The sequence below is a fragment of the Petromyzon marinus genome, unplaced genomic scaffold, assembly GCF_048934315.1.
Source record: "Petromyzon marinus isolate PM22_M1 ecotype Great Lakes invasive population unplaced genomic scaffold, UKy_Petmar_22M1.pri1.0 PM_G_Scaffold_13, whole genome shotgun sequence".
In the NCBI taxonomy this organism is placed as follows: domain Eukaryota; kingdom Metazoa; phylum Chordata; class Hyperoartia; order Petromyzontiformes; family Petromyzontidae; genus Petromyzon; species Petromyzon marinus.
Window position 1 is genome coordinate 1,332,567 of NW_027422684.1, and position 144,179 is coordinate 1,476,745.

A 144,179-nucleotide genomic window follows, 5' to 3' on the forward strand; every position below is an offset into this window, starting at 1 on the left:
ATTGCATGGGGGACATTGTGCTGGTTGTATTGTATAGGTGACTTCCAAGTGAGCCATATTGCTTGGGGGACATTGTGCTGGTGGCCATGTTCTATAGGTGACTTCCAAGTCAGCCATATTGCATGGGGGACATTGTGCTGGTTGCCATGTCCTATAGGTGACTTCCAAGTCAGCCATATTGCATGGGGGACATTGTGCTGGTTGTCTTGTATAGGTGACTTCCAAGTCAGCCATATTGCTTGGGGGACATTGTGCTGGTTGCCATGTTCTATAGGTGACTTCCAAGTCAGCCATATTGCTTGGGGGACATTGTGCTGGTGGCCATGTTCTATAGGTGACTTCCAAGTCAGCCATATTGCTTGGGGGACATTGTGCTGGTTGCCATGTTTTATAGGTGACTTCCAAGTCAGCCATATTGCATGGGGGACATTGTGCTGGTGGACATGTTCTATAGGTGACTTCCAAGTCAGCCATATTGCATGGGGGACATTGTGCTGGTTGCCATGTTGTATAGGTGACTTCCAAGTCAGCCATATTGCATGGGGGACATTGTGCTGGTTGTATTGTATAGGTGACTTCCAAGTCAGCCATATTGCATGGGGGACATTGTGCTGGTTGCCATGTCCTATAGGTGACTTCCAAGTCAGCCATATTGCATGGGGGAAATTGTGCTGGTTGTCTTGTATAGGTGACTTCCAAGTCAGCCAGATTGCTTTGGGACATTGTGCTGGTTGCCATGTTCTATAGGTGACTTCCAAGTCAGCCATATTGCATGGGGGACATTGTGCTGGTGGCCATGTTCTATAGGTGACTTCCAAGTCAGCCATATTGCATGGGGGACATTGTGCTGGTTGTCTTGTATAGGTGACTTCCAAGTCAGCCATATTGCATGGGGGACATTGTGCTGGTGGCCATGTTCTATAGGTGACTTCCAAGTCAGCCATATTGCTTGGGGGACATTGTGCTGGTTGTATTGTATAGGTGACTTCCAAGTCAGCCATATTGCATGGGGGACATTGTGCTGGTTGCCTTGTTGTATAGGTGACTTCCAAGTGAGCCATATTGCATGGGGGACATTGTGCTGGTGGCCATGTTCTATAGGTGACTTCCAAGTCAGCCATATTGCTTGGGGGACATTGTGCTGGTTGCCATGTTTTATAGGTGACTTCCAAGTCAGCCATATTGCATGGGGGACATTGTGCTGGTGGACATGTTCTATAGGTGACTTCCAAGTCAGCCATATTGCATGGGGGACATTGTGCTGGTTGCCATGTTGTATAGGTGACTTCCAAGTCAGCCATATTGCATGGGGGACATTGTGCTGGTTGTATTGTATAGGTGACTTCCAAGTCAGCCATATTGCATGGGGGACATTGTGCTGGTTGCCATGTCCTATAGGTGACTTCCAAGTCAGCCATATTGCATGGGGGAAATTGTGCTGGTTGTCTTGTATAGGTGACTTCCAAGTCAGCCAGATTGCTTTGGGACATTGTGCTGGTTGCCATGTTCTATAGGTGACTTCCAAGTCAGCCATATTGCATGGGGGACATTGTGCTGGTGGCCATGTTCTATAGGTGACTTCCAAGTCAGCCATATTGCATGGGGGACATTGTGCTGGTTGTCTTGTATAGGTGACTTCCAAGTCAGCCATATTGCTTGGGGGACATTGTGCTGGTTGTATTGTATAGGTGACTTCCAAGTCAGCCATATTGCATGGGGGACATTGTGCTGGTTGCCATGTTGTATAGGTGACTTCCAAGTGAGCCATATTGCTTGGGGGACATTGTGCTGGTTGTGTTGTATAGGTGACTTCCAAGTCAGGCATATTGCATGGGGGACATTGTGCTGGTTGTCTTGTATAGGTGACTTCCAAGTCAGCCGTGTTGCATGGGGGACATTGTGCTGGTTGTCTTGTATAGGTGACTTCCAAGTCAGCCATATTGCTTGGGGGACATTGTGCTGGTTGCCATGTTCTGTAGGTGACTTCCAAGTCAGCCATATTGCTTGGGGGACATTGTGCTGGTGGCCATGTTCTATAGTTGACTTCCAAGTCAGCCATATTGCTTGGGTGACATTGTGCTGGTTGCCATGTTGTATAGGTGACTTCCAAGTCAGCCATATTGCATGGGGGACATTGTGCTGGTGGCCATGTTCTATAGGTGACTTCCAAGTCAGCCATATTGCATGGGGGACATTGTGCTGGTTGACTTGTATAGGTGACTTCCAAGTCAGCCATATTGCATGGGGGACATTGTGCTGGTGGCCATGTTCTATAGGTGACTTCCAAGTCAGCCATATTGCTTGGGGGACATTGTGCTGGTTGTATTGTATAGGTGACTTCCAAGTCAGCCATATTGCATGGGGGACATTGTGCTGGTTGCCATGTTGTATAGGTGACTTCCAAGTGAGCCATATTGCATGGGGGACATTGTGCTGGTGGCCATGTTCTATAGGTGACTTCCAAGTCAGCCATATTGCTTGGGGGACATTGTGCTGGTTGCCATGTTTTATAGGTGACTTCCAAGTCAGCCATATTGCATGGGGGACATTGTGCTGGTGGACATGTTCTATAGGTGACTTCCAAGTCAGCCATATTGCATGGGGGACATTGTGCTGGTTGCCATGTTGTATAGGTGACTTCCAAGTCAGCCATATTGCATGGGGGACATTGTGCTGGTTGTATTGTATAGGTGACTTCCAAGTCAGCCATATTGCATGGGGGACATTGTGCTGGTTGCCATGTCCTATAGGTGACTTCCAAGTCAGCCATATTGCATGGGGGAAATTGTGCTGGTTGTCTTGTATAGGTGACTTCCAAGTCAGCCAGATTGCTTTGGGACATTGTGCTGGTTGCCATGTTCTATAGGTGACTTCCAAGTCAGCCATATTGCATGGGGGACATTGTGCTGGTGGCCATGTTCTATAGGTGACTTCCAAGTCAGCCATATTGCATGGGGGACATTGTGCTGGTTGTCTTGTATAGGTGACTTCCAAGTCAGCCATATTGCATGGGGGACATTGTGCTGGTGGCCATGTTCTATAGGTGACTTCCAAGTCAGCCATATTGCTTGGGGGACATTGTGCTGGTTGTATTGTATAGGTGACTTCCAAGTCAGCCATATTGCATGGGGGACATTGTGCTGGTTGCCATGTTGTATAGGTGACTTCCAAGTGAGCCATATTGCTTGGGGGACATTGTGCTGGTTGTGTTGTATAGGTGACTTCCAAGTCAGCCATATTGCATGGGGGACATTGTGCTGGTTGTCTTGTATAGGTGACTTATAAGTCAGCCGTGTTGCATGGGGGACATTGTGCTGGTTGTCTTGTATAGGTGACTTCCAAGTCAGCCATATTGCTTGGGGGACATTGTGCTGGTTGCCATGTTCTGTAGGTGACTTCCAAGTCAGCCATATTGCTTGGGGGACATTGTGCTGGTGGCCATGTTCTATAGTTGACTTCCAAGTCAGCCATATTGCTTGGGTGACATTGTGCTGGTTGCCATGTTGTATAGGTGACTTCCAAGTCAGCCATATTGCATGGGGGACATTGTGCTGGTGGCCATGTTCTATAGGTGACTTCCAAGTCAGCCATATTGCATTTGGCACATTGTGCTGGTTGTCTTGTATAGGTGACTTCCAAGTCAGCCATATTGCTTGGGGGACATTGTGCTGGTTGCCATGTCCTATAGGTGGCTTTCAAGTCAGCCATATTGCATGGGGGACATTGTGCTGGTTGTCTTGTATAGGTGACTTCCAAGTCAGCCATATTGCATGGGGGACATTGTGCTGGTGGCCATGTTGTATAGGTAACTTCCAAGTCAGCCATATTGCATGGGGGACATTGTGCTGGTTGCCATGTTGTATAGGTGACTTCCAAGTCAGCCATATTGCATGGGGGACATTGTGCTGGTTGCCATGTTGTATAGGTGACTTCCAAGTCAGCCATATTGCATGGGGGACATTGTGCTGGTTGCCATGTTGTATAGGTGACTTCCAAGTCAGCCATATTGCTTGGGGGACATTGTGCTGGTTGCCATGTTGTATAGGTGACTTCCAAGTCAGCCATATTGCCTGGGGGACATTGTGCTGGTTGTGTTGTATAGGTGACTTCCAAATCAGCCATATTGCATGTGGGACATTGTGCTGGTTGTATTGTATAGGTGACTTCCAAATCAGCCATATTGCATGGGAGACATTGTGCTGGTTGTATTGTATAGGTGACTTCCAAGTCAGCCATATTGCTTGGGGGACATTGTGCTGGTTGTATTGTATAGGTGACTTCCAAGTCAGCCATATTGCATGGGGGATATTGTGCTGGTTGCCATGTTGTATAGGTGACTTCCAAGTCAGCCATATTGCATGGGGGACATTGTGCTGGTGGCCATGTTCTATAGGTGACTTCCAAGTCAGCCATATTGCATTTGGGACATTGTGCTGGTTGTATTGTATAGGTGACTTCCAAGTCAGCCATATTGCATGGGGGACATTGTGCTGGTTGTATTGTATAGGTGACTTCCAAGTGAGCCATATTGCTTGGGGGACATTGTGCTGGTGGCCATGTTCTATAGGTGACTTCCAAGTCAGCCATATTGCATGGGGGACATTGTGCTGGTTGTCTTGTATAGGTGACTTCCAAGTCAGCCATATTGCTTGGGGGACATTGTGCTGGTTGCCATGTTCTATAGGTGACTTCCAAGTCAGCCATATTGCTTGGGGGACATTGTGCTGGTGGCCATGTTCTATAGGTGACTTCCAAGTCAGCCATATTGCTTGGGGGACATTGTGCTGGTTGCCATGTTTTATAGGTGACTTCCAAGTCAGCCATATTGCATTTGGCACATTGTGCTGGTTGTCTTGTATAGGTGACTTCCAAGTCAGCCATATTGCTTGGGGGACATTGTGCTGGTTGCCATGTCCTATAGGTGGCTTTCAAGTCAGCCATATTGCATGGGGGACATTGTGCTGGTTGTCTTGTATAGGTGACTTCCAAGTCAGCCATATTGCATGGGGGACATTGTGCTGGTGGCCATGTTGTATAGGTCACTTCCAAGTCAGCCATATTGCATGGGGGACATTGTGCTGGTTGCCATGTTGTATAGGTGACTTCCAAGTCAGCCATATTGCATGGGGGACATTGTGCTGGTTGCCATGTTGTATAGGTGACTTCCAAGTCAGCCATATTGCATGGGGGACATTGTGCTGGTTGCCATGTTGTATAGGTGACTTCCAAGTCAGCCATATTGCTTGGGGGACATTGTGCTGGTTGCCATGTTGTATAGGTGACTTCCAAGTCAGCCATATTGCCTGGGGGACATTGTGCTGGTTGTGTTGTATAGGTGACTTCCAAATCAGCCATATTGCATGTGGGACATTGTGCTGGTTGTATTGTATAGGTGACTTCCAAATCAGCCATATTGCATGGGAGACATTGTGCTGGTTGTATTGTATAGGTGACTTCCAAGTCAGCCATATTGCTTGGGGGACATTGTGCTGGTTGTATTGTATAGGTGACTTCCAAGTCAGCCATATTGCATGGGGGATATTGTGCTGGTTGCCATGTTGTATAGGTGACTTCCAAGTCAGCCATATTGCATGGGGGACATTGTGCTGGTGGCCATGTTCTATAGGTGACTTCCAAGTCAGCCATATTGCATTTGGGACATTGTGCTGGTTGTATTGTATAGGTGACTTCCAAGTCAGCCATATTGCATGGGGGACATTGTGCTGGTTGTATTGTATAGGTGACTTCCAAGTGAGCCATATTGCTTGGGGGACATTGTGCTGGTGGCCATGTTCTATAGGTGACTTCCAAGTCAGCCATATTGCATGGGGGACATTGTGCTGGTTGTCTTGTATAGGTGACTTCCAAGTCAGCCATATTGCTTGGGGGACATTGTGCTGGTTGCCATGTTCTATAGGTGACTTCCAAGTCAGCCATATTGCTTGGGGGACATTGTGCTGGTGGCCATGTTCTATAGGTGACTTCCAAGTCAGCCATATTGCTTGGGGGACATTGTGCTGGTTGCCATGTTTTATAGGTGACTTCCAAGTCAGCCATATTGCATGGGGGACATTGTGCTGGTGGACATGTTCAATAGGTGACTTCCAAGTCAGCCATATTGCATGGGGGACATTGTGCTGGTGGCCATGTTCTATAGGTGACTTCCAAGTCAGCCATATTGCATGGGGGACATTGTGCTGGTTGTCTTGTATAGGTGACTTCCAAGTCAGCCATATTGCATGGGGGACATTGTGCTGGTGGCCATGTTCTATAGGTGACTTCCAAGTCAGCCATATTGCTTGGGGGACATTGTGCTGGTTGTATTGTATAGGTGACTTCCAAGTCAGCCATATTGCATGGGGGACATTGTGCTGGTTGCCATGTTGTATAGGTGACTTCCAAGTGAGCCATATTGCTTGGGGGACATTGTGCTGGTTGTGTTGTATAGGTGACTTCCAAGTCAGCCATATTGCATGGGGGACATTGTGCTGGTTGTCTTGTATAGGTGACTTCCAAGTCAGCCGTGTTGCATGGGGGACATTGTGCTGGTTGTCTTGTATAGGTGACTTCCAAGTCAGCCATATTGCTTGGGGGACATTGTGCTGGTTGCCATGTTCTGTAGGTGACTTCCAAGTCAGCCATATTGCTTGGGGGACATTGTGCTGGTGGCCATGTTCTATAGTTGACTGCCAAGTCAGCCATATTGCTTGGGTGACATTGTGCTGGTTGCCATGTTGTATAGGTGACTTCCAAGTCAGCCATATTGCATGGGGGACATTGTGCTGGTGGCCATGTTCTATAGGTGACTTCCAAGTCAGCCATATTGCATTTGGCACATTGTGCTGGTTGTCTTGTATAGGTGACTTCCAAGTCAGCCATATTGCATGGGGGACATTGTGCTGGTTGCCATGTTGTATAGGTGACTTCCAAGTCAGCCATATTGCATGGGGGACATTGTGCTGGTTGTATTGTATAGGTGACTTCCAAGTGAGCCATATTGCTTGGGGGACATTCTGCTGGTGGCCATGTTCTATAGGTGACTTCCAAGTCAGCCATATTGCTTGGGGGACATTGTGCTGGTGGCCATGTTCTATAGGTGACTTCCAAGTCAGCCATATTGCATGGGGGACATTGTGCTGGTTGCCATGTCCTATAGGTGACTTCCAAGTCAGCCATATTGCATGGGGGACATTGTGCTGGTTGTCTTGTATAGGTGACTTCCAAGTCAGCCATATTGCTTGGGGGACATTGTGCTGGTTGCCATGTTCTATAGGTGACTTCCAAGTCAGCCATATTGCTTGGGGGACATTGTGCTGGTGGCCATGTTCTATAGGTGACTTCCAAGTCAGCCATATTGCTTGGGGGACATTGTGCTGGTTGCCATGTTTTATAGGTGACTTCCAAGTCAGCCATATTGCATGGGGGACATTGTGCTGGTGGACATGTTCTATAGGTGACTTCCAAGTCAGCCATATTGCATGGGGGACATTGTGCTGGTTGCCATGTTGTATAGGTGACTTCCAAGTCAGCCATATTGCATGGGGGACATTGTGCTGGTTGTATTGTATAGGTGACTTCCAAGTCAGCCATATTGCATGGGGGACATTGTGCTGGTTGCCATGTCCTATAGGTGACTTCCAAGTCAGCCATATTGCATGGGGGAAATTGTGCTGGTTGTCTTGTATAGGTGACTTCCAAGTCAGCCATATTGCTTTGGGACATTGTGCTGGTTGCCATGTTCTATAGGTGACTTCCAAGTCAGCCATATTGCATGGGGGACATTGTGCTGGTGGCCATGTTCTATAGGTGACTTCCAAGTCAGCCATATTGCATGGGGGACATTGTGCTGGTTGTCTTGTATAGGTGACTTCCAAGTCAGCCATATTGCATGGGGGACATTGTGCTGGTGGCCATGTTCTATAGGTGACTTCCAAGTCAGCCATATTGCTTGGGGGACATTGTGCTGGTTGTATTGTATAGGTGACTTCCAAGTCAGCCATATTGCATGGGGGACATTGTGCTGGTTGCCATGTTGTATAGGTGACTTCCAAGTGAGCCATATTGCTTGGGGGACATTGTGCTGGTTGTGTTGTATAGGTGACTTCCAAGTCAGCCATATTGCATGGGGGACATTGTGCTGGTTGTCTTGTATAGGTGACTTCCAAGTCAGCCGTGTTGCATGGGGGACATTGTGCTGGTTGTCTTGTATAGGTGACTTCCAAGTCAGCCATATTGCTTGGGGGACATTGTGCTGGTTGCCATGTTCTGTAGGTGACTTCCAAGTCAGCCATATTGCTTGGGGGACATTGTGCTGGTGGCCATATTCTATAGTTGACTTCCAAGTCAGCCATATTGCTTGGGTGACATTGTGCTGGTTGCCATGTTGTATAGGTGACTTCCAAGTCAGCCATATTGCATGGGGGACATTGTGCTGGTGGCCATGTTCTATAGGTGACTTCCAAGTCAGCCATATTGCATTTGGCACATTGTGCTGGTTGTCTTGTATAGGTGACTTCCAAGTCAGCCATATTGCTTGGGGGACATTGTGCTGGTTGCCATGTCCTATAGGTGGCTTTCAAGTCAGCCATATTGCATGGGGGACATTGTGCTGGTTGTCTTGTATAGGTGACTTCCAAGTCAGCCATATTGCATGGGGGACATTGTGCTGGTGGCCATGTTGTATAGGTCACTTCCAAGTCAGCCATATTGCATGGGGGACATTGTGCTGGTTGCCATGTTGTATAGGTGACTTCCAAGTCAGCCATATTGCATGGGGGACATTGTGCTGGTTGCCATGTTGTATAGGTGACTTCCAAGTCAGCCATATTGCATGGGGGACATTGTGCTGGTTGCCATGTTGTATAGGTGACTTCCAAGTCAGCCATATTGCTTGGGGGACATTGTGCTGGTTGCCATGTTGTATAGGTGACTTCCAAGTCAGCCATATTGCCTGGGGGACATTGTGCTGGTTGTGTTGTATAGGTGACTTCCAAATCAGCCATATTGCATGGGGGACATTGTGCTGGTTGTATTGTATAGGTGACTTCCAAATCAGCCATATTGCATGGGGGACATTGTGCTGGTTGTATTGTATAGGTGACTTCCAAGTCAGCCATATTGCTTGGGGGACATTGTGCTGGTTGTATTGTATAGGTGACTTCCAAGTCAGCCATATTGCATGGGGGACATTGTGCTGGTTGCCATGTTGTATAGGTGACTTCCAAGTCAGCCATATTGCATGGGGGACATTGTGCTGGTGGCCATGTTCTATAGGTGACTTCCAAGTCAGCCATATTGCATTTGGGACATTGTGCTGGTTGTATTGTATAGGTGACTTCCAAGTCAGCCATATTGCATGGGGGACATTGTGCTGGTTGTATTGTATAGGTGACTTCCAAGTGAGCCATATTGCTTGGGGGACATTGTGCTGGTGGCCATGTTCTATAGGTGACTTCCAAGTCAGCCATATTGCATGGGGGACATTGTGCTGGTTGCCATGTCCTATAGGTGACTTCCAAGTCAGCCATATTGCATGGGGGACATTGTGCTGGTTGTCTTGTATAGGTGACTTCCAAGTCAGCCATATTGCTTGGGGGACATTGTGCTGGTTGCCATGTTCTATAGGTGACTTCCAAGTCAGCCATATTGCTTGGGGGACATTGTGCTGGTGGCCATGTTCTATAGGTGACTTCCAAGTCAGCCATATTGCTTGGGGGACATTGTGCTGGTTGCCATGTTCTATAGGTGACTTCCAAGTCAGCCATATTGCTTGGGGGACATTCTGCTCGTTGCCATGTTCTATAGGTGACTTCCAAGTCAGCCATATTGATTGGGGGACATTGTGCTGGTGGCCATGTTCTATAGGTGACTTCCAAGTCAGCCATATTGCATGGGGGACATTGTGCTGGTTGTATTGTATAGATGACTTCCAAGTGAGCCATATTGCTTGGGGGACATTGTGCTGGTGGCCATGTTGTATAGGTGACTTCCAAGTCAGCCATATTGCTTGGGGGACATTGTGCTGGTTGTCTTGTATAGGTGACTTCCAAGTCAGCCGTGTTGCATGGGGGACATTGTGCTGGTTGTGTTGTATAGGTGACTTCCAAGTCAGCCATATTGCATGGGGGACATTGTGCTGGTTGTCTTGTATAGGTGACTTCCAAGTCAGCCGTGTTGCATGGGGGACATTGTGCTGGTTGTCTTGTATAGGTGACTTCCAAGTCAGCCATATTGCTTGGGGGACATTGTGCTGGTTGCCATGTTCTGTAGGTGACTTCCAAGTCAGCCATATTGCTTGGGGGACATTGTGCTGGTGGCCATGTTCTATAGTTGACTTCCAAGTCAGCCATATTGCTTGGGTGACATTGTGCTGGTTGCCATGTTGTATAGGTGACTTCCAAGTCAGCCATATTGCATGGGGGACATTGTGCTGGTGGCCATGTTCTATAGGTGACTTCCAAGTCAGCCATATTGCATTTGGCACATTGTGCTGGTTGTCTTGTATAGGTGACTTCCAAGTCAGCCATATTGCTTGGGGGACATTGTGCTGGTTGCCATGTCCTATAGGTGGCTTTCAAGTCAGCAATATTGCATGGGGGACATTGTGCTGGTTGTCTTGTATAGGTGACTTCCAAGTCAGCCATATTGCATGGGGGACATTGTGCTGGTGGCCATGTTGTATAGGTCACTTCCAAGTCAGCCATATTGCATGGGGGACATTGTGCTGGTGGCCATGTTCTATAGGTGACTTCCAAGTCAGCCATATTGCATTTGGCACATTGTGCTGGTTGTCTTGTATAGGTGACTTCCAAGTCAGCCATATTGCTTGGGGGACATTGTGCTGGTTGCCATGTCCTATAGGTGGCTTTCAAGTCAGCCATATTGCATGGGGGACATTGTGCTGGTTGTCTTGTATAGGTGACTTCCAAGTCAGCCATATTGCATGGGGGACATTGTGCTGGTGGCCATGTTGTATAGGTCACTTCCAAGTCAGCCATATTGCATGGGGGACATTGTGCTGGTTGCCATGTTGTATAGGTGACTTCTAAGTCAGCCATATTGCATGGGGGACATTGTGCTGGTTGCCATGTTGTATAGGTGACTTCCAAGTCAGCCATATTGCTTGGGGGACATTGTGCTGGTTGCCATGTTGTATAGGTGACTTCCAAGTCAGCCATATTGCCTGGGGGACATTGTGCTGGTTGTGTTGTATAGGTGACTTCAAATCAGCCATATTGCATGGGGGACATTGTGCTGGTTGTATTGTATAGGTGACTTCCAAATCAGCCATATTGCATGGGGGACATTGTGCTGGTTGTATTGTATAGGTAACTTCCAAGTCAGCCATATTGCTTGGGGGACATTGTGCTGGTTGTATTGTATAGGTGACTTCCAAGTCAGCCATATTGCATGGGGGACATTGTGCTGGTTGCCATGTTGTATAGGTGACTTCCAAGTCAGCCATATTGCATGGGGGACATTGTGCTGGTGTCCATGTTCTATAGGTGACTTCCAAGTCAGCCATATTGCATTTGGGACATTGTGCTGGTTGTATTGTATAGGTGACTTCCAAGTCAGCCATATTGCATGGGGGACATTGTGCTGGTTGTATTGTATAGGTGACTTCCAAGTGAGCCATATTGCTTGGGGGACATTGTGCTGGTGGCCATGTTCTATAGGTGACTTCCAAGTCAGCCATATTGCATGGGGGACATTGTGCTGGTTGCCATGTCCTATAGGTGACTTCCAAGTCAGCCATATTGCATGGGGGACATTGTGCTGGTTGTCTTGTAAAGGTGACTTCCAAGTCAGCCATATTGCTTGGGGGACATTGTGCTGGTTGCCATGTTCTATAGGTGACTTCCAAGTCAGCCATATTGCTTGGGGGACATTGTGCTGGTGGCCATGTTCTATAGGTGACTTCCAAGTCAGCCATATTGCTTGGGGGACATTGTGCTGGTTGCCATGTTTTATAGGTGACTTCCAAGTCAGCCATATTGCATGGGGGACATTGTGCTGGTGGACATGTTCTATAGGTGACTTCCAAGTCAGCCATATTGCATGGGGGACATTGTGCTGGTTGCCATGTTGTATAGGTGACTTCCAAGTCAGCCATATTGCATGGGGGACATTGTGCTGGTTGTATTGTATAGGTGACTTCCAAGTCAGCCATATTGCATGGGGGACATTGTGCTGGTTGCCATGTCCTATAGGTGACTTCCAAGTCAGCCATATTGCATGGGGGAAATTGTGCTGGTTGTCTTGTATAGGTGACTTCCAAGTCAGCCATATTGCTTTGGGACATTGTGCTGGTTGCCATGTTCTATAGGTGACTTCCAAGTCAGCCATATTGCATGGGGGACATTGTGCTGGTGGCCATGTTCTATAGGTGACTTCCAAGTCAGCCATATTGCATGGGGGACATTGTGCTGGTTGTCTTGTATAGGTGACTTCCAAGTCAGCCATATTGCATGGGGGACATTGTGCTGGTGGCCATGTTCTATAGGTGACTTCCAAGTCAGCCATATTGCTTGGGGGACATTGTGCTGGTTGTGTTGTATAGGTGACTTCCAAGTCAGCCATATTGCATGGGGGACATTGTGCTGGTTGTCTTGTATAGGTGACTTCCAAGTCAGCCGTGTTGCATGGGGGACATTGTGCTGGTTGTCTTGTATAGGTGACTTCCAAGTCAGCCATATTGCTTGGGGGACATTGTGCTGGTTGCCATGTTCTGTAGGTGACTTCCAAGTCAGCCATATTGCTTGGGGGACATTGTGCTGGTGGCCATGTTCTATAGTTGACTTCCAAGTCAGCCATATTGCTTGGGTGACATTGTGCTGGTTGCCATGTTGTATAGGTGACTTCCAAGTCAGCCATATTGCATGGGGGACATTGTGCTGGTGGCCATGTTCTATAGGTGACTTCCAAGTCAGCCATATTGCATTTGGCACATTGTGCTGGTTGTCTTGTATAGGTGACTTCCAAGTCAGCCATATTGCTTGGGGGACATTGTGCTGGTTGCCATGTCCTATAGGTGGCTTTCAAGTCAGCCATATTGCATGGGGGACATTGTGCTGGTTGTCTTGTATAGGTGACTTCCAAGTCAGCCATATTGCATGGGGGACATTGTGCTGGTGGCCATGTTGTATAGGTCACTTCCAAGTCAGCCATATTGCATGGGGGACATTGTGCTGGTTGCCATGTTGTATAGGTGACTTCCAAGTCAGCCATATTGCATGGGGGACATTGTGCTGGTTGCCATGTTGTATAGGTGACTTCCAAGTCAGCCATATTGCATGGGGGACATTGTGCTGGTTGCCATGTTGTATAGGTGACTTCCAAGTCAGCCATATTGCTTGGGGGACATTGTGCTGGTTGCCATGTTGTATAGGTGACTTCCAAGTCAGCCATATTGCCTGGGGGACATTGTGCTGGTTGACATGTTGTAAAGGTGACTTCCAAGTCAGCCATATTGCATGGGGGACATTGTGCTGGTTGCCATGTTGTATAGGTGACTTCCAAGTGAGCCATATTGCTTGGGGGACATTGTGCTGGTTGTGTTGTATAGGTGACTTCCAAGTCAGCCATATTGCATGGGGGACATTGTGCTGGTTGTCTTGTATAGGTGACTTCCAAGTCAGCCGTGTTGCATGGGGGACATTGTGCTGGTGGCCATGTTCTATAGGTGACTTCCAAGTCAGCCACATTGCATGGGGGACATTGTGCTGGTTGCCATGTTGTATAGGTGACTTCCAAGTGAGCCATATTGCTTGGGGGACATTGTGCTGGTTGCCATGTTGTATAGGTGACTTCCAAGTCAGCCATATTGCATGGGGGACATTGTGCTGGTGGCCATGTTCTATAGGTGACTTCCAAGTCAGCCATATTACATGGGGACATTGTGCTGGTTGTCTTGTATAGGTGACTTCCAAGTCAGCCATATTGCATGGGGGACATTGTGCTGGTTGCCATGTTGTATAGGTGACTTCCAAGTCAGCCATATTGCATGGGGGACGTTGTGCTGGTTGCCATGTTGTATAGGTGACTTCCAAGTCAGCCATATTGCATGGGGGACATTGTGCTGGTTGTGTTGTATAGGTGACTTCCAAGTCAGCCATATTGCATGGGGGACATTGTGCTGGTTGTATTGTATAGGTGACTTCCAAGTCAGCCATATTGCATGGGGGACATTGTGCTGGTTGTATTGGATAGGTGACTTCCAAGTGAACCATATTGCTTGGGGGACATTGTGCTGGTGGCCATGTTGCATAGGTGACTTCCAAGTCAGCAATATTGCTTGGGGGACATTGTGCTGGTTGCCATGTTCTATAGGTGACTTCCAAGTCAGGCATATTGCATGGGGGGCATTGTGCTGGTTGTGTTGTATAGGTGACTTCCAAGTCAGCCATATTGCATGGGGGACATTGTGCTGGTTGTGTTGTATAGGTGACTTCCAAGTCAGCCATATTGCATGGGGGACATTGTGCTGGTTGTAATGCATAGGTGACTTCCAAGTCAGCCATATTACATGGGGGACATTGTGCTGGTTGCCATGTTGTATAGGTGACTTCCAAGTCAGCCATATTGCATGGGGGACATTGTGCTGGTTGCCATGTCCTATAGGTGACTTCCAAGTCAGCCATATTGCATGGGGGAAATTGTGCTGGTTGTCTTGTATAGGTGACTTCCAAGTCAGCCATATTGCTTTGGGACATTGTGCTGGTTGCCATGTTCTATAGGTGACTTCCAAGTCAGCCATATTGCATGGGGGACATTGTTCTGGTGGCCATGTTCTATAGGTGACTTCCAAGTCAGCCATATTGCATGGGGGACATTGTGCTGGTTGTCTTGTATAGGTGACTTCCAAGTCAGCCATATTGCATGGGGGACATTGTGCTGGTGGCCATGTTCTATAGGTGACTTCCAAGTCAGCCATATTGCTTGGGGGACATTGTGCTGGTTGTATTGTATAGGTGACTTCCAAGTCAGCCATATTGCATGGGGGACATTGTGCTGGTTGCCATGTTGTATAGGTGACTTCCAAGTGAGCCATATTGCTTGGGGGACATTGTGCTGGTTGTGTTGTATAGGTGACTTCCAAGTCAGCCATATTGCATGGGGGACATTGTGCTGGTTGTCTTGTATAGGTGACTTCCAAGTCAGCCGTGTTGCATGGGGGACATTGTGCTGGTTGTCTTGTATAGGTGATTTCCAAGTCAGCCATATTGCTTGGGGGACATTGTGCTGGTTGCCATGTTCTGTAGGTGACTTCCAAGTCAGCCATATTGCTTGGGGGACATTGTGCTGGTGGCCATGTTCTATAGTTGACTTCCAAGTCAGCCATATTGCTTGGGTGACATTGTGCTGGTTGCCATGTTGTATAGGTGACTTCCAAGTCAGCCATATTGCATGGGGGACATTGTGCTGGTGGCCATGTTCTATAGGTGACTTCCAAGTCAGCCATATTGCATTTGGCACATTGTGCTGGTTGTCTTGTATAGGTGACTTCCAAGTCAGCCATATTGCTTGGGGGACATTGTGCTGGTTGCCATGTCCTATAGGTGGCTTCCAAGTCAGCCATATTGCATGGGGGACATTGTGCTGGTTGTATTGTATAGGTGACTTCCAAGTGAGCCATATTGCTTGGGGGACATTGTGCTGGTGGCCATGTTGCATAGGTGACTTCCAAGTCAGCAATATTGCTTGGGGGACATTGTGCTGGTTGCCATGTTCTATAGGTGACTTCCAAGTCAGGCATATTGCATGGGGGACATTGTGCTGGTTGTGTTGTATAGGTGACTTCCAAGTCAGCCATATTGCATGGGGGACATTGTGCTGGTTGTAATGCATAGGTGACTTCCAAGTCAGCCATATTACATGGGGGACATTGTGCTGGTTGCCATGTTGTATAGGTGACTTCCAAGTCAGCCATATTGCATGGGGGACATTGTGCTGGTTGCCATGTCCTATAGGTGACTTCCAAGTCAGCCATATTGCATGGGGGAAATTGTGCTGGTTGTCTTGTATAGGTGACTTCCAAGTCAGCCATATTGCTTTGGGACATTGTGCTGGTTGCCATGTTCTATAGGTGACTTCCAAGTCAGCCATATTGCATGGGGGACATTGTGCTGGTGGCCATGTTCTATAGGTGACTTCCAAGTCAGCCATATTGCTTGGGGGACATTGTGCTGGTTGTATTGTATAGGTGACTTCCAAGTCAGCCATATTGCATGGGGGACATTGTGCTGGTTGCCATGTTGTATAGGTGACTTCCAAGTGAGCCATATTGCTTGGGGGACATTGTGCTGGTTGTGTTGTATAGGTGACTTCCAAGTCAGCCATATTGCATGGGGGACATTGTGCTGGTTGTCTTGTATAGGTGACTTCCAAGTCAGCCGTGTTGCATGGGGGACATTGTGCTGGTTGTCTTGTATAGGTGATTTCCAAGTCAGCCATATTGCTTGGGGGACATTGTGCTGGTTGCCATGTTCTGTAGGTGACTTCCAAGTCAGCCATATTGCTTGGGGGACATTGTGCTGGTGGCCATGTTCTATAGTTGACTTCCAAGTCAGCCATATTGCTTGGGTGACATTGTGCTGGTTGCCATGTTGTATAGGTGACTTCCAAGTCAGCCATATTGCATGGGGGACATTGTGCTGGTGGCCATGTTCTATAGGTGACTTCCAAGTCAGCCATATTGCATTTGGCACATTGTGCTGGTTGTCTTGTATAGGTGACTTCCAAGTCAGCCATATTGCTTGGGGGACATTGTGCTGGTTGCCATGTCCTATAGGTGGCTTCCAAGTCAGCCATATTGCATGGGGGACATTGTGCTGGTTGTATTGTATAGGTGACTTCCAAGTGAGCCATATTGCTTGGGGGACATTGTGCTGGTGGCCATGTTGCATAGGTGACTTCCAAGTCAGCAATATTGCTTGGGGGACATTGTGCTGGTTGCCATGTTCTATAGGTGACTTCCTAGTCAGGCATATTGCATGGGGGACATTGTGCTGGTTGTGTTGTATAGGTGACTTCCAAGTCAGCCATATTGCATGGGGGACATTGTGCTGGTTGTAATGCATAGGTGACTTCCAAGTCAGCCATATTACATGGGGGACATTGTGCTGGTTGCCATGTTGTATAGGTGACTTCCAAGTCAGCCATATTGCATGGGGGACATTGTGCTGGTTGCCATGTCCTATAGGTGACTTCCAAGTCAGCCATATTGCATGGGGGAAATTGTGCTGGTTGTCTTGTATAGGTGACTTCCAAGTCAGCCATATTGCTTTGGGACATTGTGCTGGTTGCCATGTTCTATAGGTGACTTCCAAGTCAGCCATATTGCATGGGGGACATTGTGCTGGTGGCCATGTTCTATAGGTGACTTCCAAGTCAGCCATATTGCATGGGGGACATTGTGCTGGTTGTCTTGTATAGGTGACTTCCAAGTCAGCCATATTGCATGGGGGACATTGTGCTGGTGGCCATGTTCTATAGGTGACTTCCAAGTCAGCCATATTGCTTGGGGGACATTGTGCTGGTTGTATTGTATAGGTGACTTCCAAGTCAGCCATATTGAATGGGGGACATTGTGCTGGTTGCCGTGTTGTATAGGTGACTTCCAAGTGAGCCATATTGCTTGGGGGACATTGTGCTGGTTGTGTTGTATAGGTGACTTCCAATTCAGCCATATTGCATGGGGGACATTGTGCTGGTTGTCTTGTATAGGTGACTTCCAAGTCAGCCGTGTTGCATGGGGGACATTGTGCTGGTTGTCTTGTATAGGTGATTTCCAAGTCAGCCATATTGCTTGGGGGACATTGTGCTGGTTGCCATGTTCTGTAGGTGACTTCCAAGTCAGCCATATTGCTTGGGGGACATTGTGCTGGTGGCCATGTTCTATAGTTGACTTCCAAGTCAGCCATATTGCTTGGGTGACATTGTGCTGGTTGCCATGTTGTATAGGTGACTTCCAAGTCAGCCATATTGCATGGGGGACATTGCGCTGGTGGCCATGTTCTATAGGTGACTTCCAAGTCAGCCATATTGCATTTGGCACATTGTGCTGGTTGTCTTGTATAGGTGACTTCCAAGTCAGCCATATTGCTTGGGGGACATTGTGCTGGTTGCCATGTCCTATAGGTGGCTTCCAAGTCAGCCATATTGCATGGGGGACATTGTGCTGGTTGTCTTGTATAGGTGACTTCCAAGTCAGCCATATTGCATGGGGGACATTGTGCTGGTGGCCATGTTGTATAGGTCACTTCCAAGTCAGCCATATTGCATGGGGGACATTGTGCTGGTTGCCATGTTGTATAGGTGACTTCCAAGTCAGCCATATTGCATGGGGGACATTGTGCTGGTTGCCATGTTGTATAAGTGACTTCCAAGTCAGCCATATTGCATGGGGGACATTGTGCTGGTTGCCATGTTGTATAGGTGACTTCCAAGTCAGCCATATTGCTTGGGGGACATTGTGCTGGTTGCCATGTTGTATAGGTGACTTCCAAGTCAGCCATATTGCCTGGGGGACATTGTGCTGGTTGCCATGTTGTATAGGTGACTTCCAAGACAGCCATATTGCATGGGGGACATTGTGCTGGTTGCCATGTTGTATAGGTGACTTCCAAGTGAGCCATATTGCTTGGGGGACATTGTGCTGGTTGTGTTGTATAGGTGACTTCCAAGTCAGCCATATTGCATGGGGGACATTGTGCTGGTTGTCTTGTATAGGTGACTTCCAAGTCAGCCGTGTTGCATGGGGGACATTGTGCTGGTGGCCATGTTCTAAAGGTGACTTCCAAGTCAGCCACATTGCATGGGGGACATTGTGCTGGTTGCCATGTTGTATTGGTGACTTCCAAGTGAGCCATATTGCTTGGGGGACATTGTGCTGGTTGCCATGTTGTATAGGTGACTTCCAAGTCAGCCATATTGCATGGGGGACATTGTGCTGGTGGCCATGTTCTATAGGTGACTTCCAAGTCAGCCATATTACATGGGGACATTGTGCTGGTTGTCTTGTATAGGTGACTTCCAAGTCAGCCATATTGCATGGGGGACATTGTGCTGGTTGCCATGTTGTATAGGTGACTTCCAAGTCAGCCATATTGCATCGGGGACATTGTGCTAGTTGCCATGTTGTATAGGTGACTTCCAAGTCAGCCATATTGCATGGGGGACATTGTGCTGGTTGTGTTGTATAGGTGACTTCCAAGTCAGCCATATTGCATGGGGGACATTGTGCTGGTTGTATTGTATAGGTGACTTCCAAGTCAGCCATATTGCATGGGGGACATTGTGCTGGTTGTATGTTGTATTGTATAGGTGACTTCCAAGTGAGCCATATTGCTTGGGGGACATTGTGCTGGTGGCCATGTTGCATAGGTGACTTCCAAGTCAGCAATATTGCTTGGGGGACATTGTGCTGGTTGCCATGTTCTATAGGTGACTTCCAAGTCAGCCATATTGCATGGGGGACATTGTGCTAGTTGTGTTGTATAGGTGACTTCCAAGTCAGCCATATTGCATGGGGGACATTGTGCTGGTTGTGTTGTGTAGGTGACTTCCAAGTCAGCCATATTGCATGGGGGACATTGTGCTGGTTGTAATGCATAGGTGACTTCCAAGTCAGCCATATTACATGGGGGACATTGTGCTGGTTGCCATGTTGTATAGGTGACTTCCAAGTCAGCCATATTGCATTGGGGACATTGTGCTGGTGGCCATGTTCTATAGGTGACTTCCAAGTCAGCCATATTGCATTTGGGACATTGTGCTGGTTGTCTTGTATAGGTGACTTCCAAGTCAGCCATATTGCATGGGGGACATTGTGCTGGTTGTGTTGTATAGGTGACTTCCAAATCAGCCATATTGCATGGGGGACATTGTGCTGGTTGTATTGTATAGGTGACTTCCAAGTCAGCCATATTGCATGGGGGACATTGTGCTGGTTGTATTGTATAGGTGACTTCCAAGTCAGCCATATTGCATGGGGGACATTGTGCTGGTGGCCATGTCCTATAGGTGACTTCCAAGTCAGCCATATTGCATGGGGGACATTGTGCTGGTTGTCTTGTATAGGTGACTTCCAAGTCAGCCATATTGCTTGGGGGACATTGTGCTGGTTGTATTGTATAGGTGACTTCCAAGTCAGCCATATTGCATGGGGGACATTGTGCTGGTTGCCATGTTGTATAGGTGACTTCCAAGTCAGCCATATTGCATGGGGGACATTGTGCTGGTTGCCATGTTGTATAGGTGACTTCCAAGTCAGCCATATTGCATGGGGGACATTGTGCTGGTTGCCATGTTGTATAGGTGACTTCCAAGTCAGCCATATTGCTTGGGGGACATTGTGCTGGTTGCCATGTTGTATAGGTGACTTCCAAGTCAGCCATATTGCCTGGGGGACATTGTGCTGGTTGTGTTGTATAGGTGACTTCCAAATCAGCCATATTGCATGGGGGACATTGTGCTGGTTGTATTGTATAGGTGACTTCCAAATCAGCCATATTGCATGGGGGACATTGTGCTGGTTGTATTGTATAGGTGACTTCCAAGTCAGCCATATTGCTTGGGGGACATTGTGCTGGTTGTATTGTATAGGTGACTTCCAAGTCAGCCATATTGCATGGGGGACATTGTGCTGGTTGCCATGTTGTATAGGTGACTTCCAAGTCAGCCATATTGCATGGGGGACATTGTGCTGGTGGCCATGTTCTATAGGTGACTTCCAAGTCAGCCATATTGCATTTGGGACATTGTGCTGGTTGTATTGTATAGGTGACTTCCAAGTCAGCCATATTGCATGGGGGACATTGTGCTGGTTGTATTGTATAGGTGACTTCCAAGTGAGCCATATTGCTTGGGGGACATTGTGCTGGTGGCCATGTTCTATAGGTGACTTCCAAGTCAGCCATATTGCATGGGGGACATTGTGCTGGTTGCCATGTCCTATAGGTGACTTCCAAGTCAGCCATATTGCATGGGGGACATTGTGCTGGTTGTCTTGTATAGGTGACTTCCAAGTCAGCCATATTGCTTGGGGGACATTGTGCTGGTTGCCATGTTCTATAGGTGACTTCCAAGTCAGCCATATTGCTTGGGGGACATTGTGCTGGTGGCCATGTTCTATAGGTGACTTCCAAGTCAGCCATATTGCTTGGGGGACATTGTGCTGGTTGCCATGTTCTATAGGTGACTTCCAAGTCAGCCATATTGCTTGGGGGACATTCTGCTCGTTGCCATGTTCTATAGGTGACTTCCAAGTCAGCCATATTGCTTGGGGGACATTGTGCTGGTGGCCATGTTCTATAGGTGACTTCCAAGTCAGCCATATTGCATGGGGGACATTGTGCTGGTTGTATTGTATAGATGACTTCCAAGTGAGCCATATTGCTTGGGGGACATTGTGCTGGTGGCCATGTTGTATAGGTGACTTCCAAGTCAGCCATATTGCTTGGGGGACATTGTGCTGGTTGTCTTGTATAGGTGACTTCCAAGTCAGCCGTGTTGCATGGGGGACATTGTGCTGGTTGTGTTGTATAGGTGACTTCCAAGTCAGCCATATTGCATGGGGGACATTGTGCTGGTTGTCTTGTATAGGTGACTTCCAAGTCAGCCGTGTTGCATGGGGGACATTGTGCTGGTTGTCTTGTATAGGTGACTTCCAAGTCAGCCATATTGCTTGGGGGACATTGTGCTGGTTGCCATGTTCTGTAGGTGACTTCCAAGTCAGCCATATTGCTTGGGGGACATTGTGCTGGTGGCCATGTTCTATAGTTGACTTCCAAGTCAGCCATATTGCTTGGGTGACATTGTGCTGGTTGCCATGTTGTATAGGTGACTTCCAAGTCAGCCATATTGCATGGGGGACATTGTGCTGGTGGCCATGTTCTATAGGTGACTTCCAAGTCAGCCATATTGCATTTGGCACATTGTGCTGGTTGTCTTGTATAGGTGACTTCCAAGTCAGCCATATTGCTTGGGGGACATTGTGCTGGTTGCCATGTCCTATAGGTGGCTTTCAAGTCAGCCATATTGCATGGGGGACATTGTGCTGGTTGTCTTGTATAGGTGACTTCCAAGTCAGCCATATTGCATGGGGGACATTGTGCTGGTGGCCATGTTGTATAGGTCACTTCCAAGTCAGCCATATTGCATGGGGGACATTGTGCTGGTGGCCATGTTCTATAGGTGACTTCCAAGTCAGCCATATTGCATTTGGCACATTGTGCTGGTTGTCTTGTATAGGTGACTTCCAAGTCAGCCATATTGCTTGGGGGACATTGTGCTGGTTGCCATGTCCTATAGGTGGCTTTCAAGTCAGCCATATTGCATGGGGGACATTGTGCTGGTTGTCTTGTATAGGTGACTTCCAAGTCAGCCATATTGCATGGGGGACATTGTGCTGGTGGCCATGTTGTATAGGTCACTTCCAAGTCAGCCATATTGCATGGGGGACATTGTGCTGGTTGCCATGTTGTATAGGTGACTTCTAAGTCAGCCATATTGCATGGGGGACATTGTGCTGGTTGCCATGTTGTATAGGTGACTTCCAAGTCAGCCATATTGCTTGGGGGACATTGTGCTGGTTGCCATGTTGTATAGGTGACTTCCAAGTCAGCCATATTGCCTGGGGGACATTGTGCTGGTTGTGTTGTATAGGTGACTTCAAATCAGCCATATTGCATGGGGGACATTGTGCTGGTTGTATTGTATAGGTGACTTCCAAATCAGCCATATTGCATGGGGGACATTGTGCTGGTTGTATTGTATAGGTAACTTCCAAGTCAGCCATATTGCTTGGGGGACATTGTGCTGGTTGTATTGTATAGGTGACTTCCAAGTCAGCCATATTGCATGGGGGACATTGTGCTGGTTGCCATGTTGTATAGGTGACTTCCAAGTCAGCCATATTGCATGGGGGACATTGTGCTGGTGTCCATGTTCTATAGGTGACTTCCAAGTCAGCCATATTGCATTTGGGACATTGTGCTGGTTGTATTGTATAGGTGACTTCCAAGTCAGCCATATTGCATGGGGGACATTGTGCTGGTTGTATTGTATAGGTGACTTCCAAGTGAGCCATATTGCTTGGGGGACATTGTGCTGGTGGCCATGTTCTATAGGTGACTTCCAAGTCAGCCATATTGCATTTGGCACATTGTGCTGGTTGTCTTGTATAGGTGACTTCCAAGTCAGCCATATTGCTTGGGGGACATTGTGCTGGTTGCCATGTCCTATAGGTGGCTTTCAAGTCAGCCATATTGCATGGGGGACATTGTGCTGGTTGTCTTGTATAGGTGACTTCCAAGTCAGCCATATTGCATGGGGGACATTGTGCTGGTGGCCATGTTGTATAGGTCACTTCCAAGTCAGCCATATTGCATGGGGGACATTGTGCTGGTGGCCATGTTCTATAGGTGACTTCCAAGTCAGCCATATTGCATTTGGCACATTGTGCTGGTTGTCTTGTATAGGTGACTTCCAAGTCAGCCATATTGCTTGGGGGACATTGTGCTGGTTGCCATGTCCTATAGGTGGCTTTCAAGTCAGCCATATTGCATGGGGGACATTGTGCTGGTTGTCTTGTATAGGTGACTTCCAAGTCAGCCATATTGCATGGGGGACATTGTGCTGGTGGCCATGTTGTATAGGTCACTTCCAAGTCAGCCATATTGCATGGGGGACATTGTGCTGGTTGCCATGTTGTATAGGTGACTTCTAAGTCAGCCATATTGCATGGGGGACATTGTGCTGGTTGCCATGTTGTATAGGTGACTTCCAAGTCAGCCATATTGCTTGGGGGACATTGTGCTGGTTGCCATGTTGTATAGGTGACTTCCAAGTCAGCCATATTGCCTGGGGGACATTGTGCTGGTTGTGTTGTATAGGTGACTTCAAATCAGCCATATTGCATGGGGGACATTGTGCTGGTTGTATTGTATAGGTGACTTCCAAATCAGCCATATTGCATGGGGGACATTGTGCTGGTTGTATTGTATAGGTAACTTCCAAGTCAGCCATATTGCTTGGGGGACATTGTGCTGGTTGTATTGTATAGGTGACTTCCAAGTCAGCCATATTGCATGGGGGACATTGTGCTGGTTGCCATGTTGTATAGGTGACTTCCAAGTCAGCCATATTGCATGGGGGACATTGTGCTGGTGTCCATGTTCTATAGGTGACTTCCAAGTCAGCCATATTGCATTTGGGACATTGTGCTGGTTGTATTGTATAGGTGACTTCCAAGTCAGCCATATTGCATGGGGGACATTGTGCTGGTTGTATTGTATAGGTGACTTCCAAGTGAGCCATATTGCTTGGGGGACATTGTGCTGGTGGCCATGTTCTATAGGTGACTTCCAAGTCAGCCATATTGCATGGGGGACATTGTGCTGGTTGCCATGTCCTATAGGTGACTTCCAAGTCAGCCATATTGCATGGGGGACATTGTGCTGGTTGTCTTGTATAGGTGACTTCCAAGTCAGCCATATTGCTTGGGGGACATTGTGCTGGTTGCCATGTTCTATAGGTGACTTCCAAGTCAGCCATATTGCTTGGGGGACATTGTGCTGGTGGCCATGTTCTATAGGTGACTTCCAAGTCAGCCATATTGCTTGGGGGACATTGTGCTGGTTGCCATGTTTTATAGGTGACTTCCAAGTCAGCCATATTGCATGGGGGACATTGTGCTGGTTGTGTTGTATAGGTGACTTCCAAGTCAGCCATATTGCATGGGGGACATTGTGCTGGTTGTATTGTATAGGTGACTTCCAAGTCAGCCATATTGCATGGGGGACATTGTGCTGGTTGTATGTTGTATTGTATAGGTGACTTCCAAGTGAGCCATATTGCTTGGGGGACATTGTGCTGGTGGCCATGTTGCATAGGTGACTTCCAAGTCAGCAATATTGCTTGGGGGACATTGTGCTGGTTGCCATGTTCTATAGGTGACTTCCAAGTCAGCCATATTGCATGGGGGACATTGTGCTAGTTGTGTTGTATAGGTGACTTCCAAGTCAGCCATATTGCATGGGGGACATTGTGCTGGTTGTGTTGTGTAGGTGACTTCCAAGTCAGCCATATTGCATGGGGGACATTGTGCTGGTTGTAATGCATAGGTGACTTCCAAGTCAGCCATATTACATGGGGGACATTGTGCTGGTTGCCATGTTGTATAGGTGACTTCCAAGTCAGCCATATTGCATTGGGGACATTGTGCTGGTGGCCATGTTCTATAGGTGACTTCCAAGTCAGCCATATTGCATTTGGGACATTGTGCTGGTTGTCTTGTATAGGTGACTTCCAAGTCAGCCATATTGCATGGGGGACATTGTGCTGGTTGTGTTGTATAGGTGACTTCCAAATCAGCCATATTGCATGGGGGACATTGTGCTGGTTGTATTGTATAGGTGACTTCCAAGTCAGCCATATTGCATGGGGGACATTGTGCTGGTTGTATTGTATAGGTGACTTCCAAGTCAGCCATATTGCATGGGGGACATTGTGCTGGTTGTGTTGTATAGGTGACTTCCAAATCAGCCATATTGCATGGGGGACATTGTGCTGGTTGTATTGTATAGGTAACTTCCAAGTCAGCCATATTGCTTGGGGGACATTGTGCTGGTTGTATTGTATAGGTGACTTCCAAGTCAGCCATATTGCATGGGGGACATTGTGCTGGTTGCCATGTTGTATAGGTGACTTCCAAGTCAGCCATATTGCATGGGGGACATTGTGCTGGTGTCCATGTTCTATAGGTGACTTCCAAGTCAGCCATATTGCATTTGGGACATTGTGCTGGTTGTATTGTATAGGTGACTTCCAAGTCAGCCATATTGCATGGGGGACATTGTGCTGGTTGTATTGTATAGGTGACTTCCAAGTGAGCCATATTGCTTGGGGGACATTGTGCTGGTGGCCATGTTCTATAGGTGACTTCCAAGTCAGCCATATTGCATGGGGGACATTGTGCTGGTTGCCATGTCCTATAGGTGACTTCCAAGTCAGCCATATTGCATGGGGGACATTGTGCTGGTTGTCTTGTATAGGTGACTTCCAAGTCAGCCATATTGCTTGGGGGACATTGTGCTGGTTGCCATGTTCTATAGGTGACTTCCAAGTCAGCCATATTGCTTGGGGGACATTGTGCTGGTGGCCATGTTCTATAGGTGACTTCCAAGTCAGCCATATTGCTTGGGGGACATTGTGCTGGTTGCCATGTTTTATAGGTGACTTCCAAGTCAGCCATATTGCATGGGGGACATTGTGCTGGTTGTGTTGTATAGGTGACTTCCAAGTCAGCCATATTGCATGGGGGACATTGTGCTGGTTGTATTGTATAGGTGACTTCCAAGTCAGCCATATTGCATGGGGGACATTGTGCTGGTTGTATGTTGTATTGTATAGGTGACTTCCAAGTGAGCCATATTGCTTGGGGGACATTGTGCTGGTGGCCATGTTGCATAGGTGACTTCCAAGTCAGCAATATTGCTTGGGGGACATTGTGCTGGTTGCCATGTTCTATAGGTGACTTCCAAGTCAGCCATATTGCATGGGGGACATTGTGCTAGTTGTGTTGTATAGGTGACTTCCAAGTCAGCCATATTGCATGGGGGACATTGTGCTGGTTGTGTTGTGTAGGTGACTTCCAAGTCAGCCATATTGCATGGGGGACATTGTGCTGGTTGTAATGCATAGGTGACTTCCAAGTCAGCCATATTACATGGGGGACATTGTGCTGGTTGCCATGTTGTATAGGTGACTTCCAAGTCAGCCATATTGCATTGGGGACATTGTGCTGGTGGCCATGTTCTATAGGTGACTTCCAAGTCAGCCATATTGCATTTGGGACATTGTGCTGGTTGTCTTGTATAGGTGACTTCCAAGTCAGCCATATTGCATGGGGGACATTGTGCTGGTTGTGTTGTATAGGTGACTTCCAAATCAGCCATATTGCATGGGGGACATTGTGCTGGTTGTATTGTATAGGTGACTTCCAAGTCAGCCATATTGCATGGGGGACATTGTGCTGGTTGTATTGTATAGGTGACTTCCAAGTCAGCCATATTGCATGGGGGACATTGTGCTGGTGGCCATGTCCTATAGGTGACTTCCAAGTCAGCCATATTGCATGGGGGACATTGTGCTGGTTGTCTTGTATAGGTGACTTCCAAGTCAGCCATATTGCTTGGGGGACATTGTGCTGGTTGTATTGTATAGGTGACTTCCAAGTCAGCCATATTGCATGGGGGACATTGTGCTGGTTGCCATGTTGTATAGGTGACTTCCAAGTCAGCCATATTGCATGGGGGACATTGTGCTGGTTGCCATGTTGTATAGGTGACTTCCAAGTCAGCCATATTGCATGGGGGACATTGTGCTGGTTGCCATGTTGTATAGGTGACTTCCAAGTCAGCCATATTGCTTGGGGGACATTGTGCTGGTTGCCATGTTGTATAGGTGACTTCCAAGTCAGCCATATTGCCTGGGGGACATTGTGCTGGTTGTGTTGTATAGGTGACTTCCAAATCAGCCAAATTGCATGGGGGACATTGTGCTGGTTGTATTGTATAGGTGACTTCCAAATCAGCCATATTGCATGGGGGACATTGTGCTGGTTGTATTGTATAGGTGACTTCCAAGTCAGCCATATTGCTTGGGGGACATTGTGCTGGTTGTATTGTATAGGTGACTTCCAAGTCAGCCATATTGCATGGGGGACATTGTGCTGGTTGCCATGTTGTATAGGTGACTTCCAAGTCAGCCATATTGCATGGGGGACATTGTGCTGGTGGCCATGTTCTATAGGTGACTTCCAAGTCAGCCATATTGCATTTGGGACATTGTGCTGGTTGTATTGTATAGGTGACTTCCAAGTCAGCCATATTGCATGGGGGACATTGTGCTGGTTGTATTGTATAGGTGACTTCCAAGTGAGCCATATTGCTTGGGGGACATTGTGCTGGTGGCCATGTTCTATAGGTGACTTCCAAGTCAGCCATATTGCATGGGGGACATTGTGCTGGTTGCCATGTCCTATAGGTGACTTCCAAGTCAGCCATATTGCATGGGGGACATTGTGCTGGTTGTCTTGTATAGGTGACTTCCAAGTCAGCCATATTGCTTGGGGGACATTGTGCTGGTTGCCATGTTCTATAGGTGACTTCCAAGTCAGCCATATTGCTTGGGGGACATTGTGCTGGTGGCCATGTTCTATAGGTGACTTCCAAGTCAGCCATATTGCTTGGGGGACATTGTGCTGGTTGCCATGTTCTATAGGTGACTTCCAAGTCAGCCATATTGCTTGGGGGACATTCTGCTCGTTGCCATGTTCTATAGGTGACTTCCAAGTCAGCCATATTGCTTGGGGGACATTGTGCTGGTGGCCATGTTCTATAGGTGACTTCCAAGTCAGCCATATTGCATGGGGGACATTGTGCTGGTTGTATTGTATAGATGACTTCCAAGTGAGCCATATTGCTTGGGGGACATTGTGCTGGTGGCCATGTTGTATAGGTGACTTCCAAGTCAGCCATATTGCTTGGGGGACATTGTGCTGGTTGTCTTGTATAGGTGACTTCCAAGTCAGCCGTGTTGCATGGGGGACATTGTGCTGGTTGTGTTGTATAGGTGACTTCCAAGTCAGCCATATTGCATGGGGGACATTGTGCTGGTTGTCTTGTATAGGTGACTTCCAAGTCAGCCGTGTTGCATGGGGGACATTGTGCTGGTTGTCTTGTATAGGTGACTTCCAAGTCAGCCATATTGCTTGGGGGACATTGTGCTGGTTGCCATGTTCTGTAGGTGACTTCCAAGTCAGCCATATTGCTTGGGGGACATTGTGCTGGTGGCCATGTTCTATAGTTGACTTCCAAGTCAGCCATATTGCTTGGGTGACATTGTGCTGGTTGCCATGTTGTATAGGTGACTTCCAAGTCAGCCATATTGCATGGGGGACATTGTGCTGGTGGCCATGTTCTATAGGTGACTTCCAAGTCAGCCATATTGCATTTGGCACATTGTGCTGGTTGTCTTGTATAGGTGACTTCCAAGTCAGCCATATTGCTTGGGGGACATTGTGCTGGTTGCCATGTCCTATAGGTGGCTTTCAAGTCAGCCATATTGCATGGGGGACATTGTGCTGGTTGTCTTGTATAGGTGACTTCCAAGTCAGCCATATTGCATGGGGGACATTGTGCTGGTGGCCATGTTGTATAGGTCACTTCCAAGTCAGCCATATTGCATGGGGGACATTGTGCTGGTGGCCATGTTCTATAGGTGACTTCCAAGTCAGCCATATTGCATTTGGCACATTGTGCTGGTTGTCTTGTATAGGTGACTTCCAAGTCAGCCATATTGCTTGGGGGACATTGTGCTGGTTGCCATGTCCTATAGGTGGCTTTCAAGTCAGCCATATTGCATGGGGGACATTGTGCTGGTTGTCTTGTATAGGTGACTTCCAAGTCAGCCATATTGCATGGGGGACATTGTGCTGGTGGCCATGTTGTATAGGTCACTTCCAAGTCAGCCATATTGCATGGGGGACATTGTGCTGGTTGCCATGTTGTATAGGTGACTTCTAAGTCAGCCATATTGCATGGGGGACATTGTGCTGGTTGCCATGTTGTATAGGTGACTTCCAAGTCAGCCATATTGCTTGGGGGACATTGTGCTGGTTGCCATGTTGTATAGGTGACTTCCAAGTCAGCCATATTGCCTGGGGGACATTGTGCTGGTTGTGTTGTATAGGTGACTTCAAATCAGCCATATTGCATGGGGGACATTGTGCTGGTTGTATTGTATAGGTGACTTCCAAATCAGCCATATTGCATGGGGGACATTGTGCTGGTTGTATTGTATAGGTAACTTCCAAGTCAGCCATATTGCTTGGGGGACATTGTGCTGGTTGTATTGTATAGGTGACTTCCAAGTCAGCCATATTGCATGGGGGACATTGTGCTGGTTGCCATGTTGTATAGGTGACTTCCAAGTCAGCCATATTGCATGGGGGACATTGTGCTGGTGTCCATGTTCTATAGGTGACTTCCAAGTCAGCCATATTGCATTTGGGACATTGTGCTGGTTGTATTGTATAGGTGACTTCCAAGTCAGCCATATTGCATGGGGGACATTGTGCTGGTTGTATTGTATAGGTGACTTCCAAGTGAGCCATATTGCTTGGGGGACATTGTGCTGGTGGCCATGTTCTATAGGTGACTTCCAAGTCAGCCATATTGCATGGGGGACATTGTGCTGGTTGCCATGTCCTATAGGTGACTTCCAAGTCAGCCATATTGCATGGGGGACATTGTGCTGGTTGTCTTGTATAGGTGACTTCCAAGTCAGCCATATTGCTTGGGGGACATTGTGCTGGTTGCCATGTTCTATAGGTGACTTCCAAGTCAGCCATATTGCTTGGGGGACATTGTGCTGGTGGCCATGTTCTATAGGTGACTTCCAAGTCAGCCATATTGCTTGGGGGACATTGTGCTGGTTGCCATGTTTTATAGGTGACTTCCAAGTCAGCCATATTGCATGGGGGACATTGTGCTGGTGGACATGTTCTATAGGTGACTTCCAAGTCAGCCATATTGCATGGGGGACATTGTGCTGGTTGCCATGTTGTATAGGTGACTTCCAAGTCAGCCATATTGCATGGGGGACATTGTGCTGGTTGTATTGTATAGGTGACTTCCAAGTCAGCCATATTGCATGGGGGACTTTGTGCTGGTTGCCATGTCCTATAGGTGACTTCCAAGTCAGCCATATTGCATGGGGGAAATTGTGCTGGTTGTCTTGTATAGGTGACTTCCAAGTCAGCCATATTGCTTTGGGACATTGTGCTGGTTGCCATGTTCTATAGGTGACTTCCAAGTCAGCCATATTGCATGGGGGACATTGTGCTGGTGGCCATGTTCTATAGGTGACTTCCAAGTCAGCCATATTGCATGGGGGACATTGTGCTGGTTGTCTTGTATAGGTGACTTCCAAGTCAGCCATATTGCATGGGGGACATTGTGCTGGTGGCCATGTTCTATAGGTGACTTCCAAGTCAGCCATATTGCTTGGGGGACATTGTGCTGGTTGTGTTGTATAGGTGACTTCCAAGTCAGCCATATTGCATGGGGGACATTGTGCTGGTTGTCTTGTATAGGTGACTTCCAAGTCAGCCGTGTTGCATGGGGGACATTGTGCTGGTTGTCTTGTATAGGTGACTTCCAAGTCAGCCATATTGCTTGGGGGACATTGTGCTGGTTGCCATGTTCTGTAGGTGACTTCCAAGTCAGCCATATTGCTTGGGGGACATTGTGCTGGTGGCCATGTTCTATAGTTGACTTCCAAGTCAGCCATATTGCTTGGGTGACATTGTGCTGGTTGCCATGTTGTATAGGTGACTTCCAAGTCAGCCATATTGCATGGGGGACATTGTGCTGGTGGCCATGTTCTATAGGTGACTTCCAAGTCAGCCATATTGCATTTGGCACATTGTGCTGGTTGTCTTGTATAGGTGTCTTCCAAGTCAGCCATATTGCTTGGGGGACATTGTGCTGGTTGCCATGTCCTATAGGTGGCTTTCAAGTCAGCCATATTGCATGGGGGACATTGTGCTGGTTGTCTTGTATAGGTGACTTCCAAGTCAGCCATATTGCATGGGGGACATTGTGCTGGTGGCCATGTTGTATAGGTCACTTCCAAGTCAGCCATATTGCATGGGGGACATTGTGCTGGTTGCCATGTTGTATAGGTGACTTCCAAGTCAGCCATATTGCATGGGGGACATTGTGCTGGTTGCCATGTTGTATAGGTGACTTCCAAGTCAGCCATATTGCATGGGGGACATTGTGCTGGTTGCCATGTTGTATAGGTGACTTCCAAGTCAGCCATATTGCTTGGGGGACATTGTGCTGGTTGCCATGTTGTATAGGTGACTTCCAAGTCAGCCATATTGCCTGGGGGACATTGTGCTGGTTGACATGTTGTAAAGGTGACTTCCAAGTCAGCCATATTGCATGGGGGACATTGTGCTGGTTGCCATGTTGTATAGGTGACTTCCAAGTGAGCCATATTGCTTGGGGGACATTGTGCTGGTTGTGTTGTATAGGTGACTTCCAAGTCAGCCATATTGCATGGGGGATATTGTGCTGGTTGTCTTGTATAGGTGACTTCCAAGTCAGCCGTGTTGCATGGGGGACATTGTGCTGGTGGCCATGTTCTATAGGTGACTTCCAAGTCAGCCACATTGCATGGGGGACATTGTGCTGGTTGCCATGTTGTATAGGTGACTTCCAAGTGAGCCATATTGCTTGGGGGACATTGTGCTGGTTGCCATGTTGTATAGGTGACTTCCAAGTCAGCCATATTGCATGGGGGACATTGTGCTGGTGGCCATGTTCTATAGGTGACTTCCAAGTCAGCCATATTACATGGGGACATTGTGCTGGTTGTCTTGTATAGGTGACTTCCAAGTCAGCCATATTGCATGGGGGACATTGTGCTGGTTGCCATGTTGTATAGGTGACTTCCAAGTCAGCCATATTGCATGGGGGACGTTGTGCTGGTTGCCATGTTGTATAGGTGACTTCCAAGTCAGCCATATTGCATGGGGGACATTGTGCTGGTTGTGTTGTATAGGTGACTTCCAAGTCAGCCATATTGCATGGGGGACATTGTGCTGGTTGTATTGTATAGGTGACTTCCAAGTCAGCCATATTGCATGGGGGACATTGTGCTGGTTGTATTGGATAGGTGACTTCCAAGTGAACCATATTGCTTGGGGGACATTGTGCTGGTGGCCATGTTGCATAGGTGACTTCCAAGTCAGCAATATTGCTTGGGGGACATTGTGCTGGTTGCCATGTTCTATAGGTGACTTCCAAGTCAGGCATATTGCATGGGGGGCATTGTGCTGGTTGTGTTGTATAGGTGACTTCCAAGTCAGCCATATTGCATGGGGGACATTGTGCTGGTTGTGTTGTATAGGTGACTTCCAAGTCAGCCATATTGCATGGGGGACATTGTGCTGGTTGTAATGCATAGGTGACTTCCAAGTCAGCCATATTACATGGGGGACATTGTGCTGGTTGCCATGTTGTATAGGTGACTTCCAAGTCAGCCATATTGCATGGGGGACATTGTGCTGGTTGCCATGTCCTATAGGTGACTTCCAAGTCAGCCATATTGCATGGGGGAAATTGTGCTGGTTGTCTTGTATAGGTGACTTCCAAGTCAGCCATATTGCTTTGGGACATTGTGCTGGTTGCCATGTTCTATAGGTGACTTCCAAGTCAGCCATATTGCATGGGGGACATTGTGCTGGTGGCCATGTTCTATAGGTGACTTCCAAGTCAGCCATATTGCATGGGGGACATTGTGCTGGTTGTCTTGTATAGGTGACTTCCAAGTCAGCCATATTGCATGGGGGACATTGTGCTGGTGGCCATGTTCTATAGGTGACTTCCAAGTCAGCCATATTGCTTGGGGGACATTGTGCTGGTTGTATTGTATAGGTGACTTCCAAGTCAGCCATATTGCATGGGGGACATTGTGCTGGTTGCCATGTTGTATAGGTGACTTCCAAGTGAGCCATATTGCTTGGGGGACATTGTGCTGGTTGTGTTGTATAGGTGACTTCCAAGTCAGCCATATTGCATGGGGGACATTGTGCTGGTTGTCTTGTATAGGTGACTTCCAAGTCAGCCGTGTTGCATGGGGGACATTGTGCTGGTTGTCTTGTATAGGTGATTTCCAAGTCAGCCATATTGCTTGGGGGACATTGTGCTGGTTGCCATGTTCTGTAGGTGACTTCCAAGTCAGCCATATTGCTTGGGGGACATTGTGCTGGTGGCCATGTTCTATAGTTGACTTCCAAGTCAGCCATATTGCTTGGGTGACATTGTGCTGGTTGCCATGTTGTATAGGTGACTTCCAAGTCAGCCATATTGCATGGGGGACATTGTGCTGGTGGCCATGTTCTATAGGTGACTTCCAAGTCAGCCATATTGCATTTGGCACATTGTGCTGGTTGTCTTGTATAGGTGACTTCCAAGTCAGCCATATTGCTTGGGGGACATTGTGCTGGTTGCCATGTCCTATAGGTGGCTTCCAAGTCAGCCATATTGCATGGGGGACATTGTGCTGGTTGTATTGTATAGGTGACTTCCAAGTGAGCCATATTGCTTGGGGGACATTGTGCTGGTGGCCATGTTGCATAGGTGACTTCCAAGTCAGCAATATTGCTTGGGGGACATTGTGCTGGTTGCCATGTTCTATAGGTGACTTCCAAGTCAGGCATATTGCATGGGGGACATTGTGCTGGTTGTGTTGTATAGGTGACTTCCAAGTCAGCCATATTGCATGGGGGACATTGTGCTGGTTGTAATGCATAGGTGACTTCCAAGTCAGCCATATTACATGGGGGACATTGTGCTGGTTGCCATGTTGTATAGGTGACTTCCAAGTCAGCCATATTGCATGGGGGACATTGTGCTGGTTGCCATGTCCTATAGGTGACTTCCAAGTCAGCCATATTGCATGGGGGAAATTGTGCTGGTTGTCTTGTATAGGTGACTTCCAAGTCAGCCATATTGCTTTGGGACATTGTGCTGGTTGCCATGTTCTATAGGTGACTTCCAAGTCAGCCATATTGCATGGGGGACATTGTGCTGGTGGCCATGTTCTATAGTTGACTTCCAAGTCAGCCATATTGCATGGGGGACATTGTGCTGGTTGTCTTGTATAGGTGACTTCCAAGTCAGCCATATTGCATGGGGGACATTGTGCTGGTGGCCATGTTCTATAGGTGACTTCCAAGTCAGCCATATTGCTTGGGGGACATTGTGCTGGTTGTATTGTATAGGTGACTTCCAAGTCAGCCATATTGAATGGGGGACATTGTGCTGGTTGCCGTGTTGTATAGGTGACTTCCAAGTGAGCCATATTGCTTGGGGGACATTGTGCTGGTTGTGTTGTATAGGTGACTTCCAATTCAGCCATATTGCATGGGGGACATTGTGCTGGTTGTCTTGTATAGGTGACTTCCAAGTCAGCCGTGTTGCATGGGGGACATTGTGCTGGTTGTCTTGTATAGGTGATTTCCAAGTCAGCCATATTGCTTGGGGGACATTGTGCTGGTTGCCATGTTCTGTAGGTGACTTCCAAGTCAGCCATATTGCTTGGGGGACATTGTGCTGGTGGCCATGTTCTATAGTTGACTTCCAAGTCAGCCATATTGCTTGGGTGACATTGTGCTGGTTGCCATGTTGTATAGGTGACTTCCAAGTCAGCCATATTGCATGGGGGACATTGCGCTGGTGGCCATGTTCTATAGGTGACTTCCAAGTCAGCCATATTGCATTTGGCACATTGTGCTGGTTGTCTTGTATAGGTGACTTCCAAGTCAGCCATATTGCTTGGGGGACATTGTGCTGGTTGCCATGTTGTATAGGTGACTTCCAAGTCAGCCATATTGCATGGGGGACATTGTGCTGGTTGCCATGTCCTATAGGTGACTTCCAAGTCAGCCATATTGCATGGGGGAAATTGTGCTGGTTGTCTTGTATAGGTGACTTCCAAGTCAGCCATATTGCTTTGGGACATTGTGCTGGTTGCCATGTTCTATAGGTGACTTCCAAGTCAGCCATATTGCATGGGGGACATTGTGCTGGTGGCCATGTTCTATAGGTGACTTCCAAGTCAGCCATATTGCATGGGGGACATTGTGCTGGTTGTGTTGTATAGGTGACTTCCAAGTCAGCCATATTGCATGGGGGACATTGTGCTGGTGGCCATGTTCTATAGGTGACTTCCAAGTCAGCCATATTGCTTGGGGGACATTGTGCTGGTTGTATTGTATAGGTGACTTCCAAGTCAGCCATATTGAATGGGGGACATTGTGCTGGTTGCCGTGTTGTATAGGTGACTTCCAAGTGAGCCATATTGCTTGGGGGACATTGTGCTGGTTGTGTTGTATAGGTGACTTCCAATTCAGCCATATTGCATGGGGGACATTGTGCTGGTTGTCTTGTATAGGTGACTTCCAAGTCAGCCGTGTTGCATGGGGGACATTGTGCTGGTTGTCTTGTATAGGTGATTTCCAAGTCAGCCATATTGCTTGGGGGACATTGTGCTGGTTGCCATGTTCTGTAGGTGACTTCCAAGTCAGCCATATTGCTTGGGGGACATTGTGCTGGTGGCCATGTTCTATAGTTGACTTCCAAGTCAGCCATATTGCTTGGGTGACATTGTGCTGGTTGCCATGTTGTATAGGTGACTTCCAAGTCAGCCATATTGCATGGGGGACATTGCGCTGGTGGCCATGTTCTATAGGTGACTTCCAAGTCAGCCATATTGCATTTGGCACATTGTGCTGGTTGTCTTGTATAGGTGACTTCCAAGTCAGCCATATTGCTTGGGGGACATTGTGCTGGTTGCCATGTCCTATAGGTGGCTTCCAAGTCAGCCATATTGCATGGGGGACATTGTGCTGGTTGTCTTGTATAGGTGACTTCCAAGTCAGCCATATTGCATGGGGGACATTGTGCTGGTGGCCATGTTGTATAGGTCACTTCCAAGTCAGCCATATTGCATGGGGGACATTGTGCTGGTTGCCATGTTGTATAGGTGACTTCCAAGTCAGCCATATTGCATGGGGGACATTGTGCTGGTTGCCATGTTGTATAAGTGACTTCCAAGTCAGCCATATTGCATGGGGGACATTGTGCTGGTTGCCATGTTGTATAGGTGACTTCCAAGTCAGCCATATTGCTTGGGGGACATTGTGCTGGTTGCCATGTTGTATAGGTGACTTCCAAGTCAGCCATATTGCCTGGGGGACATTGTGCTGGTTGCCATGTTGTATAGGTGACTTCCAAGACAGCCATATTGCATGGGGGACATTGTGCTGGTTGCCATGTTGTATAGGTGACTTCCAAGTGAGCCATATTGCTTGGGGGACATTGTGCTGGTTGTGTTGTATAGGTGACTTCCAAGTCAGCCATATTGCATGGGGGACATTGTGCTGGTTGTCTTGTATAGGTGACTTCCAAGTCAGCCGTGTTGCATGGGGGACATTGTGCTGGTGGCCATGTTCTAAAGGTGACTTCCAAGTCAGCCACATTGCATGGGGGACATTGTGCTGGTTGCCATGTTGTATAGGTGACTTCCAAGTGAGCCATATTGCTTGGGGGACATTGTGCTGGTTGCCATGTTGTATAGGTGACTTCCAAGTCAGCCATATTGCATGGGGGACATTGTGCTGGTGGCCATGTTCTATAGGTGACTTCCAAGTCAGCCATATTACATGGGGACATTGTGCTGGTTGTCTTGTATAGGTGACTTCCAAGTCAGCCATATTGCATGGGGGACATTGTGCTGGTTGCCATGTTGTATAGGTGACTTCCAAGTCAGCCATATTGCATCGGGGACATTGTGCTAGTTGCCATGTTGTATAGGTGACTTCCAAGTCAGCCATATTGCATGGGGGACATTGTGCTGGTTGTGTTGTATAGGTGACTTCCAAGTCAGCCATATTGCATGGGGGACATTGTGCTGGTTGTATTGTATAGGTGACTTCCAAGTCAGCCATATTGCATGGGGGACATTGTGCTGGTTGTATGTTGTATTGTATAGGTGACTTCCAAGTGAGCCATATTGCTTGGGGGACATTGTGCTGGTGGCCATGTTGCATAGGTGACTTCCAAGTCAGCAATATTGCTTGGGGGACCTTGTGCTGGTTGCCATGTTCTATAGGTGACTTCCAAATCAGCCATATTGCATGGGGGACATTGTGCTAGTTGTGTTGTATAGGTGACTTCCAAGTCAGCCATATTGCATGGGGGACATTGTGCTGGTTGTGTTGTGTAGGTGACTTCCAAGTCAGCCATATTGCATGGGGGACATTGTGCTGGTTGTAATGCATAGGTGACTTCCAAGTCAGCCATATTACATGGGGGACATTGTGCTGGTTGCCATGTTGTATAGGTGACTTCCAAGTCAGCCATATTGCATTGGGGACATTGTGCTGGTGGCCATGTTCTATAGGTGACTTCCAAGTCAGCCATATTGCATTTGGGACATTGTGCTGGTTGTCTTGTATAGGTGACTTCCAAGTCAGCCATATTGCATGGGGGACATTGTGCTGGTTGTGTTGTATAGGTGACTTCCAAATCAGCCATATTGCATGGGGGACATTGTGCTGGTTGTATTGTATAGGTGACTTCCAAGTCAGCCATATTGCATGGGGGACATTGTGCTGGTTGTATTGTATAGGTGACTTCCAAGTCAGCCATATTGCATGGGGGACATTGTGCTGGTGGCCATGTCCTATAGGTGACTTCCAAGTCAGCCATATTGCATGGGGGACATTGTGCTGGTTGTCTTGTATAGGTGACTTCCAAGTCAGCCATATTGCTTGGGGGACATTGTGCTGGTTGTATTGTATAGGTGACTTCCAAGTCAGCCATATTGCATGGGGGACATTGTGCTGGTTGCCATGTTGTATAGGTGACTTCCAAGTCAGCCATATTGCATGGGGGACATTGTGCTGGTGGCCATGTTCTATAGGTGACTTCCAAGTCAGCCATATTGCATTTGGGACATTGTGCTGGTTGTCTTGTATAGGTGACTTCCGAGTCAGCCATATTGCTTGGGGGACATTGTGCTGGTTGCCATGTCCTATAGGTGACTTCCAAGTCAGCCATATTGCATGGGGGACATTGTGCTGGTTGTCTTGTATAGGTGACTTCCAAGTCAGCCATATTGCATGGGGGACATTGTGCTGGTTGCCATGTTGTATAGGTGACTTCCAAGTGAGCCATATTGCTTGGGGGACATTGTGCTGGTTGTGTTGTATAGGTGACTTCCAAGTGAGCCATATTGCTTGGGGGACATTGTGCTGGTTGCCATGTTGTATAGGTGACTTCCAAGTCAGCCATATTGCATGGGGGACATTGTGCTGGTGGCCATGTTCTATAGGTGACTTCCAAGTCAGCCATATTACATGGGGACATTGTGCTGGTTGTCTTGTATAGGTGACTTCCAAGTCAGCCATATTGCATGGGGGACATTGTGCTGGTTGCCATGTTGTATAGGTGACTTCCAAGTCAGCCATATTGCATCGGGGACATTGTGCTAGTTGCCATGTTGTATAGGTGACTTCCAAGTCAGCCATATTGCATGGGGGACATTGTGCTGGTTGTGTTGTATAGGTGAATTCCAAGTCAGCCATATTGCATGGGGGACATTGTGCTGGTTGTATTGTATAGGTGACTTCCAAGTCAGCCATATTGCATGGGGGACATTGTGCTGGTTGTATGTTGTATTGTATAGGTGACTTCCAAGTGAGCCATATTGCTTGGGGGACATTGTGCTGGTGGCCATGTTGCATAGGTGACTTCCAAGTCAGCAATATTGCTTGGGGGACATTGTGCTGGTTGCCATGTTCTATAGGTGACTTCCAAGTCAGCCATATTGCATGGGGGACATTGTGCTAGTTGTGTTGTATAGGTGACTTCCAAGTCAGCCATATTGCATGGGGGACATTGTGCTGGTTGTGTTGTGTAGGTGACTTCCAAGTCAGCCATATTGCATGGGGGACATTGTGCTGGTTGTAATGCATAGGTGACTTCCAAGTCAGCCATATTACATGGGGGACATTGTGCTGGTTGCCATGTTGTATAGGTGACTTCCAAGTCAGCCATATTGCATTGGGGACATTGTGCTGGTGGCCATGTTCTATAGGTGACTTCCAAGTCAGCCATATTGCATTTGGGACATTGTGCTGGTTGTCTTGTATAGGTGACTTCCAAGTCAGCCATATTGCATGGGGGACATTGTGCTGGTTGTGTTGTATAGGTGACTTCCAAATCAGCCATATTGCATGGGGGACATTGTGCTGGTTGTATTGTATAGGTGACTTCCAAGTCAGCCATATTGCATGGGGACATTGTGCTGGTTGTATTGTATAGGTGACTTCCAAGTCAGCCATATTGCATGGGGGACATTGTGCTGGTGGCCATGTCCTATAGGTGACTTCCAAGTCAGCCATATTGCATGGGGGACATTGTGCTGGTTGTCTTGTATAGGTGACTTCCAAGTCAGCCATATTGCTTGGGGGACATTGTGCTGGTTGTATTGTATAGGTGACTTCCAAGTCAGCCATATTGCATGGGGGACATTGTGCTGGTTGCCATGTTGTATAGGTGACTTCCAAGTCAGCCATATTGCATGGGGGACATTGTGCTGGTGGCCATGTTCTATAGGTGACTTCCAAGTCAGCAATATTGCATTTGGGACATTGTGCTGGTTGTCTTGTATAGGTGACTTCCAAGTCAGCCATATTGCTTGGGGGACATTGTGCTGGTTGCCATGTCCTATAGGTGACTTCCAAGTCAGCCATATTGCATGGGGGACATTGTGCTGGTTGTCTTGTATAGGTGACTTCCAAGTCAGCCATATTGCATGGGGGACATTGTGCTGGTTGCCATGTTGTATAGGTGACTTCCAAGTGAGCCATATTGCTTGGGGGACATTGTGCTGGTTGTGTTGTATAGGTGACTTCCAAGTCAGCCATATTGCATGGGGGACATTGTGCTGGTTGTCTTGTATAGGTGACTTCCAAGTCAGCCGTGTTGCATGGGGGACATTGTGCTGGTGGCCATGTTCTATAGGTGACTTCCAAGTCAGCCATATTGCATGGGGGACATTGTGCTGGTTGCCATGTTGTAGAGGTGACTTCCAAGTCAGCCATATTGCATGGGGGACATTGTGCTGGTGGCCATGTTCTATAGGTGACTTCCAAGTCAGCCATATTGCATGGGGACATTGTGCTGGTTGTCTTGTATAGGTGACTTCCAAGTCAGCCATATTGCATGGGGGACATTGTGCTGGTTGTCTTGTATAGGTGACTTCCAAGTCAGCCATATTGCATGGGGGACATTGTGCTGGTTGTGTTGTATAGGTGACTTCCAAATCAGCCATATTGCATGGGGGACATTGTGCTGGTTGTATTGTATAGGTGACTTCCAAGTCAGCCATATTGCATGGGGGACATTGTGCTGGTTGTATTCTATAGGTGACTTCCAAGTCAGCCATATTGCATGGGGGACATTGTGCTGGTGGCCATGTCCTATAGGTGACTTCCAAGTCAGCCATATTGCATGGGGGACATTGTGCTGGTTGTCTTGTATAGGTGACTTCCAAGTCAGCCATATTGCTTGGGGGACATTGTGCTGGTTGTATTGTATAGGTGACTTCCAAGTCAGCCATATTGCATGGGGGACATTGTGCTGGTTGCCATGTTGTATTGGTGACTTCCAAGTCAGCCATATTGCATGGGGGACATTGTGCTGGTGGCCATGTTCTATAGGTGACTTCCAAGTCAGCCATATTGCATTTGGGACATTGTGCTGGTTGTCTTGTATAGGTGACTTCCAAGTCAGCCATATTGCTTGGGGGACATTGTACTGGTTGCCATGTCCTATAGGTGACTTCCAAGTCAGCCATATTGCATGGGGGACATTGTGCTGGTTGTCTTGTATAGGTGACTTCCAAGTCAGCCATATTGCATGGGGAACATTGTGCTGGTTGCCATGTTGTATAGGTGACTTCCAAGTGAGCCATATTGCTTGGGGGACATTGTGCTGGTTGTGTTGTATAGGTGACTTCCAAGTCAGCCATATTGCATGGGGGACATTGTGCTGGTTGTGTTGTATAGGTGACTTCCAAGTCAGCCGTGTTGCATGGAGGACATTGTGCTGGTGGCCATGTTCTATAGGTGACTTCCAAGTCAGCCATATTGCATGGGGGACATTGTGCTGGTTGCCATGTTGTAGAGGTGACTTCCAAGTCAGCCATATTGCATGGGGGACATTGTGCTGGTGGCCATGTTCTATAGGTGACTTCCAAGTCAGCCATATTGCATGGGGACATTGTGCTGGTTGTCTTGTATAGGTGACTTCCAAGTCAGCCATATTGCATGGGGGACATTGTGCTGGTTGTATTGTATAGGTGACTTCCAAGTCAGCCATATTGCATGGGGGACATTGTGCTGGTGGCCATGTCCTATAGGTGACTTCCAAGTCAGCCATATTGCATTTGGGACATTGTGCTGGTTGTCTTGTATAGGTGACGTCCAAGTCAGCCATATTGCTTGGGGGACATTGTGCTGGTTGCCATGTCCTATAGGTGACTTCCAAGTCAGCCATATTGCATGGGGGACATTGTGCTGGTTGTCTTGTATAGGTGACTTCCAAGTCAGCCATATTGCATGGGGGACATTGTGCTGGTTGCCATGTTGTATAGGTGACTTCAAAAGTGAGCCATATTGCTTGGGGGACATTGTGCTGGTTGTGTTGTATAGGTGACTTCCAAGTCAGCCATATTGCATGGGGGACATTGTGCTGGTTGTCTTGTATAGGTGACTTCCAAGTCAGCCGTGTTGCATGGGGGACATTGTGCTGGTGGCCATGTTCTAAAGGTGACTTCCAAGTCAGCCATATTGCATGGGGGACATTGTGCTGGTTGCCATGTTGTATAGGTGACTTCCAAGTCAGCCATATTGCATGGGGGACATTGTGCTGGTGGCCATGTTCTATAGGTGACTTCCAAGTCAGCCATATTGCATGGGGACATTGTGCTGGTTGTCTTGTATAGGTGACTTCCAAGTCAGCCATATTGCATGGGGGACATTGTGCTGGTTGCCATGTTGTATAGGTGACTTCCAAGTCAGCCATATTGCATGGGGGACATTGTGCTGGTTTCCATGTTGTATAGGTGACTTCCAAGTCAGCCATATTGCATGGGGGACATTGTGCTGGTGGCCATGTTCTATAGGTGACTTCCAAGTCAGCCATATTGCATTTGGGACATTGTGCTGGTTGTCTTGTATAGGTGACGTCCTAGTCAGCCATATTGCTTGGGGGACATTGTGCTGGTTGCCATGTCCTATAGGTGACTTCCAAGTCAGCCATATTGCATGGGGGACATTGTGCTGGTTGTCTTGTATAGGTGACTTCCAAGTCAGCCATATTGCATGGGGGACATTGTGCTGGTTGCCATGTTGTATAGGTGACTTCCAAGTGAGCCATATTGCTTGGGGGACATTGTGCTGGTTGTGTTGTATAGGTGACTTCCAAGTCAGCCATATTGCATGGGGGACATTGTGCTGGTTGTCTTGTATAGGTGACTTCCAAGTCAGCCGTGTTGCATGGGGGACATTGTGCTGGTGGCCATGTTCTATAGGTGACTTCCAAGTCAGCCATATTGCATGGGGGACATTGTGCTGGTTGCCATGTTGTATAGGTGACTTCCAAGTCAGCCATATTGCATGGGGGACATTGTGCTGGTGGCCATGTTCTATAGGTGACTTCCAAGTCAGCCATATTGCATGGGGGACATTGTGCTGGTTGCCATGTTGTATAGGTGACTTCCAAGTCAGCCATATTGCATGGGGGACATTGTGCTGGTTGCCATGTTGTATAGGTGACTTCCAAGTCAGCCATATTGCATGGGGGACATTGTGCTGGTTGCCATGTTGTATAGGTGACTTCCAAGTCAGCCATATTGCATGGGGGACATTGTGCTGGTTGTATTGTATAGGTGACTTCCAAGTCAGCCATATTGCATCGGGGACATTGTGCTGGTTGTATTGTATAGGTGACTTCCAAGTGAGCCATATTGCTTGGGGGACATTGTGCTGGTGGCCATGTTGTATAGGTGACTTCCAAGTCAGCCATATTGCTTGGGGGACATTGTGCTGGTTGCCATGTTCTATAGGTGACTTCCAAGTCAGCCATATTGCATGGGGGACATTGTGCTGGTTGTCTTGTATAGGTGACTTCCAAGTCAGCCATATTGCATGGGGGACATTGTGCTGGTTGTGTTGTATAGGTGACTTCCAAATCACCCATATTGCATGGGGGACATTGTGCTGGTGGCCATGTTCTATAGGTGACTTCCAAGTCAGCCATATTGCATGGGGGACATTGTGCTGGTTGCCATGTTGTAGAGGTGACTTCCAAGTCAGCCATATTGCATGGGGACATTGTGCTGGTTGTCTTGTATAGGTGACATCCAAGTCAGCCATACTGCATGGGGGACATTGTGCTGGTTGTCTTGTATAGGTGACTTCCAAGTCAGCCATATTGCATGGGGGACATTGTGCTGGTTGTGTTGTATAGGTGACTTCCAAATCAGCCATATTGCATGGGGGACATTGTGCTGGTTGTATTGTATAGGTGACTTCCAAGTCAGCCATATTGCATGGGGGACATTGTGCTGGTTGTATTGTATAGGTGACTTCCAAGTCAGCCATATTGCATGGGGGACATTGTGCTGGTGGCCATGTCCTATAGGTGACTTCCAAGTCAGCCATATTGCATGGGGGACATTGTGCTGGTTGTCTTGTATAGGTGACTTCCAAGTCAGCCATATTGCTTGGGGGACATTGTGCTGGTTGTATTGTATAGGTGACTTCCAAGTCAGCCATATTGCATGAGGGACATTGTGCTGGTTGCCATGTTGTATTGGTGACTTCCAAGTCAGCCATATTGCATGGGGGACATTGTGCTGGTGGCCATGTTCTATAGGTGACTTCCAAGTCAGCCATATTGCATTTGGGACATTGTGCTGGTTGTCTTGTATAGGTGACTTCCAAGTCAGCCATATTGCTTGGGGGACATTGTACTGGTTGCCATGTCCTATAAGTGACTTCCAAGTCAGCCATATTGCATGGGGGACATTGTGCTGGTTGTCTTGTATAGGTGACTTCCAAGTCAGCCATATTGCATGGGGGACATTGTGCTGGTTGCCATGTTGTATAGGTGACTTCCAAGTGAGCCATATTGCTTGGGGGACATTGTGCTGGTTGTGTTGTATAGGTGACTTCCAAGTCAGCCATATTGCATGGGGGACATTGTGCTGGTTGTGTTGTATAGGTGACTTCCAAGTCAGCCGTGTTGCATGGAGGACATTGTGCTGGTGGCCATGTTCTATAGGTGACTTCCAAGTCAGCCATATTGCATGGGGGACATTGTGCTGGTTGCCATGTTGTAGAGGTGACTTCCAAGTCAGCCATATTGCATGGGGGACATTGTGCTGGTGGCCATGTTCTATAGGTGACTTCCAAGTCAGCCATATTGCATGGGGACATTGTGCTGGTTGTCTTGTATAGGTGACTTCCAAGTCAGCCATATTGCATGGGGGACATTGTGCTGGTTGTATTGTATAGGTGACTTCCAAGTCAGCCATATTGCATGGGGGACATTGTGCTGGTGGCCATGTCCTATAGGTGACTTCCAAGTCAGCCATATTGCATTTGGGACATTGTGCTGGTTGTCTTGTATAGGTGACGTCCAAGTCAGCCATATTGCTTGGGGGACATTGTGCTGGTTGCCATGTCCTATAGGTGACTTCCAAGTCAGCCATATTGCATGGGGGACATTGTGCTGGTTGTCTTGTATAGGTGACTTCCAAGTCAGCCATATTGCATGGGGGACATTGTGCTGGTTGCCATGTTGTATAGGTGACTTCCAAGTGAGCCATATTGCTTGGGGGACATTGTGCTGGTTGTGTTGTATAGGTGACTTCCAAGTCAGCCATATTGCATGGGGGACATTGTGCTGGTTGTCTTGTATAGGTGACTTCCAAGTCAGCCGTGTTGCATGGGGGACATTGTGCTGGTGGCCATGTTCTAAAGGTGACTTCCAAGTCAGCCATATTGCATGGGGGACATTGTGCTGGTTGCCATGTTGTATAGGTGACTTCCAAGTCAGCCATATTGCATGGGGGACATTGTGCTGGTGGCCATGTTCTATAGGTGACTTCCAAGTCAGCCATATTGCATGGGGACATTGTGCTGGTTGTCTTGTATAGGTGACTTCCAAGTCAGCCATATTGCATGGGGGACATTGTGCTGGTTGCCATGTTGTATAGGTGACTTCCAAGTCAGCCATATTGCATGGGGGACATTGTGCTGGTTGCCATGTTGTATAGGTGACTTCCAAGTCAGCCATATTGCATGGGGGACATTGTGCTGGTGGCCATGTTCTATAGGTGACTTCCAAGTCAGCCATATTGCATTTGGGACATTGTGCTGGTTGTCTTGTATAGGTGACGTCCTAGTCAGCCATATTGCTTGGGGGACATTGTGCTGGTTGCCATGTCCTATAGGTGACTTCCAAGTCAGCCATATTGCATGGGGGACATTGTGCTGGTTGTCTTGTATAGGTGACTTCCAAGTCAGCCATATTGCATGGGGGACATTGTGCTGGTTGCCATGTTGTATAGGTGACTTCCAAGTGAGCCATATTGCTTGGGGGACATTGTGCTGGTTGTGTTGTATAGGTGACTTCCAAGTCAGCCATATTGCATGGGGGACATTGTGCTGGTTGTCTTGTATAGGTGACTTCCAAGTCAGCCGTGTTGCATGGGGGACATTGTGCTGGTGGCCATGTTCTATAGGTGACTTCCAAGTCAGCCATATTGCATGGGGGACATTGTGCTGGTTGCCATGTTGTATAGGTGACTTCCAAGTCAGCCATATTGCATGGGGGACATTGTGCTGGTGGCCATGTTCTATAGGTGACTTCCAAGTCAGCCATATTGCATGGGGACATTGTGCTGGTTGTCTTGTATAGGTGACTTCCAAGTCAGCCATATTGCATGGGGGACATTGTGCTGGTTGCATTGTTGTATAGGTGACTTCCAAGTCAGCCATATTGCATGGGGGACATTGTGCTGGTTGCCATGTTGTATAGGTGACTTCCAAGTCAGCCATATTGCATGGGGGACATTGTGCTGGTTGTGTTGTATAGGTGACTTCCAAGTCAGCCATATTGCATGGGGGACATTGTGCTGGTTGTATTGTATAGGTGACTTCCAAGTCAGCCATATTGCATGGGGGACATTGTGCTGGTTGTATTGTATAGGTGACTTCCAAGTGAGCCATATTGCTTGGGGGACATTGTGCTGGTGGCCATGTTGTATAGGTGACTTCCAAGTCAGCCATATTGCTTGGGGGACATTGTGCTGGTTGCCATGTTCTATAGGTGACTTCCAAGTCAGCCATATTGCATGGGGGACATTGTGCTGGTTGTGTTGTATAGGTGACTTCCAAGTCAGCCATATTGCATGGGGGATATTGTGCTGGTTGTGTTGTATAGGTGACTTCCAAGTCAGCCATATTGCATGGGGGACATTGTGCTGGTTGTATTGCATAGGTGACTTCCAAGTCAGCCATATTGCATGGGGGACATTGTGCTGGTTGCCATGTTGTATAGGTGACTTCCAAGTCAGCCATATTGCATGGGGGACATTGTGCTGGTGGCCATGTTCTATAGGTGACTTCCAAGTCAGCCATATAGCATTTGGGACATTGTGCTGGTTGTCTTGTATAGGTGACTTCCAAGTCAGCCATATTGCATGGGGGACATTGTGCTGGTTGTGTTGTATAGGTGACTTCCAAATCACCCATATTGCATGGGGGACATTGTGCTGGTTGTATTGTATAGGTGACTTCCAAGTCAGCCATATTGCATGGGGGACATTGTGCTGGTTGTATTGTATAGGTGACTTCCAAGTCAGCCATATTGCATGGGGGACATTGTGCTGGTGGCCATGTCCTATAGGTGACTTCCAAGTCAGCCATATTGCATGGGGGACATTGTGCTGGTTGTCTTGTATAGGTGACTTCCAAGTCAGCCATATTGCTTGGGGGACATTGTGCTGGTTGCATTGTATAGGTGACTTCCAAGTCAGCCATATTGCATGGGGGACATTGTGCTGGTTGCCATGTTGTATAGGTGACTTCCAAGTCAGCCATATTGCATGGGGGACATTGTGCTGGTGGCCATGTTCTATAGGTGACTTCCAAGTCAGCCATATTGCATTTGGGACATTGTGCTGGTTGTCTTGTATAGGTGACTTCCAAGTCAGCCATATTGCTTGGGGGACATTGTGCTGGTTGCATGTCCTATAGGTGACTTCCAAGTCAGCCATATTGCATGGGGGACATTGTGCTGGTTGTCTTGTATAGGTGACTTCCAAGTCAGCCATATTGCATGGGGGACATTGTGCTGGTTGCCATGTTGTATAGGTGACTTCCAAGTCAGCCATATTGCAAGGGGGACATTGTGCTGGTTGCCATGTTGTATAGGTGACTTCCAAGTGAGCCATATTGCTTGGGGGACATTGTGCTGGTTGTGTTGTATAGGTGACTTCCAAGTCAGCCATATTGCATGGGGGACATTGTGCTGGTTGTCTTGTATAGGTGACTTCCAAGTCAGCCGTGTTGCATGGGGGACATTGTGCTGGTGGCCACCAGCACAATGTCCCCCATGCAATATGGCTGAATTGTTGCATGGGGGACATTGTGCTGGTGGCCACCAGCACAATGTCCCCCATGCAATATGGCTGACTTGGAAGTCACCTATACAATACAACCAGCACAATGTCCCCCATGCAATATGGCTGACTTGGAAGTCACCTATAGAACATGGCCACCAGCACAATGTCCCCCATGCAATATGGCTGACTTGGAAGTCACCTATACAACATGGCAACCAGCACAATGTCCCCCAAGCAATATGGCTGACTTGGAAGTCACCTATAGAACATGGCCACCAGGACAATGTCCCCCAAGCAATATGGCTGACTTGGAAGTCACCTATACAATACAACCAGCACAATGTCCCCCATGCAATATGGCTGACTTGGAAGTCACCTATACAATACAACCAGCACAATGTCCCCCATGCAATATGACTGACTTGGAAGTCACCTATACAACACAACCAGCACAATGTCCCCTATGCAATATGGCTGACTTGGAAGTCACCTAAACAACACAACCAGCACAATGTCCCCCATGCAATATGGCTGACTTGGAAGTCACCTATAGAACATGGCCACCAGCACAATGTCCCCCATGCAATATGGCTGACTTGGAAGTCACCTATACAACATGGCAACCAGCACAATGTCCCCCATGCAATATGGCTGACTTGGAAGTCACCTATACAACACAACCAGCACAATGTCCCCCATGCAATATGCCTCACTTGGAAGTCACCTATACAACATGGCAACCAGCACAATGTCCCCCATGCAATATGGCTGACTTGAAAGTCACCTATACAACATGGCAACCAGCACAATGTCCCCCATGCAATATGGCTGACTTGGAAGTCACCTATACAACATGGCAACCAGCACAATGTCCCCCATGCAATATGGCTGACTTGGAAGTCACCTATAGAACATGGCAACCAGTACAATGTCCCCCATGCAATATGGCTGATTTGGAAGTCACCTATACAAGACAACCAGCACAATGTCCCCCATGCAATATGGCTGACTTGGAAGTCACCTATACAAGACAACCAGCACAATGTCCCCCATGCAATATGGCTCACTTGGAAGTCACCTATACAACATGGCCACCAGCACAATGTCCCCCATGCAATATGGCTGACTTGAAAGTCACCTATACAACATGGCAACCAGCACAATGTCCCCCAAGCAATATGGCTGACTTGGAAGTCACCTATAGAACATGGCCACCAGCACAATGTCCCCCATGCAATATGGCTGACTTGGAAGTCACCTATAGACATGGCAACCAGTACAATGTCCCCCATGCAATATGGCTGATTTGGAAGTCACCTATACAAGACAACCAGCACAATGTCCCCCATGCAATATGGCTGACTTGGAAGTCACCTATACAAGACAACCAGCACAATGTCCCCCATGCAAGATGGCTGACTTGGAAGTCACCTATAGAACATGGCCACCAGCACAATGTCCCCCATGCAATATGGCTGACTTGGAAGTCACCTATAGAACATGGCAACCAGCACAATGACCCCATGCAATATGGCTGACTTGGAAGTCACCTATACAATACAACCAGCACAATGTCCCCCATGCAATATGGCTGACTTGGAAGTCACCTATACAATACAACCAGCACAATGTCCCCCAAGCAATATGGCTGACTTGGAAGTCACCAATAGAACATGGCCACCAGCACAATGTCCCCCATGCAATATGGCTGAATTGGAAGTCACCTATACAAGACAACCAGCACAATGTCCCCCATGCAATATGGCTGACTTGGAAGTCACCTATACAACACAACCAGCACAATGTCCCCCAAGCAATATGGCTGACTTGGAAGTCACCTATAGAACATGGCAACCAGCACAATGTCCCCCAAGCAATATGGCTGACTTGGACGTCACCTATACAAGACAACCAGCACAATGTCCCCCATGCAATATGGCTGACTTGGAGGTCACCAATAGGACATGGCAACCAGCACAATGTCCCCCATGCAATATGGCTGACTTGGAAGTCACCTATACAATACAACCAGCACAACGTCCCCCATGCAATATGGCTGACTTGGAAGTCACCTATACAATACAACCAGCACAATGTCCCCCATGCAATATGGCTGACTTGGAAGTCACCTATACAACACAACCAGCACAATGTCCCCCATGCAATATGGCTGACTTGGAAGTCACCTATACAACATGGCAACCAGCACAATGTCCCCCATGCAATATGGCTGACTTGGAAGTCACCTATACAACATGGCAACCAGCACAATGTCCCCCATGCAATATGGATGACTTGGAAGTCACCTATAGAACATGGCCACCAGCACAATGTCCCCAATGCAACACGGATGACTTGGAAGTCACCTATACAAGACAACCAGTACAATGTCCCCCATTCAATATGGCTGACTTGGAAGTCACCTATACAACATGGCAACCAGCACAATGTCCCCCATGCAATATGGCTGACTTGGATGTCACCTATAGAACATGGCCACCAGCACAATGTCCACCATGCAACACGGCTGACTTCGAAGTCACCTATACAATACAACCAGCACAATGTCCCCCATGCAATATGGCTGACTTGGAAGTCACCTATACAATACAACCAGCAAAATGTCCCCCAAGCAATATGGCTCACTTGGAAGTCACCCATACAACATGGCAACCAGCACAATGTCCCCCATGCAATATGGCTCACTTGGAAGTCACCTATAGAACATGGCCACCAGCACAATGTCCCCAATGCAACACGGATGACTTGGAAGTCACCTATACAAGACAACCAGTACAATGTCCCCCATGCAATATGGCTGACTTGGAAGTCACCTATACAACATGGCAACCAGCACAATGTCCCCCATGCAATATGGCTGACTTGGATGTCACCTATAGAACATGGCCACCAGCACAATGTCCACCATGCAACACGGCTGACTTCGAAGTCACCTATACAATACAACCAGCACAATGTCCCCCATGCAATATGGCTGACTTGGAAGTCACCTATACAACACAACCAGCACAATGTCCCCCAAGCAATATGGCTGACTTGGAAGTCACCTATAGAACATGGCAACCAGCACAATGTCCCCCAAGCAATATGGCTGACTTGGACGTCACCTATACAAGACAACCAGCACAATGTCCCCCATGCAATATGGCTGACTTGGAGGTCACCAATAGGACATGGCAACCAGCACAATGTCCCCCATGCAATATGGCTGACTTGGAAGTCACCTATACAATACAACCAGCACAACGTCCCCCATGCAATATGGCTGACTTGGAAGTCACCTATACAATACAACCAGCACAATGTCCCCCATGCAATATGGCTGACTTGGAAGTCACCTATACAACACAACCAGCACAATGTCCCCCATGCAATATGGCTGACTTGGAAGTCACCTATACAACATGGCAACCAGCACAATGTCCCCCATGCAATATGGCTGACTTGGAAGTCACCTATACAACATGGCAACCAGCACAATGTCCCCCATGCAATATGGATGACTTGGAAGTCACCTATAGAACATGGCCACCAGCACAATGTCCCCAATGCAACACGGATGACTTGGAAGTCACCTATACAAGACAACCAGTACAATGTCCCCCATTCAATATGGCTGACTTGGAAGTCACCTATACAACATGGCAACCAGCACAATGTCCCCCATGCAATATGGCTGACTTGGATGTCACCTATAGAACATGGCCACCAGCACAATGTCCACCATGCAACACGGCTGACTTCGAAGTCACCTATACAATACAACCAGCACAATGTCCCCCATGCAATATGGCTGACTTGGAAGTCACCTATACAATACAACCAGCAAAATGTCCCCCAAGCAATATGGCTCACTTGGAAGTCACCCATACAACATGGCAACCAGCACAATGTCCCCCATGCAATATGGCTCACTTGGAAGTCACCTATAGAACATGGCCACCAGCACAATGTCCCCAATGCAACACGGATGACTTGGAAGTCACCTATACAAGACAACCAGTACAATGTCCCCCATGCAATATGGCTGACTTGGAAGTCACCTATACAACATGGCAACCAGCACAATGTCCCCCATGCAATATGGCTGACTTGGATGTCACCTATAGAACATGGCCACCAGCACAATGTCCACCATGCAACACGGCTGACTTCGAAGTCACCTATACAATACAACCAGCACAATGTCCCCCATGCAATATGGCTGACTTGGAAGTCACCTATACAATACAACCAGCAAAATGTCCCCCAAGCAATATGGCTCACTTGGAAGTCACCCATACAACATGGCAACCAGCACAATGTCCCCCATGCAATATGGCTGACTTGGAAGTCACCTATACAAGACAACCAGCACAATGTCCCCCATGCAATATGGCTGACTTGGAAGTCACCTATAGAACATGGCCACCAGCACAATGTCCCCCATGCAATATGGCTGACTTGGAAGTCACCTATAGAACATGGCAACCAGAACAATGACCCCATGCAATATGGCTGACTTGGAAGTCACCTATACAATACAACCAGCACAATGTCCCCCATGCAATATGGCTGACTTGGACGTCACCTATACAATACAACCAGCACAATGTCCCCCATGCAATATGGCTGACTTGGAAGTCACCTATACAATACAACCAGCACAATGTCCCCCAAGCAATATGGCTGACTTGGAAGTCACCAATAGAACATGGCCACCAGCACAATGTCCCCCATGCAATATGGCTGAATTGGAAGTCACCTATACAAGACAACCAGCACAATGTCCCCCATGCAATATGGCTGACTTGGAAGTCACCTATACAACACAACCAGCACAATGTCCCCCAAGCAATATGGCTGACTTGGAAGTCACCTATAGAACATGGCAACCAGCACAATGTCCCCCAAGCAATATGGCTGACTTGGACGTCACCTATACAAGACAACCAGCACAATGTCCCCCATGCAATATGGCTGACTTGGAGGTCACCTATAGGACATGGCAACCAGCACAATGTCCCCCATGCAATATGGCTGAATTGGAAGTCACCTATACAATACAACCAGCACAACGTCCCCCATGCAATATGGCTGACTTGGAAGTCACCTATACAATACAACCAGCACAATGTCCCCCATGCAAAATGGCTGACTTGGAAGTCACCTATACAACACAACCAGCACAATGTCCCCCATGCAATATGGCTGACTTGGAAGTCACCTATACAACATGGCAACCAGCACAATGTCCCCCATGCAATATGGCTGACTTGGAAGTCACCTATACAACATGGCAACCAGCACAATGTCCCCCATGCAATATGGATGACTTGGAAGTCACCTATAGAACATGGCCACCAGCACAATGTCCCCAATGCAACACGGCTGACTTGGAAGTCACCTATACAAGACAACCAGTACAATGTCCCCCATGCAATATGGCTGACTTGGAAGTCACCTATACAACATGGCAACCAGCACAATGTCCCCCATGCAATATGGCTGACTTGGATGTCACCTATAGAACATGGCCACCAGCACAATGTCCACCATGCAACACGGCTGACTTGGAAGTCACCTATACAATACATCCAGCACAATGTCCCCCATGCAATATGGCTGACTTGGAAGTCACTTATACAATACAACCAGCAAAATGTCCCCCAAGCAATATGGCTCACTTGGAAGTCACCCATACAACATGGCAACCAGCACAATGTCCCCCATGCAATATGGCTCACTTGGAAGTCACCTATACAACATGGCAACCAGCACAATGTCCCCCATGCAATATGGCTGACTTGGAAGTCACCTATACAATACAACCAGCACAATGTCCCCCAAGCAATATGGCTGACTTGGAAGTCACCTATAGAACATGGCCACCAGCACAATGTCCCCCATGCAATATGGCTGACGTGGAAGTCACCTATACAAGACAACCAGCACAATGTCCCCCATGCAATATGGCTGACTTGGAAGTCACCTATAGAACATGGCCACCAGCACAATGTCCCCCATGCAACACGGCTGACTTGGAAGTCACCTATACAAGACAACCAGCACAATGTCCCCCATGCAATATGGCTGACTTGGAAGTCACCTATAGACCACAACCAGCACAATGTCCCCCAAGCAATATGGCTCACTTGGAAGTCACCTATACAACATGGCAACCAGCACAATGTCCTCCATGCAATATGGCTGACTTGGAAGTCACCTATACAATACAACCAGCACAATGTCCCCCAGGCAATATGGCTGACTTGGAAGTCACCTATACAACATGGCAACCACCACAATGTCCCCCAAGCAATATGGCTGACTTGGAAGTCACCTATACAACATGGCAACCAGCACAATGTCCCCCATGCAATATGGCTCACTTGGAAGTCACCTATACAACATGGCAACCAGCACAATGTCCCCCATGCAATATGGCTGACTTGGAAGTCACCTATACAACATGGCCACCAGCACAATGTCCCCCATGCAATATAGCTGACTTGGAAGTCACCTATACAAGACAACCAGCACAATGTCCCCCATGCAATATGGCTGACTTGGAAGTCACCTATAGGACATGGCCACCAGCACAATGTCCCCCATGCCATATGGCTGACTTGGAAGTCACCTATACAACATGGCAACCAGCACAATGTCCCCCAAGCAATATGGCTGACTTGGAAGTCACCTATAGAACATGGCCACCAGCACAATGTCCCCCAAGCAATATGGCTGACTTGGAAGTCACCTACAGAACATGGCAACCAGCACAATGTCCCCCAAGCAATATGGCTGACTTGGAAGTCACCTATACAAGACAACCAGCACAATGTCCCCCATGCAACACGGCTGACTTGGAAGTCACCTATAGGACATGGCAACCAGCACAATGTCCCCCATGCAATATGGCTGACTTGGAAGTCACCTATGCAATATAACCAGCACAATGTCCCCCATGCAATATGGCTGACTTGGAAGTCACCTATACAACACAACCAGCACAATGTCCCCCATGCAATATGGCTGACTTGGAAGTCACCTATACAACACAACCAGCACAATGTCCCCCATGCAATATGGCTGACTTGGAAGTCACCTATAGAACATGGCAACCAGCACAATGTCCCCCAAGCAATATGGCTGACTTGGAAGTCACCTATACAACATGGCCACCAGCACAATGTCCCCCAAGCAATATGGCTCACTTGGAAGTCACCTATACAATACAACCAGCACAATGTCCCCCATGAAATATGGCTGACTTGGAAGTCACCTATACAATATAACCAGCACAATGTCCCCCATGCAATATGGCTGACTTGGAAGTCAAATATACAACATGGCAACCAGCACAATGTCCCCCATGCAATATGGCTGACTTGGAAGTCACCTATACAACATGGCAACCAGCACAATGTCCCCCATGCAATATGGCTGACTTGGAAGTCAAATATACAACATGGCAACCAGCACAATGTCCCCCATGCAATATGGCTGACTTGGAAGTCACCTATACAAGACAACCAGCTCAATGTCCCCATGCAATATGGCTGACTTGGAAGTCACCTATAGAACATGGCCACCAGCACAATGTCCACCATGCAATATGGCTGACTTGGAAGTCACCTATACAACATGGCAACCAGCACTATGTCCCCCAAGCAATATGGCTCACTTGGAAGTCACCTATACAACATGGCAACCAGCACAATGTCCCCCATGCAATATGGCTGACTTGGAAGTCACCTATAGAACATGGCCACCAGCACAATGTCCCCCATGCAACACGGCTGACTTGGAAGTCACCTATACAAGACAACCAGCACAATGTCCCAAATGCAATATGGCTGACTTGGAAGTCACCTATACAACACAACCAGCACAATGTCCCCCCAGCAATATGGCTCACTTGGAAGTCACCTATACAACATGGCAACCAGCACAATGTCCCCCATGCAATATGGCTGACTTGGAAGTCACCTATACAACATGGCAACCAGCACAATGTCCCCCATGCAATATGGCTGACTTGGAAGTCACCTATACAATACAACCAGCACAATGTCCCCCAGGCAATATGGCTGACTTGGAAGTCACCTATACAACATGGCAACCAGCACAATGTCCCCCAAGCAATATGGCTAACTTGGAAATCACCTATACAACATGGCAACCAGCACAATGTCCCCCATGCAATATGGCTCACTTGGAAGTCACCTATACAACATGGCAACCAGCACAATGTCCCCCATGCAACATGGCTGACTTGGAAGTCACCTATGCAATACAACCAGCACAATGTCCCCCATGCAATATGGCTGACTTGGAAGTCACCTATACAACACAACCAGCACAATGTCCCCCATGCAATATGGCTGACTTGGATGTCACCTATACAAGACAACCAGCACAATGTCCCCCATGCAATATGGCTGACTTGGAAGTCACCTATAGGACATGGCCACCAGCACAATGTCCCCCATGCCATATGGCTGACTTGGAAGTCACCTATACAACATGGCAACCAGCACAATGTCCCCCAAGCAATATGGCTGACTTGGAAGTCACCTATAGAAAATGGCCACCAGCACAATGTCCCCCAAGCAATATGGCTGACTTGGAAGTCACCTACAGAACATGGCAACCAGCACAATGTCCCCCAAGCAATATGGCTGACTTGGAAGTCACCTATACAAGACAACCAGCACAATGTCCCCCATGCAACACGGCTGACTTGGAAGTCACCTATAGGACATGGCAACCAGCACAATGTCCCCCATGCAATATGGCTGACTTGGAAGTCACCTATGCAATACAACCAGCACAATGTCCCCCCTGCAATATGGCTGATTTGGAAGTCACCTATACAACACAACCAGCACAATGTCCCCCATGCAATATGGCTCACTTGGAAGTCACCTATACAACACAACCAGCATAATGTCCCCCATGCAATATGGCTGAATTGGAAGTCACCTATAGAACATGGCAACCAGCACAATGTCCCCCAAGCAATATGGCTGACTTGGAAGTCACCTATACAACATGGCCACCAGCACAATGTCCCCCAAGCAATATGGCTCACTTGGAAGTCACCTATACAATACAACCAGCACAATGTCCCCCATGAAATATGGCTGACTTGGAAGTCACCTATACAATATAACCAGCACAATGTCCCCCATGCAATATGGCTGACTTGGAAGTCAAATATACAACATGGAAACCAGCACAATGTCCCCCATGCAATATGGCTGACTTGGAAGTCACCTATACAACATGGCAACCAGCACAATGTCCCCCATGCAATATGGCTGACTTGGAAGTCAAATATACAACATGGCAACCAGCACAATGTCCCCCATGCAATATGGCTGACTTGGAAGTCACCTATACAAGACAACCAGCTCAATGTCCCCATGCAATATGGCTGACTTGGAAGTCACCTATAGAACATGGCCACCAGCACAATGTCCCCCAATGCAATATGGCTGACTTGGAAGTCACCTATACAACATGGCAACCAGCACAATGTCCCCCAAGCAATATGGCTCACTTGGAAGTCACCTATACAACATGGCAACCAGCACAATGTCCCCCATGCAATATGGCTGACTTGGAAGTCACTTATAGAACATGGCCACCAGCACAATGTCCCCCATGCAACACGGCTGACTTGGAAGTCACCTATACAAGACAACCAGCACAATGTCCCCCATGCAATATGGCTGACTTGGAAGTCACCTATACAACACAACCAGCACAATGTCCCCCAAGCAATATGGCTCACTTGGAAGTCACCTATACAACATGGCAACCAGCACAATGTCCCCCATGCAATATGGCTGACTTGGAAGTCACCTATACAACATGGCAACCAGCACAATGTCCCCCATGCAATATGGCTGACTTGGAAGTCACCTATACAATACAACCAGCACAATGTCCCCCGGCAATATGGCTGACTTGGAAGTCACCTATACAACATGGCAACCAGCACAATGTCCCCCAAGCAATATGGCTGACTTGGAAGTCACCTATACAACATGGCAACCAGCACAATGTCCCCCATGCAATATGGCTCACTTGGAAGTCACCTATACAACATGGCAACCAGCACAATGTCCCCCATGCAATAAGGCTGACTTGGAAGTCACCTATACAACATGACCACCAGCACAATGTCCCCCATGCAATATGGCTGACTTGGAAGTCACCTATACAAGACAACCAGCACAATGTCCCAAATGCAATATGGCTGACTTGGAAGTCACCTATACAACACAACCAGCACAATGTCCCCCCAGCAATATGGCTCACTTGGAAGTCACCTATACAACATGGCAACCAGCACAATGTCCCCCATGCAATATGGCTGACTTGGAAGTCACCTATACAACATGGCAACCAGCACAATGTCCCCCATGCAATATGGCTGACTTGGAAGTCACCTATACAATACAACCAGCACAATGTCCCCCAGGCAATATGGCTGACTTGGAAGTCACCTATACAACATGGCAACCAGCACAATGTCCCCCAAGCAATATGGCTAACTTGGAAATCACCTATACAACATGGCAACCAGCACAATGTCCCCCATGCAATATGGCTCACTTGGAAGTCACCTATACAACATGGCAACCAGCACAATGTCCCCCATGCAACATGGCTGACTTGGAAGTCACCTATGCAATACAACCAGCACAATGTCCCCCATGCAATATGGCTGACTTGGAAGTCACCTATACAACACAACCAGCACAATGTCCCCCATGCAATATGGCTGACTTGGATGTCACCTATACAAGACAACCAGCACAACGTCCCCCATGCAATATGGCTGACTTGGAAGTCACCTATAGGACATGGCCACCAGCACAATGTCCCCCATGCCATATGGCTGACTTGGAAGTCACCTGTACAACATGGCAACCAGCACAATGTCCCCCAAGCAATATGGCTGACTTGGAAGTCACCTATAGAAAATGGCCACCAGCACAATGTCCCCCAAGCAATATGGCTGACTTGGAAGTCACCTACAGAACATGGCAACCAGCACAATGTCCCCCAAGCAATATGGCTGACTTGGAAGTCACCTATACAAGACAACCAGCACAATGTCCCCCATGCAACACGGCTGACTTGGAAGTCACCTATAGGACATGGCAACCAGCACAATGTCCCCCATGCAATATGGCTGACTTGGAAGTCACCTATGCAATACAACCAGCACAATGTCCCCCATGCAATATGGCTGATTTGGAAGTCACCTATACAACACAACCAGCACAATGTCCCCCATGCAATATGGCTCACTTGGAAGTCACCTATACAACACAACCAGCATAATGTCCCCCATGCAATATGGCTGAATTGGAAGTCACCTATAGAACATGGCAACCAGCACAATGTCCCCCAAGCAATATGGCTGACTTGGAAGTCACCTATACAACATGGCCACCAGCACAATGTCCCCCAAGCAATATGGCTCACTTGGAAGTCACCTATACAATACAACCAGCACAATGTCCCCCATGAAATATGGCTGACTTGGAAGTCACCTATACAATATAACCAGCACAATGTCCCCCATGCAATATGGCTGACTTGGAAGTCAAATATACAACATGGAAACCAGCACAATGTCCCCCATGCAATATGGCTGACTTGGAAGTCACCTATACAACATGGCAACCAGCACAATGTCCCCCATGCAATATGGCTGACTTGGAAGTCAAATATACAACATGGCAACCAGCACAATGTCCCCCATGCAATATGGCTGACTTGGAAGTCACCTATACAAGACAACCAGCTCAATGTCCCCATGCAATATGGCTGACTTGGAAGTCACCTATAGAACATGGCCACCAGCACAATGTCCCCCATGCAATATGGCTGACTTGGAAGTCACCTATACAACATGGCAACCAGCACAATGTCCCCCAAGCAATATGGCTCACTTGGAAGTCACCTATACAACATGGCAACCAGCACAATGTCCCCCATGCAATATGGCTGACTTGGAAGTCACTTATAGAACATGGCCACCAGCACAATGTCCCCCATGCAACACGGCTGACTTGGAAGTCACCTATACAAGACAACCAGCACAATGTCCCCCATGCAATATGGCTGACTTGGAAGTCACCTATACAACACAACCAGCACAATGTCCCCCAAGCAATATGGCTCACTTGGAAGTCACCTATACAACATGGCAACCAGCACAATGTCCCCCATGCAATATGGCTGACTTGGAAGTCACCTATACAACATGGCAACCAGCACAATGTCCCCCATGCAATATGGCTGACTTGGAAGTCACCTATACAATACAACCAGCACAATGTCCCCCGGCAATATGGCTGACTTGGAAGTCACCTATACAACATGGCAACCAGCACAATGTCCCCCAAGCAATATGGCTGACTTGGAAGTCACCTATACAACATGGCAACCAGCACAATGTCCCCCATGCAATATGGCTCACTTGGAAGTCACCTATACAACATGGCAACCAGCACAATGTCCCCCATGCAATAAGGCTGACTTGGAAGTCACCTATACAACATGACCACCAGCACAATGTCCCCCATGCAATATGGCTGACTTGGAAGTCACCTATACAAGACAACCAGCACAATGTCCCCCATGCAATATGGCTGACTTGGAAGTCACCTATAGCACATGGCAACCAGTACAATGTCCCCCAAGCAATATGGCTGACTTGGAAGTCACCTATACAAGACAACCAGCACAATGTCCCAAATGCAATATGGCTGACTTGGAAGTCACCTATAGAACATGGCCACCAGCACAATGTCCCACATGCAATATGGCTGACTTGGAAGTCACCTATACAACATGGCAACCAGCACAATGTCCCCCAAGCAATATGGCTGACTTGGAAGTCACCTATAGAACATGGCCACCAGCACAATGTCCCCCAAGCAATATGGCTGACTTGGAAGTCACCTACAGAACATGGCAACCAGCACAATGTCCCCCAAGCAATATGGCTGACTTGGAAGTCACCTATACAAGACAACCAGCACAATGTCCCCCATGCAACACGGCTGACTTGGAAGTCACCTATACAAGACAACCAGCACAATGTCCCCCATGCAATATGGCTGACTTGGAAGTCACCTATACAATACAACCAGCACAATGTCCCCCAGGCAATATGGCTGACTTGGAAGTCACCTATACAACATGGCAACCAGTACAATGTCCCCCAAGCAATATGGCTGACTTGGAAGTCACCTATACAACATGGCAACCAGTACAATGTCCCCCATGCAATATGGCTCACTTGGAAGTCACCTATACAACATGGCAACCAGCACAATGTCCCCCATGCAATATGGCTGACTTGGAAGTCACCTATACAACATGGCCACCAGCACAATGTCCCCCATGCAATATGGCTGACTTGGAAGTCACCTATACAAGACAACCAGCACAATGTCCCCCATGCAATATGGCTGACTTGGAAGTCACCTATAGGACATGGCAACCAGCACAATGTCCCCCAAGCAATATGGCTGACTTGGAAGTCACCTATACAAGACAACCAGCACAATGTCCCCCATGCAACACGGCTGACTTGGAAGTCACCTATACAAGACAACCAGCACAATGTCCCCCATGCAATATGGCTGACTTGGAAGTCACCTATACAATACAACCAGCACAATGTCCCCCAGGCAATATGGCTGACTTGGAAGTCACCTATACAACATGGCAACCAGCACAATGTCCCCCAAGCAATATGGCTGACTTGGAAGTCACCTATACAACATGGCAACCAGTACAATGTCCCCAATGCAATATGGCTCACTTGGAAGTCACCTATACAACATGGCAACCAGCACAATGTCCCCCATGCAATATGGCTGACTTGGAAGTCACCTATACAACATGGCCACCAGCACAATGTCCCCCATGCAATATGGCTGACTTGGAAGTCACCTATACAAGACAACCAGCACAATGTCCCCCATGCAATATGGCTGACTTGGAAGTCACCTATAGGACATGGCAACCAGCACAATGTCCCCCAAGCAATATGGCTGACTTGGAAGTCACCTATACAAGACAACCAGCACAATGTCTCAAATGCAATATGGCTGACTTGGAAGTCACCTATAGAACATGGCCACCAGCACAATGTCCCCCATGCAATATGGCTGACTTGGAAGTCAAATATACAACATGGCAACCAGCACAATGTCCCCCATGCAATATGGCTGACTTGGAAGTCACCTATACAAGACAACCAGCTCAATGTCCCCAAGCAATATGGCTCACTTGGAAGTCACCTATACAACATGGCAACCAGCACAATGTCCCCCATGCAATATGGCTGTCTTGGAAGTCACCTATAGAACATGGCCACCAGCACAATGTCCCCCATGCAACACGGCTGACTTGGAAGTCACCTATACAAGACAACCAGCACAATGTCCCCCATGCAATATGGCTGACTTGGAAGTCACCTATACAACACAACCAGCACAATGTCCCCCAAGCAATATGGCTCACTTGGAAGTCACCTATACAACATGGCAACCAGCACAATGTCCCCCATGCAATATGGCTGACTTGGAAGTCACCTATACAACATGGCAACCAGCACAATGTCCCCCATGCAATATGGCTGACTTGGAAGTCACCTATACAATACAACCAGCACAATGTCCCCCGGCAATATGGCTGACTTGGAAGTCACCTATACAACATGGCAACCAGCACAATGTCCCCCAAGCAATATGGCTGACTTGGAAGTCACCTATACAACATGGCAACCAGCACAATGTCCCCCATGCAATATGGCTCACTTGGAAGTCACCTATACAACATGGCAACCAGCACAATGTCCCCCATGCAATATGGCTGACTTGGAAGTCACCTATACAACATGACCACCAGCACAATGTCCCCCATGCAATATGGCTGACTTGGAAGTCACCTATACAAGACAACCAGCACAATGTCCCCTATGCAATATGGCTGACTTGGAAGTCACCTATACAACATGGCAACCAGCACAATGTCCCCCATGCAATATGGCTGACTTGGAAGTCACCTATACAATACAACCAGCACAATGTCCCCCGGCAATATGGCTGACTTGGAAGTCACCTATACAACATGGCAACCAGCACAATGTCCCCCAAGCAATATGGCTGACTTGGAAGTCACCTATACAACATGGCAACCAGCACAATGTCCCCCATGCAATATGGCTCACTTGGAAGTCACCTATACAACATGGCAACCAGCACAATGTCCCCCATGCAATATGGCTGACTTGGAAGTCACCTATACAACATGACCACCAGCACAATGTCCCCCATGCAATATGGCTGACTTGGAAGTCACCTATACAAGACAACCAGCACAATGTCCCCCATGCAATATGGCTGACTTGGAAGTCACCTATAGGACATAGCAACCAGTACAATGTCCCCCAAGCAATATGGCTGACTTGGAAGTCACCTATACAAGACAACCAGCACAATGTCCCAAATGCAATATGGCTGACTTGGAAGTCACCTATAGAACATGGCCACCAGCACAATGTCCCACATGCAATATGGCTGACTTGGAAGTCACCTATACAACATGGCAACCAGCACAATGTCCCCCAAGCAATATGGCTGACTTGGAAGTCACCTATAGAACATGGCCACCAGCACAATGTCCCCCAAGCAATATGGCTGACTTGGAAGTCACCTACAGAACATGGCAACCAGCACAATGTCCCCCAAGCAATATGGCTGACTTGGAAGTCACCTATACAAGACAACCAGCACAATGTCCCCCATGCAACACGGCTGACTTGGAAGTCACCTATACAAGACAACCAGCACAATGTCCCCCATGCAATATGGCTGACTTGGAAGTCACCTATACAATACAACCAGCACAATGTCCCCCAGGCAATATGGCTGACTTGGAAGTCACCTATACAACATGGCAACCAGCACAATGTCCCCCAAGCAATATGGCTGACTTGGAAGTCACCTATACAACATGGCAACCAGTACAATGTCCCCCATGCAATATGGCTCACTTGGAAGTCACCTATACAACATGGCAACCAGCACAATGTCCCCCATGCAATATGGCTGACTTGGAAGTCACCTATACAACATGGCCACCAGCACAATGTCCCCCATGCAATATGGCTGACTTGGAAGTCACCTATACAAGACAACCAGAACAATGTCCCCCATGCAATATGGCTGACTTGGAAGTCACCTATAGGACATGGCAACCAGCACAATGTCCCCCAAGCAATATGGCTGACTTGGAAGTCACCTATACAAGACAACCAGCACAATGTCCCCCATGCAACACGGCTGACTTGGAAGTCACCTATACAAGACAACCAGCACAATGTCCCCCATGCAATATGGCTGACTTGGAAGTCACCTATACAATACAACCAGCACAATGTCCCCCAGGCAATATGGCTGACTTGGAAGTCACCTATACAACATGGCAACCAGCACAATGTCCCCCAAGCAATATGGCTGACTTGGAAGTCACCTATACAACATGGCAACCAGTACAATGTCCCCAATGCAATATGGCTCACTTGGAAGTCACCTATACAACATGGCGACCAGCACAATGTCCCCCATGCAATATGGCTGACTTGGAAGTCACCTATACAACATGGCCACCAGCACAATGTCCCCAATGCAATATGGCTGACTTGGAAGTCACCTATACAAGACAACCAGCACAATGTCCCCCATGCAATATGGCTGACTTGGAAGTCACCTATAGGACATGGCAACCAGCACAATGTCCCCCAAGCAATATGGCTGACTTGGAAGTCACCTATACAAGACAACCAGCACAATGTCTCAAATGCAATATGGCTGACTTGGAAGTCACCTATAGAACATGGCCACCAGCACAATGTCCCCCATGCAATATGGCTGATTTGGAAGTCAAATATACAACATGGCAACCAGCACAATGTCCCCCATGCAATATGGCTGACTTGGAAGTCACCTATACAAGACAACCAGCTCAATGTCCCCATGCAATATGGCTGACTTGGAAGTCACCTATAGAACATGGCCACCAGCACAATGTCCCCCATGCAATATGGCTGACTTGGAAGTCACCTATACAACATGGCAACCAGCACAATGTCCCCCAAGCAATATGGCTCACTTGGAAGTCACCTATACAACATGGCAACCAGCACAATGTCCCCCATGCAATATGGCTGACTTGGAAGTCACCTATAGAACATGGCCACCAGCACAATGTCCCCCATGCAACACGGCTGACTTGGAAGTCACCTATACAAGACAACCAGCACAATGTCCCCCATGCAATATGGCTGACTTGGAAGTCACCTATACAACACAACCAGCACAATGTCCCCCAAGCAATATGGCTCACTTGGAAGTCACCTATACAACATGGCAACCAGCACAATGTCCCCCATGCAATATGGCTGACTTGGAAGTCACCTATACAACATGGCAACCAGCACAATGTCCCCCATGCAATATGGCTGACTTGGAAGTCACCTATACAATACAACCAGCACAATGTCCCCCGGCAATATGGCTGACTTGGAAGTCACCTATACAACATGGCAACCAGCACAATGTCCCCCAAGCAATATGGCTGACTTGAAAGTCACCTATACAACATGGCAATCAGCACAATGTCCCCCATGCAATATGGCTCACTTGGAAGTCACCTATACAACATGGCAACCAGCACAATGTCCCCCATGCAATATGGCTGACTTGGAAGTCACCTATACAACATGACCACCAGCACAATGTCCCCCATGCAATATGGCTGACTTGGAAGTCACCTATACAAGACAACCAGCACAATGTCCCCTATGCAATATGGCTGACTTGGAAGTCACCTATAGGACATGGCAACCAGTACAATGTCCCCCAAGCAATATGGCTGACTTGGAAGTCACCTATACAAGACAACCAGCACAATGTCCCAAATGCAATATGGCTGACTTGGAAGTCACCTATAGAACATGGCCACCAGCACAATGTCCCACATGCAATATGGCTGACTTGGAAGTCACCTATACAACATGGCAACCAGCACAATGTCCCCCAAGCAATATGGCTGACTTGGAAGTCACCTATAGAACATGGCCACCAGCACAATGTCCCCCAAGCAATATGGCTGACTTGGAAGTCACCTACAGAACATGGCAACCAGCACAATGTCCCCCAAGCAATATGGCTGACTTGGAAGTCACCTATACAAGACAACCAGCACAATGTCCCCCATGCAACACGGCTGACTTGGTAGTCACCTATACAAGACAACCAGCACAATGTCCCCCATGCAATATGGCTGACTTGGAAGTCACCTATAGGACATGGCAACCAGCACAATGTCCCCCAAGCAATATGGCTGACTTGGAAGTCACCTATACAAGACAACCAGCACAATGTCTCAAATGCAATATGGCTGACTTGGAAGTCACCTATAGAACATGGCCACCAGCACAATGTCCCCCAAGCAATATGGCTCACTTGGAAGTCACCTATACAACATGGCAACCAGCACAATGTCCCCCATGCAATATGGCTGACTTGGAAGTCACCTATAGAACATGGCCACCAGCACAATGTCCCCCATGCAATATGGCTGACTTGGAAGTCACCTATACAACACAACCAGCACAATGTCCCCCAAGCAATATGGCTCACTTGGAAGTCACCTATACAACATGGCAACCAGCACAATGTCCCCCATGCAATATGGCTGACTTGGAAGTCACCTATACAACATGGCAACCAGAACAATGTCCCCCATGCAATATGGCTGACTTGGAAGTCACCTATACAATACAACCAGCACAATGTCCCCCGGCAATATGGCTGACTTGGAAGTCACCTATACAACATGGCAACCAGCACAATGTCCCCCAAGCAATATGGCTGACTTGAAAGTCACCTATACAACATGGCAACCAGCACAATGTCCCCCATGCAATATGGCTCACTTGGAAGTCACCTATACAACATGGCAACCAGCACAATGTCCCCCATGCAATATGGCTGACTTGGAAGTCACCTATACAACATGACCACCAGCACAATGTCCCCCATGCAATATGGCTGACTTGGAAGTCACCTAATTACAAGACAACCAGCACAATGTCCCCTATGCAATATGGCTGACTTGGAAGTCACCTATAGGACATGGCAACCAGTACAATGTCCCCCAAGCAATATGGCTGACTTGGAAGTCACCTATACAAGACAACCAGCACAATGTCCCAAATGCAATATGGCTGACTTGGAAGTCACCTATAGAACATGGCCACCAGCACAATGTCCCACATGCAATATGGCTGACTTGGAAGTCACCTATACAACATGGCAACCAGCACAATGTCCCCCAAGCAATATGGCTGACTTGGAAGTCACCTATAGAACATGGCCACCAGCACAATGTCCCCCAAGCAATATGGCTGACTTGGAAGTCACCTACAGAACATGGCAACCAGCACAATGTCCCCCAAGCAATATGGCTGACTTGGAAGTCACCTATATAAGACAACCAGCACAATGTCCCCCATGCAACACGGCTGACTTGGTAGTCACCTATACAAGACAACCAGCACAATGTCCCCCATGCAATATGGCTGACTTGGAAGTCACCTATATAATACAACCAGCACAATGTCCCCCAGGCAATATGGCTGACTTGGAAGTCACCTATACAACATGGCAACCAGCACAATGTCCCCCAAGCAATATGGCTGACTTGGAAGTCACCTATACAACATGGCAACCAGTACAATGTCCCCCATGCAATATGGCTCACTTGGAAGTCACCTATACAACATGGCAACCAGCACAATGTCCCCCATGCAATATGGCTGACTTGGAAGTCACCTATACAACATGGCCACCAGCACAATGTCCCCCATGCAATATGGCTGACTTGGAAGTCACCTATACAAGACAACCAGCACAATGTCCCCCATGCAATATGGCTGACTTGGAAGTCACCTATAGGACATGGCAACCAGCACAATGTCCCCCAAGCAATATGGCTGACTTGGAAGTCACCTATACAAGACAACCAGCACAATGTCCCCCATGCAACACGGCTGACTTGGAAGTCACCTATACAAGACAACCAGCACAATGTCCCCCATGCAATATGGCTGACTTGGAAGTCACCTATACAATACAACCAGCACAATGTCCCTCAGGCAATATGGCTGACTTGGAAGTCACCTATACAACATGGCAACCAGCACAATGTCCCCCAAGCAATATGGCTGACTTGGAAGTCACCTATACAACATGGCAACCAGTACAATGTCCCCAATGCAATATGGCTCACTTGGAAGTCACCTATACAACATGGCAACCAGCACAATGTCCCCCATGCAATATGGCTGACTTGGAAGTCACCTATACAACATTGCCACCAGCACAATGTCCCCCATGCAATATGGCTGACTTGGAAGTCACCTATACAAGACAACCAGCACAATGTCCCCCATGCAATATGGCTGACTTGGAAGTCACCTATAGGACATGGCAACCAGCACAATGTCCCCCAAGCAATATGGCTGACTTGGAAGTCACCTATACAAGACAACCAGCACAATGTCTCAAATGCAATATGGCTGACTTGGAAGTCACCTATAGAACATGGCCACCAGCACAATGTCCCCCATGCAATGTGGCTGACTTGGAAGTCACCTATACAACATGGCAACCAGCACAATGTCCCCCAAGCAATATGGCTGACTTGGAAGTCACCTATAGAACATGGCCACCAGCACAATGTCCCCCAAGCAATATGGCTGACTTGGAAGTCACCTACAGAACATGGCAACCAGCAAAATGTACCCCAAGCAATATGGCTGACTTGGAAGTCACCTATACAAGACAACCAGCACAATGTCCCCCATGCAACACGGCTGACTTGGAAGTCACCTATACAAGACAACCAGCACAATGTCCCCCATGCAATATGGCTGACTTGGAAGTCACCTATAGAACATGGCAACCAGCACAATGTCCCCCATGCAACACGGCTGACTTGGAAGTCACCTATAGAACATGGCCACCAGCACAATGTCCCCATGCAATATGGCTGACTTGGAAGTCACCTATACAAGACAACCAGCACAATGTCCCCCATGCAATATGGCTGACTTGGAAGTCACCTATAGAACATGGCCACCAGCACAATGTCCCCCATGCAATATGGCTGACTTGGAAGTCACCTATACAACATGGCAACCAGCACAATGTCCCCCATGCAATATGGCTGACTTGTAAGTCACCTATACAACATGGCAACCAGCACAATGTCCCCCATGCAATATGGCTGACTTGGAAGTCACCTATACAATACAACCAGCACAATGTCCCCAATGCAATATGGCTGACTTGGAAGTCACCTATACAAGACAACCAGCACAATGTCCCCCATGCAATATGGCTGACTTTGAAGTCACCTATAGAACATGGCCACCAGCACAATGTCCTCCATGCAATATGGCTTACTTGGAAGTCACCTATACAACATGGCAACCAGCACAATGTCCCCCATGCAATATGGCTGACTTGTAAGTCACCTATAGGACATGGCAACCAGCACAATGTCCCCCATGCAATATGGCTGACTTGGAAGTCACCTATACAATACAACCAGCACAATGTCCCCAATGCAATATGGCTGACTTGGAAGTCACCTATACAAGACAACCAGCACAATGTCCCCCATGCAATATGGCTGACTTTGAAGTCACCTATAGAACATGGCCACCAGCACAATGTCCTCCATGCAATATGGCTTACTTGGAAGTCACCTATACAACATGGCAACCAGCACAATGTCACCCAAGCAATATGGCTGACTTGGAAATCACCTATACAACATGGCAACCAGCACAATGTCCCCCATGCAATATGGCTGACTTGGAAGTCACCTATACAATATGGCAACCAGCACAATGTCCCCCATGCAATATGGCTGACTTGGAAGTCACCTATACAATACAACCAGCACAATGTCCCCCAAGCAATATGGCTGACTTGGAAGTCACCTATAGAACATGGCCACCAGCACAATGTCCCCCATGCAATATGGCTGACTTGGAAGTCACCTATACAAGACAACCAGCACAATGTCCCCCATGCAATATGGCTGACTTGGAAGTCACCTATAGGACATGGCAACCAGCACAATGTCCCCCATGCAATATGGCTGACTTGGAAGTCACCTATACAATACAACCAGCACAATGTCCCCCATGCAATATGGCTGACTTGGAAGTCACCTATACAACATGGCAACCAGCACAATGTCCCCCAAGCAATATGGCTCACTTGGAAGTCACCTATACAACATGGCAACCAGCACAATGTCCCCCATGCAATATGGCTGAAGTCACCTATAGAACATGGCCACCAGCACAATGTCTCCCATGCAACACCCCTGACTTGGAAGTCACCTATACAAGACAACCAGCACAATGTCCCCCATGCAATATGGCTGACTTGGAAGTCACCTATATAACACAACCAGCACAATGTCCCCCAAGCAATATGGCTCACTTGGAAGTCACCTATAGAACATGGCAACCAGCACAATGTCCCCCATGCAATATGGCCGACTTGGATGTCACCTATACAACATGGCAACCAGCACAATGTCCCCCAAGCAATATGGCTCACTTGGAACTCACCTATACAACATGGCAACCAGCACAATGTCCCCCATGCAATATGGCTGACTTGGATGTCACCTATACAACATGGCAACCAGCACAATGTCCCCCATGCAATATGGCTGACTTGGAAGTCACCTATACAAGACAACCAGCACAATGTCCCCCATGCAACACGGCTGACTTGGAAGTCACCTATACAAGACAACCAGCACAATGTCCCCCATGCAATATGGCTGACTTGGAAGTCACCTATAGAACATGGCAACCAGCACAATGTCCCCCATGCAACACGGCTGACTTGGAAGTCACCTATAGAACATGGCCACCAGCACAATGTCCCCATGCAATATGGCTGACTTGGAAGTCACCTATACAAGACAACCAGCACAATGTCCCCCATGCAATATGGCTGACTTGGAAGTCACCTATAGAACATGGCCACCAGCACAATGTCCCCCATGCAATATGGCTGACTTGGAAGTCACCTATACAACATGGCAACCAGCACAATGTCCCCCATGCAATATGGCTGACTTGTAAGTCACCTATACAACATGGCAACCAGCACAATGTCCCCCATGCAATATGGCTGACTTGGAAGTCACCTATACAATACAACCAGCACAATGTCCCCAATGCAATATGGCTGACTTGGAAGTCACCTATACAAGACAACCAGCACAATGTCCCCCATGCAATATGGCTGACTTTGAAGTCACCTATAGAACATGGCCACCAGCACAATGTCCTCCATGCAATATGGCTTACTTGGAAGTCACCTATACAACATGGCAACCAGCACAATGTCCCCCATGCAATATGGCTGACTTGTAAGTCACCTATAGGACATGGCAACCAGCACAATGTCCCCCATGCAATATGGCTGACTTGGAAGTCACCTATACAATACAACCAGCACAATGTCCCCAATGCAATATGGCTGACTTGGAAGTCACCTATACAAGACAACCAGCACAATGTCCCCCATGCAATATGGCTGACTTTGAAGTCACCTATAGAACATGGCCACCAGCACAATGTCCTCCATGCAATATGGCTTACTTGGAAGTCACCTATACAACATGGCAACCAGCACAATGTCACCCAAGCAATATGGCTGACTTGGAAATCACCTATACAACATGGCAACCAGCACAATGTCCCCCATGCAATATGGCTGACTTGGAAGTCACCTATACAATATGGCAACCAGCACAATGTCCCCCATGCAATATGGCTGACTTGGAAGTCACCTATACAATACAACCAGCACAATGTCCCCCAAGCAATATGGCTGACTTGGAAGTCACCTATAGAACATGGCCACCAGCACAATGTCCCCCATGCAATATGGCTGACTTGGAAGTCACCTATACAAGACAACCAGCACAATGTCCCCCATGCAATATGGCTGACTTGGAAGTCACCTATAGGACATGGCAACCAGCACAATGTCCCCCATGCAATATGGCTGACTTGGAAGTCACCTATACAATACAACCAGCACAATGTCCCCCATGCAATATGGCTGACTTGGAAGTCACCTATACAACATGGCAACCAGCACAATGTCCCCCAAGCAATATGGCTCACTTGGAAGTCACCTATACAACATGGCAACCAGCACAATGTCCCCCATGCAATATGGCTGAAGTCACCTATAGAACATGGCCACCAGCACAATGTCTCCCATGCAACACCCCTGACTTGGAAGTCACCTATACAAGACAACCAGCACAATGTCCCCCATGCAATATGGCTGACTTGGAAGTCACCTATATAACACAACCAGCACAATGTCCCCCAAGCAATATGGCTCACTTGGAAGTCACCTATAGAACATGGCAACCAGCACAATGTCCCCCATGCAATATGGCCGACTTGGATGTCACCTATACAACATGGCAACCAGCACAATGTCCCCCAAGCAATATGGCTCACTTGGAACTCACCTATACAACATGGCAACCAGCACAATGTCCCCCATGCAATATGGCTGACTTGGATGTCACCTATACAACATGGCAACCAGCACAATGTCCCCCATGCAATATGGCTGACTTGGAAGTCACCTATACAAGACAACCAGCACAAGGTCCCCCATGCAATATGGCTGACTTGGAAGTCACCTATAGGACAGGGCAACCAGCACAATGTAAACCAAGCAATATGGCTGACTTGGAAGTCACCTATACAAGACAACCAGCACAATGTCCAAAATGCAATATGGCTGACTTGGAAGTCACCTTTACAACATGGCAACCAGCACAATGTCCCCCATGCAATATGGCTGACTTGGAAGTCACCTATACAACATGGCAACCAGCACAATGTCCCCCATGCAATATGGCTGACTTGGAAGTCACCTATAGAACATGGCCACCAGCACAATGTCCCCCAAGCAATATGGCTGACTTGGAAGTCACCTATACAAGACAACCAGCACAATTTCCCCCATGCAATATGGCTGACTTGGAAGTCACCTATAGGACATGGCAACCAGCACAATGTCACCCATGCAATATGGCTGACTTGGAAGTCACCTATACAATACAACCAGCACAATGTCCCCCATGCAATATGGCTGACTTGGAAGTCACCTATACAACATGGCAACCAGCACAATGTCCCCCATGCAGTATGGCTGACTTGGAAGTCACCTATACAATATGGCAACCAGCACAATGTCCCCCATGCACTATGGCTGACTTGGAAGTCACCTATACAACACAACCAGCACAATGTCCCATATGCAATATGGCTGACTTGGAAGTCACCTATACAACATGGCAACCAGCACAATGTCCCCCATGCAATATGGCTGACTTGGAAGTCACCTATACAATATGGCAACCAGCACAATGTCCCCCATACACTATGGCTGACTTGGAAGTCACCTATACAACACAACCAGCACAATGTCCCCCATGCAATATGGCTGACTTGGAAGTCACCTATACAAAACAACCAGCACAATGTCCCCCAAGCAATATGGCTGACTTGGAAGTCACCTATACAACATGGCAACCAGCACAATGTCCCCCATGCAATATGGCTCACTTGGAAGTCACCTATACAATACAACCAGCACAATGTCCCCCAAGCAATATGGCTGACTTGGAAGTCACCTATAGAACATGGCCACCAGCACAATGTCCCCCATGCAATATGGCTGACTTGGAAGTCACCTATACAAGACAACCAGCACAATGTCCCACATGCAATATGGCTGACTTGGAAGTCACCTATAGAACATGGCCACCAGCACAATGTCCCCCATGCAATATGGCTGACTTGGAAGTCACCTATACAACATGGCAACCAGCACAATGTCCCCAAGCAATATGGCTGACTTGGAAGTCACCTATAGAACATGGCAACCAGCACAATGTCCCCCAAGCAATATGGCTGACTTGGACGTCACCTATACAAGACAACCAGCACAATGTCTCCCATGCAATATGGCTGACATGGAAGTCACCTATAGGACATGGCAACCAGCACAATGTCCCCCATGCAATATGGCTGACTTGGAAGTCACCTATACAATACAACCAGCACAATGTCCCCCATGCAATATGGCTGACTTGGAAGTCACCTATACAACATGGCAACCAGCATAATGTCCCCCATGCAATATGGCTGACTTGGAAGTCACCTATACAACACAACCAGCACAATGTCCCCCATGCAATATGGCTCACTTGGAAGTCACCTGTACAACATGGCAACCAGCACAATGTCCCCCATGCAATATGGCTGACTTGGAATTCACCTATACAACACAACAAGCACAATGTCCACCAAGCAATATGGCTCACTTGGAAGTCACCTATACAACATGGCAACCAGCACAATGTCCCCCATGCAATATGGCTGACTTGGAAGTCACCTATACAACATGGCAACCAGCACAATGTCCCCCATGCAATATGGCTGACTTGGAAGTCACCTCTACAACATGGCAAACAGCACAATGTCCCCCATGCAATATGGCTGACTTGGAAGTCACCTATACAACATGGCAACCAGCACAATGTCCCCCAAGCAATATGGCTCACTTGGAAGTCACCTATACAACATGGCAACCAGCACAATGTCCCCCATGCAATATGGCTGACTTGGAAGTCACCTATACAAGACAACCAGCACAATGTCCCCCATGCAATATGGCTGACTTGGAAGTCACCTATACAACATGGCAACCAGCACAATGTCCCCCATGCAATATGGCTGACTTGGAAGTCACCTATACAACATGGCAACCAGCACAATGTCCCCCATGCAATATGGCTGACTTGGAAGTCACCTATACAAGACAACCAGCACAATGTCCCTCATGCAATATGGCTGACTTGGAAGTCACCTATAGGACATGGCAACCAGCACAATGTCCCCCAAGCAATATGGCTGACTTGGAAGTCACCTATAGAACATGGCCACCAGCACAATGTCCCCCATGCAATATGGCTGACTTGGAAGTCACCTATACAAGACAACCAGCACAATGTCCCCCATGCAATATGGCTGACTTGGAAGTCACCTATAGAACATGGCCACCAGCACAATGTCCCCCATGCAATATGGCTGACTTGGAAGTCACCTATACAACATGGCAACCAGCACAATGTCTCCCATGCAATATGGCTGACTTGGAAGTCACCTATAGGACATGGCAACCAGCACAATGTCCCCCATGCAATATGGCTCACTTGGAAGTCACCTATACAACATGGCAACCAGCACAATGTCCCCCATGCAATATGGCTGACTTGGAAGTCACCTATACAACATGGCAACCAGCACAATGTCCCCCATGCAATATGGCTCACTTGGAAGTCACCTATACAACATGGCAACCAGCACAATGTCCCCCATGCAATATGGCTGACTTGGAAGTCATCTATACAACATGGCAACCAGCACAATGTCCCCCAAGCAATATGGCTCACTTGGAAGTCACCTATACAACATGGCAACCAGCACAATGTCCCCCATGCAATATGGCTGACTTGGAAGTCACCTATAGGACATGGCCACCAGCACAATGTCCCCCATGCAATATGGCTGACTTGGAAGTCACCTATACAACATGGCAACCAGCACAATGTCCCCCAAGCAATATGGCTCACTTGGAAGTCACCTATACAACATGGCAACCAGCACAATGTCCCCCAAGCAATATGGCTGACTTGGAAGTCACCTATACAAGACAACCAGCACAATGTCCCCCATGCAATATGGCTGACTTGGAAGTCACCTATAGAACATGGCCACCAGCACAATGTCCCCCATGCAATATGGCTGACTTGGAAGTCACCTATACAACATGGCAACCAGCACAATGTCCCCCAAGCAATATGGCTGACTTGGAAGTCACCTATACAAGACAACCAGCACAATGTCTCCCATGCAATATGGCTGACTTGGAAGTCTCCTATAGGACATGGCAACCAGCACAATGTCCCCCATGCAATATGGCTGACTTGGAAGTCACCTATACAATACAACCAGCACAATGTCCCCCATGCAATATGGCTGACTTGGAAGTCACCAATACAACACAACCAGCACAATGTCCCCCATGCAATATGGCTGACTTGGAAGTCACCTAAACAACACACCAGCACAATGTCCCCCATGCAATATGGCTGACTTGGAAGTCACCTATACAACACAACCAGCACAATGTCCCCCATGCAATATGGCTCACTTGGAAGTCACCTATACAACATGGCAACCAGCACAATGTCCCCCATGCAATATGGCTGACTTGGAAGTCACCTATAGGACATGGCAACCAGCACAATGTCCCCCAAGCAATATGGCTGACTTGGAAGTCACCTATAGAACATGGCCACCAGCACAATGTCCCCCATGCAATATGGCTGACTTGGAAGTCACCTATACAAGACAACCAGCACAATGTCCCCCATGCAATATGGCTGACTTGGAAGTCACCTATAGAACATGGCCACCAGCACAATGTCCCCCATGCAATATGGCTGACTTGGAAGTCACCTATACAACATGGCAACCAGCACAATGTCTCCCATGCAATATGGCTGACTTGGAAGTCACCTATAGGACATGGCAACCAGCACAATGTCCCCCATGCAATATGGCTCACTTGGAAGTCACCTATACAACATAGCAACCAGCACAATGTCCCCCATGCAATATGGCTGACTTGGAAGTCACCTATACAACATGGCAACCAGCACAATGTCCCCCATGCAATATGGCTCACTTGGAAGTCACCTATACAACATGGCAACCAGCACAATGTCCCCCATGCAATATGGCTGACTTGGAAGTCATCTATACAACATGGCAACCAGCACAATGTCCCCCAAGCAATATGGCTCACTTGGAAGTCACCTATACAACATGGCAACCAGCACAATGTCCCCCATGCAATATGGCTGACTTGGAAGTCACCTATAGGACATGGCCACCAGCACAATGTCCCCCATGCAATATGGCTGACTTGGAAGTCACCTATACAACATGGCAACCAGCACAATGTCCCCCAAGCAATATGGCTCACTTGGAAGTCACCTATACAACATGGCAACCAGCACAATGTCCCCCAAGCAATATGGCTGACTTGGAAGTCACCTATACAAGACAACCAGCACAATGTCCCCCATGCAATATGGCTGACTTGGAAGTCACCTATAGAACATGGCCACCAGCACAATGTCCCCCATGCAATATGGCTGACTTGGAAGTCACCTATACAACATGGCAACCAGCACAATGTCCCCCAAGCAATATGGCTGACTTGGAAGTCACCTATACAAGACAACCAGCACAATGTCTCCCATGCAATATGGCTGACTTGGAAGTCTCCTATAGGACATGGCAACCAGCACAATGTCCCCCATGCAATATGGCTGACTTGGAAGTCACCTATACAATACAACCAGCACAATGTCCCCCATGCAATATGGCTGACTTGGAAGTCACCAATACAACACAACCAGCACAATGTCCCCCATGCAATATGGCTGACTTGGAAGTCACCTAAACAACACACCAGCACAATGTCCCCCATGCAATATGGCTGACTTGGAAGTCACCTATACAACACAACCAGCACAATGTCCCCCATGCAATATGGCTCACTTGGAAGTCACCTATACAACATGGCAACCAGCACAATGTCCCCCATGCAATATGGCTGACTTGGAAGTCACCTATACAACATGGCAACCAGCACAATGTCCCCCATGCAATATGGCTGACTTGGAAGTCACCTATACAACATGGCAACCAGCACAATGTCCCCCATGCAATATGGCTGACTTGGAAGTCACCTATACAAGCCAACCAGCACAATGTCCCCATGCAATATGGCTGACTTGGAAGTCACCTATAGAACATGACCACCAGCACAATGTCCCCCATGCAATATGGCTGACTTGGAAGTCACCTATACAACATGGCAACCAGCACAATGTCCCCCAAGCAATATGGCTCACTTGGAAGTCACCTATACAACATGGCAACCAGCACAATGTCCCCCATGCAATATGGCTGACTTGGAAGTCACCTATAGAACATGGCCACCAGCACAATGTCCCCCATGCAACACGGCTGACTTGGAAGTCACCTATACAAGACAACCAGCACAATGTCCCCCATGCAATATGGCTGACTTGGAAGTCACCTATACAACATGGCAACCAGCACAATGTCCCCCATGCAATATGGCTGACTTGGAAGTCACCTATAGAACATGGCCACCAGCACAATGTCCCCCATGCAACACGGCTGACTTGGAAGTCACCTATACAAGACAACCAGCACAATGTCCCCCATGCAATATGGCTGACTTGGAAGTCACCTATACAACACAACCAGCACAATGTCCCCCAAGCAATATGGCTCACTTGGAAGTCACCTATACAACATGGCAACCAGCACAATGTCCCCCATGCAATATGGCTGACTTGGAAGTCACCTATACAACATGGCAGCCAGCACAATGTCCCCCATGCAATATGGCTGACTTGGAAGTCACCTATACAACATGGCAAACAGCACAATGTCCCCCATGCAATATGGCTCACTTGGAAGTCACCTATACAACATGGCAACCAGCACAATGTCCCCCATGCAATATGGCTGACTTGGAAGTCACCTATACAACATGGCAACCAGCACAATGTTTCCCGTTGCAATATGGCTGACTTGGAAGTCACCTATACAACATGGCAACCAGCACAATGTCCCCCATGCAATATGGCTGACTTGGAAGTCACCTATACAACATGGCAACCAGCACAATGTCCCCCAAGCAATATGGCTCACTTGGAAGTCACCTATACAACATGGCAACCAGCACAATGTCCCCCATGCAATATGGCTGACTTGGAAGTCACCTTTACAACATGGCAACCAGCACAATGTCCCCCATGCAATATGGCTGACTTGGAAGTCACCTATACAAGACAACCAGCACAATGTCCCCCATGCAATATGGCTGACTTGGAAGTCACCTATAGGACATGGCAACCAGCACAATGTCCCCCAAGCAGTATGGCTGACTTGGAAGTCACCTATACAAGACAACCAGCACAATGTCCCCCATGCAATATGGCTCACTTGGAAGTCACCTATACAACATGGCAACCAGCACAATGTCCCCCATGCAATATGGCTGACTTGGAAGTCACCTATACAACATGGCAACCAGCACAATGTCTCCCATGCAATATGGCTCACTTGGAATTCACCTATACAACATGGCAACCAGCACAATGTCCCCCATGCAATATGGCTGACTTGGAAGTCATCTATACAACATGGCAACCAGCACAATGTCCCCCAAGCAATATGGCTCACTTGGAAGTCACCTATACAACATGGCAACCAGCACAATGTCCCCCATGCAATATGGCTGACTTGGAAGTCACCTATAGGACATGGCCACCAGCACAATGTCCCCCATGCAATATGGCTGACTTGGAAGTCACCTATACAACATGGCAACCAGCACAATGTCCCCCAAGCAATATGGCTCACTTGGAAGTCACCTATACAACATGGCAACCAGCACAATGTCCCCCAAGCAATATGGCTGACTTGGAAGTCACCTATACAAGACAACCAGCACAATGTCCCCCATGCAATATGGCTGACTTGGAAGTCACCTATAGAACATGGCCACCAGCACAATGTCCCCCATGCAATATGGCTGACTTGGAAGTCACCTATACAACATTGCAACCAGCACAATGTCCCCCAAGCAATATGGCTGACTTGGAAGTCACCTATAGAACATGGCAACCAGCACAATGTCCCCCAAGCAATATGGCTGACTTGGAAGTCACCTATACAAGACAACCAGCACAATGTCCCCCATGCAATATGGCTGACTTGGAAGTCACCTATACAAGACAACCAGCACAATGTCCCACATGTAATATGGCTGACTTGGAAGTCACCTATAGAACATGGCCACCAGCACAATGTCCCCCATGCAATATGGCTGACTTGGAAGTCACCTATACAACATGGCAACCAGCACAATGTCCCCAAGCAATATGGCTGACTTGGAAGTCACCTATAGAACATGGCAACCAGCACAATGTCCCCCAAGCAATATGGCTGACTTGGAAGTCACCTATACAAGACAACCAGCACAATGTCTCCCATGCAATATGGCTGACATGGAAGTCACCTATAGGACATGGCAACCAGCACAATGTCCCCCATGCAATATGGCTGACTTGGAAGTCACCTATACAATACAACCAGCACAATGTCCCCCATGCAATATGGCTGACTTGGAAGTCACCTATACAACATGGCAACCAGCATAATGTCCCCCATGCAATATGGCTGACTTGGAAGTCACCTATACAACACAACCAGCACAATGTCCCCCATGCAATATGGCTCACTTGGAAGTCACCTATACAACATGGCAACCAGCACAATGTCCCCCATGCAATATGGCTGACTTGGAAGTCACCTATACAACACAACAAGCACAATGTCCACCAAGCAATATGGCTCACTTGGAAGTCACCTATACAACATGGCAACCAGCACAATGTCCCCCATGCAATATGGCTGACTTGGAAGTCACCTATACAACATGGCAACCAGCACAATGTCCCCCATGCAATATGGCTAACTTGGAAGTAACCTCTACAACATGGCAAACAGCACAATGTCCCCCATGCAATATGGCTGACTTGGAAGTCACCTATACAACATGGCAACCAGCACAATGTCCCCCAAGCAATATGGCTCACTTGGAAGTCACCTATACAACATGGCAACCAGCACAATGTCCCCCATGCAATATGGCTGACTTGGAAGTCACCTATACAAGACAACCAGCACAATGTCCCCCATGCAATATGGCTGACTTGGAAGTCACCTATACAACATGGCAACCAGCACAATGTCCCCCATGCAATATGGCTGACTTGGAAGTCACCTATACAACATGGCAACCAGCACAATGTCCCCCATGCAATATGGCTGACTTGGAAGTCACCTATACAAGACAACCAGCACAATGTCCCCCATGCAATATGGCTGACTTGGAAGTCACCTATAGGACATGGCAACCAGCACAATGTCCCCCAAGCAATATGGCTGACTTGGAAGTCACCTATAGAACATGGCCACCAGCACAATGTCCCCCATGCAATATGGCTGACTTGGAAGTCACCTATACAAGACAACCAGCACAATGTCCCCCATGCAATATGGCTGACTTGGAAGTCACCTATAGAACATGGCCACCAGCACAATGTCCCCCATGCAATATGGCTGACTTGGAAGTCACCTATACAACATGGCAACCAGCACAATGTCTCCCATGCAATATGGCTGACTTGGAAGTCACCTATAGGACATGGCAACCAGCACAATGTCCCCCATGCAATATGGCTGACTTGGAAGTCACCTATACAATACAACCAGCACAATGTCCCCCATGCAATATGGCTGACTTGGAAGTCACCTATACAACACAACCAGCACAATGTCCCCCATGCAATATGGCTGACTTGGAAGTCACCTATACAACACAACCAGCACAATGTCCTCCATGCAATATGGCTCACTTGGAAGTCACCTATACAACATGGCAACCAGCACAATGTCCCCATGCAATATGGCTGACTTGGAAGTCACCTATACAACATGACAACCAGCACAATGTCCCCCATGCAATATGGCTGACTTGGAAGTCACCTATACAACATGGCAACCAGCACAATGTCCCCCATGCAATATGGCTGACTTGGAAGTCACCTATACAAGCCAACCAGCACAATGTCCCCATGCAATATGGCTGACTTGGAAGTCACCTATAGAACATGGCCACCAGCACAATGTCCCCTATGCAATATGGCTGACTTGGAAGTCACCTATACAACATGGCAACCAGCACAATGTCCCCTGTTGTATACGGCCCTTTTTCCACAATTAATATCCATAAGAATATTTACGGATGCATACACCTAGATTTCTTTTTCCTTTCTTTCGTGACAAACAATATATATTTTTTTAATGAATCAAACCAGTAAGCCAGAAACACGAAAAACCAGATGTTGGTCATAAACAGACCATTAAAGAATAAAGAAATAATAAAACTCTCAAGGCGAGGATGTAGCAGCTATCGGCGAAAATCTCCAGATGAACAAGAGTTTGATGGGCCCCTTAGGAAAGGTCCCTCCGAGGTCAGAACACCAAGAGAGCAGACACCAGACGCCAACAGGGTAAATCGTATACATATTCTTTTCCTTATTTTCCAGTAAAACAACAAAAAAATTAAAAGGCAACAACAAGAATAAGATAAAATTAGCGATCCTAACGCTCACTCCAATTAAGAACAGGCCACCAGACACAACAGTGAATTATTATCCAATGATTAATTCGCTATCAAATGATTTTCACCTTTAATACTTTTACTGTTAAAACAAAGCTTGGAGCAAGAATACCGAGTCACATCAAAGGTTATCGAGAAGGAATGAGACAACGGGCAAACTTGCGAAAGAGTTTAAACAATATTCCAAGCAACCCCGACCACATTTGTCTCTCTCACAGCGCGGAGAAGCAGGAATTGCACCTTATCACAAGGGGCCATCTGGAAAAGCCAGCCGGGTTTGATGAGGAGACACACCCACCCCACACACGGCAACCAGGCAAAGAAAGTTTTAAAGAAAATTGTAAAATAATATTAATAATAACAACGTGTTAACCTTACACGACATTCCATTATAGAACCTTACAGAACCAAGGGATATGGATTCCAACAATCAAGAAACGGACCTCTTAAACTCAGGATGATAATTATTTTTCTTTTTAATAATTCCATCATAACAATTCGAACCTCGGTAAAACCGAGAGGTGTCGGGAGGACGCAGTTACAAACACGAGTCTTGGCGAACATGGGACCAAATGGTATTTGAGAAATATAAGTCGAAAGTATAAAGAGATAGGTGCTCCCGACCACCTTTGTCTCTCTCGAAGAGCGCGAGAGAGGAATTTCACGCCAGGGCAAACAGATCGTTATCGCAGGAGCCATCTGTACACACACACACACGAACTCACACACACAGACCCCGCCCCCCCCCCTTTTCCACTGCGCAGAGAGAATTGTCTTTGAATATAACGGTCAGCCGCATTTTTCAAAAGTCAGTGAAGTTAAGTCAAGAGTCAAGACAGATCAGCGAGTCAAGACGTCCACAGGACGAGCAGTCGCATGGAGCGGCTGGCTCCGAGCCTCGCTGAGTAGCGAGGATCGCTGAGTCGCGATGTATCAACAAAAGTGAGTCATACAGCAGTGGAGGAAACCTGCTGTCAGCGAACCAGCACGGGCGCGTCCGCGCACTTCAACAGAGAGAGCACGTGCGACTCAACTCACTCAACTGAAGAAAAAGCTTGACCAGCCGCCAACAAAGTATCAGCGAATCAGCGCTGAGAGCGCTCGAGCATCTCCACAAAGCAAGCACGTGCAACGTGGCTCAACCAGCAGCGGAAAAGCTTGGGCAGCCGCCAACAACTTCAGCAAACCAGTGACCAAGCGCGTGCGACTTGAGTCATACAGCAGTGGAGGAAACCTGCTGTCAGAGAGCCGCCAGCAACCTCAACAAAGAGAGCGCGTGCGACTCGGCTCACTCAGCAGAAGAAAAACTTGACCTGTCGCTCGCGAGCGCAGCGTCAGATACTACAGCAGCGGAAAGAGCGCGCGCCGGCGTAGCTCATCCAGCAGTGGAGGAAACTGCTGTCAGCGAATCAGCACGGGCGCTTTCGCGCATCTTCAAGGAGAAAGAGCGCGGCCAGCAACGCCAAGCAAGAGCGTGCAGCAGCTCAGCCAGCAGTGGAGAGAAACTGCTATCAGCGAACCAGCACGGGCGCGTTCGCGCATCTTCAAGGAGAGGGAGCGCGTGCCACCAGCGTGCCATCAGCACCAGCGCGTGCCAGCAGCGTGCCACCAGCGTGCCACAGTGCGCAACTTCGCGTCACCAGCGCTGAGAGGGCAGCGGCCCCGCACTCAACACCCATCGGCGCGACGACGGCGAGCGTCGTGCTGACTCATCCAACCAGCGGTGGACAGAAACTGGCAGCCGGTCGTATGCAACCCCTCCTCCACACTCTCCCCCTCACTCCCCCACCGCGCCGCAACACACAGGAAACACATTTTGGACACAAGAGATGCTAACCTCGGCGTCTGCTTTACGCAAAGAATTGAACCAGTGATAAAGAAGACACACGATACGCATATCGGGATAATCAAGAAGGGTGCCACTCCAAGGTGGTGCATTAAAAATCAATTCATAAAGGAAAATACTGCTGTCATTGAGTTGCATAATAACCAATCGTCCTGTTAACAACGTGATACGAATTGACTTGAAGGTCTATGAATGGATGTGGTACTGTGTGGGCAATGTTTAAACACGAATTTACATATTATAAGGTTAAGGTTTTGATAGAATAGTTGCATGTTTTAATCTCTCTCTCGACAACCGATTGATTGTGTTACGCGTCGGGAATTAACCACAGGTGCCGCTATCGAGGTGAAACAACGCAATCGTGATGGTATCATGTTAACGCTGTGTTGAAATTCCAAGGTCGAGAGTTTTCATATTAGCCAAAAATTAAAGTTAGCTAGAAAATAAAATTGATCAAAGCAGAAGGTTTGTGTGTGATTCTTCCTGAAATTCTGCATAATATTGTTCTGCGTATGAGATCTGAATCCTGGGGACCTATCATAAGCACACTATCACCACACATAATCCATAACACACATAATTCGTAATGTTCAATCGAGAGTAATCGTATCCTTATCGATAATACGGAATTAAAGAGCAGAGTCGAATCGACTCTCTCTCATTCACGCTCACAACGCCTGCGTCACTGCATACGATTAATTGCGTCATTCCAATTCATAACACAATCCTCGTCACCTTATAATCCATAACGACCTGCATCATCATAACCACGCCCACTCGCATAAATTAATACGATTATCTCTCGAATCAGCATAATTTATGCGCATAATTACACTGATTAACATAATTTCGGATAAATTATGCAAATCTCAAATTTCATTTAATTTTCATTATTTTCATCAATTTTCATAACACCTATATATACAACATATTGGGCGCGTCGTCCGGGATCTCTCGCAGACAGTTTATGCTTGAATTAAGGAACAAATCACTGTTGTATTAACCAAGGTTTTATGATCTAACGTTGCCCTGTGACTGTAACGGGTGTAAAGCAAACAAAAAACGCACTCTGAAGGGAAATTCCAGAGTAGCAGGGTATAACAAAGACAATTGAAGTAAGATTATTTGCTCGAGTCAAACTGACCATATCCTGTGATACAATTGTTTATACGTACTCTGAAGGGAATACCAGAGTCACAGGAGTCGAACTGATGCATTCTGGATACAACTGTTTTGATATGCACTCTGAAGTGAAATTCCAGAGATGCTCGTATTAAGAGTAATTTTTGAGTGGATTGCGGGATATTGGGAACTTGTACCAAAAAGGTCAGGCCGATCTGCTACAGAGCAAACAAATCAGGGAGACACATGGAAGGGGAGCTGTATTGATGACATTGGGACACTGCTTAAGAACTGGATAAAATGGGAGAAAAGCGAACACGATGTAAAAACATCAGGAATAGCTACGCTGAACTCAGACCCTCTCGCACAGACAGACAAACAGAGATTATGGGATGAGGAAAATTTCGGAAAAGAAACAGGTGGGACTGATAACCCCGAAGTCAGAGTGAGACAGAATATCAAAACTAAATCACCAGGAGATTATGTACTAATAACGCGAGAAAGGGCGGAGCCGAAGCTCCGAGGCAACTCTCCAGGAAAACGCACACCACGCACAGACGGCCGACACAAACATCGCGACAGGCACGACGCACCAGACAAATATAAATCAAACACCCCACAAAAACCACCTAAGTATGAGCCATGGGGAAAACAGGAGTCACCGAGCAAAGTTGACCCACGTTACAGGCGCAAAATACACTACAAAAATCATGTTAAGCAACGCCACCGTGATGTTAATGACTCATCCGAATCTGACTCGGATGACGATGATCAACTTTCCGAATACTCGTTCAGTAGTAACACTCTGAACTTGATGGACAAAGCTCTCGTCAGAATTCCCTATTTTGATCCACACAATAAGAACAGGGACATTCACACTCACATCGCAACGGTAGAAGCAGAAGCAATGATCAGGGGTCTGAGGAAAACGGATGAAAAAGCGAGTTTGCTGAAACGCAGCTTGCATGGACAGTCCATATCATGGGTAAAATTGCTACCATACGAGGTTCGGAACGATTTTAAAAAGCTGAGCCTGGCAGTGATTCGGAAGTTTGGAGAATATTCAACACTGTCTGAGGGATTTAACGCTGCAAAATCTATGACCCAGTGTGCAGACGAGGATCCTCGGGATTACCTCATGCGATTTAAAAGAGCGTACTATGCGGGCGATGTGGATCAGTATCACGAAGGTGACAAAAGGTTCAAAATTATGTTTTTTGGATCTTTGAGTCCAGAGATTACAGAAATTGTGGGAATGGTCTTGAATCCAGAGACAGCCTCCTTAGACCACATAGTGGATCGGGCACACATGGCTTGGCTGTACCGAGCTAAAAACAATGATTTCACAGCACACAGTGAACGGGACAAGGCAACCAGCCTATCAGAGGAAAATAAAAAACATGTGAGGCATTTGATGCACGCAGGCCCACAGTGCAGAAAACAAAAAGCACCCACGGATTACCAACATAATTACATACACGGGTGGTCAAATAACAATTACACGAGACAATGGCACGCAGACCGGGAGCGATCGCAGCGTGCAGGGACGCGTATTTGCGAGAATCGCAACGTGTGGAGACCACGAGCAAAGTCAGACCAGTTCCCAATTCCACGGCACACAGACCGAGAGCGTTCGCAGCGTGCAGAGACGCGTATTTGCGACAATCGCCACGGGTGGAAGCAAAGAGCAGGACCATATCTTCACCCAATGCAGCGGCACACAGCCGGCCAAAATTACCCACACAGATGGCGAGATAACAATTACGGTCGACAGTGGCACATAGAGAATGGGCGGCCACGACACACAAAGACACATAATCGCGAGAATCACGGCATGTATAGGCCAAGAGCAGAATCACGCCGATTCCCCATTCCACGATACACAAGGGGCACACATGGCTTGGCTGTAACAAAGAGGGTGACATGGGCACGTGACAAATCGCTCACACTGGTTGAGAGGAAAATGACAGGGAAAGAGGTGTCCGCTGATCTGAAAAAAAAATCACAGCCCTTGGAAAAAATCAAGCAGGCTGGAGGTTACAAACAGAACCAAGAGGGGAACCATGATTGTGGAAAACTAAATGCGCCATGCACACGCTTTGATGTGGTGGGGAACGCGAGAGTCGCTCCCGTGGTGAACACACCTATTGAACAAGGAAAATTAACCATGAAGCGTGATCTAACAGGAAATGATAACCAACAGGATCGGGAGGAGAAACATGCTTGTTTGGTAAATGGAAACGCGATCAATTGTGTCGCAAAATTGCGTGAGAGTACAGTAAAAGTGCCAGGGAAACGCGTTACGGAGACAAAAATCCATGATGGATTGGGGAATGTGTGGAAATCCAGCACACGCAAAAACATGGAATCGAATCGAGGCACGGAATCAGATCGTGGTACGGAGTCAGCAAATCTGCACATGGCTGCGGAGAAGGCAAATGACCCCAACAGTCGAGCACGGAAACTCGTGTTGTGTACTAATCCTGGTGGCGCTCGACATGGCTTCACGCCACATAAACCCACAGGGAAGGCGAGGGATAAAAAAAATTACCGATACGAACCAAGGAACCGTGCTCATTTGGCTAAAGCCATACCGACGATGAACCAAAACGACGATGTGATGATGTTGCATGGAAAGGTCACAGGTTACTCGAAAATACCTGGTCATGAGAAAAATTATTCTGTACTTTTGACCAAACGTGGCAGTAAGGTTGCCAATAACTTGGTAAACATTAAACAAAGAGATGCCAGGAGGGAAACGGTGTACCACCGGGCTCGAAACGGCTATCCAGTGTTTCCCAGGAACTGAAACAAAAATCAAAGCAATAATTGATAAGACCCGATGTAACATGTTGCCTTAATTTTTCTCTTTTTCCTGTTCTTTTATTTTCTTATTTCAAATGTAATCATGCTAAGTTGTGACACGTACGCGCGCGTTGTAAGGAAAAATCACAAACTTGAAGACAATCGATAGTTCATGGTGGAAAAAGGCATTTTTCTTTAATATTAAAAATAACCGGTGGCAGACCACCGATCATTTTTAAAAGGGCGGAATGTTGTATACGGCCCTTTTTCCACAATTAATATCCATAAGAATATTTACGGATGCATACACCTAGATTTCTTTTTCCTTTCTTTCGTGACAAACAATATATATTTTTTTAATGAATCAAACCAGTAAGCCAGAAACACGAAAAACCAGATGTTGGTCATAAACAGACCATTAAAGAATAAAGAAATAATAAAACTCTCAAGGCGAGGATGTAGCAGCTATCGGCGAAAATCTCCAGATGAACAAGAGTTTGATGGGCCCCTTAGGAAAGGTCCCTCCGAGGTCAGAACACCAAGAGAGCAGACACCAGACGCCAACAGGGTAAATCGTATACATATTATTTTCCTTATTTTCCAGTAAAACAACAAAAAAATTAAAAGGCAACAACAAGAATAAGATAAAATTAGCGATCCTAACGCTCACTCCAATTAAGAACAGGCCACCAGACACAACAGTGAATTATTATCCAATGATTAATTCGCTATCAAATGATTTTCACCTTTAATACTTTTACTGTTAAAACAAAGCTTGGAGCAAGAATACCGAGTCACATCAAAGGTTATCGAGAAGGAATGAGACAACGGGCAAACTTGCGAAAGAGTTTAAACAATATTCCAAGCAACCCCGACCACATTTGTCTCTCTCACAGCGCGGAGAAGCAGGAATTGCACCTTATCACAAGGGGCCATCTGGAAAAGCCAGCCGGGTTTGATGAGGAGACACACCCACCCCACACACGGCAACCAGGCAAAGAAAGTTTTAAAGAAAATTGCAAAATAATATTAATAATAACAACGTGTTAACCTTACACGACATTCCATTATAGAACCTTACAGAACCAAGGGATATGGATTCCAACAATCAAGAAACGGACCTCTTAAACTCAGGATGATAATTATTTTTCTTTTTAATAATTCCATCATAACAATTCGAACCTCGGTAAAACCGAGAGGTGTCGGGAGGACGCAGTTACAAACACGAGTCTTGGCGAACATGGGACCAAATGGTATTTGAGAAATATAAGTCGAAAGTATAAAGAGATAGGTGCTCCCGACCACCTTTGTCTCTCTCGAAGAGCGCGAGAGAGGAATTTCACGCCAGGGCAAACAGATCGTTATCGCAGGAGCCATCTGTACACACACACACACGAACTCACACACACAGACCCCGCCCCCCCCCCTTTTCCACTGCGCAGAGAGAATTGTCTTTGAATATAACGGTCAGCCGCATTTTTCAAAAGTCAGTGAAGTTAAGTCAAGAGTCAAGACAGATCAGCGAGTCAAGACGTCCACAGGACGAGCAGTCGCATGGAGCGGCTGGCTCCGAGCCTCGCTGAGTAGCGAGGATCGCTGAGTCGCGATGTATCAACAAAAGTGAGTCATACAGCAGTGGAGGAAACCTGCTGTCAGCGAACCAGCACGGGCGCGTCCGCGCACTTCAACAGAGAGAGCACGTGCGACTCAACTCACTCAACTGAAGAAAAAGCTTGACCAGCCGCCAACAAAGTATCAGCGAATCAGCGCTGAGAGCGCTCGAGCATCTCCACAAAGCAAGCACGTGCAACGTGGCTCAACCAGCAGCGGAAAAGCTTGGGCAGCCGCCAACAACTTCAGCAAACCAGTGACCAAGCGCGTGCGACTTGAGTCATACAGCAGTGGAGGAAACCTGCTGTCAGAGAGCCGCCAGCAACCTCAACAAAGAGAGCGCGTGCGACTCGGCTCACTCAGCAGAAGAAAAACTTGACCTGTCACTCGCGAGCGCAGCGTCAGATACTACAGCAGCGGAAAGAGCGCGCGCCGGCGTAGCTCATCCAGCAGTGGAGGAAACTGCTGTCAGCGAATCAGCACGGGCGCTTTCGCGCATCTTCAAGGAGAAAGAGCGCGGCCAGCAACGCCAAGCAAGAGCGTGCAGCAGCTCAGCCAGCAGTGGAGAGAAACTGCTATCAGCGAACCAGCACGGGCGCGTTCGCGCATCTTCAAGGAGAGGGAGCGCGTGCCACCAGCGTGCCATCAGCACCAGCGCGTGCCAGCAGCGTGCCACCAGCGTGCCACAGTGCGCAACTTCGCGTCACCAGCGCTGAGAGGGCAGCGGCCCCGCACTCAACACCCATCGGCGCGACGACGGCGAGCGTCGTGCTGACTCATCCAACCAGCGGTGGACAGAAACTGGCAGCCGGTCGTATGCAACCCCTCCTCCACACTCTCCCCCTCACTCCCCCACCGCGCCGCAACACACAGGAAACACATTTTGGACACAAGAGATGCTAACCTCGGCGTCTGCTTTACGCAAAGAATTGAACCAGTGATAAAGAAGACACACGATACGCATATCGGGATAATCAAGAAGGGTGCCACTCCAAGGTGGTGCATTAAAAATCAATTCATAAAGGAAAATACTGCTGTCATTGAGTTGCATAATAACCAATCGTCCTGTTAACAACGTGATACGAATTGACTTGAAGGTCTATGAATGGATGTGGTACTGTGTGGGCAATGTTTAAACACGAATTTACATATTATAAGGTTAAGGTTTTGATAGAATAGTTGCATGTTTTAATCTCTCTCTCGACAACCGATTGATTGTGTTACGCGTCGGGAATTAACCACAGGTGCCGCTATCGAGGTGAAACAACGCAATCGTGATGGTATCATGTTAACGCTGTGTTGAAATTCCAAGGTCGAGAGTTTTCATATTAGCCAAAAATTAAAGTTAGCTAGAAAATAAAATTGATCAAAGCAGAAGGTTTGTGTGTGATTCTTCCTGAAATTCTGCATAATATTGTTCTGCGTATGAGATCTGAATCCTGGGGACCTATCATAAGCACACTATCACCACACATAATCCATAACACACATAATTCGTAATGTTCAATCGAGAGTAATCGTATCCTTATCGATAATACGGAATTAAAGAGCAGAGTCGAATCGACTCTCTCTCATTCACGCTCACAACGCCTGCGTCACTGCATACGATTAATTGCGTCATTCCAATTCATAACACAATCCTCGTCACCTTATAATCCATAACGACCTGCATCATCATAACCACGCCCACTCGCATAAATTAATACGATTATCTCTCGAATCAGCATAATTTATGCGCATAATTACACTGATTAACATAATTTCGGATAAATTATGCAAATCTCAAATTTCATTTAATTTTCATTATTTTCATCAATTTTCATAACACCTATATATACAACACCCCCAAGCAATATGGCTCACTTGGAAGTCACCTATACAACATGGCAACCAGCACAATGTCCCCCATGCAATATGGCTGACTTGGAAGTCACCTATAGAACATGGCCACCAGCACAATGTCCCCCATGCAACACGGCTGACTTGGAAGTCACCTATACAAGACAACCAGCACAATGTTCCCCATGCAATATGGCTGACTTGGAAGTCACCTATACAACATGGCAACCAGCACAATGTCCCCCATGCAATATGGCTGACTTGGAAGTCACCTATGGAACATGGCCACCAGCACAATGTTCCCCATGCAACACGGCTGACTTGGAAGTCACCTATACAAGACAACCAGCACAATGTCCCCCATGCAATATGGCTGACTTGGAAGTCACCAATACAACACAACCAGCACAATGTCCCCCAAGCAATATGGCTCACTTGGAAGTCACCTATACAAGACAACCAGCACAATGTCCCCCATGCAATATGGCTCGCTTGGAAGTCACCTATAGGACATGGCAACCAGCACAATGTCCCCCAAGCAATATGGCTGACTTGGAAGTCACCTATACAACATGGCAACCAGCACAATGTCTCCCATGCAATATGGCTCACTTGGAAGTCACCTATACAACATGGCAACCAGCACAATGTCCCCCATGCAATATGGCTGACTTGGAAGTCATCTATACAACATGGCAACCAGCACAATGTCCCCCAAGCAATATGGCTCACTTGGAAGTCACCTATACAACATGGCAACCAGCACAATGTCCCCCATGCAATATGGCTGACTTGGAAGTCACCTATAGGACATGGCCACCAGCACAATGTCCCCCATGCAATATGGCTGACTTGGAAGTCACCTATACAACATGGCAACCAGCACAATGTCCCCCAAGCAATATGGCTCACTTGGAAGTCACCTATACAACATGGCAACCAGCACAATGTCCCCCAAGCAATATGGCTGACTTGGAAGTCACCTATACAAGACAACCAGCACAATGTCCCCCATGCAATATGGCTGACTTGGAAGTCACCTATAGAACATGGCCACCAGCACAATGTCCCCCATGCAATATGGCTGACTTGGAAGTCACCTATACAACATGGCAACCAGCACAATGTCCCCCAAGCAATATGGCTGACTTGGAAGTCACCTATAGAACATGGCAACCAGCACAATGTCCCCCAAGCAATATGGCTGACTTGGAAGTCACCTATACAAGACAACCAGCACAATGTCTCCCATGCAATATGGCTGACTTGGAAGTCTCCTATAGGACATGGCAACCAGCACAATGTCCCCCATGCAATATGGCTGACTTGGAAGTCACCTATACAATACAACCAGCACAATGTCCCCCATGCAATATGGCTGACTTGGAAGTCACCAATACAACACAACCAGCACAATGTCCCCCATGCAATATGGCTGACTTGGAAGTCACCTAAACAACACACCAGCACAATGTCCCCCATGCAATATGGCTGACTTGGAAGTCACCTATACAACACAACCAGCACAATGTCCCCCATGCAATATGGCTCACTTGGAAGTCACCTATACAACATGGCAACCAGCACAATGTCCCCCATGCAATATGGCTGACTTGGAAGTCACCTATACAACATGGCAACCAGCACAATGTCCCCCATGCAATATGGCTGACTTGGAAGTCACCTATACAACATGGCAACCAGCACAATGTCCCCCATGCAATATGGCTGACTTGGAAGTCACCTATACAAGCCAACCAGCACAATGTCCCCATGCAATATGGCTGACTTGGAAGTCACCTATAGAACATGGCCACCAGCACAATGTCCCCCATGCAATATGGCTGACTTGGAAGTCACCTATACAACATGGCAACCAGCACAATGTCCCCCAAGCAATATGGCTCACTTGGAAGTCACCTATACAACATGGCAACCAGCACAATGTCCCCCATGCAATATGGCTGACTTGGAAGTCACCTATAGAACATGGCCACCAGCACAATGTACCCCATGCAACACGGCTGACTTGGAAGTCACCTATACAAGACAACCAGCACAATGTCCCCCATGCAATATGGCTGACTTGGAAGTCACCTATACAACATGGCAACCAGCACAATGTCCCCCATGCAATATGGCTGACTTGGAAGTCACCTATAGAACATGGCCACCAGCACAATGTCCCTCATGCAACACGGCTGACTTGGAAGTCACCTATACAAGACAACCAGCACAATGTCCCCCATGCAATATGGCTGACTTGGAAGTCACCTATACAACACAACCAGCACAATGTCCCCCAAGCAATATGGCTCACTTTTGAAGTCACCTATACAACATGGCAACCAGCACAATGTCCCCCATGCAATATGGCTGACTTGGAAGTCACCTATACAACATGGCAACCAGCACAATGTCCCCCATGCAATATGGCTGACTTGGAAGTCACCTATACAACATGGCAACCAGCACAATGTCCCCCATGCAATATGGCTCACTTGGAAGTCACCTATACAACATGGCAACCAGCACAATGTCCCCCATGCAATATGGCTGACTTGGAAGTCACCTATACAACATGGCAACCAGCACAATGTCCCCCATGCAATATGGCTGACTTGGAAGTCACCTATACAACATGGCAACCAGCACAATGTCCCCCATGCAATATGGCTGACTTGGAAGTCACCTATATAACATGGCAACCAGCACAATGTCCCCCAAGCAATATGGCTCACTTGGAAGTCACCTATACAACATGGCAACCAGCACAATGTCCCCCATGCAATATGGCTGACTTGGAAGTCACCTTTACAACATGGCAACCAGCACAATGTCCCCCATGCAATATGGCTGACTTGGAAGTCACCTATACAAGACAACCAGCACAATGTCCCCCATGCAATATGGCTGACTTGGAAGTCACCTATAGGACATGGCAACCAGCACAATGTCCCCCAAGCAGTATGGCTGACTTGGAAGTCACCTATACAAGACAACTAGCACAATGGCCCCCATGCAATATGGCTGACTTGGAAGTCACCTATAGAACATGGCCACCAGCACAATGTCCCCCATGCAATATGGCTGGCTTGGAAGTCACCTATACAACATGGCAACCAGCACAATGTCCCCCAAGCAATATGGCTGACTTGGAAGTCACCTATAGAACATGGCAACCAGCACAATGTCCCCCAAGCAATATGGCTGACTTGGAAGTCACCTATACAAGACAACCAGCACAATGTCTCCCATGCAATATGGCTGACTTGGGAGTCACCTATAGGAAATGGCAACCAGCACAATGTCCCCCATGCAATATGGCTGACTTGGAAGTCACCTATACAATACAACCAGCACAATGTCCCCCATGCAATATGGCTGACTTGGAAATCACCAATACAACACAACCAGCACAATATCCCCCATGCAATATGGCTGACTTGGAAGTCACCTAAACAACACAACCAGCACAATGTCCCCCATGCAATATGGCTGACTTGGAAGTCACCTATACAACACAACCAGCACAATGTCCCCCATGCAATATGGCTCACTTGGAAGTCACCTATACAACATGGCAACCAGCACAATGCCCCCATGCAATATGGGTGACTTGGAAGTCACCTATACATCATGGCAACCAGCACAATGCCCCCCATGCAATATGGCTGACTTGGAAGTCACCTATACAACATGGCAACCAGCACAATGTCCCCCATGCAATATGGCTGACTTGGAAGTCACCTATACAAGACAACCAGCACAATGTCCCCATGCAATATGGCTGACTTGGAAGTCACCTATAGAACATGGCCACCAGCACAATGTCCCCCATGCAATATGGCTGACTTGGAAGTCACCTATACAACATGGCAACCAGCACAATGTCCCCCAAGCAATATGGCTCACTTGGAAGTCACCTATACAACATGGCAACCAGCACAATGTCCCCCATGCAATATGGCTGACTTGGAAGTCACCTATAGAACATGGCCACCAGCACAATGTCCCCCATGCAACACGGCTGACTTGGAAGTCACCTATACAAGACAACCAGCACAATGTCCCCCATGCAATATGGCTGACTTGGAAGTCACCTATACAACACAACCAGCACAATGTCCCCCATGCAATATGGCTGACTTGGAAGTCACCTCTACAACATGGCAAACAGCACAATGTCCCCCATGCAATATGGCTGACTTGGAAGTCACCTATACAACATGGCAACCAGCACAATGTCCCCCAAGCAATATGGCTCACTTGGAAGTCACCTATACAACATGGCAACCAGCACAATGTCCCCCATGCAATATGGCTGACTTGGAAGTCACCTATACAACATGGCAACCAGCACAATGCCCCCCATGCAATATGGCTGACTTGGAAGTCACCTATACAAGACAACCAGCACAATGTCCCCCATGCAATATGGCTGACATGGAAGTCACCTATAGGACATGGCAACCAGCACAATGTCCCCCAAGCAATATGGCTGACTTGGAAGTCACCTATACAAGACAACCAGCACAATGTCCCAAATGCAATATGGCTGACTTGGAAGTCACCTATAGAACATGGCCACCAGCACAATGTCCCCCATGCAATATGGCTGACTTGGAAGTCACCTATACAACATGGCAACCAGCACAATGTCCGCCAAGCAATATGGCTGACTTGGAAGTCACCTATACAAGACAACCAGCACAATGTCCCCCATGCAACACGGCTGACTTGGAAGTCACCTATACAAGACAACCAGCACAATGTCCCCCATGCAATATGGCTGACTTGGAAGTCACCTATACAACACAACCAGCGCAATGTCCCCCATGCAATATGGCTCACTTGGAAGTCACCTATACAACATGGCAACCAGCACAATGTCCCCCATGCAATATGGCTGACTTGGAAGTCACCTATACAATACAACCAGCACAATGTCCCCCAAGCAATATGGCTGACTTGGAAGTCACCTATAGAACATGGCCACAAGCACAATGTCCCCCATGCAATATGGCTGACTTGGAAGTCACCTATACAAGACAACCAGCACAATGTCCACCATGCAATATGGCTGACTTGGAAGTCACCTATAGAACATGGCCACCAGCAAAATGTCCCCCATGCAATATGGCTGACTTGGAAGTCACCTATAGAACATGGCAACCAGCACAATGTCTCCCAAGCAATATGGCTGACTTGGAAGTCACCTATACAAGACAACCAGCACAATTTCCCCCATGCAATATGGCTGACTTGGAAGTCACCTATAGGACATGGCAACCAGCACAATGTCCCCCATGCAATATGGCTGACTTGGAAGTCACCTATACAATACAACCAGCACAATGTCCCCCATGCAATATGGCTGACTTGAAAGTCACCTATACAACATGGCAACCAGCACAATGTCCCCCATGCAATATGGCTGACTTGGAAGTCACCTATACAATATGGCAACCAGCACAATGTCCCCCATGCAATATGGCTCACTTGGAAGTCACCTATAGAACATGGCCACCAGCACAATGTCCCCAATGCAATATGGCTGACTTGGAAGTCACCTATACAACATGGCAACCAGCACAATGTCCCCCATGCAATATGGCTGACTTGGAAGTCACCTATACAATACAACCAGCACAATGTCCCCCAAGCAATATGGCTGACTTGGAAGTCACCTATAGAACATGGCCACCAGCACAATGTCCCCCATGCAATATGGCTGACTTTGAAGTCACCTATACAAGACAACCAGCACAATGTCCCCCATGCAATATGGCTGACTTGGAAGTCACCTATAGAACATGGCCACCAGCACAATGTCCCCCATGCAATATGGCTGACTTGGAAGTCACCTATAGAACATGGCAACCAGCACAATGTCCCCCAAGCAATATGGCTGACTTGGAAGTCACCTATACAACACAACCAGCACAATGTCCCCCATGTAATATGGCTGACTTGGAAGTCACCTATACAACACAACCAGCACAATGTCCCCCATGTAATATGGCTGACTTGGAAGTCACCTATACAACACAACCAGCACAATGTCCCCCAAGCAATATGACTCACTTGGAAGTCACCTATACAACATGGCAACCAGCACAATGTCCCCCATGCAATATGGCTCACTTGGAAGTCACCTATACAACATGGCAACCAGCACAATGTCCCCCATGCAATTTGGCTGACTTGGAAGTCACCTATACAACATGGCAACCAGCACAATGTCCCCCATGCAATATGGCTCACTTGGAAGTCACCTATACAACATGGCAACCAGCACAATGTCCCCCAAGCAATATGGCTGACTTGGAAGTCACCTATAGAACATGGCAACCAGCACAATGTCCCCCATGCAACACGGCTGACTTGGAAGTCACCTATAGAACATGGCCACCAGCACAATGTCCCCCATGCAATATGGCTGACTTGGAAGTCACCTATAGAACATGGCCACCAGCACAATGTCCCCCATGCAACACGGCTGACTTGGAAGTCACCTATACAAGACAACCAGCACAATGTCCCCCATGCAATATGGCTGACTTGGAAGTCACGTATACAACACAACCAGCACAATGTCCCCCAAGCAATATGGCTCACTTGGAAGTCACCTATAGAACATGGCCACCAGCACAATGTCCCCCATGGAATATGGCTGACTTGGAAGTCACCTATACAAGACAACCAGCACAATGTCCCCCATGCAATATGGCTGACTTGGAAGTCACCTATAGAACATGGCCACCAGCACAATGTCCCCCATGCAATATGGCTGACTTGGAAGTCACCTATAGAACATGGCCACCAGCACAATGTCCCCCATGCAACACGGCTGACTTGGAAGTCACCTATACAAGACAACCAGCACAATGTCCCCCAAGCAATATGGCTGACTTGGAAGTCACCTATAGAACATGGCAACCAGCACAATGTCCCCCATGCAACACGGCTGACTTGGAAGTCACCTATAGAACATGGCCACCAGCACAATGTCCCCCATGCAATATGGCTGACTTGGAAGTCACCTATAGAACATGGCCACCAGCACAATGTCCCCCATGCAACAGGGCTGACTTGGAAGTCACCTATACAAGACAACCAGCACAATGTCCCCCATGCAATATGGCTGACTTGGAAGTCACGTATACAACACAACCAGCACAATGTCCCCCAAGCAATATGGCTCACTTGGAAGTCACCTATAGAACATGGCCACCAGCACAATGTCCCCCATGGAATATGGCTGACTTGGAAGTCACCTATACAAGACAACCAGCACAATGTCCCCCATGCAATATGGCTGACTTGGAAGTCACCTATAGAACATGGCCACCAGCACAATGTCCCCCATGCAATATGGCTGACTTGGAAGTCACCTATAGAACATGGCCACCAGCACAATGTCCCCCATGCAACACGGCTGACTTGGAAGTCACCTATACAAGACAACCAGCACAATGTCCCCCATGCAATATGGCTGACTTGGAAGTCACGTATACAACACAACCAGCACAATGTCCCCCAAGCAATATGGCTCACTTGGAAGTCACCTATAGAACATGGCCACCAGCACAATGTCCCCCATGGAATATGGCTGACTTGGAAGTCACCTATACAACACAACCAGCACAATGTCCCCCATGCAATATGGCTCACTTGGAAGTCACCTATACAACATGGCCACCAGCACAATGTCCCCCATGCAATATGGCTGACTTGGAAGTCACCTATACAACATGGCAACCAGCACAATGTCTCCCATGCAATATGGCTCACTTGGAAGTCACCTATACAACATGGCAACCAGCACAATGTCCCCCATGCAATATGGCTGACTTGGAAGTCATCTATACAACATGGCAACCAGCACAATGTCCCCCAAGCAATATGGCTCACTTGGAAGTCACCTATAAAACATGGCAACCAGCACAATGTCCCCCATGCAATATGGCTGACTTGGAAGTCACCTATAGGACATGCCCACCAGCACAATGTCCCCCATGCAATATGGCTGACTTGGAAGTCACCTATACAACATGGCAACCAGCACAATGTCCCCCAAGCAATATGGCTCACTTGGAAGTCACCTATACAACATGGCAACCAGCACAATGTCCCCCAAGCAATATGGCTGACTTGGAAGTCACCTATACAAGACAACCAGCACAATGTCCCCCATGCAATATGGCTGACTTGGAAGTCACCTATAGAACATGGCCACCAGCACAATGTCCCCCATGCAATATGGCTGACTTGGAAGTCACCTATACAACATGGCAACCAGCACAATGTCCCCCAAGCAATATGGCTGACTTGGAAGTCACCTATAGAACATGGCAACCAGCACAATTTCCCCAAGCAATATGGCTGACTTGGAAGTCACCTATACAAGACAACCAGCACAATGTCTCCCATGCAATATGGCTGACTTGGAAGTCTCCTATAGGACATGGCAACCAGCACAATGTCCCCCATGCAATATGGCTGACTTGGAAGTCACCTATACAATACAACCAGCACAATGTCCCCCATGCAATATGGCTGACTTGGAAGTCACCAATACAACACAACCAGCACAATGTCCCCCATGCAATATGGCTGACTTGGAAGTCACCTAAACAACACACCAGCACAATGTCCCCCATGCAATATGGCTGACTTGGAAGTCACCTATACAACACAACCAGCACAATGTCCCCCATGCAATATGGCTCACTTGGAAGTCACCTATACAACATGGCAACCAGCACAATGTCCCCCATGCAATATGGCTGACTTGGAAGTCACCTATACAACATGGCAACCAGCACAATGTCCCCCATGCAATATGGCTGACTTGGAAGTCACCTATACAACATGGCAACCAGCACAATGTCCCCCATGCAATATGGCTGACTTTGAAGTCACCTATACAAGCCAACCAGCACAATGTCCCCATGCAATATGGCTGACTTGGAAGTCACCTATAGAACATGGCCACCAGCACAATGTCCCCCATGCAATATGGCTGACTTGGAAGTCACCTATACAACATGGCAACCAGCACAATGTCCCCCAAGCAATATGGCTCACTTGGAAGTCACCTATACAACATGGCAACCAGCACAATGTCCCCCATGCAATATGGCTGACTTGGAAGTCACCTATAGAACATGGCCACCAGCACAATGTCCCCCATGCAACACGGCTGACTTGGAAGTCACCTATACAAGACAACCAGCACAATGTCCCCCATGCAATATGGCTGACTTGGAAGTCACCTATACAACATGGCAACCAGCACAATGTCCCCCATGCAATATGGCTGACTTGGAAGTCACCTATAGAACATGGCCACCAGCACAATGTCCCCCATGCAACACGGCTGACTTGGAAGTCACCTATACAAGACAACCAGCACAATGTCCCCCATGCAATATGGCTGACTTGGAAGTCACCTATACAACACAACCAGCACAATGTCCCCCAAGCAATATGGCTCACTTGGAAGTCACCTATACAACATGGCAACCAGCACAATGTCCCCCATGCAATATGGGTGACTTGGAAGTCACCTATACAACATGGCAACCAGCACAATGTCCCCCATGCAATATGGCTGACTTGGAAGTCACCTATACAACATGGCAACCAGCACAATGTCCCCCATGCAATATGGCTCACTTGGAAGTCACCTATACAACATGGCAACCAGCACAATGTCCCCCATGCAATATGGCTGACTTGGAAGTCACCTATACAACATGGCAACCAGCACAATGTCCCCCATGCAATATGGCTGACTTGGAAGTCACCTATACAACATGGCAACCAGCACAATGTCCCCCATGCAATATGGCTGACTTGGAAGTCACCTATACAAGACAACCAGCACAATGTCCCCCATGCAATATGGCTGACTTGGAAGTCACCTATAGGACATGGCAACCAGCACAATGTCCCCCAAGCAGTATGGCTGACTTGGAAGTCACCTATACAAGACAACCAGCACAATGGCCCCCATGCAATATGGCTGACTTGGAAGTCACCTATAGAACATGGCCACCAGCACAATGTCCCCCATGCAATATGGCTGGCTTGGAAGTCACCTATACAACATGGCAACCAGCACAATGTCCCCCAAGCAATATGGCTGACTTGGAAGTCACCTATACAACATGGCAACCAGCACAATGTCCCCCATGCAATATGGCTGACTTGGAAGTCACCTATACAACATGGCAACCAGCACAATGTCCCCCATGCAATATGGCTCACTTGGAAGTCACCTATACAACATGGCAACCAGCACAATGTCCCCCATGCAATATGGCTGACTTGGAAGTCACCTATACAACATGGCAACCAGCACAATGTCCCCCATGCAATATGGCTGACTTGGAAGTCACCTATACAACATGGCAACTAGCACAATGTCCCCCATGCAATATGGCTGACTTGGAAGTCACCTATACAAGACAACCAGCACAATGTCCCCCATGCAATATGGCTGACTTGGAAGTCACCTATAGGACATGGCAACCAGCACAATGTCCCCCAAGCAGTATGGCTGACTTGGAAGTCACCTATACAAGACAACCAGCACAATGGCCCCCATGCAATATGGCTGACTTGGAAGTCACCTATAGAACATGGCCACCAGCACAATGTCCCCCATGCAATATGGCTCGCTTGGAAGTCACCTATACAACATGGCAACCAGCACAATGTCCCCCAAGCAATATGGCTGACTTGGAAGTCACCTATAGAACATGGCAACCAGCACAATGTCCCCCAAGCAATATGGCTGACTTGGAAGTCACCTATACAAGACAACCAGCACAATGTCTCCCATGCAATATGGCTGACTTGGGAGTCACCTATAGGACATGGCAAACAGCACAATGTCCCCCATGCAATATGGCTGACTTGGAAGTCACCTATACAATACAACCAGCACAATGTCCCCCATGCAATATGGCTGACTTGGAAATCACCAATACAACACAACCAGCACAATATCCCCCATGCAATATGGCTGACTTGGAAGTCACCTAAACAACACAACCAGCACAATGTCCCCCATGCAATATGGCTGACTTGGAAGTCACCTATACAACACAACCAGCACAATGTCCCCCATGCAATATGGCTCACTTGGAAGTCACCTATACAACATGGCAACCAGCACAATGCCCCCATGCAATATGGGTGACTTGGAAGTCACCTATACATCATGGCAACCAGCACAATGCCCCCCATGCAATATGGCTGACTTGGAAGTCACCTATACAACATGGCAACCAGCACAATGTCCCCCATGCAATATGGCTGACTTGGAAGTCACCTATACAAGACAACCAGCACAATGTCCCCATGCAATATGGCTGACTTGGAAGTCACCTATAGAACATGGCCACCAGCACAATGTCCCCCATGCAATATGGCTGACTTGGAAGTCACCTATACAACATGGCAACCAGCACAATGTCCCCCAAGCAATATGGCTCACTTGGAAGTCACCTATACAACATGGCAACCAGCACAATGTCCCCCATGCAATATGGCTGACTTGGAAGTCACCTATAGAACATGGCCACCAGCACAATGTCCCCCATGCAACACGGCTGACTTGGAAGTCACCTATACAAGACAACCAGCACAATGTCCCCCATGCAATATGGCTGACTTGGAAGTCACCTATACAACACAACCAGCACAATGTCCCCCATGCAATATGGCTGACTTGGAAGTCACCTCTACAACATGGCAAACAGCACAATGTCCCCCATGCAATATGGCTGACTTGGAAGTCACCTATACAACATGGCAACCAGCACAATGTCCCCCAAGCAATATGGCTCACTTGGAAGTCACCTATACAACATGGCAACCAGCACAATGTCCCCCATGCAATATGGCTGACTTGGAAGTCACCTATACAACATGGCAACCAGCACAATGCCCCCCATGCAATATGGCTGACTTGGAAGTCACCTATACAAGACAACCAGCACAATGTCCCCCATGCAATATGGCTGACATGGAAGTCACCTATAGGACATGGCAACCAGCACAATGTCCCCCAAGCAATATGGCTGACTTGGAAGTCACCTATACAAGACAACCAGCATAATGTCCCAAATGCAATATGGCTGACTTGGAAGTCACCTATAGAACATGGCCACCAGCACAATGTCCCCCATGCAATATGGCTGACTTGGAAGTCACCTATACAACATGGCAACCAGCACAATGTCCCCAAGCAATATGGCTGACTTGGAAGTCACCTATACAAGACAACCAGCACAATGTCCCCCATGCAACACGGCTGACTTGGAAGTCACCTATACAAGACAACCAGCACAATGTCCCCCATGCAATATGGCTGACTTGGAAGTCACCTATACAACACAACCAGCGCAATGTCCCCCATGCAATATGGCTCACTTGGAAGTCACCTATACAACATGGCAACCAGCACAATGTCCCCCATGCAATATGGCTGACTTGGAAGTCACCTATACAATACAACCAGCACAATGTCCCCCAAGCAATATGGCTGACTTGGAAGTCACCTATAGAACATGGCCACAAGCACAATGTCCCCCATGCAATATGGCTGACTTGGAAGTCACCTATACAAGACAACCAGCACAATGTCCACCATGCAATATGGCTGACTTGGAAGTCACCTATAGAACATGGCCACCAGCAAAATGTCCCCCATGCAATATGGCTGACTTGGAAGTCACCTATAGAACATGGCAACCAGCACAATGTCTCCCAAGCAATATGGCTGACTTGGAAGTCACCTATACAAGACAACCAGCACAATTTCCCCCATGCAATATGGCTGACTTGGAAGTCACCTATAGGACATGGCAACCAGCACAATGTCCCCCATGCAATATGGCTGACTTGGAAGTCACCTATACAATACAACCAGCACAATGTCCCCCATGCAATATGGCTGACTTGGAAGTCACCTATACAACATGGCAACCAGCACAATGTCCCCCATGCAATATGGCTGACTTGGAAGTCACCTATACAATATGGCAACCAGCACAATGTCCCCCATGCAATATGGCTCACTTGGAAGTCACCTATAGAACATGGCCACCAGCACAATGTCCCCAATGCAATATGGCTGACTTGGAAGTCACCTATACAACATGGCAACCAGCACAATGTCCCCCATGCAATATGGCTGACTTGGAAGTCACCTATACAATACAACCAGCACAATGTCCCCCAAGCAATATGGCTGACTTGGAAGTCACCTATAGAACATGGCCACCAGCACAATGTCCCCCATGCAATATGGCTGACTTTGAAGTCACCTATACAAGACAACCAGCACAATGTCCCCCATGCAATATGGCTGACTTGGAAGTCACCTATAGAACATGGCCACCAGCACAATGTCCCCCATGCAATATGGCTGACTTGGAAGTCACCTATAGAACATGGCAACCAGCACAATGTCCCCCAAGCAATATGGCTGACTTGGAAGTCACCTATACAACACAACCAGCACAATGTCCCCCATGTAATATGGCTGACTTGGAAGTCACCTATACAACACAACCAGCACAATGTCCCCCATGTAATATGGCTGACTTGGAAGTCACCTATACAACACAACCAGCACAATGTCCCCCAAGCAATATGACTCACTTGGAAGTCACCTATACAACATGGCAACCAGCACAATGTCCCCCATGCAATATGGCTCACTTGGAAGTCACCTATACAACATGGCAACCAGCACAATGTCCCCCATGCAATTTGGCTGACTTGGAAGTCACCTATACAAAATGGCAACCAGCACAATGTCCCCCATGCAATATGGCTCACTTGGAAGTCACTTATACAACATGGCAACCAGCACAATGTCCCCCAAGCAATATGGATGACTTGGAAGTCACCTATAGAACATGGCAACCAGCACAATGTCCCCCATGCAACACGGCTGACTTGGAAGTCACCTATAGAACATGGCCACCAGCACAATGTCCCCCATGCAATATGGCTGACTTGGAAGTCACCTATAGAACATGGCCACCAGCACAATGTCCCCCATGCAACACGGCTGACTTGGAAGTCACCTATACAAGACAACCAGCACAATGTCCCCCATGCAATATGGCTGACTTGGAAGTCACGTATACAACACAACCAGCACAATGTCCCCCAAGCAATATGGCTCACTTGGAAGTCACCTATAGAACATGGCCAACATGCACAATGTCCCCCATGGAATATGGCTGACTTGGAAGTCACCTATACAAGACAACCAGCACAATGTCCCCCATGCAATATGGCTGACTTGGAAGTCACCTATAGAACATGGCCACCAGCACAATGTCCCCCATGCAATATGGCTGACTTGGAAGTCACCTATAGAACATGGCCACCAGCACAATGTCCCCCATGCAACACGGCTGACTTGGAAGTCACCTATACAAGACAACCAGCACAATGTCCCCCATGCAATATGGCTGACTTGGAAGTCACGTATACAACACAACCAGCACAATGTCCCCCAAGCAATATGGCTCACTTGGAAGTCACCTATAGAACATGGCCACCAGCACAATGTCCCCCATGGAATATGGCTGACTTGGAAGTCACCTATACAACACAACCAGCACAATGTCCCCCATGCAATATGGCTCACTTGGAAGTCACCTATACAACATGGCAACCAGCACAATGTCCCCCATGCAATATGGCTGACTTGGAAGTCACCTATACAACATGGCAACCAGCACAATGTCCCCCATGCAATATGGCTGACTTGGAAGTCACCTATAAAACATGGCAACCAGCACAATGTCCCCCATGCAATATGGCTGACTTGGAAGTCACCTATACAACATGGCAACCAGCACAATGTCCCCCATGCAATATGGCTGACTTGGAAGTCACCTATACAACATGGCAACCAGCACAATGTCCCCCATGCAATATGGCTGACTTGGAAGTCACCTATACAACATGGCAACCAGCACAATGTCCCCCATGCAATATGGCTGACTTGGAAGTCATCTATACAATACAACCAGCACAATGTCCCCCAAGCAATATGGCTGACTTGGAAGTCACCTATAGAACATGGCCACCAGCACAATGTCCCCCATGCAATATGGCTGACTTGGAAGTCACCTATATAAGACAACCGGCACAATGTCCCCCATGCAATATGGCTGACTTGGAAGTCACGTATACAACACAACCAGCACAATGTCCCCCAAGCAATATGGCTCACTTGGAAGTCACCTATAGAACATGGCCACCAGCACAATGTCCCCCAAGCAATATGGCTGACTTGGAAGTCACCTATAGAACATGGCCACCAGCACAATGTCCGCCAAGCAATATGGCTGACTTGGAAGTCACCTATAGAACATGGCAACCAGCACAATGTCCCCTAAGAAATATGGCTGACTTGGAAGTCACCTATACAAGACAACCAGCACAATTTCCCCCATGCAATATGGCTGACTTGGAAGTCACCTATAGGACATGGCAACCAGCACAATGTCCCCCATGCAATATGGCTGACTTGGAAGTCACCTATACAAGACAACCAGCACAATGTCCCCCATGCAATATGGCTGACTTGGAAGTCACCTATACAATACAACCAGCACAATGTCCCCCATGCAATATGGCTGACTTGGAAGTCACCTATACAACACAAAAAGCACAATGTCCCCCATGCAATATGGCTGACTTGGAAGTCACCTAAACAACACAACCAGCACAATGTCCCCCATGCAATATGGCTGACTTAGAAGTCACCTATACAACATGGCAACCATCACAATGTCCCCCATGCAATATGGCTGACTTGGAAGTCACCTATAAAACATGGCAACCAGCACAATGTCCCCCATGCAATATGGCTGACTTGGAAGTCACCTATACAACATGGCAACCAGCACAATGTCCCCCATGCAATATGGCTGACTTGGAAGTCACCTATACAACATGGCAACCAGCACAATGTCCCCCATGCAATATGGCTGACTTGGAAGTCACCTATACAACATGACAACCAGCACAATGTGCCCCATGCAATATGGCTGACTTGGAAGTCATCTATACAATACAACCAGCACAATGTCCCCCAAGCAATATGGCTGACTTGGAAGTCACCTATAGAACATGGCCACCAGCACAATGTCCCCCATGCAATATGGCTGACTTGGAAGTCACCTATATAAGACAACCAGCACAATGTCCCCCATGCAATATGGCTGACTTGGAAGTGACCTATAAAACATAGCCAGCAGCACAATGTCCCCCATGCAATATGGCTGACTTGGAAGTCACCTATACAGCATGGCAACCAGCACAATGTCCCCCAAGCAATATGGCTGACTTGGAAGTCACCTATAGAACATGGCCACCAGCACAATGTCCCCCAAGCAATATGGCTGACTTGGAAGTCACCTATAGAACATGGCAACCAGCACAATGTCCCCTAAGAAATATGGCTGACTTGGAAGTCACCTATACAAGAAAACCAGCACAATGTCCCCCATGCAATATGGCCGACTTGGAAGTCACCTATAGGACATGGTAACCAGCACAATGTCCCCCATGCAATATGGCTGACTTGGAAGTCACCTATACAAGACAACCAGCACAATGTCCCCCATGCAATATGGCTGACTTGGAAGTCACCTATACAATACAACCAGCACAATGTCCCCCATGCAATATGGCTGACTTGGAAGTCACCTATACAACACAAAAAGCACAATGTCCCCCATGCAATATGGCTGACTTGGAAGTCACCTGTACAAGACAACCAGCACAATGTCCCCCATGCAATATGGCTGACTTGGAAGTCACCTATACAATACAACCAGCACAATGTCCCCCATGCAATATGGCTGACTTGGAAGTCACCTATACAATACAACCAGCACAATGTCCCCCATGCAATATGGCTGACTTGGAAGTCACCTAAACAACACAACCAGCACAATGTCCCCCATGCAATATGGCTGACTTGGAAGTCACCTAAAGAACACAACCAGCACAATGTCCCCCATGCAATATGGCTGACTTGGAAGTCACCTATACAACATGGCAACCAGCACAATGTCCCCCATGCAATATGGCTGACTTGGAAGTCACCTATACAACATGGCAACCAGCACAATGTCCCCCATGCAATATGGCTGACTTGGAAGTCACCTATACAACATGGCAACCAGCACAATGTCCCCCATGCAATATGGCTGACTTGGAAGTCACCTATACAACATGGCAACCAGCACAATGTCCCACAAGCAATATGGCTGACTTGGAAGTCACCTATACAACATGGCAACCAGCACAATGTCCCCCATGCAATATGGCTGACTTGGAAGTCACCTATACAACATGGCAACCAGCACAATGTCCCCCATGCAATATGGCTGACTTGGAAGTCACCTATAGAACATGGCAACCAGCACAATGTCCCCCAAGCAATATGGCTGACTTGGAAGTCACCTATAGAACATGGCAACCAGCACAATGTCCCCCATGCAACACGGCTGACTTGGAAGTCACCTATAGAACATGGCCACCAGCACAATGTCCCCCATGCAATATGGCTGACTTGGAAGTCACCTATAGAACATGGCCACCAGCACAATGTCCCCCATGCAACACGGCTGACTTGGAAGTCACCTATACAAGACAACCAGCACAATGTCCCCCATGCAATATGGCTGACTTGGAAGTCACGTATACAACACAACCAGCACAATGTCCCCCAAGCAATATGGCTCACTTGGAAGTCACCTATAGAACATGGCCACCAGCACAATGTCCCCCATGGAATATGGCTGACTTGGAAGTCACCTATACAAGGCAACCAGCACAATGTCCCCCATGCAATATGGCTGATTGGAAGTCACCTATAGAACATGGCCACCAGCACAATGTCCCCCATGCAATATGGCTGACTTGGAAGTCACCTATAGAACATGGCCACCAGCACAATGTCCCCCATGCAACACGGCTGACTTGGAAGTCACCTATACAAGACAACCAGCACAATGTCCCCCATGCAATATGGCTGACTTGGAAGTCACGTATACAACACAACCAGCACAATGTCCCCCAAGCAATATGGCTCACTTGGAAGTCACCAATAGAACATGGCCACCAGCACAATGTCCCCCATGCAATATGGCTGACTTGGAAGTCACCTATACAAGACAACCAGCACAATGTCCCCCATGCAATATGGCTGACTTGGAAGTCACGTATACAACACAACCAGCACAATGTCCCCCAAGCAATATGGCTCACTTGGAAGTCACCTATAGAACATGGCCACCAGCACAATGTCCCCCATGGAATATGGCTGACTTGGAAGTCACCTATACAACACAACCAGCACAATGTCCCCCATGCAATATGGCTCACTTGGAAGTCACCTATACAACATGGCAACCAGCACAATGTCCCCCATGCAATATGGCTGACTTGGAAGTCACCTATACAACATGGCAACCAGCACAATGTCCCCCATGCAATATGGCTGACTTGGAAGTCACCTATAAAACATGGCAACCAGCACAATGTCCCCCATGCAATATGGCTGACTTGGAAGTCACCTATACAACATGGCAACCAGCACAATGTCCCCCATGCAATATGGCTGACTTGGAAGTCACCTATACAACATGGCAACCAGCACAATGTCCCCCATGCAATATGGCTGACTTGGAAGTCACCTATACAACATGGCAACCAGCACAATGTCCCCCATGCAATATGGCTGACTTGGAAGTCATCTATACAATACAACCAGCACAATGTCCCCCAAGCAATATGGCTGACTTTCAAGTCACCTATAGAACATGGCCACCAGCACAATGTCCCCCATGCAATATGGCTGACTTGGAAGTCACCTATATAAGACAACCGGCACAATGTCCCCCATGCAATATGGCTGACTTGGAAGTCACGTATACAACACAACCAGCACAATGTCCCCCAAGCAATATGGCTCACTTGGAAGTCACCTATAGAACATGGCCACCAGCACAATGTCCCCCAAGCAATATGGCTGACTTGGAAGTCACCTATAGAACATGGCCACCAGCACAATGTCCCCCAAGCAATATGGCTGACTTGGAAGTCACCTATAGAACATGGCAACCAGCACAATGTCCCCTAAGAAATATGGCTGACTTGGAAGTCACCTATACAAGACAACCAGCACAATTTCCCCCATGCAATATGGCTGACTTGGAAGTCACCTATAGGACATGGCAACCAGCACAATGTCCCCCATGCAATATGGCTGACTTGGAAGTCACCTATACAAGACAACCAGCACAATGTCCCCCATGCAATATGGCTGACTTGGAAGTCACCTATACAATACAACCAGCACAATGTCCCCCATGCAATATGGCTGACTTGGAAGTCACCTATACAACACAAAAAGCACAATGTCCCCCATGCAATATGGCTGACTTGGAAGTCACCTAAACAACACAACCAGCACAATGTCCCCCATGCAATATGGCTGACTTGGAAGTCACCTATACAACATGGCAACCATCACAATGTCCCCCATGCAATATGGCTGACTTGGAAGTCACCTATAAAACATGGCAACCAGCACAATGTCCCCCATGCAATATGGCTGACTTGGAAGTCACCTATACAACATGGCAACCAGCACAATGTCCCCCATGCAATATGGCTGACTTGGAAGTCACCTATACAACATGGCAACCAGCACAATGTCCCCCATGCAATATGGCTGACTTGGAAGTCACCTATACAACATGACAACCAGCACAATGTGCCCCATGCAATATGGCTGACTTGGAAGTCATCTATACAATACAACCAGCACAATGTCCCCCAAGCAATATGGCTGACTTGGAAGTCACCTATAGAACATGGCCACCAGCACAATGTCCCCCATGCAATATGGCTGACTTGGAAGTCACCTATATAAGACAACCAGCACAATGTCCCCCATGCAATATGGCTGACTTGGAAGTGACCTATAAAACATAGCCAGCAGCACAATGTCCCCCATGCAATATGGCTGACTTGGAAGTCACCTATACAGCATGGCAACCAGCACAATGTCCCCCAAGCAATATGGCTGACTTGGAAGTCACCTATAGAACATGGCCACCAGCACAATGTCCCCCAAGCAATATGGCTGACTTGGAAGTCACCTATAGAACATGGCAACCAGCACAATGTCCCCTAAGAAATATGGCTGACTTGGAAGTCACCTATACAAGACAACCAGCACAATGTCCCCCATGCAATATGGCCGACTTGGAAGTCACCTATAGGACATGGTAACCAGCACAATGTCCCCCATGCAATATGGCTGACTTGGAAGTCACCTATACAAGACAACCAGCACAATGTCCCCCATGCAATATGGCTGACTTGGAAGTCACCTATACAATACAACCAGCACAATGTCCCCCATGCAATATGGCTGACTTGGAAGTCACCTATACAACACAAAAAGCACAATGTCCCCCATGCAATATGGCTGACTTGGAAGTCACCTGTACAAGACAACCAGCACAATGTCCCCCATGCAATATGGCTGACTTGGAAGTCACCTATACAATACAACCAGCACAATGTCCCCCATGCAATATGGCTGACTTGGAAGTCACCTATACAATACAACCAGCACAATGTCCCCCATGCAATATGGCTGACTTGGAAGTCACCTAAACAACACAACCAGCACAATGTCCCCCATGCAATATGGCTGACTTGGAAGTCACCTAAAGAACACAACCAGCACAATGTCCCCCATGCAATATGGCTGACTTGGAAGTCACCTATACAACATGGCAACCAGCACAATGTCCCCCATGCAATATGGCTGACTTGGAAGTCACCTATACAACATGGCAACCAGCACAATGTCCCCCATGCAATATGGCTGACTTGGAAGTCACCTATACAACATGGCAACCAGCACAATGTCCCCCATGCAATATGGCTGACTTGGAAGTCACCTATACAACATGGCAACCAGCACAATGTCCCACAAGCAATATGGCTGACTTGGAAGTCACCTATACAACATGGCAACCAGCACAATGTCCCCCATGCAATATGGCTGACTTGGAAGTCACCTATACAACATGGCAACCAGCACAATGTCCCCCATGCAATATGGCTGACTTGGAAGTCACCTATAGAACATGGCAACCAGCACAATGTCCCCCAAGCAATATGGCTGACTTGGAAGTCACCTATAGAACATGGCAACCAGCACAATGTCCCCCATGCAACACGGCTGACTTGGAAGTCACCTATAGAACATGGCCACCAGCACAATGTCCCCCATGCAATATGGCTGACTTGGAAGTCACCTATAGAACATGGCCACCAGCACAATGTCCCCCATGCAACACGGCTGACTTGGAAGTCACCAATACAAGACAACCAGCACAATGTCCCCCATGCAATATGGCTGACTTGGAAGTCACGTATACAACACAACCAGCACAATGTCCCCCAAGCAATATGGCTCACTTGGAAGTCACCTATAGAACATGGCCACCAGCACAATGTCCCCCATGGAATATGGCTGACTTGGAAGTCACCTATACAAGGCAACCAGCACAATGTCCCCCATGCAATATGGCTGATTGGAAGTCACCTATAGAACATGGCCACCAGCACAATGTCCCCCATGCAATATGGCTGACTTGGAAGTCACCTATAGAACATGGCCACCAGCACAATGTCCCCCATGCAACACGGCTGACTTGGAAGTCACCTATACAAGACAACCAGCACAATGTCCCCCATGCAATATGGCTGACTTGGAAGTCACGTATACAACACAACCAGCACAATGTCCCCCAAGCAATATGGCTCACTTGGAAGTCACCAATAGAACATGGCCACCAGCACAATGTCCCCCATGCAATATGGCTGACTTGGAAGTCACCTATACAACACAACCAGCACAATGTCCCCCATGCAATATGGCTCACTTGGAAGTCACCTATACAACATGGCAACCAGCACAATGTCCCCCATGCAATATGGCTGACTTGGAAGTCACCTATACAACATGGCAACCAGCACAATGTCCCACAAGCAATATGGCTGACTTGGAAGTCACCTATACAACATGGCAACCAGCACAATGTCCCCCATGCAATATGGCTGACTTGGAAGTCACCTATACAACATGGCAACCAGCACAATGTCCCCCATGCAATATGGCTGACTTGGAAGTCACCTATAGAACATGGCAACCAGCACAATGTCCCCCAAGCAATATGGCTGACTTGGAAGTCACCTATAGAACATGGCAACCAGCACAATGTCCCCCATGCAACACGGCTGACTTGGAAGTCACCTATAGAACATGGCCACCAGCACAATGTCCCCCATGCAATATGGCTGACTTGGAAGTCACCTATAGAACATGGCCACCAGCACAATGTCCCCCATGCAACACGGCTGACTTGGAAGTCACCTATACAAGACAACCAGCACAATGTCCCCCATGCAATATGGCTGACTTGGAAGTCACGTATACAACACAACCAGCACAATGTCCCCCAAGCAATATGGCTCACTTGGAAGTCACCTATAGAACATGGCCACCAGCACAATGTCCCCCATGGAATATGGCTGACTTGGAAGTCACCTATACAAGACAACCACCACAATGTCCCCCATGCAATATGGCTGACTTGGAAGTCACCTATAGAACATGGCCACCAGCACAATGTCCCCCATGCAATATGGCTGACTTGGAAGTCACCTATAGAACATGGCCACCAGCACAATGTCCCCCATGCAACACGGCTGACTTGGAAGTCACCTATACAAGACAACCAGCACAATGTCCCCCATGCAATATGGCTGACTTGGAAGTCACGTATACAACACAACCAGCACAATGTCCCCCAAGCAATATGGCTCACTTGGAAGTCACCTATAGAACATGGCCACCAGCACAATGTCCCCCATGGAATATGGCTGACTTGGAAGTCACCTATACAAGACAACCACCACAATGTCCCCCATGCAATATGGCTGACTTGGAAGTCACCTATAGAACATGGCCACCAGCACAATGTCCCCCATGCAATATGGCTGACTTGGAAGTCACCTATAGAACATGGCCACCAGCACAATGTCCCCCATGCAACACGGCTGACTTGGAAGTCACCTATACAAGACAACCAGCACAATGTCCCCCATGCAATATGGCTGACTTGGAAGTCACGTATACAACACAACCAGCACAATGTCCCCCAAGCAATATGGCTCACTTGGAAGTCACCTATAGAACATGGCCACCAGCACAATGTCCCCCATGGAATATGGCTGACTTGGAAGTCACCTATACAAGACAACCACCACAATGTCCCCCATGCAATATGGCTGACTTGGAAGTCACCTATAGAACATGGCCACCAGCACAATGTCCCCCATGCAATATGGCTGACTTGGAAGTCACCTATAGAACATGGCCACCAGCACAATGTCCCCCATGCAACACGGCTGACTTGGAAGTCACCTATACAAGACAACCAGCACAATGTCCCCCATGCAATATGGCTGACTTGGAAGTCACGTATACAACACAACCAGCACAATGTCCCCCAAGCAATATGGCTCACTTGGAAGTCACCTATAGAACATGGCCACCAGCACAATGTCCCCCATGGAATATGGCTGACTTGGAAGTCACCTATACAAGACAACCAGCACAATGTCCCCCATGCAATATGGCTGACTTGGAAGTCACCTAAACAACACAACCAGCACAATGTCCCCCATGCAATATGGCTGACTTGGAAGTCACCTATACAACATGGCAACCAGCACAATGTCCCCCATGCAATATGGCTGACTTGGAAGTCACCTATAAAACATGGCAACCAGCACAATGTCCCCCATGCAATATGGCTGACTTGGAAGTCACCTATACAACATGGCAACCAGCACAATGTCCCCCATGCAATATGGCTGACTTGGAAGTCACCTATACAACATGGCAACCAGCACAATGTCCCCCATGCAATATGGCTGACTTGGAAGTCACCTATACAACATGGCAACCAGCACAATGTCCCCCATGCAATATGGCTGACTTGGAAGTCATCTATACAATACAACCAGCACAATGTCCCCCAAGCAATATGGCTGACTTGGAAGTCACCTATAGAACATGGCCACCAGCACAATGTCCCCAATGTAACACGGCTGACTTGGAAGTCACCTATACAAGACAACCAGCACAATGTCCCCCATGGAATATGGCTGACTTGGAAGTCACCTATACAAGGCAACCAGCACAATGTCCCCCATGCAATATGGCTGATTGGAAGTCACCTATAGAACATGGCCACCAGCACAATGTCCCCCATGCAATATGGCTGACTTGGAAGTCACCTATAGAACATGGCCACCAGCACAATGTCCCCCATGCAACACGGCTGACTTGGAAGTCACCTATACAAGACAACCAGCACAATGTCCCCCATGCAATATGGCTGACTTGGAAGTCACGTATACAACACAACCAGCACAATGTCCCCCAAGCAATATGGCTCACTTGGAAGTCACCAATAGAACATGGCCACCAGCACAATGTCCCCCATGCAATATGGCTGACTTGGAAGTCACCTATACAACACAACCAGCACAATGTCCCCCATGCAATATGGCTCACTTGGAAGTCACCTATACAACATGGCAACCAGCACAATGTCCCCCATGCAATATGGCTGACTTGGAAGTCACCTATACAACATGGCAACCAGCACAATGTCCCACAAGCAATATGGCTGACTTGGAAGTCACCTATACAACATGGCAACCAGCACAATGTCCCCCATGCAATATGGCTGACTTGGAAGTCACCTATACAACATGGCAACCAGCACAATGTCCCCCATGCAATATGGCTGACTTGGAAGTCACCTATAGAACATGGCAACCAGCACAATGTCCCCCAAGCAATATGGCTGACTTGGAAGTCACCTATAGAACATGGCAACCAGCACAATGTCCCCCATGCAACACGGCTGACTTGGAAGTCACCTATAGAACATGGCCACCAGCACAATGTCCCCCATGCAATATGGCTGACTTGGAAGTCACCTATAGAACATGGCCACCAGCACAATGTCCCCCATGCAACACGGCTGACTTGGAAGTCACCTATACAAGACAACCAGCACAATGTCCCCCATGCAATATGGCTGACTTGGAAGTCACGTATACAACACAACCAGCACAATGTCCCCCAAGCAATATGGCTCACTTGGAAGTCACCTATAGAACATGGCCACCAGCACAATGTCCCCCATGGAATATGGCTGACTTGGAAGTCACCTATACAAGACAACCACCACAATGTCCCCCATGCAATATGGCTGACTTGGAAGTCACCTATAGAACATGGCCACCAGCACAATGTCCCCCATGCAATATGGCTGACTTGGAAGTCACCTATAGAACATGGCCACCAGCACAATGTCCCCCATGCAACACGGCTGACTTGGAAGTCACCTATACAAGACAACCAGCACAATGTCCCCCATGCAATATGGCTGACTTGGAAGTCACGTATACAACACAACCAGCACAATGTCCCCCAAGCAATATGGCTCACTTGGAAGTCACCTATAGAACATGGCCACCAGCACAATGTCCCCCATGGAATATGGCTGACTTGGAAGTCACCTATACAAGACAACCACCACAATGTCCCCCATGCAATATGGCTGACTTGGAAGTCACCTATAGAACATGGCCACCAGCACAATGTCCCCCATGCAATATGGCTGACTTGGAAGTCACCTATAGAACATGGCCACCAGCACAATGTCCCCCATGCAACACGGCTGACTTGGAAGTCACCTATACAAGACAACCAGCACAATGTCCCCCATGCAATATGGCTGACTTGGAAGTCACGTATACAACACAACCAGCACAATGTCCCCCAAGCAATATGGCTCACTTGGAAGTCACCTATAGAACATGGCCACCAGCACAATGTCCCCCATGGAATATGGCTGACTTGGAAGTCACCTATACAAGACAACCACCACAATGTCCCCCATGCAATATGGCTGACTTGGAAGTCACCTATAGAACATGGCCACCAGCACAATGTCCCCCATGCAATATGGCTGACTTGGAAGTCACCTATAGAACATGGCCACCAGCACAATGTCCCCCATGCAACACGGCTGACTTGGAAGTCACCTATACAAGACAACCAGCACAATGTCCCCCATGCAATATGGCTGACTTGGAAGTCACGTATACAACACAACCAGCACAATGTCCCCCAAGCAATATGGCTCACTTGGAAGTCACCTATAGAACATGGCCACCAGCACAATGTCCCCCATGGAATATGGCTGACTTGGAAGTCACCTATACAAGACAACCAGCACAATGTCCCCCATGCAATATGGCTGACTTGGAAGTCACCTAAACAACACAACCAGCACAATGTCCCCCATGCAATATGGCTGACTTGGAAGTCACCTATACAACATGGCAACCAGCACAATGTCCCCCATGCAATATGGCTGACTTGGAAGTCACCTATAAAACATGGCAACCAGCACAATGTCCCCCATGCAATATGGCTGACTTGGAAGTCACCTATACAACATGGCAACCAGCACAATGTCCCCCATGCAATATGGCTGACTTGGAAGTCACCTATACAACATGGCAACCAGCACAATGTCCCCCATGCAATATGGCTGACTTGGAAGTCACCTATACAACATGGCAACCAGCACAATGTCCCCCATGCAATATGGCTGACTTGGAAGTCATCTATACAATACAACCAGCACAATGTCCCCCAAGCAATATGGCTGACTTGGAAGTCACCTATAGAACATGGCCACCAGCACAATGTCCCCCATGTAATATGGCTGACTTGGAAGTCACCTATATAAGACAACCAGCACAATGTCCCCCATGCAATATGGCTGACTTGGAAGTGACCTATAAAACATAGCCACCAGCACAATGTCCCCCATGCAATATGGCTGACTTGGAAGTCACCTATACAACATGGCAACCAGCACAATGTCCCCCAAGCAATATGGCTGACTTGGAAGTCACCTATAGAACATGGCCACCAGCACAATGTCCCCCAAGCAATATGGCTGACTTGGAAGTCACCTATAGAACATGGCAACCAGCACAATGTCCCCTAAGCAATATGGCTGACTTGGAAGTCACCTATACAAGACAACCAGCACAATGTCCCCCATGCAATATGGCCGACTTGGAAGTCACCTATAGGACATGGCAACCAGCACAATGTCCCCCATGCAATATGGCTGACTTGGAAGTCACCTATACAAGACAACCAGCACAATGTCCCCCATGCAATATGGCTGACTTGGAAGTCACCTATACAATACAACCAGCACAATGTCCCCCATGCAATATGGCTGACTTGGAAGTCACCTATACAACACAAAAAGCACAATGTCCCCCATGCAATATGGCTGACTTGGAAGTCACCTATACAAGACAACCAGCACAATGTCCCCCATGCAATATGGCTGACTTGGAAGTCACCTATACAATACAACCAGCACAATGTCCCCCATGCAATATGCTGACTTGGAAGTCACCTATACAATACAACCAGCACAATGTCCCCCATGCAATATGGCTGACTTGGAAGTCACCTAAACAACACAACCAGCACAATGTCCCCCATGCAATATGGCTGACTTGGAAGTCACCTAAACAACACAACCAGCACAATGTCCCCCATGCAATATGGCTGACTTGGAAGTCACCTATACAACATGGCAACCAGCACAATGTCCCCCATGCAATATGGCTGACTTGGAAGTCACCTATACAACATGGCAATCAGCACAATGTCCCCCATGCAATATGGCTGACTTGGAAGTCACCTATACAACATGGCAACCAGCACAATGTCCCCCATGCAATATGGCTGACTTGGAAGTCACCTATACAACATGGCAACCAGCACAATGTCCCCCATGCAATATGGCTGACTTGGAAGTCACCTATACAACATGGCAACCAGCACAATGTCCCCCATGCAACACGGCTGACTTGGAAGTCACCTATAGAACATGGCCACCAGCACAATGTCCCCCATGCAATATGGCTGACTTGGAAGTCACCTATAGAACATGGCCACCAGCACAATGTCCCCCATGCAACACGGCTGACTTGGAAGTCACCTATACAAGACAACCAGCACAATGTCCCCCATGCAATATGGCTGACTTGGAAGTCACGTATACAACACAACCAGCACAATGTCCCCCAAGCAATATGGCTCACTTGGAAGTCACCTATAGAACATGGCCACCAGCACAATGTCCCCCATGGAATATGGCTGACTTGGAAGTCACCTATACAAGACAACCACCACAATGTCCCCCATGCAATATGGCTGACTTGGAAGTCACCTATAGAACATGGCCACCAGCACAATGTCCCCCATGCAATATGGCTGACTTGGAAGTCACCTATAGAACATGGCCACCAGCACAATGTCCCCCATGCAACACGGCTGACTTGGAAGTCACCTATACAAGACAACCAGCACAATGTCCCCCATGCAATATGGCTGACTTGGAAGTCACGTATACAACACAACCAGCACAATGTCCCCCAAGCAATATGGCTCACTTGGAAGTCACCTATAGAACATGGCCACCAGCACAATGTCCCCCATGGAATATGGCTGACTTGGAAGTCACCTATACAAGACAACCAGCACAATGTCCCCCATGCAATATGGCTGACTTGGAAGTCACCTAAACAACACAACCAGCACAATGTCCCCCATGCAATATGGCTGACTTGGAAGTCACCTATACAACATGGCAACCAGCACAATGTCCCCCATGCAATATGGCTGACTTGGAAGTCACCTATAAAACATGGCAACCAGCACAATGTCCCCCATGCAATATGGCTGACTTGGAAGTCACCTATACAACATGGCAACCAGCACAATGTCCCCCATGCAATATGGCTGACTTGGAAGTCACCTATACAACATGGCAACCAGCACAATGTCCCCCATGCAATATGGCTGACTTGGAAGTCACCTATACAACATGGCAACCAGCACAATGTCCCCCATGCAATATGGCTGACTTGGAAGTCATCTATACAATACAACCAGCACAATGTCCCCCAAGCAATATGGCTGACTTGGAAGTCACCTATAGAACATGGCCACCAGCACAATGTCCCCCATGCAATATGGCTGACTTGGAAGTCACCTATATAAGACAACCAGCACAATGTCCCCCATGCAATATGGCTGACTTGGAAGTGACCTATAAAACATAGCCACCAGCACAATGTCCCCCATGCAATATGGCTGACTTGGAAGTCACCTATACAACATGGCAACCAGCACAATGTCCCCCAAGCAATATGGCTGACTTGGAAGTCACCTATAGAACATGGCCACCAGCACAATGTCCCCCAAGCAATATGGCTGACTTGGAAGTCACCTATAGAACATGGCAACCAGCACAATGTCCCCTAAGCAATATGGCTGACTTGGAAGTCACCTATACAAGACAACCAGCACAATGTCCCCCATGCAATATGGCCGACTTGGAAGTCACCTATAGGACATGGCAACCAGCACAATGTCCCCCATGCAATATGGCTGACTTGGAAGTCACCTATACAAGACAACCAGCACAATGTCCCCCATGCAATATGGCTGACTTGGAAGTCACCTATACAATACAACCAGCACAATGTCCCCCATGCAATATGGCTGACTTGGAAGTCACCTATACAACACAAAAAGCACAATGTCCCCCATGCAATATGGCTGACTTGGAAGTCACCTATACAAGACAACCAGCACAATGTCCCCCATGCAATATGGCTGACTTGGAAGTCACCTATACAATACAACCAGCACAATGTCCCCCATGCAATATGCTGACTTGGAAGTCACCTATACAATACAACCAGCACAATGTCCCCCATGCAATATGGCTGACTTGGAAGTCACCTAAACAACACAACCAGCACAATGTCCCCCATGCAATATGGCTGACTTGGAAGTCACCTAAACAACACAACCAGCACAATGTCCCCCATGCAATATGGCTGACTTGGAAGTCACCTATACAACATGGCAACCAGCACAATGTCCCCCATGCAATATGGCTGACTTGGAAGTCACCTATACAACATGGCAATCAGCACAATGTCCCCCATGCAATATGGCTGACTTGGAAGTCACCTATACAACATGGCAACCAGCACAATGTCCCCCATGCAATATGGCTGACTTGGAAGTCACCTATACAACATGGCAACCAGCACAATGTCCCCCATGCAATATGGCTGACTTGGAAGTCACCTATACAACATGGCAACCAGCACAATGTCCCCCATGCAATATGGCTGACTTCGAAGTCACCTATACAATACAACCAGCACAATGTCCCCCAAGCAATATTGCTTGCTTATTAAAAGTCACCTATACAAGACAACCAGCACAATGTCCCCCATGCAATATGGCTGACTTGGAAGTCACCTATAGGACATGGCAACCAGCACAATGTCCCCCAAGCAATATGGCTGACTTGGAAGTCACCTATACAAGACAACCAGCTTAATGTCCCAAATGCAATATGGCTGACTTGGAAGTCACCTATAGAACATTGCCACCAGCACAATGTCCCCCATGCAATATGGCTGACTTGGAAGTCACCTATACAACACGGCAACCAGCACAATGTCCCCCAAGCAATATGGCTGACTTGGAAGTTACCTATAGAACATGGCCACCAGCACAATGTCCCCCATGCAATATGGCTGACTTGGAAGTCACCTATACAATACAACCAGCACAATGTCCCCCAAGCAATATGGCTGACTTGGAAGTCACCTATAGAACATGGCCACCATCACAATGTCCCCCATGCAATATGGCTGACTTGGAAGTCCCCTATACAAGACAACCAGCACAATGTCCCCCATGCAATATGGCTGACTTGGAAGTCACCTATACAACATGACAACCAGCACAATGTCCCCCAAGCAATATGGCTGACCTGGAAGTCACCTATAGAACATGGCAACCAGCACAATGTCCCCCATGCAAAACGGCTGACTTGGAAGTCACCTATAGAACATGACCACCAGCACAATGTCCCCCATGCAATATGGCTGACTTGGAAGTCACCTATAGAACATGGCCACCAACACAATGTCCCCCATGCAACACGGCTGACTTGGAAGTCACCTATACAATACAACCAGCACAATGTCCCCCATTCAATATGTCTGACTTGGAAGTCACGTATACAACACAACCAGCACAATGTCCCCCAAGCAATATGGCTCACTTGGAAGTCACCTATAGAACATGGCCACCAGCACAATGTCCCCCATGGAAAATGGCTGACTTGGAAGTCACCTATACAAGACAACCAGCACAATGTCCCCCATGCAATATGGCTGACTTGGAAGTCACCTATAGAACATGGCCACCAGCACAATGTCCCCCATGCAATATGGCTGACTTGGAAGTCACCTATATTACATGGCAACCAGCACAATGTCCCCCAAGCAATATGGCTGACTTGGAAGTCACCTATAGAACATGGCAACCAGCACAATGTCCCCCAAGCAATATGGCTGACTTGGACGTCACCTATACAAGACAACCAGCACAATGTCCCCCATGCAATATGGCTGACTTGGAAGTCACCTATAGGACATGGCAACCAGCACAATGTCCCCCATGCAATATGGCTGACTTGGAAGTCACCTATACAATACAACCAGCACAATGTCCCCCATGCAATATGGCTGACTTGGAAGTCACCTATACAATACAACCAGCACAATGTCCCCCATGCAATATGTCTGACTTGGAAGTCACGTATACAACACAACCAGCACAATGTCCCCCAAGCAATATGGCTCACTTGGAAGTCACCTATAGAACATGGCCACCAGCACAATGTCCCCCATGGAAAATGGCTGACTTGGAAGTCACCTATACAAGACAACCAGCACAATGTCCCCCATGCAATATGGCTGACTTGGAAGTCACCTATAGGACATGGCAACCAGCACAATGTCCCCCATGCAATATGGCTGACTTGGAAGTCACCTATACAATACAACCAGCACAATGTCCCCCATGCAATATGGCTGACTTGGAAGTCACCTATACAATACAACCAGCACAATGTCCCCCATGCAATATGGCTGACTTGGAAGTCACCTATACAACACAACCAGCACAATGTCCCCCATGCAATATGGCTGACTTGGAAGTCACCTATACAACATGGCAACCAGCACAATGTCCCCCATGCAATATGGCTGACTTGGAAGTCACCTATACAACATGGCAACCAGCACAATGTCCCCCATGCAATATGGCTGACTTGGAAGTCACCTATAGAACATGGCCACCAGCACAATGTCCCCAATGCAACACGGCTGACTTGGAAGTCACCTATACAAGACAACCAGGACAATGTCCCCCATGCAATATGGCTGACTTGGAAGTCACCTATACAACATGGCAACCAGCACAATGTCCCCCATGCAATATGGCTGACTTGGATGTCACCTATAGAACATGGCCACCAGCACAATGTCCCCCATGCAACACGGCTGACTTGGAAGTCACCTATACAATACAACCAGCACAATGTCCCCCATGCAATATGGCTGACTTGGAAGTCACCTATACAATACAACCAGCACAATCTCCCCCATGCAATATGGCTGACTTGGAAGTCACCTATACAATACAACCAGCACAATGTCCCCCAAGCAATATGGCTGACTTGGAAGTCACCTATAGAACATGGCCACCAGCACAATGTCCCCCATGCAATATGGCTGAATTGGAAGTCACCTATACAAGACAACCAGCACAATGTCCCCCATGCAATATGGCTGACTTGGAAGTCACCTATACAACACAACCAGCACAATGTCCCCCAAGCAATATGGCTGACTTGGAAGTCACCTATAGAACATGGCAACCAGCACAATGTCCCCCAAGCAATATGGCTGACTTGGACGTCACCTATACAAGACAACCAGCACAATGTCCCCCATGCAATATGGCTGACTTGGAAGTCACCTATAGTACATGACAACCAGCACAATGTCCCCCATGCAATATGGCTGACTTGGAAGTCACCTATACAAGACAACCAGCACAATGTCCCCCATGCAATATGGCTGACTTGGAAGTCACCTATACAACACAACCAGCACAATGTCCCCCATGCAATATGGCTGACTTGGAAGTCACCTATACAACACAACCAGCACAATGCCCCCCATGCAATATGGCTGACTTGGAAGTCACCTATACAACATGGCAACCAGCACAATATCCCCCATGCAATATGGCTGACTTGGAAGTCACCTATACAACATGGCAACCAGCACAATGTCCCCCAAGCAATATGGCTGACTTGGAAGTCACCTATAGAACATGGCCACCAGCACAATGTCCCCCATGCAATATGGCTGACTTGGAAGTCACCTATAGGACATGGCAACCAGCACAATGTCCCCCAAGCAATATGGCTGACTTGGAAGTCACCTATACAAGACAACCAGCTCAATGTCCCAAATGCAATATGGCTGACTTGGAAGTCACCTATAGAACATTGACACCAGCACAATGTCCCCCATGCAATATGTCTGACTTGGAAGTCACCTATACAACATGGCAACCAGCACAATGTCCCCCAAGCAATATGGCTGACTTGGAAGTCACCTATAGAACATGGCCACCAGCACAATGTCCCCCATGCAATATGGCTGACTTGGAAGTCACCCATACAATACAACCAGCACAATGTCCCCAAAGCAATATGGCTGACTTGGAAGTCACCTATAGAACATGGCCACCAGCACAATGTCCCCCATGCAATATGGCTGACTTGGAAGTCACCTATACAACATGGCAACCAGCACAATGTCCCCCAAGCAATATGGCTGACTTGGAAGTCACCTATAGAACATGGCCACCAGCACAATGTCCCCCATGCAATATGGCTGACTTGGAAGTCACCTATAGGACATGGCAACCAGCACAATGTCCCCCAAGCAATATGGCTGACTTGGAAGTCACCTATACAAGACAACCAGCTCAATGTCCCAAATGCAATATGGCTGACTTGGAAGTCACCTATAGAACATTGACACCAGCACAATGTCCCCCATGCAATATGTCTGACTTGGAAGTCACCTATACAACATGGCAACCAGCACAATGTCCCCCAAGCAATATGGCTGACTTGGAAGTCACCTATAGAACATGGCCACCAGCACAATGTCCCCCATGCAATATGGCTGACTTGGAAGTCACCTATACAATACAACCAGCACAATGTCCCCAAAGCAATATGGCTGACTTGGAAGTCACCTATAGAACATGGCCACCAGCACAATGTCCCCCATGCAATATGGCTGACTTGGAAGTCCCCTATACAAGACAACCAGCACAATGTCCCCCATGCAATATGGCTGACTTGGAAGTCACCTATACAACATGGCAACCAGCACAATGTCCCCCAAGCAATATGGCTGACCTGGAAGTCACCTATAGAACATGGCAACCAGCACAATGTCCCCCATGCAAAACGGCTGACTTGGAAGTCACCTATAGAACATGGCCACCAGCACACTGTCCCCCATGCAATATGGCTGACTTGGAAGTCACCTATAGAACATGGCCACCAGCACAATGTCCCCCATGCAATATGGCTGAATTGGAAGTCACCTATACAAGACAACCAGCACAATGTCCCCCATGCAATATGGCTGACTTGGAAGTCACCTATACAACACAACCAGCACAATGTCCCCCAAGCAATATGGCTGACTTGGAAGTCACCTATAGAACATGGCAACCAGCACAATGTCCCCCAAGCAATATGGCTGACTTGGACGTCACCTATACAAGACAACCAGCACAATGTCCCCCATGCAATATGGCTGACTTGGAAGTCACCTATAGTACATGACAACCAGCACAATGTCCCCCATGCAATATGGCTGACTTGGAAGTCACCTATACAAGACAACCAGCACAATGTCCCCCATGCAATATGGCTGACTTGGAAGTCACCTATACAACACAACCAGCACAATGTCCCCCATGCAATATGGCTGACTTGGAAGTCACCTATACAACACAACCAGCACAATGTCCCCCATGCAATATGGCTGACTTGGAAGTCACCTATACAACATGGCAACCAGCACAATATCCCCCATGCAATATGGCTGACTTGGAAGTCACCTATTCAACATGGCAACCAGCACAATGTCCCCCAAGCAATATGGCTGACTTGGAAGTCACCTATAGAACATGGCCACCAGCACAATGTCCCCCATGCAATATGGCTGACTTGGAAGTCACCTATAGGACATGGCAACCAGCACAATGTCCCCCAAGCAATATGGCTGACTTGGAAGTCACCTATACAAGACAACCAGCTCAATGTCCCAAATGCAATATGGCTGACTTGGAAGTCACCTATAGAACATTGACACCAGCACAATGTCCCCCATGCAATATGTCTGACTTGGAAGTCACCTATACAACATGGCAACCAGCACAATGTCCCCCAAGCAATATGGCTGACTTGGAAGTCACCTATAGAACATGGCCACCAGCACAATGTCCCCCATGCAATATGGCTGACTTGGAAGTCACCTATACAATACAACCAGCACAATGTCCCCAAAGCAATATGGCTGACTTGGAAGTCACCTATAGAACATGGCCACCAGCACAATGTCCCCCATGCAATATGGCTGACTTGGAAGTCACCTATACAACATGGCAACCAGCACAATGTCCCCCAAGCAATATGGCTGACTTGGAAGTCACCTATAGAACATGGCCACCAGCACAATGTCCCCCATGCAATATGGCTGACTTGGAAGTCACCTATAGGACATGGCAACCAGCACAATGTCCCCCAAGCAATATGGCTGACTTGGAAGTCACCTATACAAGACAACCAGCTCAATGTCCCAAATGCAATATGGCTGACTTGGAAGTCACCTATAGAACATTGACACCAGCACAATGTCCCCCATGCAATATGTCTGACTTGGAAGTCACCTATACAACATGGCAACCAGCACAATGTCCCCCAAGCAATATGGCTGACTTGGAAGTCACCTATAGAACATGGCCACCAGCACAATGTCCCCCATGCAATATGGCTGACTTGGAAGTCACCTATACAATACAACCAGCACAATGTCCCCAAAGCAATATGGCTGACTTGGAAGTCACCTATAGAACATGGCCACCAGCACAATGTCCCCCATGCAATATGGCTGACTTGGAAGTCCCCTATACAAGACAACCAGCACAATGTCCCCCATGCAATATGGCTGACTTGGAAGTCACCTATACAACATGGCAACCAGCACAATGTCCCCCAAGCAATATGGCTGACCTGGAAGTCACCTATAGAACATGGCAACCAGCACAATGTCCCCCATGCAAAACGGCTGACTTGGAAGTCACCTATAGAACATGGCCACCAGCACACTGTCCCCCATGCAATATGGCTGACTTGGAAGTCACCTATAGAACATGGCCACCAGCACAATGTCCCCCATGCAACACGGCTGACTTGGAAGTCACCTATACAAGACAACCAGCACAATGTCCCCCATGCAATATGTCTGACTTGGAAGTCACGTATACAACACAACCAGCACAATGTCCCCCAAGCAATATGGCTCACTTGGAAGTCACCTATAGAACATGGCCACCAGCACAATGTCCCCCATGGAATATGGCTGACTTGGAAGTCACCTATACAAGACAACCAGCACAATGTCCCCCATGCAATATGGCTGACTTGGAAGTCACCTATAGAACATGGCCACCAGCACAATGTCCCCCATGCAATATGGCTGACTTGGAAGTCACCTATAGAACATGGCAACCAGCACAATGACCCCCATGCAATATGGCTGACTTGGAAGTCACCTATACAATACAACCAGCACAATGTCCCCCATGCAATATGGCTGACTTGGAAGTCACCTATACAATACAACCAGCACAATGTCCCCCATGCAATATGGCTGACTTGGAAGTCACCTATACAACACAACCAGCACAATGTCCCCCATGCAATATGGCTGACTTGGAAGTCACCTATAGAACATGGCCACCAGCACAATGTCCCCCATGCAATATGGCTGACTTGGAAGTCACCTATAGAACATGGCAACCAGCACAATGACCCCCATGCAATATGGCTGACTTGGAAGTCACCTATACAATACAACCAGCACAATGTCCCCCATGCAATATGGCTGACTTGGAAGTCACCTATACAATACAACCAGCACAATGTCCCCCATGCAATATGGCTGACTTGGAAGTCACCTATACAACACAACCAGCACAATGTCCCCCATGCAATATGGCTGACTTGGAAGTCACCTATACAATACAACCAGCACAATGTCCCCCAAGCAATATGGCTGACTTGGAAGTCACCTATAGAACATGGCCACCAGCACAATGTCCCCCATGCAATATGGCTGAATTGGAAATCACCTATACAACATGGCAACCAGCACAATGTCCCCCAAGCAATATGGCTGACCTGGAAGTCACCTATAGAACATGGCAACCAGCACAATGTCCCCCATGCAAAACGGCTGACTTGGAAGTCACCTATAGAACATGGCCACCAGCACAATGTCCCCCATGCAATATGGCTGACTTGGAAGTCACCTATAGAACATGGCCACCAGCACAATGTCCCCCATGCAACACGGCTGACTTGGAAGTCACCTATACAAGACAACCAGCACAATGTCCCCCATGCAATATATGTCTGACTTGGAAGTCACGTATACAACACAACCAGCACAATGTCCCCCAAGCAATATGGCTCACTTGGAAGTCACCTATAGAACATGGCCACCAGCACAATGTCCCCCATGGAATATGGCTGACTTGGAAGTCACCTATACAAGACAACCAGCACAATGTCCCCCATGCAATATGGCTGACTTGGAAGTCACCTATAGAACATGGCCACCAGCACAATGTCCCCCATGCAATATGGCTGACTTGGAAGTCACCTATAGAACATGGCAACCAGCACAATGACCCCCATGCAATATGGCTGACTTGGAAGTCACCTATACAATACAACCAGCACAATGTCCCCCATGCAATATGGCTGACTTGGAAGTCACCTATACAATACAACCAGCACAATGTCCCCCAAGCAATATGGCTGACTTGGAAGTCACCTATACAAGACAACCAGCTCAATGTCCCAAATGCAATATGGCTGACTTGGAAGTCACCTATAGAACATTGACACCAGCACAATGTCCCCCATGCAATATGTCTGACTTGGAAGTCACCTATACAACATGGCAACCAGCACAATGTCCCCCAAGCAATATGGCTGACTTGGAAGTCACCTATAGAACATGGCCACCAGCACAATGTCCCCCATGCAATATGGCTGACTTGGAAGTCACCTATACAATACAACCAGCACAATGTCCCCAAAGCAATATGGCTGACTTGGAAGTCACCTATAGAACATGGCCACCAGCACAATGTCCCCCATGCAATATGGCTGACTTGGAAGTCCCCTATACAAGACAACCAGCACAATGTCCCCCATGCAATATGGCTGACTTGGAAGTCACCTATACAACATGGCAACCAGCACAATGTCCCCCAAGCAATATGGCTGACCTGGAAGTCACCTATAGAACATGGCAACCAGCACAATGTCCCCCATGCAAAACGGCTGACTTGGAAGTCACCTATAGAACATGGCCACCAGCACACTGTCCCCCATGCAATATGGCTGACTTGGAAGTCACCTATAGAACATGGCCACCAGCACAATGTCCCCCATGCAACACGGCTGACTTGGAAGTCACCTATACAAGACAACCAGCACAATGTCCCCCATGCAATATGTCTGACTTGGAAGTCACGTATACAACACAACCAGCACAATGTCCCCCAAGCAATATGGCTCACTTGGAAGTCACCTATAGAACATGGCCACCAGCACAATGTCCCCCATGGAATATGGCTGACTTGGAAGTCACCTATACAAGACAACCAGCACAATGTCCCCCATGCAATATGGCTGACTTGGAAGTCACCTATAGAACATGGCAACCAGCACAATGACCCCCATGCAATATGGCTGACTTGGAAGTCACCTATACAATACAACCAGCACAATGTTCCCCATGCAATATGGCTGACTTGGAAGTCACCTATACAATACAACCAGCACAATGTCCCCCATGCAATATGGCTGACTTGGAAGTCACCTATACAACACAACCAGCACAATGTCCCCCATGCAATATGGCTGACTTGGAAGTCACCTATAGAACATGGCCACCAGCACAATGTCCCCCATGCAATATGGCTGACTTGGAAGTCACCTATAGAACATGGCAACCAGCACAATGACCCCCATGCAATATGGCTGACTTGGAAGTCACCTATACAATACAACCAGCACAATGTCCCCCATGCAATATGGCTGACTTGGAAGTCACCTATACAATACAACCAGCACAATGTCCCCCATGCAATATGGCTGACTTGGAAGTCACCTATACAACCCAACCAGCACAATGTCCCCCATGCAATATGGCTGACTTGGAAGTCACCTATACAATACAACCAGCACAATGTCCCCCAAGCAATATGGCTGACTTGGAAGTCACCTATAGAACATGGCCACCAGCACAATGTCCCCCATGCAATATGGCTGAATTGGAAATCACCTATACAACATGGCAACCAGCACAATGTCCCCCAAGCAATATGGCTGACCTGGAAGTCACCTATAGAACATGGCAACCAGCACAATGTCCCCCATGCAAAACGGCTGACTTGGAAGTCACCTATAGAACATGGCCACCAGCACAATGTCCCCCATGCAATATGGCTGACTTGGAAGTCACCTATAGAACATGGCCACCAGCACAATGTCCCCCATGCAACACGGCTGACTTGGAAGTCACCTATACAAGACAACCAGCACAATGTCCCCCATGCAATATATGTCTGACTTGGAAGTCACGTATACAACACAACCAGCACAATGTCCCCCAAGCAATATGGCTCACTTGGAAGTCACCTATAGAACATGGCCACCAGCACAATGTCCCCCATGGAATATGGCTGACTTGGAAGTCACCTATACAAGACAACCAGCACAATGTCCCCCATGCAATATGGCTGACTTGGAAGTCACCTATAGAACATGGCCACCAGCACAATGTCCCCCATGCAATATGGCTGACTTGGAAGTCACCTATAGAACATGGCAACCAGCACAATGACCCCCATGCAATATGGCTGACTTGGAAGTCACCTATACAATACAACCAGCACAATGTCCCCCATGCAATATGGCTGACTTGGAAGTCACCTATACAATACAACCAGCACAATGTCCCCCAAGCAATATGGCTGACTTGGAAGTCACCTATACAAGACAACCAGCTCAATGTCCCAAATGCAATATGGCTGACTTGGAAGTCACCTATAGAACATTGACACCAGCACAATGTCCCCCATGCAATATGTCTGACTTGGAAGTCACCTATACAACATGGCAACCAGCACAATGTCCCCCAAGCAATATGGCTGACTTGGAAGTCACCTATAGAACATGGCCACCAGCACAATGTCCCCCATGCAATATGGCTGACTTGGAAGTCACCTATACAATACAACCAGCACAATGTCCCCAAAGCAATATGGCTGACTTGGAAGTCACCTATAGAACATGGCCACCAGCACAATGTCCCCCATGCAATATGGCTGACTTGGAAGTCCCCTATACAAGACAACCAGCACAATGTCCCCCATGCAATATGGCTGACTTGGAAGTCACCTATACAACATGGCAACCAGCACAATGTCCCCCAAGCAATATGGCTGACCTGGAAGTCACCTATAGAACATGGCAACCAGCACAATGTCCCCCATGCAAAACGGCTGACTTGGAAGTCACCTATAGAACATGGCCACCAGCACACTGTCCCCCATGCAATATGGCTGACTTGGAAGTCACCTATAGAACATGGCCACCAGCACAATGTCCCCCATGCAACACGGCTGACTTGGAAGTCACCTATACAAGACAACCAGCACAATGTCCCCCATGCAATATGTCTGACTTGGAAGTCACGTATACAACACAACCAGCACAATGTCCCCCAAGCAATATGGCTCACTTGGAAGTCACCTATAGAACATGGCCACCAGCACAATGTCCCCCATGGAATATGGCTGACTTGGAAGTCACCTATACAAGACAACCAGCACAATGTCCCCCATGCAATATGGCTGACTTGGAAGTCACCTATAGAACATGGCCACCAGCACAATGTCCCCCATGCAATATGGCTGACTTGGAAGTCACCTATAGAACATGGCAACCAGCACAATGACCCCCATGCAATATGGCTGACTTGGAAGTCACCTATACAATACAACCAGCACAATGTCCCCCATGCAATATGGCTGACTTGGAAGTTACCTATACAATACAACCAGCACAATGTCCCCCATGCAATATGGCTGACTTGGAAGTCACCTATACAACACAACCAGCACAATGTCCCCCATGCAATATGGCTGACTTGGAAGTCACCTATAGAACATGGCCACCAGCACAATGTCCCCCATGCAATATGGCTGACTTGGAAGTCACCTATAGAACATGGCAACCAGCACAATGACCCCCATGCAATATGGCTGACTTGGAAGTCACCTATACAATACAACCAGCACAATGTCCCCCATGCAATATGGCTGACTTGGAAGTCACCTATACAATACAACCAGCACAATGTCCCCCATGCAATATGGCTGACTTGGAAGTCACCTATACAACACAACCAGCACAATGTCCCCCATGCAATATGGCTGACTTGGAAGTCACCTATACAATACAACCAGCACAATGTCCCCCAAGCAATATGGCTGACTTGGAAGTCACCTATAGAACATGGCCACCAGCACAATGTCCCCCATGCAATATGGCTGAATTGGAAATCACCTATACAACATGGCAACCAGCACAATGTCCCCCAAGCAATATGGCTGACCTGGAAGTCACCTATAGAACATGGCAACCAGCACAATGTCCCCCATGCAAAACGGCTGACTTGGAAGTCACCTATAGAACATGGCCACCAGCACAATGTCCCCCATGCAATATGGCTGACTTGGAAGTCACCTATAGAACATGGCCACCAGCACAATGTCCCCCATGCAACACGGCTGACTTGGAAGTCACCTATACAAGACAACCAGCACAATGTCCCCCATGCAATATATGTCTGACTTGGAAGTCACGTATACAACACAACCAGCGCAATGTCCCCCAAGCAATATGGCTCACTTGGAAGTCACCTATAGAACATGGCCACCAGCACAATGTCCCCCATGGAATATGGCTGACTTGGAAGTCACCTATACAAGACAACCAGCACAATGACCCCCATGCAATATGGCTGACTTGGAAGTCACCTATACAATACAACCAGCACAATGTCCCCCATGCAATATGGCTGACTTGGAAGTCACCTATACAATACAACCAGCACAATGTCCCCCATGCAATATGGCGACTTGGAAGTCACCTATACAACACAACCAGCACAATGTCCCCCATGCAACATGGCTGACTTGGAAGTCACCTATACAATACAACCAGCACAATGTCCCCCAAGCAATATGGCTGACTTGGAAGTCACCTATAGAACATGGCCACCAGCACAATGTCCCCCATGCAATATGGCTGAATTGGAAGTCACCTATACAAGACAACCAGCACAATGTCCCCCATGCAATATGGCTGACTTGGAAGTCACCTATACAACACAACCAGCACAATGTCCCCAAGCAATATGGCTGACTTGGAAGTCACCTATAGAACATGGCAACCAGCACAATGTCCCCCAAGCAATATGGCTGACTTGGACGTCACCTATACAAGACAACCAGCACAATGTCCCCCATGCAATGTGGCTGACTTGGAAGTCACCTATAGGACATGGCAACCAGCACAATGTCCCCCATGCAATATGGCTGACTTGGAAGTCACCTATACAATACAACCAGCACAATGTCCCCCATGCAATATGGCTGACTTGGAAGTCACCTATACAATACAACCAGCACAATGTCCCCCATGCAATATGGCTGACTTGGAAGTCACCTATACAACACAACCAGCACAATGTCTCCCATGCAATATGGCTGACTTGGAAGTCACCTATACAACATGGCCACCAGCACAATGTCCCCAATGCAACACGGCTGACTTGGAAGTCACCTATACAAGACAACCAGTACAATGTCCCCCATGCAATATGGCTGACTTGGAAGTCACCTATACAACATGGCAACCAGCACAATGTCCCCCAAGCAATATGGCTGACTTGGAAGCCACCTATACAAGACAACCAGCTCAATGTCCCAAATGCAATATGGCTGACTTGGAAGTCACCTATAGAACATTGACACCAGCACAATGTCCCCCATGCAATATGTCTGACTTGGAAGTCACCTATACAACATGGCAACCAGCACAATGTCCCCCAAGCAATATGGCTGACTTGGAAGTCACCTATAGAACATGGCCACCAGCACAATGTCCCCCATGCAATATGGCTGACTTGGAAGTCACCTATACAATACAACCAGCACAATGTCCCCAAAGCAATATGGCTGACTTGGAAGTCACCTATAGAACATGGCCACCAGCACAATGTCCCCCATGCAATATGGCTGACTTGGAAGTCCCCTATACAAGACAACCAGCACAATGTCCTCCATGCAATATGGCTGACTTGGAAGTCACCTATACAACATGGCAACCAGCACAATGTCCCCCAAGCAATATGGCTGACCTGGAAGTCACCTATAGAACATGGCAACCAGCACAATGTCCCCCATGCAAAACGGCTGACTTGGAAGTCACCTATAGAACATGGCCACCAGGACAATGTCCCCCATGCAATATGGCTGACTTGGAAGTCACCTATAGAACATGGCCACCAGCACAATGTCCCCCATGCAACACGGCTGACTTGGAAGTCACCTATACAAGACAACCAGCACAATGTCCCCCATGCAATATGTCTGACTTGGAAGTCACGTATACAACACAACCAGCACAATGTCCCCCAAGCAATATGGCTCACTTGGAAGTCACCTATAGAACATGGCCACCAGCACAATGTCCCCCATGGAATATGGCTGACTTGGAAGTCACCTATACAAGACAACCAGCACAATGTCCCCCATGCAATATGGCTGACTTGGAAGTCACCTATAGAACATGGCCACCAGCACAATGTCCCCCATGCAATATGGCTGACTTGGAAGTCACCTATAGAACATGGCAACCAGCACAATGACCCCCATGCAATATGGCTGACTTGGAAGTCACCTATACAATACAACCAGCACAATGTCCCCCATGCAATATGGCTGACTTGGAAGTCACCTATACAATACAACCAGCACAATGTCCCCCATGCAATATGGCTGACTTGGAAGTCACCTATACAACACAACCAGCACAATGTCCCCCATGCAATATGGCTGACTTGGAAGTCACCTATACAACATGGCCACCAGCACAATGTCCCCAATGCAACACGGCTGACTTGGAAGTCACCTATACAAGACAACCAGTACAATGTCCCCCATGCAATATGGCTGACTTGGAAGTCACCTATACAACATGGCAACCAGCACAATGTCCCCCAAGCAATATGGCTGACTTGGAAGTCACCTATACAAGACAACCAGCTCAATGTCCCAAATGCAATATGGCTGACTTGGAAGTCACCTATAGAACATTGACACCAGCACAATGTCCCCCATGCAATATGTCTGACTTGGAAGTCACCTATACAACATGGCAACCAGCACAATGTCCCCCAAGCAATATGGCTGACTTGGAAGTCACCTATAGAACATGGCCACCAGCACAATGTCCCCCATGCAATATGGCTGACTTGGAAGTCACCTATACAATACAACCAGCACAATGTCCCCAAAGCAATATGGCTGACTTGGAAGTCACCTATAGAACATGGCCACCAGCACAATGTCCCCCATGCAATATGGCTGACTTGGAAGTCCCCTATACAAGACAACCAGCACAATGTCCTCCATGCAATATGGCTGACTTGGAAGTCACCTATACAACATGGCAACCAGCACAATGTCCCCCAAGCAATATGGCTGACCTGGAAGTCACCTATAGAACATGGCAACCAGCACAATGTCCCCCATGCAAAACGGCTGACTTGGAAGTCACCTATAGAACATGGCCACCAGGACAATGTCCCCCATGCAATATGGCTGACATGGAAGTCACCTATAGAACATGGCCACCAGCACAATGTCCCCCATGCAACACGGCTGACTTGGAAGTCACCTATACAAGACAACCAGCACAATGTCCCCCATGCAATATGTCTGACTTGGAAGTCACGTATACAACACAACCAGCACAATGTCCCCCAAGCAATATGGCTCACTTGGAAGTCACCTATAGAACATGGCCACCAGCACAATGTCCCCCATGGAATATGGCTGACTTGGAAGTCACCTATACAAGACAACCAGCACAATGTCCCCCATGCAATATGGCTGACTTGGAAGTCACCTATAGAACATGGCCACCAGCACAATGTCCCCCATGCAATATGGCTGACTTGGAAGTCACCTATAGAACATGGCAACCAGCACAATGACCCCCATGCAATATGGCTGACTTGGAAGTCACCTATACAATACAACCAGCACAATGTCCCCCATGCAATATGGCTGACTTGGAAGTCACCTATACAATACAACCAGCACAATGTCCCCCATGCAATATGGCTGACTTGGAAGTCACCTATACAACACAACCAGCACAATGTCCCCCATGCAATATGGCTGACTTGGAAGTCACCTATAGAACATGGCCACCAGCACAATGTCCCCCATGCAATATGGCTGACTTGGAAGTCACCTATAGAACATGGCAACCAGCACAATGACCCCCATGCAATATGGCTGACTTGGAAGTCACCTATACAATACAACCAGCACAATGTCCCCCATGCAATATGGCTGACTTGGAAGTCACCTATACAATACAACCAGCACAATGTCCCCCATGCAATATGGCTGACTTGGAAGTCACCTATACAACACAACCAGCATAATGTCCCCCATGCAATATGGCTGACTTGGAAGTCACCTATACAATACAACCAGCACAATGTCCCCCAAGCAATATGGCTGACTTGGAAGTCACCTATAGAACATGGCCACCAGCACAATGTCCCCCATGCAATATGGCTGAATTGGAAGTCACCTATACAACATGGCAACCAGCACAATGTCCCCCAAGCAATATGGCTGACCTGGAAGTCACCTATAGAACATGGCAACAAGCACAATGTCCCCCATGCAAAACGGCTGACTTGGAAGTCACCTATAGAACATGGCCACCAGCACAATGTCCCCCATGCAATATGGCTGACTTGGAAGTCACCTATAGAACATGGCCACCAGCACAATGTCCCCCATGCAACACGGCTGACTTGGAAGTCACCTATACAAGACAACCAGCACAATGTCCCCCATGCAATATATGTCTGACTTGGAAGTCACGTATACAACACAACCAGCACAATGTCCCCCAAGCAATATGGCTCACTTGGAAGTCACCTATAGAACATGGCCACCAGCACAATGTCCCCCATGGAATATGGCTGACTTGGAAGTCACCTATACAAGACAACCAGCACAATGTCCCCCATGCAATATGGCTGACTTGGAAGTCACCTATAGAACATGGCCACCAGCACAATGTCCCCCATGCAATATGGCTGACTTGGAAGTCACCTATAGAACATGGCAACCAGCACAATGACCCCCATGCAATATGGCTGACTTGGAAGTCACCTATACAATACAACCAGCACAATGTCCCCCATGCAATATGGCTGACTTGGAAGTCACCTATACAATACAACCAGCACAATGTCCCCCATGCAATATGGCGACTTGGAAGTCACCTATACAACACAACCAGCACAATGTCCCCCATGCAATATGGCTGACTTGGAAGTCACCTATACAATACAACCAGCACAATGTCCCCCAAGCAATATGGCTGACTTGGAAGTCACCTATAGAATATGGCCACCAGCACAATGTCCCCCATGCAATATGGCTGAATTGGAAGTCACCTATACAAGACAACCAGCACAATGTCCCCCATGCAATATGGCTGACTTGGAAGTCACCTATACAACACAACCAGCACAATGTCCCCAAGCAATATGGCTGACTTGGAAGTCACCTATAGAACATGGCAACCAGCACAATGTCCCCCAAGCAATATGGCTGACTTGGACGTCACCTATACAAGACAACCAGCACAATGTCCCCCATGCAATATGGCTGACTTGGAAGTCACCTATAGGACATGGCAACCAGCACAATGTCCCCCATGCAATATGGCTGACTTGGAAGTCACCTATACAATACAACCAGCACAATGTCCCCCATGCAATATGGCTGACTTGGAAGTCACCTATACAATACAACCAGCACAATGTCCCCCATGCAATATGGCTGACTTGGAAGTCACCTATACAACACAACCAGCACAATGTCCCCCATGCAATATGGCTGACTTGGAAGTCACCTATACAACATGGCAACCAGCACAATGTCCCCCATGCAATTTGGCTGACTTGGAAGTCACCTATAGAACATGGCCACCAGCACAATGTCCCCAATGCAACACGGCTGACTTGGAAGTCACCTATACAAGACAACCAGTACAATGTCCCCCATGCAATATGGCTGACTTGGAAGTCATCTATACAACATGGCAACCAGCACAATGTCCCCCATGCAATATGGCTGACTTGGTAGTCACCTATAGAACATGGCCACCAGCACAATGTCCCCCATGCAACACGGCTGACTTGGAAGTCACCTATACAAGACAACCAGCACAATGTCCCCCATGCAATATGTCTGACTTGGAAGTCACGTATACAACACAACCAGCAAAATGTCCCCCAAGCAATATGGCTCACTTGGAAGTCACCTATAGAACATGGCCACCAGCACAATGTCCCCCATGGAATATGGCTGACTTGGAAGTCACCTATACAAGACAACCAGCACAATGTCCCCCATGCAATATGGCTGACTTGGAAGTCACCTATAGAACATGGCCACCAGCACAATGTCCCCCATGCAATATGGCTGACTTGGAAGTCACCTATAGAACATGGCAACCAGCACAATGACCCCCATGCAATATGGCTGACTTGGAAGTCACCTATACAATACAACCAGCACAATGTCCCCCTTGCAATATGGCTGACTTGGAAGTCACCTATACAATACAACCAGCACAATGTCCCCCATGCAATATGGCTGACTTGGAAGTCACCTATACAACACAACCAGCACAATGTCCCCCATGCAATATGGCTGACTTGGAAGTCACCTATAGAACATGGCCACCAGCACAATGTCCCCCATGCAATATGGCTGACTTGGAAGTCACCTATAGAACATGGCAACCAGCACAATGACCCCCATGCAATATGGCTGACTTGGAAGTCACCTATACAATACAACCAGCACAATGTCCCCCATGCAATATGGCTGACTTGGAAGTCACCTATACAATACAACCAGCACAATGTCCCCCATGCAATATGGCTGACTTGGAAGTCACCTATACAACACAACCAGCACAATGTCCCCCATGCAATATGGCTGACTTGGAAGTCACCTATACAATACAACCAGCACAATGTCCCCCAAGCAATATGGCTGACTTGGAAGTCACCTATAGAACATGGCCACCAGCACAATGTCCCCCATGCAATATGGCTGAATTGGAAGTCACCTATACAACATGGCAACCAGCACAATGTCCCCCAAGCAATATGGCTGACCTGGAAGTCACCTATAGAACATGGCAACCAGCACAATGTCCCCCATGCAAAACGGCTGACTTGGAAGTCACCTATAGAACATGGCCACCAGCACAATGTCCCCCATGCAATATGGCTGACTTGGAAGTCACCTATAGAACATGGCCACCAGCACAATGTCCCCCATGCAACACGGCTGACTTGGAAGTCACCTATACAAGACAACCAGCACAATGTCCCCCATGCAATATATGTCTGACTTGGAAGTCACGTATACAACACAACCAGCACAATGTCCCCCAAGCAATATGGCTCACTTGGAAGTCACCTATAGAACATGGCCACCAGCACAATGTCCCCCATGGAATATGGCTGACTTGGAAGTCACCTATACAAGACAACCAGCACAATGTCCCCCATGCAATATGGCTGACTTGGAAGTCACCTATAGAACATGGCCACCAGCACAATGTCCCCCATGCAATATGGCTGACTTGGAAGTCACCTATAGAACATGGCAACCAGCACAATGACCCCCATGCAATATGGCTGACTTGGAAGTCACCTATACAATACAACCAGCACAATGTCCCCCATGCAATATGGCTGACTTGGAAGTCACCTATACAATACAACCAGCACAATGTCCCCCATGCAATATGGCTGACTTGGAAGTCACCTATAGAACATGGCCACCAGCACAATGTCCCCCATGCAATATGGCTGACTTGGAAGTCACCTATAGAACATGGCAACCAGCACAATGACCCCCATGCAATATGGCTGACATGGAAGTCACCTATACAATACAACCAGCACAATGTCCCCCATGCAATATGGCTGACTTGGAAGTCACCTATACAATACAACCAGCACAATGTCCCCCATGCAATATGGCTGACTTGGAAGTCACCTATACAACACAACCAGCACAATGTCCCCCATGCAATATGGCTGACTTGGAAGTCACCTATACAATACAACCAGCACAATGTCCCCCAAGCAATATGGCTGACTTGGAAGTCACCTATAGAACATGGCCACCAGCACAATGTCCCCCATGCAATATGGCTGAATTGGAAGTCACCTATACAACATGGCAACCAGCACAATGTCCCCCAAGCAATATGGCTGACCTGGAAGTCAACTATAGAACATGGCAACCAGCACAATGTCCCCCATGCAAAACGGCTGACTTGGAAGTCACCTATAGAACATGGCCACCAGCACAATGTCCCCCATGCAATATGGCTGACTTGGAAGTCACCTATAGAACATGGCCACCAGCACAATGTCCCCCATGCAACACGGCTGACTTGGAAGTCACCTATACAAGACAACCAGCACAATGTCCCCCATGCAATATATGTCTGACTTGGAAGTCACGTATACAACACAACCAGCACAATGTCCCCCAAGCAATATGGCTCACTTGGAAGTCACCTATAGAACATGGCCACCAGCACAATGTCCCCCATGGAATATGGCTGACTTGGAAGTCACCTATACAAGACAACCAGCACAATGTCCCCCATGCAATATGGCTGACTTGGAAGTCACCTATAGAACATGGCCACCAGCACAATGTCCCCCATGCAATATGGCTGACTTGGAAGTCACCTATAGAACATGGCAACCAGCACAATGACCCCCATGCAATATGGCTGACTTGGAAGTCACCTATACAATACAACCAGCACAATGTCCCCCATGCAATATGGCTGACTTGGAAGTCACCTATACAATACAACCAGCACAATGTCCCCCATGCAATATGGCGACTTGGAAGTCACCTATACAACACAACCAGCACAATGTCCCCCATGCAATATGGCTGACTTGGAAGTCACCTATACAATACAACCAGCACAATGTCCCCCAAGCAATATGGCTGACTTGGAAGTCACCTATAGAACATGGCCACCAGCACAATGTCCCCCATGCAATATGGCTGAATTGGAAGTCACCTATACAAGACAACCAGCACAATGTCCCCCATGCAATATGGCTGACTTGGAAGTCACCTATACAACACAACCAGCACAATGTCCCCAAGCAATATGGCTGACTTGGAAGTCACCTATAGAACATGGCAACCAGCACAATGTCCCCCAAGCAATATGGCTGACTTGGACGTCACCTATACAAGACAACCAGCACAATGTCCCCCATGCAATATGGCTGACTTGGAAGTCACCTATAGGACATGGCAACCAGCACAATGTCCCCCATGCAATATGGCTGACTTGGAAGTCACCTATACAATACAACCAGCACAATGTCCCCCATGCAATATGGCTGACTTGGAAGTCACCTATACAATACAACCAGCACAATGTCCCCCATGCAATATGGCTGACTTGGAAGTCACCTATACAACACAACCAGCACAATGTCCCCCATGCAATATGGCTGACTTGGAAGTCACCTATACAACATGGCAACCAGCACAATGTCCCCCATGCAATTTGGCTGACTTGGAAGTCACCTATACAACATGGCAACCAGCACAATGTCCCCCATGCAATATGGCTGACTTGGAAGTCACCTATAGAACATGGCCACCAGCACAATGTCACCAATGCAACACGGCTGACTTGGAAGTCACCTATACAAGACAACCAGTACAATGTCCCCCATGCAATATGGCTGACTTGGAAGTCACCTATACAACATGGCAACCAGCACAATGTCCCCCATGCAATATGGCTGACTTGGATGTCACCTATAGAACATGGCCACCAGCACAATGTCCCCCATGCAACACGGCTGACTTGGAAGTCACCTATACAAGACAACCAGCACAATGTCCCCCATGCAATATGTCTGACTTGGAAGTCACGTATACAACACAACCATCACAATGTCCCCCAAGCAATATGGCTCACTTGGAAGTCACC